The sequence below is a fragment of the Garra rufa genome, unplaced genomic scaffold (genome assembly GCF_049309525.1).
Source record: "Garra rufa unplaced genomic scaffold, GarRuf1.0 hap1_unplaced_028, whole genome shotgun sequence".
NCBI lineage: Eukaryota > Metazoa > Chordata > Actinopteri > Cypriniformes > Cyprinidae > Garra > Garra rufa.
This window is the reverse complement of record NW_027394303.1, coordinates 1-127,340: the sequence shown is the minus strand read 5'-3', so window position 1 is coordinate 127,340 and position 127,340 is coordinate 1. Positions and strand designations below refer to the sequence as shown.

The 127,340-nt window shown below is 38.9% G+C and overlaps 125 non-coding genes across 125 annotated transcripts; all 125 read right to left on the bottom strand.

Annotated features, from left to right (window-relative positions):
• Positions 1–272: 272 nt before the first annotated feature.
• LOC141315446 (5S ribosomal RNA) lies at positions 273–391 on the bottom strand. Its single transcript, XR_012350933.1, has one exon. It is a non-coding gene; the product is annotated as a 5S ribosomal RNA (ribosomal RNA).
• A 753-nt stretch (positions 392–1,144) lies between these two features.
• LOC141315445 (5S ribosomal RNA) lies at positions 1,145–1,263 on the bottom strand. The gene has a single exon (XR_012350932.1). It is a non-coding gene; the product is annotated as a 5S ribosomal RNA (ribosomal RNA).
• An 84-nt stretch (positions 1,264–1,347) lies between these two features.
• Positions 1,348–1,466, bottom strand: LOC141315444 (5S ribosomal RNA). Its single transcript, XR_012350931.1, has one exon. It is a non-coding gene; the product is annotated as a 5S ribosomal RNA (ribosomal RNA).
• Positions 1,467–2,219: 753 nt separating this feature from the next.
• On the bottom strand, positions 2,220–2,338 carry LOC141315443 (5S ribosomal RNA). Its single transcript, XR_012350929.1, has one exon. It is a non-coding gene; the product is annotated as a 5S ribosomal RNA (ribosomal RNA).
• Positions 2,339–3,091: 753 nt separating this feature from the next.
• LOC141315442 (5S ribosomal RNA) lies at positions 3,092–3,210 on the bottom strand. Its single transcript, XR_012350928.1, has one exon. It is a non-coding gene; the product is annotated as a 5S ribosomal RNA (ribosomal RNA).
• A 5,789-nt stretch (positions 3,211–8,999) lies between these two features.
• LOC141315441 (5S ribosomal RNA) lies at positions 9,000–9,118 on the bottom strand. Its single transcript, XR_012350927.1, has one exon. It is a non-coding gene; the product is annotated as a 5S ribosomal RNA (ribosomal RNA).
• Positions 9,119–10,462: 1,344 nt separating this feature from the next.
• Positions 10,463–10,581, bottom strand: LOC141315439 (5S ribosomal RNA). Its single transcript, XR_012350925.1, has one exon. It is a non-coding gene; the product is annotated as a 5S ribosomal RNA (ribosomal RNA).
• An 84-nt stretch (positions 10,582–10,665) lies between these two features.
• LOC141315527 (5S ribosomal RNA) lies at positions 10,666–10,784 on the bottom strand. The gene has a single exon (XR_012351013.1). It is a non-coding gene; the product is annotated as a 5S ribosomal RNA (ribosomal RNA).
• A 753-nt stretch (positions 10,785–11,537) lies between these two features.
• On the bottom strand, positions 11,538–11,656 carry LOC141315437 (5S ribosomal RNA). Its single transcript, XR_012350924.1, has one exon. It is a non-coding gene; the product is annotated as a 5S ribosomal RNA (ribosomal RNA).
• Positions 11,657–12,409: 753 nt separating this feature from the next.
• LOC141315436 (5S ribosomal RNA) lies at positions 12,410–12,528 on the bottom strand. The gene has a single exon (XR_012350923.1). It is a non-coding gene; the product is annotated as a 5S ribosomal RNA (ribosomal RNA).
• An 84-nt stretch (positions 12,529–12,612) lies between these two features.
• On the bottom strand, positions 12,613–12,731 carry LOC141315435 (5S ribosomal RNA). The gene has a single exon (XR_012350922.1). It is a non-coding gene; the product is annotated as a 5S ribosomal RNA (ribosomal RNA).
• A 753-nt stretch (positions 12,732–13,484) lies between these two features.
• LOC141315434 (5S ribosomal RNA) lies at positions 13,485–13,603 on the bottom strand. The gene has a single exon (XR_012350921.1). It is a non-coding gene; the product is annotated as a 5S ribosomal RNA (ribosomal RNA).
• Positions 13,604–13,687: 84 nt separating this feature from the next.
• Positions 13,688–13,806, bottom strand: LOC141315516 (5S ribosomal RNA). The gene has a single exon (XR_012351002.1). It is a non-coding gene; the product is annotated as a 5S ribosomal RNA (ribosomal RNA).
• A 752-nt stretch (positions 13,807–14,558) lies between these two features.
• Positions 14,559–14,677, bottom strand: LOC141315433 (5S ribosomal RNA). Its single transcript, XR_012350920.1, has one exon. It is a non-coding gene; the product is annotated as a 5S ribosomal RNA (ribosomal RNA).
• Positions 14,678–15,429: 752 nt separating this feature from the next.
• On the bottom strand, positions 15,430–15,548 carry LOC141315522 (5S ribosomal RNA). Its single transcript, XR_012351009.1, has one exon. It is a non-coding gene; the product is annotated as a 5S ribosomal RNA (ribosomal RNA).
• A 753-nt stretch (positions 15,549–16,301) lies between these two features.
• On the bottom strand, positions 16,302–16,420 carry LOC141315432 (5S ribosomal RNA). Its single transcript, XR_012350918.1, has one exon. It is a non-coding gene; the product is annotated as a 5S ribosomal RNA (ribosomal RNA).
• Positions 16,421–16,504: 84 nt separating this feature from the next.
• On the bottom strand, positions 16,505–16,623 carry LOC141315514 (5S ribosomal RNA). The gene has a single exon (XR_012351001.1). It is a non-coding gene; the product is annotated as a 5S ribosomal RNA (ribosomal RNA).
• Positions 16,624–17,376: 753 nt separating this feature from the next.
• On the bottom strand, positions 17,377–17,495 carry LOC141315431 (5S ribosomal RNA). Its single transcript, XR_012350917.1, has one exon. It is a non-coding gene; the product is annotated as a 5S ribosomal RNA (ribosomal RNA).
• Positions 17,496–18,248: 753 nt separating this feature from the next.
• On the bottom strand, positions 18,249–18,367 carry LOC141315430 (5S ribosomal RNA). Its single transcript, XR_012350916.1, has one exon. It is a non-coding gene; the product is annotated as a 5S ribosomal RNA (ribosomal RNA).
• Positions 18,368–19,120: 753 nt separating this feature from the next.
• LOC141315429 (5S ribosomal RNA) lies at positions 19,121–19,239 on the bottom strand. The gene has a single exon (XR_012350915.1). It is a non-coding gene; the product is annotated as a 5S ribosomal RNA (ribosomal RNA).
• An 84-nt stretch (positions 19,240–19,323) lies between these two features.
• LOC141315426 (5S ribosomal RNA) lies at positions 19,324–19,442 on the bottom strand. Its single transcript, XR_012350913.1, has one exon. It is a non-coding gene; the product is annotated as a 5S ribosomal RNA (ribosomal RNA).
• A 753-nt stretch (positions 19,443–20,195) lies between these two features.
• LOC141315425 (5S ribosomal RNA) lies at positions 20,196–20,314 on the bottom strand. The gene has a single exon (XR_012350912.1). It is a non-coding gene; the product is annotated as a 5S ribosomal RNA (ribosomal RNA).
• An 84-nt stretch (positions 20,315–20,398) lies between these two features.
• LOC141315512 (5S ribosomal RNA) lies at positions 20,399–20,517 on the bottom strand. The gene has a single exon (XR_012350999.1). It is a non-coding gene; the product is annotated as a 5S ribosomal RNA (ribosomal RNA).
• Positions 20,518–21,269: 752 nt separating this feature from the next.
• Positions 21,270–21,388, bottom strand: LOC141315424 (5S ribosomal RNA). Its single transcript, XR_012350911.1, has one exon. It is a non-coding gene; the product is annotated as a 5S ribosomal RNA (ribosomal RNA).
• A 752-nt stretch (positions 21,389–22,140) lies between these two features.
• Positions 22,141–22,259, bottom strand: LOC141315521 (5S ribosomal RNA). Its single transcript, XR_012351008.1, has one exon. It is a non-coding gene; the product is annotated as a 5S ribosomal RNA (ribosomal RNA).
• A 753-nt stretch (positions 22,260–23,012) lies between these two features.
• LOC141315423 (5S ribosomal RNA) lies at positions 23,013–23,131 on the bottom strand. Its single transcript, XR_012350910.1, has one exon. It is a non-coding gene; the product is annotated as a 5S ribosomal RNA (ribosomal RNA).
• Positions 23,132–23,215: 84 nt separating this feature from the next.
• LOC141315511 (5S ribosomal RNA) lies at positions 23,216–23,334 on the bottom strand. The gene has a single exon (XR_012350998.1). It is a non-coding gene; the product is annotated as a 5S ribosomal RNA (ribosomal RNA).
• A 753-nt stretch (positions 23,335–24,087) lies between these two features.
• LOC141315422 (5S ribosomal RNA) lies at positions 24,088–24,206 on the bottom strand. The gene has a single exon (XR_012350909.1). It is a non-coding gene; the product is annotated as a 5S ribosomal RNA (ribosomal RNA).
• Positions 24,207–24,959: 753 nt separating this feature from the next.
• Positions 24,960–25,078, bottom strand: LOC141315421 (5S ribosomal RNA). The gene has a single exon (XR_012350907.1). It is a non-coding gene; the product is annotated as a 5S ribosomal RNA (ribosomal RNA).
• Positions 25,079–25,831: 753 nt separating this feature from the next.
• On the bottom strand, positions 25,832–25,950 carry LOC141315420 (5S ribosomal RNA). The gene has a single exon (XR_012350906.1). It is a non-coding gene; the product is annotated as a 5S ribosomal RNA (ribosomal RNA).
• A 6,628-nt stretch (positions 25,951–32,578) lies between these two features.
• Positions 32,579–32,697, bottom strand: LOC141315419 (5S ribosomal RNA). Its single transcript, XR_012350905.1, has one exon. It is a non-coding gene; the product is annotated as a 5S ribosomal RNA (ribosomal RNA).
• Positions 32,698–33,450: 753 nt separating this feature from the next.
• Positions 33,451–33,569, bottom strand: LOC141315418 (5S ribosomal RNA). The gene has a single exon (XR_012350904.1). It is a non-coding gene; the product is annotated as a 5S ribosomal RNA (ribosomal RNA).
• A 7,283-nt stretch (positions 33,570–40,852) lies between these two features.
• On the bottom strand, positions 40,853–40,971 carry LOC141315417 (5S ribosomal RNA). The gene has a single exon (XR_012350903.1). It is a non-coding gene; the product is annotated as a 5S ribosomal RNA (ribosomal RNA).
• Positions 40,972–41,724: 753 nt separating this feature from the next.
• LOC141315414 (5S ribosomal RNA) lies at positions 41,725–41,843 on the bottom strand. The gene has a single exon (XR_012350901.1). It is a non-coding gene; the product is annotated as a 5S ribosomal RNA (ribosomal RNA).
• Positions 41,844–42,595: 752 nt separating this feature from the next.
• On the bottom strand, positions 42,596–42,714 carry LOC141315413 (5S ribosomal RNA). The gene has a single exon (XR_012350900.1). It is a non-coding gene; the product is annotated as a 5S ribosomal RNA (ribosomal RNA).
• A 753-nt stretch (positions 42,715–43,467) lies between these two features.
• On the bottom strand, positions 43,468–43,586 carry LOC141315412 (5S ribosomal RNA). Its single transcript, XR_012350899.1, has one exon. It is a non-coding gene; the product is annotated as a 5S ribosomal RNA (ribosomal RNA).
• An 84-nt stretch (positions 43,587–43,670) lies between these two features.
• On the bottom strand, positions 43,671–43,789 carry LOC141315510 (5S ribosomal RNA). Its single transcript, XR_012350997.1, has one exon. It is a non-coding gene; the product is annotated as a 5S ribosomal RNA (ribosomal RNA).
• Positions 43,790–45,133: 1,344 nt separating this feature from the next.
• On the bottom strand, positions 45,134–45,252 carry LOC141315411 (5S ribosomal RNA). Its single transcript, XR_012350898.1, has one exon. It is a non-coding gene; the product is annotated as a 5S ribosomal RNA (ribosomal RNA).
• Positions 45,253–46,004: 752 nt separating this feature from the next.
• Positions 46,005–46,123, bottom strand: LOC141315520 (5S ribosomal RNA). Its single transcript, XR_012351006.1, has one exon. It is a non-coding gene; the product is annotated as a 5S ribosomal RNA (ribosomal RNA).
• Positions 46,124–46,876: 753 nt separating this feature from the next.
• Positions 46,877–46,995, bottom strand: LOC141315410 (5S ribosomal RNA). Its single transcript, XR_012350896.1, has one exon. It is a non-coding gene; the product is annotated as a 5S ribosomal RNA (ribosomal RNA).
• Positions 46,996–47,748: 753 nt separating this feature from the next.
• Positions 47,749–47,867, bottom strand: LOC141315409 (5S ribosomal RNA). Its single transcript, XR_012350895.1, has one exon. It is a non-coding gene; the product is annotated as a 5S ribosomal RNA (ribosomal RNA).
• An 84-nt stretch (positions 47,868–47,951) lies between these two features.
• Positions 47,952–48,070, bottom strand: LOC141315408 (5S ribosomal RNA). Its single transcript, XR_012350894.1, has one exon. It is a non-coding gene; the product is annotated as a 5S ribosomal RNA (ribosomal RNA).
• Positions 48,071–48,823: 753 nt separating this feature from the next.
• On the bottom strand, positions 48,824–48,942 carry LOC141315407 (5S ribosomal RNA). Its single transcript, XR_012350893.1, has one exon. It is a non-coding gene; the product is annotated as a 5S ribosomal RNA (ribosomal RNA).
• A 753-nt stretch (positions 48,943–49,695) lies between these two features.
• LOC141315406 (5S ribosomal RNA) lies at positions 49,696–49,814 on the bottom strand. The gene has a single exon (XR_012350892.1). It is a non-coding gene; the product is annotated as a 5S ribosomal RNA (ribosomal RNA).
• Positions 49,815–50,566: 752 nt separating this feature from the next.
• On the bottom strand, positions 50,567–50,685 carry LOC141315404 (5S ribosomal RNA). The gene has a single exon (XR_012350891.1). It is a non-coding gene; the product is annotated as a 5S ribosomal RNA (ribosomal RNA).
• A 753-nt stretch (positions 50,686–51,438) lies between these two features.
• On the bottom strand, positions 51,439–51,557 carry LOC141315402 (5S ribosomal RNA). The gene has a single exon (XR_012350889.1). It is a non-coding gene; the product is annotated as a 5S ribosomal RNA (ribosomal RNA).
• Positions 51,558–51,641: 84 nt separating this feature from the next.
• LOC141315509 (5S ribosomal RNA) lies at positions 51,642–51,760 on the bottom strand. Its single transcript, XR_012350995.1, has one exon. It is a non-coding gene; the product is annotated as a 5S ribosomal RNA (ribosomal RNA).
• Positions 51,761–52,513: 753 nt separating this feature from the next.
• LOC141315401 (5S ribosomal RNA) lies at positions 52,514–52,632 on the bottom strand. The gene has a single exon (XR_012350888.1). It is a non-coding gene; the product is annotated as a 5S ribosomal RNA (ribosomal RNA).
• A 753-nt stretch (positions 52,633–53,385) lies between these two features.
• On the bottom strand, positions 53,386–53,504 carry LOC141315400 (5S ribosomal RNA). Its single transcript, XR_012350887.1, has one exon. It is a non-coding gene; the product is annotated as a 5S ribosomal RNA (ribosomal RNA).
• An 84-nt stretch (positions 53,505–53,588) lies between these two features.
• On the bottom strand, positions 53,589–53,707 carry LOC141315399 (5S ribosomal RNA). Its single transcript, XR_012350885.1, has one exon. It is a non-coding gene; the product is annotated as a 5S ribosomal RNA (ribosomal RNA).
• A 753-nt stretch (positions 53,708–54,460) lies between these two features.
• LOC141315398 (5S ribosomal RNA) lies at positions 54,461–54,579 on the bottom strand. Its single transcript, XR_012350884.1, has one exon. It is a non-coding gene; the product is annotated as a 5S ribosomal RNA (ribosomal RNA).
• A 753-nt stretch (positions 54,580–55,332) lies between these two features.
• LOC141315397 (5S ribosomal RNA) lies at positions 55,333–55,451 on the bottom strand. Its single transcript, XR_012350883.1, has one exon. It is a non-coding gene; the product is annotated as a 5S ribosomal RNA (ribosomal RNA).
• Positions 55,452–55,535: 84 nt separating this feature from the next.
• Positions 55,536–55,654, bottom strand: LOC141315396 (5S ribosomal RNA). The gene has a single exon (XR_012350882.1). It is a non-coding gene; the product is annotated as a 5S ribosomal RNA (ribosomal RNA).
• A 753-nt stretch (positions 55,655–56,407) lies between these two features.
• On the bottom strand, positions 56,408–56,526 carry LOC141315395 (5S ribosomal RNA). Its single transcript, XR_012350881.1, has one exon. It is a non-coding gene; the product is annotated as a 5S ribosomal RNA (ribosomal RNA).
• A 753-nt stretch (positions 56,527–57,279) lies between these two features.
• LOC141315393 (5S ribosomal RNA) lies at positions 57,280–57,398 on the bottom strand. Its single transcript, XR_012350880.1, has one exon. It is a non-coding gene; the product is annotated as a 5S ribosomal RNA (ribosomal RNA).
• Positions 57,399–57,482: 84 nt separating this feature from the next.
• On the bottom strand, positions 57,483–57,601 carry LOC141315392 (5S ribosomal RNA). Its single transcript, XR_012350879.1, has one exon. It is a non-coding gene; the product is annotated as a 5S ribosomal RNA (ribosomal RNA).
• Positions 57,602–58,354: 753 nt separating this feature from the next.
• On the bottom strand, positions 58,355–58,473 carry LOC141315390 (5S ribosomal RNA). The gene has a single exon (XR_012350877.1). It is a non-coding gene; the product is annotated as a 5S ribosomal RNA (ribosomal RNA).
• A 753-nt stretch (positions 58,474–59,226) lies between these two features.
• Positions 59,227–59,345, bottom strand: LOC141315389 (5S ribosomal RNA). Its single transcript, XR_012350876.1, has one exon. It is a non-coding gene; the product is annotated as a 5S ribosomal RNA (ribosomal RNA).
• Positions 59,346–60,098: 753 nt separating this feature from the next.
• LOC141315388 (5S ribosomal RNA) lies at positions 60,099–60,217 on the bottom strand. Its single transcript, XR_012350874.1, has one exon. It is a non-coding gene; the product is annotated as a 5S ribosomal RNA (ribosomal RNA).
• A 753-nt stretch (positions 60,218–60,970) lies between these two features.
• Positions 60,971–61,089, bottom strand: LOC141315387 (5S ribosomal RNA). The gene has a single exon (XR_012350873.1). It is a non-coding gene; the product is annotated as a 5S ribosomal RNA (ribosomal RNA).
• Positions 61,090–67,512: 6,423 nt separating this feature from the next.
• Positions 67,513–67,631, bottom strand: LOC141315386 (5S ribosomal RNA). Its single transcript, XR_012350872.1, has one exon. It is a non-coding gene; the product is annotated as a 5S ribosomal RNA (ribosomal RNA).
• Positions 67,632–67,715: 84 nt separating this feature from the next.
• On the bottom strand, positions 67,716–67,834 carry LOC141315579 (5S ribosomal RNA). Its single transcript, XR_012351065.1, has one exon. It is a non-coding gene; the product is annotated as a 5S ribosomal RNA (ribosomal RNA).
• Positions 67,835–68,587: 753 nt separating this feature from the next.
• On the bottom strand, positions 68,588–68,706 carry LOC141315578 (5S ribosomal RNA). The gene has a single exon (XR_012351064.1). It is a non-coding gene; the product is annotated as a 5S ribosomal RNA (ribosomal RNA).
• Positions 68,707–68,790: 84 nt separating this feature from the next.
• On the bottom strand, positions 68,791–68,909 carry LOC141315577 (5S ribosomal RNA). Its single transcript, XR_012351063.1, has one exon. It is a non-coding gene; the product is annotated as a 5S ribosomal RNA (ribosomal RNA).
• Positions 68,910–69,662: 753 nt separating this feature from the next.
• LOC141315576 (5S ribosomal RNA) lies at positions 69,663–69,781 on the bottom strand. Its single transcript, XR_012351061.1, has one exon. It is a non-coding gene; the product is annotated as a 5S ribosomal RNA (ribosomal RNA).
• Positions 69,782–70,534: 753 nt separating this feature from the next.
• Positions 70,535–70,653, bottom strand: LOC141315575 (5S ribosomal RNA). Its single transcript, XR_012351060.1, has one exon. It is a non-coding gene; the product is annotated as a 5S ribosomal RNA (ribosomal RNA).
• Positions 70,654–71,406: 753 nt separating this feature from the next.
• Positions 71,407–71,525, bottom strand: LOC141315573 (5S ribosomal RNA). Its single transcript, XR_012351058.1, has one exon. It is a non-coding gene; the product is annotated as a 5S ribosomal RNA (ribosomal RNA).
• Positions 71,526–71,609: 84 nt separating this feature from the next.
• LOC141315572 (5S ribosomal RNA) lies at positions 71,610–71,728 on the bottom strand. Its single transcript, XR_012351057.1, has one exon. It is a non-coding gene; the product is annotated as a 5S ribosomal RNA (ribosomal RNA).
• Positions 71,729–72,481: 753 nt separating this feature from the next.
• LOC141315570 (5S ribosomal RNA) lies at positions 72,482–72,600 on the bottom strand. The gene has a single exon (XR_012351056.1). It is a non-coding gene; the product is annotated as a 5S ribosomal RNA (ribosomal RNA).
• Positions 72,601–72,684: 84 nt separating this feature from the next.
• Positions 72,685–72,803, bottom strand: LOC141315569 (5S ribosomal RNA). The gene has a single exon (XR_012351055.1). It is a non-coding gene; the product is annotated as a 5S ribosomal RNA (ribosomal RNA).
• Positions 72,804–73,556: 753 nt separating this feature from the next.
• LOC141315568 (5S ribosomal RNA) lies at positions 73,557–73,675 on the bottom strand. Its single transcript, XR_012351054.1, has one exon. It is a non-coding gene; the product is annotated as a 5S ribosomal RNA (ribosomal RNA).
• A 753-nt stretch (positions 73,676–74,428) lies between these two features.
• On the bottom strand, positions 74,429–74,547 carry LOC141315567 (5S ribosomal RNA). The gene has a single exon (XR_012351053.1). It is a non-coding gene; the product is annotated as a 5S ribosomal RNA (ribosomal RNA).
• A 753-nt stretch (positions 74,548–75,300) lies between these two features.
• On the bottom strand, positions 75,301–75,419 carry LOC141315566 (5S ribosomal RNA). Its single transcript, XR_012351052.1, has one exon. It is a non-coding gene; the product is annotated as a 5S ribosomal RNA (ribosomal RNA).
• A 753-nt stretch (positions 75,420–76,172) lies between these two features.
• Positions 76,173–76,291, bottom strand: LOC141315565 (5S ribosomal RNA). The gene has a single exon (XR_012351050.1). It is a non-coding gene; the product is annotated as a 5S ribosomal RNA (ribosomal RNA).
• Positions 76,292–77,044: 753 nt separating this feature from the next.
• On the bottom strand, positions 77,045–77,163 carry LOC141315564 (5S ribosomal RNA). The gene has a single exon (XR_012351049.1). It is a non-coding gene; the product is annotated as a 5S ribosomal RNA (ribosomal RNA).
• Positions 77,164–77,247: 84 nt separating this feature from the next.
• Positions 77,248–77,366, bottom strand: LOC141315563 (5S ribosomal RNA). Its single transcript, XR_012351048.1, has one exon. It is a non-coding gene; the product is annotated as a 5S ribosomal RNA (ribosomal RNA).
• A 753-nt stretch (positions 77,367–78,119) lies between these two features.
• Positions 78,120–78,238, bottom strand: LOC141315561 (5S ribosomal RNA). The gene has a single exon (XR_012351046.1). It is a non-coding gene; the product is annotated as a 5S ribosomal RNA (ribosomal RNA).
• A 753-nt stretch (positions 78,239–78,991) lies between these two features.
• LOC141315559 (5S ribosomal RNA) lies at positions 78,992–79,110 on the bottom strand. Its single transcript, XR_012351045.1, has one exon. It is a non-coding gene; the product is annotated as a 5S ribosomal RNA (ribosomal RNA).
• Positions 79,111–79,863: 753 nt separating this feature from the next.
• On the bottom strand, positions 79,864–79,982 carry LOC141315558 (5S ribosomal RNA). The gene has a single exon (XR_012351044.1). It is a non-coding gene; the product is annotated as a 5S ribosomal RNA (ribosomal RNA).
• Positions 79,983–86,600: 6,618 nt separating this feature from the next.
• LOC141315557 (5S ribosomal RNA) lies at positions 86,601–86,719 on the bottom strand. Its single transcript, XR_012351043.1, has one exon. It is a non-coding gene; the product is annotated as a 5S ribosomal RNA (ribosomal RNA).
• Positions 86,720–87,472: 753 nt separating this feature from the next.
• Positions 87,473–87,591, bottom strand: LOC141315556 (5S ribosomal RNA). The gene has a single exon (XR_012351042.1). It is a non-coding gene; the product is annotated as a 5S ribosomal RNA (ribosomal RNA).
• A 753-nt stretch (positions 87,592–88,344) lies between these two features.
• LOC141315536 (5S ribosomal RNA) lies at positions 88,345–88,463 on the bottom strand. The gene has a single exon (XR_012351023.1). It is a non-coding gene; the product is annotated as a 5S ribosomal RNA (ribosomal RNA).
• A 753-nt stretch (positions 88,464–89,216) lies between these two features.
• LOC141315555 (5S ribosomal RNA) lies at positions 89,217–89,335 on the bottom strand. Its single transcript, XR_012351041.1, has one exon. It is a non-coding gene; the product is annotated as a 5S ribosomal RNA (ribosomal RNA).
• A 753-nt stretch (positions 89,336–90,088) lies between these two features.
• Positions 90,089–90,207, bottom strand: LOC141315524 (5S ribosomal RNA). The gene has a single exon (XR_012351011.1). It is a non-coding gene; the product is annotated as a 5S ribosomal RNA (ribosomal RNA).
• An 84-nt stretch (positions 90,208–90,291) lies between these two features.
• On the bottom strand, positions 90,292–90,410 carry LOC141315554 (5S ribosomal RNA). Its single transcript, XR_012351039.1, has one exon. It is a non-coding gene; the product is annotated as a 5S ribosomal RNA (ribosomal RNA).
• A 753-nt stretch (positions 90,411–91,163) lies between these two features.
• Positions 91,164–91,282, bottom strand: LOC141315553 (5S ribosomal RNA). The gene has a single exon (XR_012351038.1). It is a non-coding gene; the product is annotated as a 5S ribosomal RNA (ribosomal RNA).
• A 753-nt stretch (positions 91,283–92,035) lies between these two features.
• LOC141315552 (5S ribosomal RNA) lies at positions 92,036–92,154 on the bottom strand. The gene has a single exon (XR_012351037.1). It is a non-coding gene; the product is annotated as a 5S ribosomal RNA (ribosomal RNA).
• An 84-nt stretch (positions 92,155–92,238) lies between these two features.
• LOC141315533 (5S ribosomal RNA) lies at positions 92,239–92,357 on the bottom strand. Its single transcript, XR_012351020.1, has one exon. It is a non-coding gene; the product is annotated as a 5S ribosomal RNA (ribosomal RNA).
• Positions 92,358–93,110: 753 nt separating this feature from the next.
• On the bottom strand, positions 93,111–93,229 carry LOC141315551 (5S ribosomal RNA). The gene has a single exon (XR_012351036.1). It is a non-coding gene; the product is annotated as a 5S ribosomal RNA (ribosomal RNA).
• A 753-nt stretch (positions 93,230–93,982) lies between these two features.
• Positions 93,983–94,101, bottom strand: LOC141315519 (5S ribosomal RNA). Its single transcript, XR_012351005.1, has one exon. It is a non-coding gene; the product is annotated as a 5S ribosomal RNA (ribosomal RNA).
• Positions 94,102–94,854: 753 nt separating this feature from the next.
• Positions 94,855–94,973, bottom strand: LOC141315535 (5S ribosomal RNA). Its single transcript, XR_012351022.1, has one exon. It is a non-coding gene; the product is annotated as a 5S ribosomal RNA (ribosomal RNA).
• A 753-nt stretch (positions 94,974–95,726) lies between these two features.
• Positions 95,727–95,845, bottom strand: LOC141315548 (5S ribosomal RNA). The gene has a single exon (XR_012351034.1). It is a non-coding gene; the product is annotated as a 5S ribosomal RNA (ribosomal RNA).
• A 753-nt stretch (positions 95,846–96,598) lies between these two features.
• On the bottom strand, positions 96,599–96,717 carry LOC141315547 (5S ribosomal RNA). Its single transcript, XR_012351033.1, has one exon. It is a non-coding gene; the product is annotated as a 5S ribosomal RNA (ribosomal RNA).
• Positions 96,718–97,470: 753 nt separating this feature from the next.
• LOC141315546 (5S ribosomal RNA) lies at positions 97,471–97,589 on the bottom strand. Its single transcript, XR_012351032.1, has one exon. It is a non-coding gene; the product is annotated as a 5S ribosomal RNA (ribosomal RNA).
• Positions 97,590–97,673: 84 nt separating this feature from the next.
• On the bottom strand, positions 97,674–97,792 carry LOC141315532 (5S ribosomal RNA). The gene has a single exon (XR_012351019.1). It is a non-coding gene; the product is annotated as a 5S ribosomal RNA (ribosomal RNA).
• Positions 97,793–98,545: 753 nt separating this feature from the next.
• LOC141315545 (5S ribosomal RNA) lies at positions 98,546–98,664 on the bottom strand. Its single transcript, XR_012351031.1, has one exon. It is a non-coding gene; the product is annotated as a 5S ribosomal RNA (ribosomal RNA).
• A 753-nt stretch (positions 98,665–99,417) lies between these two features.
• Positions 99,418–99,536, bottom strand: LOC141315518 (5S ribosomal RNA). Its single transcript, XR_012351004.1, has one exon. It is a non-coding gene; the product is annotated as a 5S ribosomal RNA (ribosomal RNA).
• A 753-nt stretch (positions 99,537–100,289) lies between these two features.
• On the bottom strand, positions 100,290–100,408 carry LOC141315534 (5S ribosomal RNA). Its single transcript, XR_012351021.1, has one exon. It is a non-coding gene; the product is annotated as a 5S ribosomal RNA (ribosomal RNA).
• A 753-nt stretch (positions 100,409–101,161) lies between these two features.
• LOC141315544 (5S ribosomal RNA) lies at positions 101,162–101,280 on the bottom strand. Its single transcript, XR_012351030.1, has one exon. It is a non-coding gene; the product is annotated as a 5S ribosomal RNA (ribosomal RNA).
• Positions 101,281–102,033: 753 nt separating this feature from the next.
• On the bottom strand, positions 102,034–102,152 carry LOC141315543 (5S ribosomal RNA). The gene has a single exon (XR_012351028.1). It is a non-coding gene; the product is annotated as a 5S ribosomal RNA (ribosomal RNA).
• A 753-nt stretch (positions 102,153–102,905) lies between these two features.
• Positions 102,906–103,024, bottom strand: LOC141315542 (5S ribosomal RNA). Its single transcript, XR_012351027.1, has one exon. It is a non-coding gene; the product is annotated as a 5S ribosomal RNA (ribosomal RNA).
• Positions 103,025–103,108: 84 nt separating this feature from the next.
• On the bottom strand, positions 103,109–103,227 carry LOC141315517 (5S ribosomal RNA). The gene has a single exon (XR_012351003.1). It is a non-coding gene; the product is annotated as a 5S ribosomal RNA (ribosomal RNA).
• A 753-nt stretch (positions 103,228–103,980) lies between these two features.
• Positions 103,981–104,099, bottom strand: LOC141315539 (5S ribosomal RNA). The gene has a single exon (XR_012351024.1). It is a non-coding gene; the product is annotated as a 5S ribosomal RNA (ribosomal RNA).
• Positions 104,100–104,852: 753 nt separating this feature from the next.
• Positions 104,853–104,971, bottom strand: LOC141315525 (5S ribosomal RNA). The gene has a single exon (XR_012351012.1). It is a non-coding gene; the product is annotated as a 5S ribosomal RNA (ribosomal RNA).
• A 753-nt stretch (positions 104,972–105,724) lies between these two features.
• LOC141315513 (5S ribosomal RNA) lies at positions 105,725–105,843 on the bottom strand. The gene has a single exon (XR_012351000.1). It is a non-coding gene; the product is annotated as a 5S ribosomal RNA (ribosomal RNA).
• A 753-nt stretch (positions 105,844–106,596) lies between these two features.
• Positions 106,597–106,715, bottom strand: LOC141315500 (5S ribosomal RNA). Its single transcript, XR_012350987.1, has one exon. It is a non-coding gene; the product is annotated as a 5S ribosomal RNA (ribosomal RNA).
• A 753-nt stretch (positions 106,716–107,468) lies between these two features.
• LOC141315488 (5S ribosomal RNA) lies at positions 107,469–107,587 on the bottom strand. The gene has a single exon (XR_012350975.1). It is a non-coding gene; the product is annotated as a 5S ribosomal RNA (ribosomal RNA).
• A 753-nt stretch (positions 107,588–108,340) lies between these two features.
• Positions 108,341–108,459, bottom strand: LOC141315523 (5S ribosomal RNA). Its single transcript, XR_012351010.1, has one exon. It is a non-coding gene; the product is annotated as a 5S ribosomal RNA (ribosomal RNA).
• Positions 108,460–108,543: 84 nt separating this feature from the next.
• Positions 108,544–108,662, bottom strand: LOC141315476 (5S ribosomal RNA). Its single transcript, XR_012350962.1, has one exon. It is a non-coding gene; the product is annotated as a 5S ribosomal RNA (ribosomal RNA).
• A 753-nt stretch (positions 108,663–109,415) lies between these two features.
• On the bottom strand, positions 109,416–109,534 carry LOC141315464 (5S ribosomal RNA). The gene has a single exon (XR_012350950.1). It is a non-coding gene; the product is annotated as a 5S ribosomal RNA (ribosomal RNA).
• A 753-nt stretch (positions 109,535–110,287) lies between these two features.
• LOC141315452 (5S ribosomal RNA) lies at positions 110,288–110,406 on the bottom strand. Its single transcript, XR_012350938.1, has one exon. It is a non-coding gene; the product is annotated as a 5S ribosomal RNA (ribosomal RNA).
• A 753-nt stretch (positions 110,407–111,159) lies between these two features.
• Positions 111,160–111,278, bottom strand: LOC141315440 (5S ribosomal RNA). Its single transcript, XR_012350926.1, has one exon. It is a non-coding gene; the product is annotated as a 5S ribosomal RNA (ribosomal RNA).
• Positions 111,279–112,031: 753 nt separating this feature from the next.
• Positions 112,032–112,150, bottom strand: LOC141315428 (5S ribosomal RNA). Its single transcript, XR_012350914.1, has one exon. It is a non-coding gene; the product is annotated as a 5S ribosomal RNA (ribosomal RNA).
• Positions 112,151–112,234: 84 nt separating this feature from the next.
• LOC141315531 (5S ribosomal RNA) lies at positions 112,235–112,353 on the bottom strand. The gene has a single exon (XR_012351017.1). It is a non-coding gene; the product is annotated as a 5S ribosomal RNA (ribosomal RNA).
• Positions 112,354–113,106: 753 nt separating this feature from the next.
• On the bottom strand, positions 113,107–113,225 carry LOC141315415 (5S ribosomal RNA). The gene has a single exon (XR_012350902.1). It is a non-coding gene; the product is annotated as a 5S ribosomal RNA (ribosomal RNA).
• A 753-nt stretch (positions 113,226–113,978) lies between these two features.
• Positions 113,979–114,097, bottom strand: LOC141315403 (5S ribosomal RNA). Its single transcript, XR_012350890.1, has one exon. It is a non-coding gene; the product is annotated as a 5S ribosomal RNA (ribosomal RNA).
• Positions 114,098–114,850: 753 nt separating this feature from the next.
• Positions 114,851–114,969, bottom strand: LOC141315391 (5S ribosomal RNA). The gene has a single exon (XR_012350878.1). It is a non-coding gene; the product is annotated as a 5S ribosomal RNA (ribosomal RNA).
• Positions 114,970–115,722: 753 nt separating this feature from the next.
• Positions 115,723–115,841, bottom strand: LOC141315574 (5S ribosomal RNA). The gene has a single exon (XR_012351059.1). It is a non-coding gene; the product is annotated as a 5S ribosomal RNA (ribosomal RNA).
• An 84-nt stretch (positions 115,842–115,925) lies between these two features.
• LOC141315530 (5S ribosomal RNA) lies at positions 115,926–116,044 on the bottom strand. The gene has a single exon (XR_012351016.1). It is a non-coding gene; the product is annotated as a 5S ribosomal RNA (ribosomal RNA).
• Positions 116,045–116,797: 753 nt separating this feature from the next.
• Positions 116,798–116,916, bottom strand: LOC141315562 (5S ribosomal RNA). Its single transcript, XR_012351047.1, has one exon. It is a non-coding gene; the product is annotated as a 5S ribosomal RNA (ribosomal RNA).
• Positions 116,917–117,669: 753 nt separating this feature from the next.
• On the bottom strand, positions 117,670–117,788 carry LOC141315550 (5S ribosomal RNA). The gene has a single exon (XR_012351035.1). It is a non-coding gene; the product is annotated as a 5S ribosomal RNA (ribosomal RNA).
• Positions 117,789–118,541: 753 nt separating this feature from the next.
• On the bottom strand, positions 118,542–118,660 carry LOC141315507 (5S ribosomal RNA). Its single transcript, XR_012350993.1, has one exon. It is a non-coding gene; the product is annotated as a 5S ribosomal RNA (ribosomal RNA).
• A 751-nt stretch (positions 118,661–119,411) lies between these two features.
• Positions 119,412–119,530, bottom strand: LOC141315541 (5S ribosomal RNA). Its single transcript, XR_012351026.1, has one exon. It is a non-coding gene; the product is annotated as a 5S ribosomal RNA (ribosomal RNA).
• A 7,444-nt stretch (positions 119,531–126,974) lies between these two features.
• On the bottom strand, positions 126,975–127,093 carry LOC141315385 (5S ribosomal RNA). The gene has a single exon (XR_012350871.1). It is a non-coding gene; the product is annotated as a 5S ribosomal RNA (ribosomal RNA).
• An 84-nt stretch (positions 127,094–127,177) lies between these two features.
• On the bottom strand, positions 127,178–127,296 carry LOC141315540 (5S ribosomal RNA). The gene has a single exon (XR_012351025.1). It is a non-coding gene; the product is annotated as a 5S ribosomal RNA (ribosomal RNA).
• Between the last annotated feature and the right edge of the window lie 44 nt (positions 127,297–127,340).

Here is a 127,340-nt window from a genome sequence, read left to right as displayed (position 1 = left end):
AACAGTTTGGTGACTGTCCTTTGTTTGTCATGCTGCTCTCTTATACAGTTGTACTTCCTGCTTCCTGTCATGTGTCTAGTCACATGGCAGGCCAACCATCCATTTTTTAAAGACACACACTCACTTAAAATGTTAAGAGTAATAAAATGGCCTAAAAAACATGTAAAACACTTAAAACTCTATAATACATTTAAATGATTGTAATAAATAGAGCGGTAAAACACGTCTTTCTAAAAGCCAGCATATTATATAAATAGTGAAGAAAAGGCAAAAGCTTACAGCACCTGGTATTCCCAGGCGGTCTCCCATCCAAGTACTAAGCAGGCCCGACGCTGCTTAGCTTCCGAGATCAGACGAGATCGGGCGCTCTCAGCGCGGTATGGCCGTAAGCGAGGGCTGCTCCAAAAAGTGGGCTATTTAAAGATCAGCCTCCGTAAAAGCCAGCATATTATATAAATAGTGAAGAAAAGGCAAAAGCTTACAGCACCTGGTAATCCCAGGCGGTCTCCCATCCAAGTGTAACAATCGGCCTTATCAGCCGAGTTACAAGACTAAAATGGGGTCAGATTTAACTGTGAGAGATGACTAGTGGTTAAAAGAATGAGACATAAAAGAAGATTGGTTTAAATAGATTTGGTTTATTTACAAGGTTCACATAAAAGACTTTAAAACAACACGATAAAACGAGGTAAACGCTGTTAAAAGAATACAGTTCATTTGTCCATACCCTAAAAACAGTCCAAGAATCCCAGTGTGTTGATAAGTCCAATGTGAGTGTCCACCGGTGTATATACAATCCACAGAAAGTGTAATCCAAAGTTTGCAGGTGGTGAATGGAAAGGTGAGCTCTAAAATTAGCAACTCCTCAATCCAACAGTTTGGTGACTGTCCTTTGTTTGTCATGCTGCTCTCTTATACAGTTGTACTTCCTGCTTCCTGTCATGTGTCTAGTCACATGGCAGGCCAACCATCCATTTTTTAAAGACACACACTCACTTAAAATGTTAAGAGTAATAAAATGGCCTAAAAAACATGTAAAACACTTAAAACTCTATAATACATTTAAATGATTGTAATAAATAGAGCGGTAAAACACGTCTTTCTAAAAGCCAGCATATTATATAAATAGTGAAGAAAAGGCAAAAGCTTACAGCACCTGGTATTCCCAGGCGGTCTCCCATCCAAGTACTAAGCAGGCCCGACGCTGCTTAGCTTCCGAGATCAGACGAGATCGGGCGCTCTCAGCGCGGTATGGCCGTAAGCGAGGGCTGCTCCAAAAAGTGGGCTATTTAAAGATCAGCCTCCGTAAAAGCCAGCATATTATATAAATAGTGAAGAAAAGGCAAAAGCTTACAGCACCTGGTATTCCCAGGCGGTCTCCCATCCAAGTACTAAGCAGGCCCGACGCTGCTTAGCTTCCGAGATCAGACGAGATCGGGCGCTCTCAGCGCGGTATGGCCGTAAGCGAGGGCTGCTCCAAAAAGTGGGCTATTTAAAGATCAGCCTCCGTAAAAGCCAGCATATTATATAAATAGTGAAGAAAAGGCAAAAGCTTACAGCACCTGGTATTCCCAGGCGGTCTCCCATCCAAGTGTAACAATCGGCCTTATCAGCCGAGTTACAAGACTAAAATGGGATCAGATTTAACTGTGAGAGATGACTAGTGGTTAAAAGAATGAGACATAAAAGAAGATTGGTTTAAATAGATTTGGTTTATTTACAAGGTTCACATAAAAGACTTTAAAACAACACGATAAAACGAGGTAAACGCTGTTAAAAGAATACAGTTCATTTGTCCATACCCTAAAAACAGTCCAAGAATCCCAGTGTGTTGATAAGTCCAATGTGAGTGTCCACCGGTGTATATACAATCCACAGAAAGTGTAATCCAAAGTTTGCAGGTGGTGAATGGAAAGGTGAGCTCTAAAATTAGCAACTCCTCAATCCAACAGTTTGGTGACTGTCCTTTGTTTGTCATGCTGCTCTCTTATACAGTTGTACTTCCTGCTTCCTGTCATGTGTCTAGTCACATGGCAGGCCAACCATCCATTTTTTAAAGACACACACTCACTTAAAATGTTAAGAGTAATAAAATGGCCTAAAAAACATGTAAAACACTTAAAACTCTATAATACATTTAAATGATTGTAATAAATAGAGCGGTAAAACACGTCTTTCTAAAAGCCAGCATATTATATAAATAGTGAAGAAAAGGCAAAAGCTTACAGCACCTGGTATTCCCAGGCGGTCTCCCATCCAAGTACTAAGCAGGCCCGACGCTGCTTAGCTTCCGAGATCAGACGAGATCGGGCGCTCTCAGCGCGGTATGGCCGTAAGCGAGGGCTGCTCCAAAAAGTGGGCTATTTAAAGATCAGCCTCCGTAAAAGCCAGCATATTATATAAATAGTGAAGAAAAGGCAAAAGCTTACAGCACCTGGTAATCCCAGGCGGTCTCCCATCCAAGTGTAACAATCGGCCTTATCAGCCGAGTTACAAGACTAAAATGGGGTCAGATTTAACTGTGAGAGATGACTAGTGGTTAAAAGAATGAGACATAAAAGAAGATTGGTTTAAATAGATTTGGTTTATTTACAAGGTTCACATAAAAGACTTTAAAACAACACGATAAAACGAGGTAAACGCTGTTAAAAGAATACAGTTCATTTGTCCATACCCTAAAAACAGTCCAAGAATCCCAGTGTGTTGATAAGTCCAATGTGAGTGTCCACCGGTGTATATACAATCCACAGAAAGTGTAATCCAAAGTTTGCAGGTGGTGAATGGAAAGGTGAGCTCTAAAATTAGCAACTCCTCAATCCAACAGTTTGGTGACTGTCCTTTGTTTGTCATGCTGCTCTCTTATACAGTTGTACTTCCTGCTTCCTGTCATGTGTCTAGTCACATGGCAGGCCAACCATCCATTTTTTAAAGACACACACTCACTTAAAATGTTAAGAGTAATAAAATGGCCTAAAAAACATGTAAAACACTTAAAACTCTATAATACATTTAAATGATTGTAATAAATAGAGCGGTAAAACACGTCTTTCTAAAAGCCAGCATATTATATAAATAGTGAAGAAAAGGCAAAAGCTTACAGCACCTGGTATTCCCAGGCGGTCTCCCATCCAAGTACTAAGCAGGCCCGACGCTGCTTAGCTTCCGAGATCAGACGAGATCGGGCGCTCTCAGCGCGGTATGGCCGTAAGCGAGGGCTGCTCCAAAAAGTGGGCTATTTAAAGATCAGCCTCCGTAAAAGCCAGCATATTATATAAATAGTGAAGAAAAGGCAAAAGCTTACAGCACCTGGTATTCCCAGGCGGTCTCCCATCCAAGTACTAAGCAGGCCCGACGCTGCTTAGCTTCCGAGATCAGACGAGATCGGGCGCTCTTTTTTTTTTTTTTTTTTTTTTTTTTTTTTTTTTTTTTTTTATTGTACAAAAATCATTATATATTTGAATACACATTGAATACACAAATCAATAATACATTTTCATTACTACTGAAGAAGAACCCAATACACAACAAAACCGTTATCACCAATTTCCGAGTATTTAGCATTGTTGCTGGGGAAACATTCGTAAATATTACATGACACAAGCATCTTTTTAACCCAATCATAACAACAAATAAAAGCCTAAAAGCTAAACCAACAAAAGTTCATCTTCCCCTGGCATGTAAAAGTGCATATTTTTTAAAATACATATGACATCTTTTGTGAAAATTTCATAAAAATCTCCCATAATATTTTCTGATTTAAAATAACTGTACAGCATTTTGACATGATCTTCTGCCATCCATTTAAAAAGAAACCAAAGGTTTAAAACAAAATCTCTGTTTTTCGCTATATTCCTTCTTTTCCATATAGCTTTTTTTGCCACAATTAAAAACAAATTAATGAGTTTCTTGTTTGGTTTATTCTCTGCTATTCCCAACATAAACATTCTACTCCAATTAAAATCCTCTTCGTTACCTCTTAAATCTTTGATTAGTTTCTTAAATTCGTTAAAAAATGGGATCAACTCCTTACAGAATAAAAACAAATGTAAAATTCCCTCATCTTCTGTTTTACAAACTTTGCATTGAGCATTTGTTTCTTTCTGCATAGCACACAATCTCATTTCCGTAAAAATCACATTTTGTCTAATAAAATAATCAAAACATTCTAGATCTACATCCAACCATTTCCATGCCATATGCTTCCAGATATCTTTTTCTTCAATTTCGTTAAAATGCCTTATCCAGAATTGATTGGCAACAGGTTTTTTAAAAATTCTTTTCATAAAAAAACCATAAAACATTTTAACAGTACCCAAATTAAAATTCACCAACTTGTCTTTACATTTTAAAAACACATTCATTTTGTTCTCCTTTTCTTCCCTCTTGTTAAGATCATCCAGCCATTCTCCAGGGATTGCTTTTTTTACCTCTTCGTATTGTCTTTTTAAAAACATTACATTAAAATCCTCCTTCCCCTCCTCCATCGCATCTATAATCACTTGAAGTGGTAAAAATCCCTCTTTATATTCCCATAAAACATCCCTTACCTTCACAATCCCCACTTGCAACCATTTCTTAAAATAGAGGTCATGCTCTTGTATCTTTACTTTTCCATTTAAAAACAGAGGTTGATTTAAAATCCTTTCCCTCCCCTCTGGATTAAAATCCACCTCTGTTAAAAAAAGCCTCCAAGCATTTAAAACCTCTTTATAAAACTGTGGGATCCCCTCCATCATCCAATTCTTCAGCTTCATCCATAAAATGTCTTCCCCTAAATTAAAATTCCCACATTTGTTTAAATAGAAGCTCATTATTTTCTTCCACTCTGCATTGTTCGTGTCATCCAAATATTTCCTTACCACTTTTACCCTCATGCTTTTCATTTTTTGCTCTACGTCGACCAACCCCATTCCTCCCTCTTCTGGTTTCCCTATCAATGTAAGATATGCAATTCTTGGAGGCTTTTTGTCCCATAGAAATTCTAAAACACTTTTCTTTATTCTCTTCAAAACCCAATCTGGCAATGGCATGACATGTAAATTGTACCACATTTTGGATAACATTAACATATTTACAATTAAAATTTTCCCTTTCAAACTTAAAGATCTGTTTCTCCAAAAAATAAGTCTTCTTTCCATCCCTCCTACCGTCTCTTCCCACATATTGTCAATTGCCTCCTTTTCATTCCTTGCTAATATTGCCCCTAAAATCTTCATTTCTTGAACCTCCTTAAACCTAAAAAGCCCCGTTAAAATCTCGGCCCTTCCAAACTTCATATATACAGTTTTTTCTTCATTTATTTTTGCACCTGAACCCTCACAATAAAATGTTGTTTTCTCTATCACTCTTTTAACACTTTCTATATTTTCAACCACAACTGTCGTGTCATCAGCGTATTGAAATATTTTTGTTAACTCTTTTCCCTCTTCCATTTTTATTCCATTTATTCTTTTTTCTCTGTTTATTAAAAGCCCTAAAGGTTCTGCCACCAAAGAGTACAACTGTGCTGACAATGGACACCCTTGTCTTATAGATCTTGAAACTTTAAAAGGTTGAGTTAAAAATCCATTGCATTTTACTTTTGTTAAAATATCCCTGTATAAAATTGAGATCCATTTTATAAAATTATCTCCAAAACCAAATTCTTTTAAAATCGCAAATAAAAACCCATGTTCGACTCTGTCGAACGCCTTTTCAAAGTCCATACTTATAATGTATGCGCTCCTTTCTTTTTCTTTTATATAACCCACTATATCTCTTATGCTGCTTGTAATGTCTGCTATATCCCTCCCCTTTACTCCATATGCTTGGTTGGTTTCTATTATATTTGGCATGACTTTTTTTAACCTATTCGCTAAGACCTTTGCTAAAATTTTTAAATCAGTGTTTAACATTGTAATGGGTCTAAAATTCTTCAGTTCATTTTTGTCTCCCTTTTTCTTGTATATTATTTTCATTAATCCTAGCCCCATTTTTGGGTTTACTCTTTCTTTTTTGAACACTTCTTCATAAATTTCATTTAAAATCCCAACTACCTTTTCTTTAAAAACTTTGTAAAACTCGCTTCCAATACCATCTATTCCAGGGATTTTCTTCACTCTTAATTGATTTATGGCTTGTTTAATTTCTTCTGTTGTTATTTCGCTTTCACAATCCTTTTTATCCTCCTCACCAACTTTCCTTGCTATTTGTTGTAATAAAATCTTCCGTTTTTCCTCATCTCCTCCCTCTGACTTAAACAATTCCTCATAATATGTTTTCACTTCTTTTAAAATCCTCTCTGTATCTGACACCACTTTCCCATCCTTACTTTTAAGTTCTTTAATTATTTCCGCTTTCCCCCTGCTTTTCTCAAGATTAAAAAAGAATCTGTTACATTTTTCTCCTTCCACCATGTATTTTGCTTTGCTTCTTAACATCGCCCCTTTGCATTTCTCCTCTTCTATTTTTCCCAATGTATTTTCAAATTGAATTACTTTTTGTACATTTACTTCATTTTTATTTAACTCCTCTTTTAATGTTCTCCTTACTTCTTTCTCCTTAGTTCTTTTAACCTTTTGTAACAAATTACAGTAGTTTATTGAATATTTCTTTATCTGATACTTTACGTTTTCCCACCATTGCCTTTTGTCTTCCATATACATCAGATCTTTTTTCCTCTCATCTAATATATTTTCAATCTCTTTTTTAAAACTTTCATTTTTTAAAACATCAGTGTTTAAGATCCACACTCCAGGTCCCTTCGTTTCTCTTTTAAAATCCATCACCATTAAAACCATTTTGTGATCGCTTAAGGTTGTGTCTTTATAAACTATTCTGTCAATAAAACATTCCAGATTTCTAGTACTTAAGAAATAATCTATTCTGGTTTGGCACATAAAATTCCCCACCAACTGTCTTCTTGAAAATTCCTTCTTTTTCTCGTTTCTTTCCCTCCACACATCAATCATATTTTTCTCTTCCATCAACGACTTTAGTTCTTTTCTGCCCCCATCCGTTTTAAAAACCATCCCGTTTGCCATATCCATTTTGCTAAAAACTGTGTTAAAATCCCCTGCAATCACCACCTTCCCCCATTTTTCAATTACATCGGCTAAAACATTAAAATACATTTTCTTTTCTTTTTCTTCATTCGGAGCATGCACGTTCCCTAAAATAAAATTTTCTTCCTCCATCACCATTTCTACAACCATACATTTTCCTTTTTTATCACTATACAAATGCTTTGTCTTGATACCTCTGTCTTTTCTTATTAAAATCGCCATTCCTCCTCCAATTTTTCCTTCTCCGTTATTAAAGAGTAATTCCCCTTCCCATCTTTTTTTAAAATCCTCCATACGATTCTCTTTCCAGTTTGTCTCTTGCAATAAAATCACATCCTCATTTTTACACAGTTCCTTCATCTTTTCAAATTTAAAACCATTCATTAGTCCTCTAGCATTAAAAGTCACAATTTTCAACACCATAAAATAAACTAAAAGCCATAAAGTCCCCATTTTGTCAGCTCATGGCCTCCCCTTCCTTTCCAGTATCTCCACTGTCCTGTTTCTCCTCACATGTTTGTTTTAAAACTTTCCTTTTGGCTTTCTCTAGATTTGGTGTTACCTTAGTTCTTCTTCTTCTTTTATTTGATATTCCCATGGTGCCACCATCATCAATGTTTTCGCTGTCTCTGTCCACTCTCCCTTCCTCGTTGACCTGCTCCTCTGACTCTTCCAATTCTGTTTGCAAATCCTCCGTCGTCTCCATCAGTGTCTCTGTTTCGTCGTTGTCCTGCATTACTCCAGTCCTTTCGCTTTCATCGTCAATGTCCGTGCCTGCAATACCCTCTCTTTGTGTTCCTCCCGTGTCCTCGCGTGGCTCCTCTTCATTGTCTCCCTCATGCATCTGCCCGCTCTCCTGGTCATCCTCCTGCTGGTCTCCGAACCAGCACTCGCACTTATTTAGTACGAGCCTGCAGTCCGGGCACCTCACTGCATTACAGTCCCGTGCGAAGTGGCCCCTCTCCTCGCACTTGAAACATTTGAAGTCTGGGCAGTCCTTCATCAGGTGTTCAGGGCTCATACACAGCCTACAGGTTCTCACCTGCTGGCTGTGTATCACCCTGAAATACTGAGGCCCCTCTTCTGTCTCCATTCTCGTGCTATAGGGCAGAGAAGCCACCTCTTTTGGGAATCGCACTCTCACAAATCTCGTTCCATCCTCGATGCGGGTGCCCGGATAAAATCTCCGTTTGATCTGGGAGATGGGAGTTACCCCCCATCCCTCCAGCTTTTGTAGAACCACGTCGTCCTCCAGGTAAGCGGGCAGATGCATGAAAGAGACAACAAATTCTTTATTATTCAACTTTTTAATTTCACATGTCTTTCCTTTTATCATCAATCCATCTGCTAGTTTCTCAATATCTTCTTCTTTCTCCAATGTTATTTCATATTCTCTCATCATTTTTGGTCTTACCGCAAGTATAGTCGTCACGTCCATCTTGTCTGTCAGTGCTTGAATAATGTCCTCTGCTTTCCCATCCTGCACTTCAGTCAGATCAATCACTACGGTTGCTTCTTTAGCGTAAATCCGTTTCTGCTCCTTTTTAGGGTAATCCTTTTCTCGTAGTCTTTTATCCAGTCCATTTTCTGTTTGCTGCCTTTTCTCTCGTGCCAAATCCATATTCATAGAAATTAATCCATCCATTAAAAAAAAAAAAAAAAAAAAGGAACTAACCACCCTCCAGACAGCAAGAATGCTGCTGTTAGGTGGTTTAAAAGTTGACAAAAAACACAAAAAACTAACTTAACGTATTACAACTCACAAAACAAACAAAAATTAAACACAAAATGGAGGAGAGCCTTCCTCTCCCAACTGCTGCCAACCACTTCCTGTTGCTCTCTAGCGCCTCAGGTGGGGGTATGGCCATAAGCGAGGGCTGCTCCAAAAAGTGGGCTATTTAAAGATCAGCCTCCGTAAAAGCCAGCATATTATATAAATAGTGAAGAAAAGGCAAAAGCTTACAGCACCTGGTATTCCCAGGCGGTCTCCCATCCAAGTACTAAGCAGGCCCGACGCTGCTTAGCTTCCGAGATCAGACGAGATCGGGCGCTCTCAGCGCGGTATGGCCGTAAGCGAGGGCTGCTCCAAAAAGTGGGCTATTTAAAGATCAGCCTCCGTAAAAGCCAGCATATTATATAAATAGTGAAGAAAAGGCAAAAGCTTACAGCACCTGGTATTCCCAGGCGGTCTCCCATCCAAGTGTAACAATCGGCCTTATCAGCCGAGTTACAAGACTAAAATGGGGTCAGATTTAACTGTGAGAGATGACTAGTGGTTAAAAGAATGAGACATAAAAGAAGATTGGTTTAAATAGATTTGGTTTATTTACAAGGTTCACATAAAAGACTTTAAAGGTCCACTGAAGTGCCTTGAAACACGCAGCGTTATTCTATGTGGTGACGTACTTTTAACTGAAACAAAAACATATCGCCCAGCCCCGCCCACTAATTTAGAATAGCCAATAGCGTTCCATTAATATCTGCTCGGGCAAGAGCCGTTGAGCTCGGTAAAGCAGCATTTGTAAGCTTATGACAGCCACAGACTTATAAATTACCCCACAGATTCAATATGAAACTCTTGCTAAAACGAAAAAGTGATCATAATCATGCTGAGGCTGTGTAGTTTAATACATGCACATATAAGCGCATATGATCTGCTCCGGCCGGGATAATGCGTCTCTGTGTTGGGGGCGGGACATTACGGACTCTAGAGAGCATTTGATTGGACAGAACGTTTGATGAGAAATTGAAGTGCACGGTGATATCATCCAAATCCTTGATTCATATTGGCGAAAGTGACGAGACTGTAAGTTTTGAATGCCTATATCTTGTAAACGCGAATTTTGTCTTTGTTTTGCAGCACACTAGCTTATAGATAACCTAAAGGCTAATATATTCATACTAAAAGCCAAAAAACTTTAATTTTGATTTCAGGGGTACTTTAAAACAACACGATAAAACGAGGTAAACGCTGTTAAAAGCATACAGTTCATTTGTCCATACCCTAAAAACAGTCCAAGAATCCCAGTGTGTTGATAAGTCCAATGTGAGTGTCCACCGGTGTATATACAATCCACAGAAAGTGTAATCCAAAGTTTGCAGGTGGTGAATGGAAAGGTGAGCTCTAAAATTAGCAACTCCTCAATCCAACAGTTTGGTGACTGTCCTTTGTTTGTCATGCTGCTCTCTTATACAGTTGTACTTCCTGCTTCCTGTCATGTGTCTAGTCACATGGCAGGCCAACCATCCATTTTTAAAGACACACACTCACTTAAAATGTTAAGAGTAATAAAATGGCCTAAAAAACATGTAAAACACTTAAAACTCTATAATACATTTAAATGATTGTAATAAATAGAGCGGTAAAACACGTCTTTCTAAAAGCCAGCATATTATATAAATAGTGAAGAAAAGGCAAAAGCTTACAGCACCTGGTATTCCCAGGCGGTCTCCCATCCAAGTACTAAGCAGGCCCGACGCTGCTTAGCTTCCGAGATCAGACGAGATCGGGCGCTCTCAGCGCGGTATGGCCGTAAGCGAGGGCTGCTCCAAAAAGTGGGCTATTTAAAGATCAGCCTCCGTAAAAGCCAGCATATTATATAAATAGTGAAGAAAAGGCAAAAGCTTACAGCACCTGGTATTCCCAGGCGGTCTCCCATCCAAGTACTAAGCAGGCCCGACGCTGCTTAGCTTCCAAGATCAGACGAGATCGGGCGCTCTCAGCGCGGTATGGCCGTAAGCGAGGGCTGCTCCAAAAAGTGGGCTATTTAAAGATCAGCCTCCGTAAAAGCCAGCATATTATATAAATAGTGAAGAAAAGGCAAAAGCTTACAGCACCTGGTATTCCCAGGCGGTCTCCCATCCAAGTGTAACAATCGGCCTTATCAGCCGAGTTACAAGACTAAAATGGGGTCAGATTTAACTGTGAGAGATGACTAGTGGTTAAAAGAATGAGACATAAAAGAAGATTGGTTTAAATAGATTTGGTTTATTTACAAGGTTCACATAAAAGACTTTAAAACAACACGATAAAACGAGGTAAACGCTGTTAAAAGAATACAGTTCATTTGTCCATACCCTAAAAACAGTCCAAGAATCCCAGTGTGTTGATAAGTCCAATGTGAGTGTCCACCGGTGTATATACAATCCACAGAAAGTGTAATCCAAAGTTTGCAGGTGGTGAATGGAAAGGTGAGCTCTAAAATTAGCAACTCCTCAATCCAACAGTTTGGTGACTGTCCTTTGTTTGTCATGCTGCTCTCTTATACAGTTGTACTTCCTGCTTCCTGTCATGTGTCTAGTCACATGGCAGGCCAACCATCCATTTTTTAAAGACACACACTCACTTAAAATGTTAAGAGTAATAAAATGGCCTAAAAAACATGTAAAACACTTAAAACTCTATAATACATTTAAATGATTGTAATAAATAGAGCGGTAAAACACGTCTTTCTAAAAGCCAGCATATTATATAAATAGTGAAGAAAAGGCAAAAGCTTACAGCACCTGGTATTCCCAGGCGGTCTCCCATCCAAGTACTAAGCAGGCCCGACGCTGCTTAGCTTCCGAGATCAGACGAGATCGGGCGCTCTCAGCGCGGTATGGCCGTAAGCGAGGGCTGCTCCAAAAAGTGGGCTATTTAAAGATCAGCCTCCGTAAAAGCCAGCATATTATATAAATAGTGAAGAAAAGGCAAAAGCTTACAGCACCTGGTAATCCCAGGCGGTCTCCCATCCAAGTGTAACAATCGGCCTTATCAGCCGAGTTACAAGACTAAAATGGGGTCAGATTTAACTGTGAGAGATGACTAGTGGTTAAAAGAATGAGACATAAAAGAAGATTGGTTTAAATAGATTTGGTTTATTTACAAGGTTCACATAAAAGACTTTAAAACAACACGATAAAACGAGGTAAACGCTGTTAAAAGAATACAGTTCATTTGTCCATACCCTAAAAACAGTCCAAGAATCCCAGTGTGTTGATAAGTCCAATGTGAGTGTCCACCGGTGTATATACAATCCACAGAAAGTGTAATCCAAAGTTTGCAGGTGGTGAATGGAAAGGTGAGCTCTAAAATTAGCAACTCCTCAATCCAACAGTTTGGTGACTGTCCTTTGTTTGTCATGCTGCTCTCTTATACAGTTGTACTTCCTGCTTCCTGTCATGTGTCTAGTCACATGGCAGGCCAACCATCCATTTTTTAAAGACACACACTCACTTAAAATGTTAAGAGTAATAAAATGGCCTAAAAAACATGTAAAACACTTAAAACTCTATAATACATTTAAATGATTGTAATAAATAGAGCGGTAAAACACGTCTTTCTAAAAGCCAGCATATTATATAAATAGTGAAGAAAAGGCAAAAGCTTACAGCACCTGGTATTCCCAGGCGGTCTCCCATCCAAGTACTAAGCAGGCCCGACGCTGCTTAGCTTCCGAGATCAGACGAGATCGGGCGCTCTCAGCGCGGTATGGCCGTAAGCGAGGGCTGCTCCAAAAAGTGGGCTATTTAAAGATCAGCCTCCGTAAAAGCCAGCATATTATATAAATAGTGAAGAAAAGGCAAAAGCTTACAGCACCTGGTATTCCCAGGCGGTCTCCCATCCAAGTACTAAGCAGGCCCGACGCTGCTTAGCTTCCGAGATCAGACGAGATCGGGCGCTCTCAGCGCGGTATGGCCGTAAGCGAGGGCTGCTCCAAAAAGTGGGCTATTTAAAGATCAGCCTCCGTAAAAGCCAGCATATTATATAAATAGTGAAGAAAAGGCAAAAGCTTACAGCACCTGGTATTCCCAGGCGGTCTCCCATCCAAGTGTAACAATCGGCCTTATCAGCCGAGTTACAAGACTAAAATGGGATCAGATTTAACTGTGAGAGATGACTAGTGGTTAAAAGAATGAGACATAAAAGAAGATTGGTTTAAATAGATTTGGTTTATTTACAAGGTTCACATAAAAGACTTTAAAACAACACGATAAAACGAGGTAAACGCTGTTAAAAGAATACAGTTCATTTGTCCATACCCTAAAAACAGTCCAAGAATCCCAGTGTGTTGATAAGTCCAATGTGAGTGTCCACCGGTGTATATACAATCCACAGAAAGTGTAATCCAAAGTTTGCAGGTGGTGAATGGAAAGGTGAGCTCTAAAATTAGCAACTCCTCAATCCAACAGTTTGGTGACTGTCCTTTGTTTGTCATGCTGCTCTCTTATACAGTTGTACTTCCTGCTTCCTGTCATGTGTCTAGTCACATGGCAGGCCAACCATCCATTTTTTAAAGACACACACTCACTTAAAATGTTAAGAGTAATAAAATGGCCTAAAAAACATGTAAAACACTTAAAACTCTATAATACATTTAAATGATTGTAATAAATAGAGCGGTAAAACACGTCTTTCTAAAAGCCAGCATATTATATAAATAGTGAAGAAAAGGCAAAAGCTTACAGCACCTGGTATTCCCAGGCGGTCTCCCATCCAAGTACTAAGCAGGCCCGACGCTGCTTAGCTTCCGAGATCAGACGAGATCGGGCGCTCTCAGCGCGGTATGGCCGTAAGCGAGGGCTGCTCCAAAAAGTGGGCTATTTAAAGATCAGCCTCCGTAAAAGCCAGCATATTATATAAATAGTGAAGAAAAGGCAAATGCTTACAGCACCTGGTATTCCCAGGCGGTCTCCCATCCAAGTACTAAGCAGGCCCGACGCTGCTTAGCTTCCGAGATCAGACGAGATCGGGCGCTCTCAGCGCGGTATGGCCGTAAGCGAGGGCTGCTTCAAAAAGTGGGCTATTTAAAGATCAGCCTCCGTAAAAGCCAGCATATTATATAAATAGTGAAGAAAAGGCAAAAGCTTACAGCACCTGGTATTCCCAGGCGGTCTCCCATCCAAGTGTAACAATCGGCCTTATCAGCCGAGTTACAAGACTAAAATGGGATCAGATTTAACTGTGAGAGATGACTAGTGGTTAAAAGAATGAGACATAAAAGAAGATTGGTTTAAATAGATTTGGTTTATTTACAAGGTTCACATAAAAGACTTTAAAACAACACGATAAAACGAGGTAAACGCTGTTAAAAGAATACAGTTCATTTGTCCATACCCTAAAAACAGTCCAAGAATCCCAGTGTGTTGATAAGTCCAATGTGAGTGTCCACCGGTGTATATACAATCCACAGAAAGTGTAATCCAAAGTTTGCAGGTGGTGAATGGAAAGGTGAGCTCTAAAATTAGCAACTCCTCAATCCAACAGTTTGGTGACTGTCCTTTGTTTGTCATGCTGCTCTCTTATACAGTTGTACTTCCTGCTTCCTGTCATGTGTCTAGTCACATGGCAGGCCAACCATCCATTTTTAAAGACACACACTCACTTAAAATGTTAAGAGTAATAAAATGGCCTAAAAAACATGTAAAACACTTAAAACTCTATAATACATTTAAATGATTGTAATAAATAGAGCGGTAAAACACGTCTTTCTAAAAGCCAGCATATTATATAAATAGTGAAGAAAAGGCAAAAGCTTACAGCACCTGGTATTCCCAGGCGGTCTCCCATCCAAGTACTAAGCAGGCCCGACGCTGCTTAGCTTCCGAGATCAGACGAGATCGGGCGCTCTCAGCGCGGTATGGCCGTAAGCGAGGGCTGCTCCAAAAAGTGGGCTATTTAAAGATCAGCCTCCGTAAAAGCCAGCATATTATATAAATAGTGAAGAAAAGGCAAAAGCTTACAGCACCTGGTATTCCCAGGCGGTCTCCCATCCAAGTGTAACAATCGGCCTTATCAGCCGAGTTACAAGACTAAAATGGGGTCAGATTTAACTGTGAGAGATGACTAGTGGTTAAAAGAATGAGACATAAAAGAAGATTGGTTTAAATAGATTTGGTTTATTTACAAGGTTCACATAAAAGACTTTAAAACAACACGATAAAACGAGGTAAACGCTGTTAAAAGAATACAGTTCATTTGTCCATACCCTAAAAACAGTCCAAGAATCCCAGTGTGTTGATAAGTCCAATGTGAGTGTCCACCGGTGTATATACAATCCACAGAAAGTGTAATCCAAAGTTTGCAGGTGGTGAATGGAAAGGTGAGCTCTAAAATTAGCAACTCCTCAATCCAACAGTTTGGTGACTGTCCTTTGTTTGTCATGCTGCTCTCTTATACAGTTGTACTTCCTGCTTCCTGTCATGTGTCTAGTCACATGGCAGGCCAACCATCCATTTTTAAAGACACACACTCACTTAAAATGTTAAGAGTAATAAAATGGCCTAAAAAACATGTAAAACACTTAAAACTCTATAATACATTTAAATGATTGTAATAAATAGAGCGGTAAAACACGTCTTTCTAAAAGCCGGCATATTATATAAATAGTGAAGAAAAGGCAAAAGCTTACAGCACCTGGTATTCCCAGGCGGTCTCCCATCCAAGTACTAAGCAGGCCCGACGCTGCTTAGCTTCCGAGATCAGACGAGATCGGGCGATCTCAGCGCGGTATGGCCGTAAGCGAGGGCTGCTCCAAAAAGTGGGCTATTTAAAGATCAGCCTCCGTAAAAGCCAGCATATTATATAAATAGTGAAGAAAAGGCAAAAGCTTACAGCACCTGGTATTGCCAGGCGGTCTCCCATCCAAGTGTAACAATCGGCCTTATCAGCCGAGTTACAAGACTAAAATGGGGTCAGATTTAACTGTGAGAGATGACTAGTGGTTAAAAGAATGAGACATAAAAGAAGATTGGTTTAAATAGATTTGGTTTATTTACAAGGTTCACATAAAAGACTTTAAAACAACACGATAAAACGAGGTAAACGCTGTTAAAAGAATACAGTTCATTTGTCCATACCCTAAAAACAGTCCAAGAATCCCAGTGTGTTGATAAGTCCAATGTGAGTGTCCACCGGTGTATATACAATCCACAGAAAGTGTAATCCAAAGTTTGCAGGTGGTGAATGGAAAGGTGAGCTCTAAAATTAGCAACTCCTCAATCCAACAGTTTGGTGACTGTCCTTTGTTTGTCATGCTGCTCTCTTATACAGTTGTACTTCCTGCTTCCTGTCATGTGTCTAGTCACATGGCAGGCCAACCATCCATTTTTTAAAGACACACACTCACTTAAAATGTTAAGAGTAATAAAATGGCCTAAAAAACATGTAAAACACTTAAAACTCTATAATACATTTAAATGATTGTAATAAATAGAGCGGTAAAACACGTCTTTCTAAAAGCCAGCATATTATATAAATAGTGAAGAAAAGGCAAAAGCTTACAGCACCTGGTATTCCCAGGCGGTCTCCCATCCAAGTACTAAGCAGGCCCGACGCTGCTTAGCTTCCGAGATCAGACGAGATCGGGCGCTCTCAGCGCGGTATGGCCGTAAGCGAGGGCTGCTCCAAAAAGTGGGCTATTTAAAGATCAGCCTCCGTAAAAGCCAGCATATTATATAAATAGTGAAGAAAAGGCAAATGCTTACAGCACCTGGTATTCCCAGGCGGTCTCCCATCCAAGTACTAAGCAGGCCCGACGCTGCTTAGCTTCCGAGATCAGACGAGATCGGGCGCTCTCAGCGCGGTATGGCCGTAAGCGAGGGCTGCTCCAAAAAGTGGGCTATTTAAAGATCAGCCTCCGTAAAAGCCAGCATATTATATAAATAGTGAAGAAAAGGCAAAAGCTTACAGCACCTGGTATTCCCAGGCGGTCTCCCATCCAAGTGTAACAATCGGCCTTATCAGCCGAGTTACAAGACTAAAATGGGGTCAGATTTAACTGTGAGAGATGACTAGTGGTTAAAAGAATGAGACATAAAAGAAGATTGGTTTAAATAGATTTGGTTTATTTACAAGGTTCACATAAAAGACTTTAAAACAACACGATAAAACGAGGTAAACGCTGTTAAAAGAATACAGTTCATTTGTCCATACCCTAAAAACAGTCCAAGAATCCCAGTGTGTTGATAAGTCCAATGTGAGTGTCCACCGGTGTATATACAATCCACAGAAAGTGTAATCCAAAGTTTGCAGGTGGTGAATGGAAAGGTGAGCTCTAAAATTAGCAACTCCTCAATCCAACAGTTTGGTGACTGTCCTTTGTTTGTCATGCTGCTCTCTTATACAGTTGTACTTCCTGCTTCCTGTCATGTGTTTAGTCACATGGCAGGCCAACCATCCATTTTTTAAAGACACACACTCACTTAAAATGTTAAGAGTAATAAAATGGCCTAAAAAACATGTAAAACACTTAAAACTCTATAATACATTTAAATGATTGTAATAAATAGAGCGGTAAAACACGTCTTTCTAAAAGCCAGCATATTATATAAATAGTGAAGAAAAGGCAAAAGCTTACAGCACCTGGTATTCCCAGGCGGTCTCCCATCCAAGTACTAAGCAGGCCCGACGCTGCTTAGCTTCCGAGATCAGACGAGATCGGGCGCTCTCAGCGCGGTATGGCCGTAAGCGAGGGCTGCTCCAAAAAGTGGGCTATTTAAAGATCAGCCTCCGTAAAAGCCAGCATATTATATAAATAGTGAAGAAAAGGCAAAAGCTTACAGCACCTGGTATTCCCAGGCGGTCTCCCATCCAAGTGTAACAATCGGCCTTATCAGCCGAGTTACAAGACTAAAATGGGATCAGATTTAACTGTGAGAGATGACTAGTGGTTAAAAGAATGAGACATAAAAGAAGATTGGTTTAAATAGATTTGGTTTATTTACAAGGTTCACATAAAAGACTTTAAAACAACACGATAAAACGAGGTAAACGCTGTTAAAAGAATACAGTTCATTTGTCCATACCCTAAAAACAGTCCAAGAATCCCAGTGTGTTGATAAGTCCAATGTGAGTGTCCACCGGTGTATATACAATCCACAGAAAGTGTAATCCAAAGTTTGCAGGTGGTGAATGGAAAGGTGAGCTCTAAAATTAGCAACTCCTCAATCCAACAGTTTGGTGACTGTCCTTTGTTTGTCATGCTGCTCTCTTATACAGTTGTACTTCCTGCTTCCTGTCATGTGTCTAGTCACATGGCAGGCCAACCATCCATTTTTTAAAGACACACACTCACTTAAAATGTTAAGAGTAATAAAATGGCCTAAAAAACATGTAAAACACTTAAAACTCTATAATACATTTAAATGATTGTAATAAATAGAGCGGTAAAACACGTCTTTCTAAAAGCCAGCATATTATATAAATAGTGAAGAAAAGGCAAAAGCTTACAGCACCTGGTATTCCCAGGCGGTCTCCCATCCAAGTACTAAGCAGGCCCGACGCTGCTTAGCTTCCGAGATCAGACGAGATCGGGCGCTCTCAGCGCGGTATGGCCGTAAGCGAGGGCTGCTCCAAAAAGTGGGCTATTTAAAGATCAGCCTCCGTAAAAGCCAGCATATTATATAAATAGTGAAGAAAAGGCAAAAGCTTACAGCACCTGGTATTCCCAGGCGGTCTCCCATCCAAGTACAACAATCGGCCTTATCAGCCGAGTTACAAGACTAAAATGGGGTCAGATTTAACTGTGAGAGATGACTAGTGGTTAAAAGAATGAGACATAAAAGAAGATTGGTTTAAATAGATTTGGTTTATTTACAAGGTTCACATAAAAGACTTTAAAACAACACGATAAAACGAGGTAAACGCTGTTAAAAGAATACAGTTCATTTGTCCATACCCTAAAAACAGTCCAAGAATCCCAGTGTGTTGATAAGTCCAATGTGAGTGTCCACCGGTGTATATACAATCCACAGAAAGTGTAATCCAAAGTTTGCAGGTGGTGAATGGAAAGGTGAGCTCTAAAATTAGCAACTCCTCAATCCAACAGTTTGGTGACTGTCCTTTGTTTGTCATGCTGCTCTCTTATACAGTTGTACTTCCTGCTTCCTGTCATGTGTCTAGTCACATGGCAGGCCAACCATCCATTTTTTAAAGACACACACTCACTTAAAATGTTAAGAGTAATAAAATGGCCTAAAAAACATGTAAAACACTTAAAACTCTATAATACATTTAAATGATTGTAATAAATAGAGCGGTAAAACACGTCTTTCTAAAAGCCAGCATATTATATAAATAGTGAAGAAAAGGCAAAAGCTTACAGCACCTGGTATTCCCAGGCGGTCTCCCATCCAAGTACTAAGCAGGCCCGACGCTGCTTAGCTTCCGAGATCAGACGAGATCGGGCGCTCTCAGCGCGGTATGGCCGTAAGCGAGGGCTGCTCCAAAAAGTGGGCTATTTAAAGATCAGCCTCCGTAAAAGCCAGCATATTATATAAATAGTGAAGAAAAGGCAAAAGCTTACAGCACCTGGTATTCCCAGGCGGTCTCCCATCCAAGTACTAAGCAGGCCCGACGCTGCTTAGCTTCCGAGATCAGACGAGATCGGGCGCTCTCAGCGCGGTATGGCCGTAAGCGAGGGCTGCTCCAAAAAGTGGGCTATTTAAAGATCAGCCTCCGTAAAAGCCAGCATATTATATAAATAGTGAAGAAAAGGCAAAAGCTTACAGCACCTGGTATTCCCAGGCGGTCTCCCATCCAAGTGTAACAATCGGCCTTATCAGCCGAGTTACAAGACTAAAATGGGATCAGATTTAACTGTGAGAGATGACTAGTGGTTAAAAGAATGAGACATAAAAGAAGATTGGTTTAAATAGATTTGGTTTATTTACAAGGTTCACATAAAAGACTTTAAAACAACACGATAAAACGAGGTAAACGCTGTTAAAAGAATACAGTTCATTTGTCCATACCCTAAAAACAGTCCAAGAATCCCAGTGTGTTGATAAGTCCAATGTGAGTGTCCACCGGTGTATATACAATCCACAGAAAGTGTAATCCAAAGTTTGCAGGTGGTGAATGGAAAGGTGAGCTCTAAAATTAGCAACTCCTCAATCCAACAGTTTGGTGACTGTCCTTTGTTTGTCATGCTGCTCTCTTATACAGTTGTACTTCCTGCTTCCTGTCATGTGTCTAGTCACATGGCAGGCCAACCATCCATTTTTTAAAGACACACACTCACTTAAAATGTTAAGAGTAATAAAATGGCCTAAAAAACATGTAAAACACTTAAAACTCTATAATACATTTAAATGATTGTAATAAATAGAGCGGTAAAACACGTCTTTCTAAAAGCCAGCATATTATATAAATAGTGAAGAAAAGGCAAAAGCTTACAGCACCTGGTATTCCCAGGCGGTCTCCCATCCAAGTACTAAGCAGGCCCGACGCTGCTTAGCTTCCGAGATCAGACGAGATCGGGCGCTCTCAGCGCGGTATGGCCGTAAGCGAGGGCTGCTCCAAAAAGTGGGCTATTTAAAGATCAGCCTCCGTAAAAGCCAGCATATTATATAAATAGTGAAGAAAAGGCAAATGCTTACAGCACCTGGTATTCCCAGGCGGTCTCCCATCCAAGTACTAAGCAGGCCCGACGCTGCTTAGCTTCCGAGATCAGACGAGATCGGGCGCTCTCAGCGCGGTATGGCCGTAAGCGAGGGCTGCTTCAAAAAGTGGGCTATTTAAAGATCAGCCTCCGTAAAAGCCAGCATATTATATAAATAGTGAAGAAAAGGCAAAAGCTTACAGCACCTGGTATTCCCAGGCGGTCTCCCATCCAAGTGTAACAATCGGCCTTATCAGCCGAGTTACAAGACTAAAATGGGATCAGATTTAACTGTGAGAGATGACTAGTGGTTAAAAGAATGAGACATAAAAGAAGATTGGTTTAAATAGATTTGGTTTATTTACAAGGTTCACATAAAAGACTTTAAAACAACACGATAAAACGAGGTAAACGCTGTTAAAAGAATACAGTTCATTTGTCCATACCCTAAAAACAGTCCAAGAATCCCAGTGTGTTGATAAGTCCAATGTGAGTGTCCACCGGTGTATATACAATCCACAGAAAGTGTAATCCAAAGTTTGCAGGTGGTGAATGGAAAGGTGAGCTCTAAAATTAGCAACTCCTCAATCCAACAGTTTGGTGACTGTCCTTTGTTTGTCATGCTGCTCTCTTATACAGTTGTACTTCCTGCTTCCTGTCATGTGTCTAGTCACATGGCAGGCCAACCATCCATTTTTAAAGACACACACTCACTTAAAATGTTAAGAGTAATAAAATGGCCTAAAAAACATGTAAAACACTTAAAACTCTATAATACATTTAAATGATTGTAATAAATAGAGCGGTAAAACACGTCTTTCTAAAAGCCAGCATATTATATAAATAGTGAAGAAAAGGCAAAAGCTTACAGCACCTGGTATTCCCAGGCGGTCTCCCATCCAAGTACTAAGCAGGCCCGACGCTGCTTAGCTTCCGAGATCAGACGAGATCGGGCGCTCTCAGCGCGGTATGGCCGTAAGCGAGGGCTGCTCCAAAAAGTGGGCTATTTAAAGATCAGCCTCCGTAAAAGCCAGCATATTATATAAATAGTGAAGAAAAGGCAAAAGCTTACAGCACCTGGTATTCCCAGGCGGTCTCCCATCCAAGTGTAACAATCGGCCTTATCAGCCGAGTTACAAGACTAAAATGGGGTCAGATTTAACTGTGAGAGATGACTAGTGGTTAAAAGAATGAGACATAAAAGAAGATTGGTTTAAATAGATTTGGTTTATTTACAAGGTTCACATAAAAGACTTTAAAACAACACGATAAAACGAGGTAAACGCTGTTAAAAGAATACAGTTCATTTGTCCATACCCTAAAAACAGTCCAAGAATCCCAGTGTGTTGATAAGTCCAATGTGAGTGTCCACCGGTGTATATACAATCCACAGAAAGTGTAATCCAAAGTTTGCAGGTGGTGAATGGAAAGGTGAGCTCTAAAATTAGCAACTCCTCAATCCAACAGTTTGGTGACTGTCCTTTGTTTGTCATGCTGCTCTCTTATACAGTTGTACTTCCTGCTTCCTGTCATGTGTCTAGTCACATGGCAGGCCAACCATCCATTTTTAAAGACACACACTCACTTAAAATGTTAAGAGTAATAAAATGGCCTAAAAAACATGTAAAACACTTAAAACTCTATAATACATTTAAATGATTGTAATAAATAGAGCGGTAAAACACGTCTTTCTAAAAGCCGGCATATTATATAAATAGTGAAGAAAAGGCAAAAGCTTACAGCACCTGGTATTCCCAGGCGGTCTCCCATCCAAGTACTAAGCAGGCCCGACGCTGCTTAGCTTCCGAGATCAGACGAGATCGGGCGATCTCAGCGCGGTATGGCCGTAAGCGAGGGCTGCTCCAAAAAGTGGGCTATTTAAAGATCAGCCTCCGTAAAAGCCAGCATATTATATAAATAGTGAAGAAAAGGCAAAAGCTTACAGCACCTGGTATTGCCAGGCGGTCTCCCATCCAAGTGTAACAATCGGCCTTATCAGCCGAGTTACAAGACTAAAATGGGGTCAGATTTAACTGTGAGAGATGACTAGTGGTTAAAAGAATGAGACATAAAAGAAGATTGGTTTAAATAGATTTGGTTTATTTACAAGGTTCACATAAAAGACTTTAAAACAACACGATAAAACGAGGTAAACGCTGTTAAAAGAATACAGTTCATTTGTCCATACCCTAAAAACAGTCCAAGAATCCCAGTGTGTTGATAAGTCCAATGTGAGTGTCCACCGGTGTATATACAATCCACAGAAAGTGTAATCCAAAGTTTGCAGGTGGTGAATGGAAAGGTGAGCTCTAAAATTAGCAACTCCTCAATCCAACAGTTTGGTGACTGTCCTTTGTTTGTCATGCTGCTCTCTTATACAGTTGTACTTCCTGCTTCCTGTCATGTGTCTAGTCACATGGCAGGCCAACCATCCATTTTTTAAAGACACACACTCACTTAAAATGTTAAGAGTAATAAAATGGCCTAAAAAACATGTAAAACACTTAAAACTCTATAATACATTTAAATGATTGTAATAAATAGAGCGGTAAAACACGTCTTTCTAAAAGCCAGCATATTATATAAATAGTGAAGAAAAGGCAAAAGCTTACAGCACCTGGTATTCCCAGGCGGTCTCCCATCCAAGTACTAAGCAGGCCCGACGCTGCTTAGCTTCCGAGATCAGACGAGATCGGGCGCTCTCAGCGCGGTATGGCCGTAAGCGAGGGCTGCTCCAAAAAGTGGGCTATTTAAAGATCAGCCTCCGTAAAAGCCAGCATATTATATAAATAGTGAAGAAAAGGCAAATGCTTACAGCACCTGGTATTCCCAGGCGGTCTCCCATCCAAGTACTAAGCAGGCCCGACGCTGCTTAGCTTCCGAGATCAGACGAGATCGGGCGCTCTCAGCGCGGTATGGCCGTAAGCGAGGGCTGCTCCAAAAAGTGGGCTATTTAAAGATCAGCCTCCGTAAAAGCCAGCATATTATATAAATAGTGAAGAAAAGGCAAAAGCTTACAGCACCTGGTATTCCCAGGCGGTCTCCCATCCAAGTGTAACAATCGGCCTTATCAGCCGAGTTACAAGACTAAAATGGGGTCAGATTTAACTGTGAGAGATGACTAGTGGTTAAAAGAATGAGACATAAAAGAAGATTGGTTTAAATAGATTTGGTTTATTTACAAGGTTCACATAAAAGACTTTAAAACAACACGATAAAACGAGGTAAACGCTGTTAAAAGAATACAGTTCATTTGTCCATACCCTAAAAACAGTCCAAGAATCCCAGTGTGTTGATAAGTCCAATGTGAGTGTCCACCGGTGTATATACAATCCACAGAAAGTGTAATCCAAAGTTTGCAGGTGGTGAATGGAAAGGTGAGCTCTAAAATTAGCAACTCCTCAATCCAACAGTTTGGTGACTGTCCTTTGTTTGTCATGCTGCTCTCTTATACAGTTGTACTTCCTGCTTCCTGTCATGTGTTTAGTCACATGGCAGGCCAACCATCCATTTTTTAAAGACACACACTCACTTAAAATGTTAAGAGTAATAAAATGGCCTAAAAAACATGTAAAACACTTAAAACTCTATAATACATTTAAATGATTGTAATAAATAGAGCGGTAAAACACGTCTTTCTAAAAGCCAGCATATTATATAAATAGTGAAGAAAAGGCAAAAGCTTACAGCACCTGGTATTCCCAGGCGGTCTCCCATCCAAGTACTAAGCAGGCCCGACGCTGCTTAGCTTCCGAGATCAGACGAGATCGGGCGCTCTCAGCGCGGTATGGCCGTAAGCGAGGGCTGCTCCAAAAAGTGGGCTATTTAAAGATCAGCCTCCGTAAAAGCCAGCATATTATATAAATAGTGAAGAAAAGGCAAAAGCTTACAGCACCTGGTATTCCCAGGCGGTCTCCCATCCAAGTGTAACAATCGGCCTTATCAGCCGAGTTACAAGACTAAAATGGGATCAGATTTAACTGTGAGAGATGACTAGTGGTTAAAAGAATGAGACATAAAAGAAGATTGGTTTAAATAGATTTGGTTTATTTACAAGGTTCACATAAAAGACTTTAAAACAACACGATAAAACGAGGTAAACGCTGTTAAAAGAATACAGTTCATTTGTCCATACCCTAAAAACAGTCCAAGAATCCCAGTGTGTTGATAAGTCCAATGTGAGTGTCCACCGGTGTATATACAATCCACAGAAAGTGTAATCCAAAGTTTGCAGGTGGTGAATGGAAAGGTGAGCTCTAAAATTAGCAACTCCTCAATCCAACAGTTTGGTGACTGTCCTTTGTTTGTCATGCTGCTCTCTTATACAGTTGTACTTCCTGCTTCCTGTCATGTGTCTAGTCACATGGCAGGCCAACCATCCATTTTTTAAAGACACACACTCACTTAAAATGTTAAGAGTAATAAAATGGCCTAAAAAACATGTAAAACACTTAAAACTCTATAATACATTTAAATGATTGTAATAAATAGAGCGGTAAAACACGTCTTTCTAAAAGCCAGCATATTATATAAATAGTGAAGAAAAGGCAAAAGCTTACAGCACCTGGTATTCCCAGGCGGTCTCCCATCCAAGTACTAAGCAGGCCCGACGCTGCTTAGCTTCCGAGATCAGACGAGATCGGGCGCTCTCAGCGCGGTATGGCCGTAAGCGAGGGCTGCTCCAAAAAGTGGGCTATTTAAAGATCAGCCTCCGTAAAAGCCAGCATATTATATAAATAGTGAAGAAAAGGCAAAAGCTTACAGCACCTGGTAATCCCAGGCGGTCTCCCATCCAAGTGTAACAATCGGCCTTATCAGCCGAGTTACAAGACTAAAATGGGGTCAGATTTAACTGTGAGAGATGACTAGTGGTTAAAAGAATGAGACATAAAAGAAGATTGGTTTAAATAGATTTGGTTTATTTACAAGGTTCACATAAAAGACTTTAAAACAACACGATAAAACGAGGTAAACGCTGTTAAAAGAATACAGTTCATTTGTCCATACCCTAAAAACAGTCCAAGAATCCCAGTGTGTTGATAAGTCCAATGTGAGTGTCCACCGGTGTATATACAATCCACAGAAAGTGTAATCCAAAGTTTGCAGGTGGTGAATGGAAAGGTGAGCTCTAAAATTAGCAACTCCTCAATCCAACAGTTTGGTGACTGTCCTTTGTTTGTCATGCTGCTCTCTTATACAGTTGTACTTCCTGCTTCCTGTCATGTGTCTAGTCACATGGCAGGCCAACCATCCATTTTTTAAAGACACACACTCACTTAAAATGTTAAGAGTAATAAAATGGCCTAAAAAACATGTAAAACACTTAAAACTCTATAATACATTTAAATGATTGTAATAAATAGAGCGGTAAAACACGTCTTTCTAAAAGCCAGCATATTATATAAATAGTGAAGAAAAGGCAAAAGCTTACAGCACCTGGTATTCCCAGGCGGTCTCCCATCCAAGTACTAAGCAGGCCCGACGCTGCTTAGCTTCCGAGATCAGACGAGATCGGGCGCTCTCAGCGCGGTATGGCCGTAAGCGAGGGCTGCTCCAAAAAGTGGGCTATTTAAAGATCAGCCTCCGTAAAAGCCAGCATATTATATAAATAGTGAAGAAAAGGCAAAAGCTTACAGCACCTGGTATTCCCAGGCGGTCTCCCATCCAAGTACTAAGCAGGCCCGACGCTGCTTAGCTTCCGAGATCAGACGAGATCGGGCGCTCTTTTTTTTTTTTTTTTTTTTTTTTTTTTTTTTTTTTTTTTCTTTTTTAATTAATTTATTTATTTAAAACATGTTAATACATTTTAAAAACAGTCTGAATCACATTCTGGCAACAATACATTAAATCGAAACCATGTCATTTCAATAAATGGGTTATCATTTACAAAAATTTTGACAAAAACATCTTTCTCTTCATTCATATTACAGTAATCAAACAAAACATTTAAAATAAAACACATCTTCACCTTAAAAAGTTTGCACACAGGTATTTTTGTTTTCTTTTGTTTGACAAAATTTCTTCTGCTCCAAATTACAAATCTAGCAATGGTTAATATCAAATTTAAAAAACACACATTCTTAAAATTACCTTTAGAACCAAATAAAAACATTGTTTCCCATTCTTCATCAATACATCTTTGTTCTACTCCCAATTTACTTGTCATTTCTTTTAATTTTTTTATAAAACATTTTAACCCTGTGCATTTAAAAAAAATATGTATCAATCCTTCATCTTCCCTATTACATACCTTGCATATTGCATCACTTGCCATTCCAAATTTACACAGTCTCATTTCACTTAATAAACAATTATGTCTTAAAATATAATCAAAGTTTTCTAAAATTGGACTTTTCCACCAAGCTCTTAGATTTTTCCATATTTTCTTAGTTTCCATACTTGGGTACAATCTTTGCCAATATCCTTCTGCTTTTGGTGTGATAAAAACATCTTCACATAAACAAGAATAAAACATCTTTAAAATACCATCTTTAAAAGCATGCTGTTTGTCATTACTTTTAAAATCAATCATCATTCCATCATTACCTTTTGTTTCTTCTGTACCTTCTATAATATTTATCCATTCTTCCGGTATTACTTCTTTCATTTGTTTGTATTGTTTTTCTAAGACTGTTTTAGTTTCATTGTCATAATTTTCTACAATTGCGTCTCTTATTACTTGCACCGGTACAAAACCAGGTATCACTTCATACAAAATATCTTTTATTTGCTTTATCCCCGCATAAAACCATTTTTTATAAAAAATGGTATCATTTCCCTTTTTAATTTGATTATTTAAAAACAATGGTTGTCTTAAAATCTCTTCCCTGGTAAAAGACGTACAAACAACATGCTTTCTAAAATCACCCCATGCTTTTACAACCTCTTTATAAAACTCTGGTATTCCGTTCATCATGTTTTCTTTTAGCTTCATCCATAAAACATCATCTCCCATTTTTCCACATTTATTTAAAAAATAGTTCATTACACCCTTCCACGCATATTTCCCATGTTTCCAGTATTTATTAACAGTTTTTATTCTTATACTTTTCATTCTTATTAATGGATCTATTAGTCCCAACCCTCCTTCCTCCACCTTTCCAATTAGAGTGTCATAAGCAATTTTCGATGGTTTCCCCTCCCATAAAAAGTTTAAAACAATAGATTTGATTTTTTTATACACCCATATAGGCAAACTCACAGAACCCAATACATACCACATTTTTGATAAAAACAAAGAATTAATAACTAAAACCTTCCCTTTTAAAAATAATCCTCTTAATTTCCAGAAATTTAATCTCTTCTCCATTCCTTTTAAAACCTCCTCCCATACCACTTCTCTTATTTCATTTTCATTTTCTCCAACCCTTATACCTAAAATTTTCATACTCTTCTTTTCTTCCTTAAATTGCATTTTATTCAGCAGATCATTCGGTAATCCAATTTTCATGTATGTAGTTTTTTCTTTATTAACTTTTGCCCCTGTTCCTTTACAATATCTTTCTAAAACTTCCATTGCTTTATCCATACTTTTAATATCTTTTACAAACAATGTCGTGTCATCTGCATATTGAAATATTTTTTGTTCTGATTCTTCTCCTTTTATGCGTATTCCTTTTATGTTCTTTTCCTGGTCTACTGCCAGTCCTAAAGCTTCAGATACTAAAGTGTATAATAATGCTGACATAGGACACACTTGTCTGATTGATCTCGTTATTTTAAAATCTTTAGTTAAAAAACCATTCACTTTTACACAACTACTTATATCTGTATATAAACATTTTATCCATTTTAAAAAATTCTCCCCAAAACCAAATCTCTCCATCACATGTATCAAGTATTTGTGTTCAACTCTATCAAAAGCCTTTTCTAAATCCACACTTATTATATATCCTGTTTCTTTCTCCTCCTTCATGTACCATATCATATCTCTTATATTGTTAATGACATCAGTAATATCTCTTTTTAGAACAGCATATGCTTGATTTGTAGTAATTATATTTGGTACTACTATTTTCAATCGATTGGCTAAAATTTTGGCTAATATTTTATAATCTGTATTCAACATGCTTAGTGGTCTGTAGTTTTTCAGGTCTCTCTTATCACCTTTTTTCTTGTAAATTATTTTCACCATACCTTTCTTCATACTATTCGTTAAATTCCCTTTTTTAAAATTATCTATAAATATTTCATTTAAAATTGGACATAACACATCTTTAAAAACCTTATAAAATTCAGCTGTTAATCCATCTATTCCTGGACTTTTACCATTTTTCAGTTGATCAATTGCAATTCCTATTTCTAATTCCGTAATCTCACTCTCACACATTTCTTTGTCTCCCTCATTAACTTTAACCTGTATTTTACTTAATACAAATTCCTCATCTTCTAAAACTATCTCATTTTTGGTAAATAAATGCTTATAGAATTCTCTGACTTCTTCCAAAATTCCTGTTTTATCTTCTACAATCCTCGCATCTTCTGTTTTAATACTTTTTATTATATCTGCTCTCTGTCTTGTTTTTTCTAATTCATAAAAATATTTCGTACTTCTTTCTCCTTCTACAATGTCTTTCGCCCTACTTCTTATTATTGCTCCTTTACACTTCTCTTCTTCTATTTTCTTTAATTCTTCCTGTAATTCTATTATCTTATCAATATTTTCATCATGCTCATTTACTTTCCTCATTTCTTCATCCCACTCTTTTTTAATCTTATTTTCTTTCATCTTTTTGACTTTTTGCCATTTTTTTGAATATTCCATTGAGAATTTTTTTATTCTTTTTTTTAGAATGTCCCACCAAAACCCTTTTTCTATTTCATACATTTCCTCATTTACACTATTAATTATTATACTTTCTATTTCCATTCTGTATATTTCATTTTTTAGAAGTTCTGCATTTAATATCCACACCCCTGGTCCTTTATCAGCCTCATTAAAATTAATCAATATCCATAAAAAATCATGATCACTCTCACTATAATTTTTGTAAGACGCCTTAGTGACATAATATGCTTCCTTTTTCTTACATAAAAATAAGTCTATTCTACTTTGCTTTAGAACTCTATCAACAATTTGTCTTCTTGAATATTCTCTTTTCATACCATTCCTCTCTCTCCACACATCCACCATATTATATTTCTCCATTATGTTATGTAGTTCATTCCTCCCTCTATCTCTTCTAAATCCCATTGAATCATCTACATCAATTCTCTGTATTACAGTGTTAAAATCACCTAACACCATAATGTTGTCATGTTTTTCTATTAACTCATTCATATCCCTGTAAAAATTAAATTTATCTCTTTCATCATTTGGTGCATGTATATTACACACTTTCATTTCTTTTCCATTACACACAAATTTAACAATTATTATTCTTCCCTTTGTGTCTTTATAATCTATATTTACTTCTTCAAATACTCCTTTTCTTATTAAAATAGCTACCCCTCTCTTCCTTTCCATATCACAGTTACTATATATTTCTCCGTTCCATAATTTTCTAATTTCATCACTTATTTTATCTTCCCATTTCGTTTCTTGTAAACATAGCACATCACATTTTTTGGTCAGACACATTAATCTTTCAAACTTTTGACATTTGGATAATCCTCTAGCATTCAGCGATACAATTGATATAGAGCTCATTAAAGAAAAGATTGGAAAAACCAAAACCCACCATTCAATCCGTTTCATTGTCTTTCAAAAAAGTATTTTTTACTTCACCCATTTCAGCTTTCCTCCTCTCCAGTCTTTCCTTTTGCTCTTCTCTTCTTATCTTCTGCCTTTTAAGAACCTGTTGAATGTCTAAGCCATCTTTTCTTGTTTTTACACATCTATTCAGTCTTTCTTTTCCTTTGTTTTCCATTCCACGAATTTCCCCCCCATTGTCTGCTCCTCTTACCTCAGTCAGTGTCTTTATTCCCTTATCCTCAGCTTTTTCTTTTTCTTGTCCTTTTTCGTAGTCCAGTTCATTAGTGTCCACATCGTCCTGTTCCTTAGAAAATCCTTCTTTAATCAAATTTATATCCTCTTTGTTCGCTCCTCCTCCCATCTCCATTCCTTGTTCTTCATCTTCCTTCTTTTCTTTATTCTCATCTATGTTGTTGTTCTCCTCTTCCTCGTCATCTTGTTTCTCGTCCTCTCCTTGCGTCTGCCTTTGTGAGTCATTTAACCTCTCAATTGTTGTAACTCCCATTACCTCTTGTATTTCCATTCCTGGATCTTCATTTTCCTCGTCTTCTATCTCGCATCTGCATCTTAACATTGTCTTTTGGCAGCCTTGGCACCGCGGGACTTTACAGTCTCGCGCATAATGCCCCTGCTCAAGACAATTTCTGCATGTGAATTGTGGGCAGTCCTTTTTTTCATGCTCCGGACTTACACAGATCCTGCATGTCTTCACTTGATTATCGTGAATCACTCTGAAGTACTGCACTCCTTCTTCAGTCCTGAAGCTTGTGTTGTATGGTAAAGACGTCACCTCTTGTGGAAACTTTACCCTCAAAAATCGTGTTCCGTCTGCCACCGTTGTCCCGGGATGATATCTTCTTCTTAGTGGTAGAATGGGAGTTACACCCCAATTGATTAGTTTTTGACTGATTTCCTCATCTTCAATATAGCTGGGCAGACTCAAGAAAGACACCATTCTTTCTGTTGCACACAATTTCCTTATCTCACATTCTTGTCCGTTTATCATTATTCCATTCAACAGCAAATCACAGTCCATCTCACTTTCCATAGTCATTTCAAAATCATAATTATTTTTTCTTCTCAGTCCGATCAATTTTCCCATTCCAACTTTCTCTTCAACTGCTTTAATTATCATTGGTATTGTTATATTTTCTATATCTTTAACAGTCATTGTTAATGTTGCTTCTTTCTTGTATTCCCTCTGATACCTTGTTTGTTTGCTTAATTTCTGTATCATTTGTTGTCGTTGAGATAAAACATTTCTTTTTTCTCCAACTTCTTTCTCAATTCCAATACCTTCAGTTGATTGTAGATCTCCTTTCCGTTCTTGTCCAGTTGTTTTTCTTTCTTGTTTCCTCCTTGAAACCACCGTCGCCCACGTTTCATTATTGTTTTCTCCATGTCTTTCATTTATATTCCTTTCAGTTATGTCTGCAACAAATCCTGGTTCCGCATTTCCCATCTCATGTTGTTTTACCAGTCCGTGTTCTTTGTCCATTAAATCCATATTTTGGTTGTCTCAAACCCCAAACAGAAAGACCTGTTTGGGGTTAAAAAAAAACCTTCCTCAAAAAAAAAACTCCTTCTAACTAAAAAACAAACAAAATAAATGTGAAAAAACACCCAGAAAAATGGTGAGCCTATCTCACCTACTGCACACTACAAACTGCCAACTCACTTCCTGTTTGCTCTCTAGCGCCTCAGGTGGGGGTATGGCCGTAAGCGAGGGCTGCTTCAAAAAGTGGGCTATTTAAAGATCAGCCTCCGTAAAAGCCAGCATATTATATAAATAGTGAAGAAAAGGCAAAAGCTTACAGCACCTGGTATTCCCAGGCGGTCTCCCATCCAAGTGTAACAATCGGCCTTATCAGCCGAGTTACAAGACTAAAATGGGATCAGATTTAACTGTGAGAGATGACTAGTGGTTAAAAGAATGAGACATAAAAGAAGATTGGTTTAAATAGATTTGGTTTATTTACAAGGTTCACATAAAAGACTTTAAAACAACACGATAAAACGAGGTAAACGCTGTTAAAAGAATACAGTTCATTTGTCCATACCCTAAAAACAGTCCAAGAATCCCAGTGTGTTGATAAGTCCAATGTGAGTGTCCACCGGTGTATATACAATCCACAGAAAGTGTAATCCAAAGTTTGCAGGTGGTGAATGGAAAGGTGAGCTCTAAAATTAGCAACTCCTCAATCCAACAGTTTGGTGACTGTCCTTTGTTTGTCATGCTGCTCTCTTATACAGTTGTACTTCCTGCTTCCTGTCATGTGTCTAGTCACATGGCAGGCCAACCATCCATTTTTTAAAGACACACACTCACTTAAAATGTTAAGAGTAATAAAATGGCCTAAAAAACATGTAAAACACTTAAAACTCTATAATACATTTAAATGATTGTAATAAATAGAGCGGTAAAACACGTCTTTCTAAAAGCCAGCATATTATATAAATAGTGAAGAAAAGGCAAAAGCTTACAGCACCTGGTATTCCCAGGCGGTCTCCCATCCAAGTACTAAGCAGGCCCGACGCTGCTTAGCTTCCGAGATCAGACGAGATCGGGCGCTCTCAGCGCGGTATGGCCGTAAGCGAGGGCTGCTCCAAAAAGTGGGCTATTTAAAGATCAGCCTCCGTAAAAGCCAGCATATTATATAAATAGTGAAGAAAAGGCAAAAGCTTACAGCACCTGGTATTCCCAGGCGGTCTCCCATCCAAGTGTAACAATCGGCCTTATCAGCCGAGTTACAAGACTAAAATGGGATCAGATTTAACTGTGAGAGATGACTAGTGGTTAAAAGAATGAGACATAAAAGAAGATTGGTTTAAATAGATTTGGTTTATTTACAAGGTTCACATAAAAGACTTTAAAACAACACGATAAAACGAGGTAAACGCTGTTAAAAGAATACAGTTCATTTGTCCATACCCTAAAAACAGTCCAAGAATCCCAGTGTGTTGATAAGTCCAATGTGAGTGTCCACCGGTGTATATACAATCCACAGAAAGTGTAATCCAAAGTTTGCAGGTGGTGAATGGAAAGGTGAGCTCTAAAATTAGCAACTCCTCAATCCAACAGTTTGGTGACTGTCCTTTGTTTGTCATGCTGCTCTCTTATACAGTTGTACTTCCTGCTTCCTGTCATGTGTCTAGTCACATGGCAGGCCAACCATCCATTTTTTAAAGACACACACTCACTTAAAATGTTAAGAGTAATAAAATGGCCTAAAAAACATGTAAAACACTTAAAACTCTATAATACATTTAAATGATTGTAATAAATAGAGCGGTAAAACACGTCTTTCTAAAAGCCAGCATATTATATAAATAGTGAAGAAAAGGCAAAAGCTTACAGCACCTGGTATTCCCAGGCGGTCTCCCATCCAAGTACTAAGCAGGCCCGACGCTGCTTAGCTTCCGAGATCAGACGAGATCGGGCGCTCTCAGCGCGGTATGGCCGTAAGCGAGGGCTGCTCCAAAAAGTGGGCTATTTAAAGATCAGCCTCCGTAAAAGCCAGCATATTATATAAATAGTGAAGAAAAGGCAAAAGCTTACAGCACCTGGTAATCCCAGGCGGTCTCCCATCCAAGTGTAACAATCGGCCTTATCAGCCGAGTTACAAGACTAAAATGGGGTCAGATTTAACTGTGAGAGATGACTAGTGGTTAAAAGAATGAGACATAAAAGAAGATTGGTTTAAATAGATTTGGTTTATTTACAAGGTTCACATAAAAGACTTTAAAACAACACGATAAAACGAGGTAAACGCTGTTAAAAGAATACAGTTCATTTGTCCATACCCTAAAAACAGTCCAAGAATCCCAGTGTGTTGATAAGTCCAATGTGAGTGTCCACCGGTGTATATACAATCCACAGAAAGTGTAATCCAAAGTTTGCAGGTGGTGAATGGAAAGGTGAGCTCTAAAATTAGCAACTCCTCAATCCAACAGTTTGGTGACTGTCCTTTGTTTGTCATGCTGCTCTCTAATACAGTTGTACTTCCTGCTTCCTGTCATGTGTCTAGTCACATGGCAGGCCAACCATCCATTTTTTAAAGACACACACTCACTTAAAATGTTAAGAGTAATAAAATGGCCTAAAAAACATGTAAAACACTTAAAACTCTATAATACATTTAAATGATTGTAATAAATAGAGCGGTAAAACACGTCTTTCTAAAAGCCAGCATATTATATAAATAGTGAAGAAAAGGCAAAAGCTTACAGCACCTGGTATTCCCAGGCGGTCTCCCATCCAAGTACTAAGCAGGCCCGACGCTGCTTAGCTTCCGAGATCAGACGAGATCGGGCGCTCTTTTTTTTTTTTTTTTTTTTTTTTTTTTTTTTTTTTTTATTTATTTATTTAAAACATGTTAATACATTTTAAAAACAGTCTGAATCACATTCTGGCAACAATACATTAAATCGAAACCATGTCATTTCAATAAATGGGTTATCATTTACAAAAATTTTGACAAAAACATCTTTCTCTTCATTCATATTACAGTAATCAAACAAAACATTTAAAATAAAACACATCTTCACCTTAAAAAGTTTGCACACAGGTATTTTTGTTTTCTTTTGTTTGACAAAATTTCTTCTGCTCCAAATTACAAATCTAGCAATGGTTAATATCAAATTTAAAAAACACACATTCTTAAAATTACCTTTAGAACCAAATAAAAACATTGTTTCCCATTCTTCATCAATACATCTTTGTTCTACTCCCAATTTACTTGTCATTTCTTTTAATTTTTTTATAAAACATTTTAACCCTGTGCATTTAAAAAAAATATGTATCAATCCTTCATCTTCCCTATTACATACCTTGCATATTGCATCACTTGCCATTCCAAATTTACACAGTCTCATTTCACTTAATAAACAATTATGTCTTAAAATATAATCAAAGTTTTCTAAAATTGGACTTTTCCACCAAGCTCTTAGATTTTTCCATATTTTCTTAGTTTCCATACTTGGGTACAATCTTTGCCAATATCCTTCTGCTTTTGGTGTGATAAAAACATCTTCACATAAACAAGAATAAAACATCTTTAAAATACCATCTTTAAAAGCATGCTGTTTGTCATTACTGTTAAAATCAATCATCATTCCATCATTACCTTTTGTTTCTTCTGTACCTTCTATAATATTTATCCATTCTTCCGGTATTACTTCTTTCATTTGTTTGTATTGTTTTTCTAAGACTGTTTTAGTTTCATTGTCATAATTTTCTACAATTGCGTCTCTTATTACTTGCACCGGTACAAAACCAGGTATCACTTCATACAAAATATCTTTTATTTGCTTTATCCCCGCATAAAACCATTTTTTATAAAAAATGGTATCATTTCCCTTTTTAATTTGATTATTTAAAAACAATGGTTGTCTTAAAATCTCTTCCCTGGTAAAAGACGTACAAACAACATGCTTTCTAAAATCACCCCATGCTTTTACAACCTCTTTATAAAACTCTGGTATTCCGTTCATCATGTTTTCTTTTAGCTTCATCCATAAAACATCATCTCCCATTTTTCCACATTTATTTAAAAAATAGTTCATTACACCCTTCCACGCATATTTCCCATGTTTCCAGTATTTATTAACAGTTTTTATTCTTATACTTTTCATTCTTATTAATGGATCTATTAGTCCCAACCCTCCTTCCTCCACCTTTCCAATTAGAGTGTCATAAGCAATTTTCGATGGTTTCCCCTCCCATAAAAAGTTTAAAACAATAGATTTGATTTTTTTATACACCCATATAGGCAAACTCACAGAACCCAATACATACCACATTTTTGATAAAAACAAAGAATTAATAACTAAAACCTTCCCTTTTAAAAATAATCCTCTTAATTTCCAGAAATTTAATCTCTTCTCCATTCCTTTTAAAACCTCCTCCCATACCACTTCTCTTATTTCATTTTCATTTTCTCCAACCCTTATACCTAAAATTTTCATACTCTTCTTTTCTTCCTTAAATTGCATTTTATTCAGCAGATCATTCGGTAATCCAATTTTCATGTATGTAGTTTTTTCTTTATTAACTTTTGCCCCTGTTCCTTTACAATATCTTTCTAAAACTTCCATTGCTTTATCCATACTTTTAATATCTTTTACAAACAATGTCGTGTCATCTGCATATTGAAATATTTTTTGTTCTGATTCTTCTCCTTTTATGCGTATTCCTTTTATGTTCTTTTCCTGGTCTACTGCCAGTCCTAAAGCTTCAGATACTAAAGTGTATAATAATGCTGACATAGGACACACTTGTCTGATTGATCTCGTTATTTTAAAATCTTTAGTTAAAAAACCATTCACTTTTACACAACTACTTATATCTGTATATAAACATTTTATCCATTTTAAAAAATTCTCCCCAAAACCAAATCTCTCCATCACATGTATCAAGTATTTGTGTTCAACTCTATCAAAAGCCTTTTCTAAATCCACACTTATTATATATCCTGTTTCTTTCTCCTCCTTCATGTACCATATCATATCTCTTATATTGTTAATGACATCAGTAATATCTCTTTTTAGAACAGCATATGCTTGATTTGTAGTAATTATATTTGGTACTACTATTTTCAATCGATTGGCTAAAATTTTGGCTAATATTTTATAATCTGTATTCAACATGCTTAGTGGTCTGTAGTTTTTCAGGTCTCTCTTATCACCTTTTTTCTTGTAAATTATTTTCACCATACCTTTCTTCATACTATTCGTTAAATTCCCTTTTTTAAAATTATCTATAAATATTTCATTTAAAATTGGACATAACACATCTTTAAAAACCTTATAAAATTCAGCTGTTAATCCATCTATTCCTGGACTTTTACCATTTTTCAGTTGATCAATTGCAATTCCTATTTCTAATTCCGTAATCTCACTCTCACACATTTCTTTGTCTCCCTCATTAACTTTAACCTGTATTTTACTTAATACAAATTCCTCATCTTCTAAAACTATCTCATTTTTGGTAAATAAATGCTTATAGAATTCTCTGACTTCTTCCAAAATTCCTGTTTTATCTTCTACAATCCTCGCATCTTCTGTTTTAATACTTTTTATTATATCTGCTCTCTGTCTTGTTTTTTCTAATTCATAAAAATATTTCGTACTTCTTTCTCCTTCTACAATGTCTTTCGCCCTACTTCTTATTATTGCTCCTTTACACTTCTCTTCTTCTATTTTCTTTAATTCTTCCTGTAATTCTATTATCTTATCAATATTTTCATCATGCTCATTTACTTTCCTCATTTCTTCATCCCACTCTTTTTTAATCTTATTTTCTTTCATCTTTTTGACTTTTTGCCATTTTTTTGAATATTCCATTGAGAATTTTTTTATTCTTTTTTTTAGAATGTCCCACCAAAACCCTTTTTCTATTTCATACATTTCCTCATTTACACTATTAATTATTATACTTTCTATTTCCATTCTGTATATTTCATTTTTTAGAAGTTCTGCATTTAATATCCACACCCCTGGTCCTTTATCAGCCTCATTAAAATTAATCAATATCCATAAAAAATCATGATCACTCTCACTATAATTTTTGTAAGACGCCTTAGTGACATAATATGCTTCCTTTTTCTTACATAAAAATAAGTCTATTCTACTTTGCTTTAGAACTCTATCAACAATTTGTCTTCTTGAATATTCTCTTTTCATACCATTCCTCTCTCTCCACACATCCACCATATTATATTTCTCCATTATGTTATGTAGTTCATTCCTCCCTCTATCTCTTCTAAATCCCATTGAATCATCTACATCAATTCTCTGTATTACAGTGTTAAAATCACCTAACACCATAATGTTGTCATGTTTTTCTATTAACTCATTCATATCCCTGTAAAAATTAAATTTATCTCTTTCATCATTTGGTGCATGTATATTACACACTTTCATTTCTTTTCCATTACACACAAATTTAACAATTATTATTCTTCCCTTTGTGTCTTTATAATCTATATTTACTTCTTCAAATACTCCTTTTCTTATTAAAATAGCTACCCCTCTCTTCCTTTCCATATCACAGTTACTATATATTTCTCCGTTCCATAATTTTCTAATTTCATCACTTATTTTATCTTCCCATTTCGTTTCTTGTAAACATAGCACATCACATTTTTTGGTCAGACACATTAATCTTTCAAACTTTTGACATTTGGATAATCCTCTAGCATTCAGCGATACAATTGATATAGAGCTCATTAAAGAAAAGATTGGAAAAACCAAAACCCACCATTCAATCCGTTTCATTGTCTTTCAAAAAAGTATTTTTTACTTCACCCATTTCAGCTTTCCTCCTCTCCAGTCTTTCCTTTTGCTCTTCTCTTCTTATCTTCTGCCTTTTAAGAACCTGTTGAATGTCTAAGCCATCTTTTCTTGTTTTTACACATCTATTCAGTCTTTCTTTTCCTTTGTTTTCCATTCCACGAATTTCCCCCCCATTGTCTGCTCCTCTTACCTCAGTCAGTGTCTTTATTCCCTTATCCTCAGCTTTTTCTTTTTCTTGTCCTTTTTCGTAGTCCAGTTCATTAGTGTCCACATCGTCCTGTTCCTTAGAAAATCCTTCTTTAATCAAATTTATATCCTCTTTGTTCGCTCCTCCTCCCATCTCCATTCCTTGTTCTTCATCTTCCTTCTTTTCTTTATTCTCATCTATGTTGTTGTTCTCCTCTTCCTCGTCATCTTGTTTCTCGTCCTCTCCTTGCGTCTGCCTTTGTGAGTCATTTAACCTCTCAATTGTTGTAACTCCCATTACCTCTTGTATTTCCATTCCTGGATCTTCATTTTCCTCGTCTTCTATCTCGCATCTGCATCTTAACATTGTCTTTTGGCAGCCTTGGCACCGCGGGACTTTACAGTCTCGCGCATAATGCCCCTGCTCAAGACAATTTCTGCATGTGAATTGTGGGCAGTCCTTTTTTTCATGCTCCGGACTTACACAGATCCTGCATGTCTTCACTTGATTATCGTGAATCACTCTGAAGTACTGCACTCCTTCTTCAGTCCTGAAGCTTGTGTTGTATGGTAAAGACGTCACCTCTTGTGGAAACTTTACCCTCAAAAATCGTGTTCCGTCTGCCACCGTTGTCCCGGGATGATATCTTCTTCTTAGTGGTAGAATGGGAGTTACACCCCAATTGATTAGTTTTTGACTGATTTCCTCATCTTCAATATAGCTGGGCAGACTCAAGAAAGACACCATTCTTTCTGTTGCACACAATTTCCTTATCTCACATTCTTGTCCGTTTATCATTATTCCATTCAACAGCAAATCACAGTCCATCTCACTTTCCATAGTCATTTCAAAATCATAATTATTTTTTCTTCTCAGTCCGATCAATTTTCCCATTCCAACTTTCTCTTCAACTGCTTTAATTATCATTGGTATTGTTATATTTTCTATATCTTTAACAGTCATTGTTAATGTTGCTTCTTTCTTGTATTCCCTCTGATACCTTGTTTGTTTGCTTAATTTCTGTATCATTTGTTGTCGTTGAGATAAAACATTTCTTTTTTCTCCAACTTCTTTCTCAATTCCAATACCTTCAGTTGATTGTAGATCTCCTTTCCGTTCTTGTCCAGTTGTTTTTCTTTCTTGTTTCCTCCTTGAAACCACCGTCGCCCACGTTTCATTATTGTTTTCTCCATGTCTTTCATTTATATTCCTTTCAGTTATGTCTGCAACAAATCCTGGTTCCGCATTTCCCATCTCATGTTGTTTTACCAGTCCGTGTTCTTTGTCCATTAAATCCATATTTTGGTTGTCTCAAACCCCAAACAGAAAGACCTGTTTGGGGTTAAAAAAAAACCTTCCTCAAAAAAAAAACTCCTTCTAACTAAAAAACAAACAAAATAAATGTGAAAAAACACCCAGAAAAATGGTGAGCCTATCTCACCTACTGCACACTACAAACTGCCAACTCACTTCCTGTTTGCTCTCTAGCGCCTCAGGTGGGGGTATGGCCGTAAGCGAGGGCTGCTTCAAAAAGTGGGCTATTTAAAGATCAGCCTCCGTAAAAGCCAGCATATTATATAAATAGTGAAGAAAAGGCAAAAGCTTACAGCACCTGGTATTCCCAGGCGGTCTCCCATCCAAGTGTAACAATCGGCCTTATCAGCCGAGTTACAAGACTAAAATGGGATCAGATTTAACTGTGAGAGATGACTAGTGGTTAAAAGAATGAGACATAAAAGAAGATTGGTTTAAATAGATTTGGTTTATTTACAAGGTTCACATAAAAGACTTTAAAACAACACGATAAAACGAGGTAAACGCTGTTAAAAGAATACAGTTCATTTGTCCATACCCTAAAAACAGTCCAAGAATCCCAGTGTGTTGATAAGTCCAATGTGAGTGTCCACCGGTGTATATACAATCCACAGAAAGTGTAATCCAAAGTTTGCAGGTGGTGAATGGAAAGGTGAGCTCTAAAATTAGCAACTCCTCAATCCAACAGTTTGGTGACTGTCCTTTGTTTGTCATGCTGCTCTCTTATACAGTTGTACTTCCTGCTTCCTGTCATGTGTCTAGTCACATGGCAGGCCAACCATCCATTTTTTAAAGACACACACTCACTTAAAATGTTAAGAGTAATAAAATGGCCTAAAAAACATGTAAAACACTTAAAACTCTATAATACATTTAAATGATTGTAATAAATAGAGCGGTAAAACACGTCTTTCTAAAAGCCAGCATATTATATAAATAGTGAAGAAAAGGCAAAAGCTTACAGCACCTGGTATTCCCAGGCGGTCTCCCATCCAAGTACTAAGCAGGCCCGACGCTGCTTAGCTTCCGAGATCAGACGAGATCGGGCGCTCTCAGCGCGGTATGGCCGTAAGCGAGGGCTGCTCCAAAAAGTGGGCTATTTAAAGATCAGCCTCCGTAAAAGCCAGCATATTATATAAATAGTGAAGAAAAGGCAAAAGCTTACAGCACCTGGTATTCCCAGGCGGTCTCCCATCCAAGTGTAACAATCGGCCTTATCAGCCGAGTTACAAGACTAAAATGGGATCAGATTTAACTGTGAGAGATGACTAGTGGTTAAAAGAATGAGACATAAAAGAAGATTGGTTTAAATAGATTTGGTTTATTTACAAGGTTCACATAAAAGACTTTAAAACAACACGATAAAACGAGGTAAACGCTGTTAAAAGAATACAGTTCATTTGTCCATACCCTAAAAACAGTCCAAGAATCCCAGTGTGTTGATAAGTCCAATGTGAGTGTCCACCGGTGTATATACAATCCACAGAAAGTGTAATCCAAAGTTTGCAGGTGGTGAATGGAAAGGTGAGCTCTAAAATTAGCAACTCCTCAATCCAACAGTTTGGTGACTGTCCTTTGTTTGTCATGCTGCTCTCTTATACAGTTGTACTTCCTGCTTCCTGTCATGTGTCTAGTCACATGGCAGGCCAACCATCCATTTTTTAAAGACACACACTCACTTAAAATGTTAAGAGTAATAAAATGGCCTAAAAAACATGTAAAACACTTAAAACTCTATAATACATTTAAATGATTGTAATAAATAGAGCGGTAAAACACGTCTTTCTAAAAGCCAGCATATTATATAAATAGTGAAGAAAAGGCAAAAGCTTACAGCACCTGGTATTCCCAGGCGGTCTCCCATCCAAGTACTAAGCAGGCCCGACGCTGCTTAGCTTCCGAGATCAGACGAGATCGGGCGCTCTCAGCGCGGTATGGCCGTAAGCGAGGGCTGCTCCAAAAAGTGGGCTATTTAAAGATCAGCCTCCGTAAAAGCCAGCATATTATATAAATAGTGAAGAAAAGGCAAAAGCTTACAGCACCTGGTAATCCCAGGCGGTCTCCCATCCAAGTGTAACAATCGGCCTTATCAGCCGAGTTACAAGACTAAAATGGGGTCAGATTTAACTGTGAGAGATGACTAGTGGTTAAAAGAATGAGACATAAAAGAAGATTGGTTTAAATAGATTTGGTTTATTTACAAGGTTCACATAAAAGACTTTAAAACAACACGATAAAACGAGGTAAACGCTGTTAAAAGAATACAGTTCATTTGTCCATACCCTAAAAACAGTCCAAGAATCCCAGTGTGTTGATAAGTCCAATGTGAGTGTCCACCGGTGTATATACAATCCACAGAAAGTGTAATCCAAAGTTTGCAGGTGGTGAATGGAAAGGTGAGCTCTAAAATTAGCAACTCCTCAATCCAACAGTTTGGTGACTGTCCTTTGTTTGTCATGCTGCTCTCTTATACAGTTGTACTTCCTGCTTCCTGTCATGTGTCTAGTCACATGGCAGGCCAACCATCCATTTTTAAAGACACACACTCACTTAAAATGTTAAGAGTAATAAAATGGCCTAAAAAACATGTAAAACACTTAAAACTCTATAATACATTTAAATGATTGTAATAAATAGAGCGGTAAAACACGTCTTTCTAAAAGCCAGCATATTATATAAATAGTGAAGAAAAGGCAAAAGCTTACAGCACCTGGTATTCCCAGGCGGTCTCCCATCCAAGTACTAAGCAGGCCCGACGCTGCTTAGCTTCCGAGATCAGACGAGATCGGGCGCTCTCAGCGCGGTATGGCCGTAAGCGAGGGCTGCTCCAAAAAGTGGGCTATTTAAAGATCAGCCTCCGTAAAAGCCAGCATATTATATAAATAGTGAAGAAAAGGCAAAAGCTTACAGCACCTGGTATTCCCAGGCGGTCTCCCATCCAAGTGTAACAATCGGCCTTATCAGCCGAGTTACAAGACTAAAATGGGGTCAGATTTAACTGTGAGAGATGACTAGTGGTTAAAAGAATGAGACATAAAAGAAGATTGGTTTAAATAGATTTGGTTTATTTACAAGGTTCACATAAAAGACTTTAAAACAACACGATAAAACGAGGTAAACGCTGTTAAAAGAATACAGTTCATTTGTCCATACCCTAAAAACAGTCCAAGAATCCCAGTGTGTTGATAAGTCCAATGTGAGTGTCCACCGGTGTATATACAATCCACAGAAAGTGTAATCCAAAGTTTGCAGGTGGTGAATGGAAAGGTGAGCTCTAAAATTAGCAACTCCTCAATCCAACAGTTTGGTGACTGTCCTTTGTTTGTCATGCTGCTCTCTTATACAGTTGTACTTCCTGCTTCCTGTCATGTGTCTAGTCACATGGCAGGCCAACCATCCATTTTTTAAAGACACACACTCACTTAAAATGTTAAGAGTAATAAAATGGCCTAAAAAACATGTAAAACACTTAAAACTCTATAATACATTTAAATGATTGTAATAAATAGAGCGGTAAAACACGTCTTTCTAAAAGCCAGCATATTATATAAATAGTGAAGAAAAGGCAAAAGCTTACAGCACCTGGTATTCCCAGGCGGTCTCCCATCCAAGTACTAAGCAGGCCCGACGCTGCTTAGCTTCCGAGATCAGACGAGATCGGGCGCTCTCAGCGCGGTATGGCCGTAAGCGAGGGCTGCTCCAAAAAGTGGGCTATTTAAAGATCAGCCTCCGTAAAAGCCAGCATATTATATAAATAGTGAAGAAAAGGCAAATGCTTACAGCACCTGGTATTCCCAGGCGGTCTCCCATCCAAGTACTAAGCAGGCCCGACGCTGCTTAGCTTCCGAGATCAGACGAGATCGGGCGCTCTCAGCGCGGTATGGCCGTAAGCGAGGGCTGCTCCAAAAAGTGGGCTATTTAAAGATCAGCCTCCGTAAAAGCCAGCATATTATATAAATAGTGAAGAAAAGGCAAAAGCTTACAGCACCTGGTATTCCCAGGCGGTCTCCCATCCAAGTGTAACAATCGGCCTTATCAGCCGAGTTACAAGACTAAAATGGGGTCAGATTTAACTGTGAGAGATGACTAGTGGTTAAAAGAATGAGACATAAAAGAAGATTGGTTTAAATAGATTTGGTTTATTTACAAGGTTCACATAAAAGACTTTAAAGGTCCACTGAAGTGCCTTGAAACACGCAGCGTTATTCTATGTGGTGACGTACTTTTAACTGAAACAAAAACATATCGCCCAGCCCCGCCCACTAATTTAGAATAGCCAATAGCGTTCCATTAATATCTGCTCGGGCAAGAGCCGTTGAGCTCGGTAAAGCAGCATTTGTAAGCTTATGACAGCCACAGACTTATAAATTACCCCACAGATTCAATATGAAACTCTTGCTAAAACGAAAAAGTGATCATAATCATGCTGAGGCTGTGTAGTTTAATACATGCACATATAAGCGCATATGATCTGCTCCGGCCGGGTTAATGCGTCTCTGTGTTGGGGGCGGGACATTACGGACTCTAGAGAGCATTTGATTGGACAGAACGTTTGATGAGAAATTGAAGTGCACGGTGATATCATCCAAATCCTTGATTCATATTGGCGGAAGTGACGAGACTGTAAGTTTTGAATGCCTATATCTTGTAAACGCGAATTTTGTCTTTGTTTTGCAGCACACTAGCTTATAGATAACCTAAAGGCTAATATATTCATACTAAAAGCCAAAAAACTTTAATTTTGATATCAGGGGGACTTTAAAACAACACGATAAAATGAGGTAAACGCTGTTAAAAGCATACAGTTCATTTGTCCATACCCTAAAAACAGTCCAAGAATCCCAGTGTGTTGATAAGTCCAATGTGAGTGTCCACCGGTGTATATACAATCCACAGAAAGTGTAATCCAAAGTTTGCAGGTGGTGAATGGAAAGGTGAGCTCTAAAATTTGCAACTCCTCAATCCAACAGTTTGGTGACTGTCCTTTGTTTGTCATGCTGCTCTCTTATACAGTTGTACTTCCTGCTTCCTGTCATGTGTCTAGTCACATGGCAGGCCAACCATCCATTTTTAAAGACACACACTCACTTAAAATGTTAAGAGTAATAAAATGGCCTAAAAAACATGTAAAACACTTAAAACTCTATAATACATTTAAATGATTGTAATAAATAGAGCGGTAAAACACGTCTTTCTAAAAGCCAGCATATTATATAAATAGTGAAGAAAAGGCAAAAGCTTACAGCACCTGGTATTCCCAGGCGGTCTCCCATCCAAGTACTAAGCAGGCCCGACGCTGCTTAGCTTCCGAGATCAGACGAGATCGGGCGCTCTCAGCGCGGTATGGCCGTAAGCGAGGGCTGCTCCAAAAAGTGGGCTATTTAAAGATCAGCCTCCGTAAAAGCCAGCATATTATATAAATAGTGAAGAAAAGGCAAAAGCTTACAGCACCTGGTATTCCCAGGCGGTCTCCCATCCAAGTGTAACAATCGGCCTTATCAGCCGAGTTACAAGACTAAAATGGGGTCAGATTTAACTGTGAGAGATGACTAGTGGTTAAAAGAATGAGACATAAAAGAAGATTGGTTTAAATAGATTTGGTTTATTTACAAGGTTCACATAAAAGACTTTAAAACAACACGATAAAACGAGGTAAACGCTGTTAAAAGAATACAGTTCATTTGTCCATACCCTAAAAACAGTCCAAGAATCCCAGTGTGTTGATAAGTCCAATGTGAGTGTCCACCGGTGTATATACAATCCACAGAAAGTGTAATCCAAAGTTTGCAGGTGGTGAATGGAAAGGTGAGCTCTAAAATTAGCAACTCCTCAATCCAACAGTTTGGTGACTGTCCTTTGTTTGTCATGCTGCTCTCTTATACAGTTGTACTTCCTGCTTCCTGTCATGTGTCTAGTCACATGGCAGGCCAACCATCCATTTTTAAAGACACACACTCACTTAAAATGTTAAGAGTAATAAAATGGCCTAAAAAACATGTAAAACACTTAAAACTCTATAATACATTTAAATGATTGTAATAAATAGAGCGGTAAAACACGTCTTTCTAAAAGCCGGCATATTATATAAATAGTGAAGAAAAGGCAAAAGCTTACAGCACCTGGTATTCCCAGGCGGTCTCCCATCCAAGTACTAAGCAGGCCCGACGCTGCTTAGCTTCCGAGATCAGACGAGATCGGGCGATCTCAGCGCGGTATGGCCGTAAGCGAGGGCTGCTCCAAAAAGTGGGCTATTTAAAGATCAGCCTCCGTAAAAGCCAGCATATTATATAAATAGTGAAGAAAAGGCAAAAGCTTACAGCACCTGGTATTGCCAGGCGGTCTCCCATCCAAGTGTAACAATCGGCCTTATCAGCCGAGTTACAAGACTAAAATGGGGTCAGATTTAACTGTGAGAGATGACTAGTGGTTAAAAGAATGAGACATAAAAGAAGATTGGTTTAAATAGATTTGGTTTATTTACAAGGTTCACATAAAAGACTTTAAAACAACACGATAAAACGAGGTAAACGCTGTTAAAAGAATACAGTTCATTTGTCCATACCCTAAAAACAGTCCAAGAATCCCAGTGTGTTGATAAGTCCAATGTGAGTGTCCACCGGTGTATATACAATCCACAGAAAGTGTAATCCAAAGTTTGCAGGTGGTGAATGGAAAGGTGAGCTCTAAAATTAGCAACTCCTCAATCCAACAGTTTGGTGACTGTCCTTTGTTTGTCATGCTGCTCTCTTATACAGTTGTACTTCCTGCTTCCTGTCATGTGTCTAGTCACATGGCAGGCCAACCATCCATTTTTTAAAGACACACACTCACTTAAAATGTTAAGAGTAATAAAATGGCCTAAAAAACATGTAAAACACTTAAAACTCTATAATACATTTAAATGATTGTAATAAATAGAGCGGTAAAACACGTCTTTCTAAAAGCCAGCATATTATATAAATAGTGAAGAAAAGGCAAAAGCTTACAGCACCTGGTATTCCCAGGCGGTCTCCCATCCAAGTACTAAGCAGGCCCGACGCTGCTTAGCTTCCGAGATCAGACGAGATCGGGCGCTCTCAGCGCGGTATGGCCGTAAGCGAGGGCTGCTCCAAAAAGTGGGCTATTTAAAGATCAGCCTCCGTAAAAGCCAGCATATTATATAAATAGTGAAGAAAAGGCAAAAGCTTACAGCACCTGGTAATCCCAGGCGGTCTCCCATCCAAGTGTAACAATCGGCCTTATCAGCCGAGTTACAAGACTAAAATGGGGTCAGATTTAACTGTGAGAGATGACTAGTGGTTAAAAGAATGAGACATAAAAGAAGATTGGTTTAAATAGATTTGGTTTATTTACAAGGTTCACATAAAAGACTTTAAAACAACACGATAAAACGAGGTAAACGCTGTTAAAAGAATACAGTTCATTTGTCCATACCCTAAAAACAGTCCAAGAATCCCAGTGTGTTGATAAGTCCAATGTGAGTGTCCACCGGTGTATATACAATCCACAGAAAGTGTAATCCAAAGTTTGCAGGTGGTGAATGGAAAGGTGAGCTCTAAAATTAGCAACTCCTCAATCCAACAGTTTGGTGACTGTCCTTTGTTTGTCATGCTGCTCTCTTATACAGTTGTACTTCCTGCTTCCTGTCATGTGTCTAGTCACATGGCAGGCCAACCATCCATTTTTTAAAGACACACACTCACTTAAAATGTTAAGAGTAATAAAATGGCCTAAAAAACATGTAAAACACTTAAAACTCTATAATACATTTAAATGATTGTAATAAATAGAGCGGTAAAACACGTCTTTCTAAAAGCCAGCATATTATATAAATAGTGAAGAAAAGGCAAAAGCTTACAGCACCTGGTATTCCCAGGCGGTCTCCCATCCAAGTACTAAGCAGGCCCGACGCTGCTTAGCTTCCGAGATCAGACGAGATCGGGCGCTCTCAGCGCGGTATGGCCGTAAGCGAGGGCTGCTCCAAAAAGTGGGCTATTTAAAGATCAGCCTCCGTAAAAGCCAGCATATTATATAAATAGTGAAGAAAAGGCAAAAGCTTACAGCACCTGGTATTCCCAGGCGGTCTCCCATCCAAGTACTAAGCAGGCCCGACGCTGCTTAGCTTCCGAGATCAGACGAGATCGGGCGCTCTCAGCGCGGTATGGCCGTAAGCGAGGGCTGCTTCAAAAAGTGGGCTATTTAAAGATCAGCCTCCGTAAAAGCCAGCATATTATATAAATAGTGAAGAAAAGGCAAAAGCTTACAGCACCTGGTATTCCCAGGCGGTCTCCCATCCAAGTGTAACAATCGGCCTTATCAGCCGAGTTACAAGACTAAAATGGGATCAGATTTAACTGTGAGAGATGACTAGTGGTTAAAAGAATGAGACATAAAAGAAGATTGGTTTAAATAGATTTGGTTTATTTACAAGGTTCACATAAAAGACTTTAAAACAACACGATAAAACGAGGTAAACGCTGTTAAAAGAATACAGTTCATTTGTCCATACCCTAAAAACAGTCCAAGAATCCCAGTGTGTTGATAAGTCCAATGTGAGTGTCCACCGGTGTATATACAATCCACAGAAAGTGTAATCCAAAGTTTGCAGGTGGTGAATGGAAAGGTGAGCTCTAAAATTAGCAACTCCTCAATCCAACAGTTTGGTGACTGTCCTTTGTTTGTCATGCTGCTCTCTTATACAGTTGTACTTCCTGCTTCCTGTCATGTGTCTAGTCACATGGCAGGCCAACCATCCATTTTTTAAAGACACACACTCACTTAAAATGTTAAGAGTAATAAAATGGCCTAAAAAACATGTAAAACACTTAAAACTCTATAATACATTTAAATGATTGTAATAAATAGAGCGGTAAAACACGTCTTTCTAAAAGCCAGCATATTATATAAATAGTGAAGAAAAGGCAAAAGCTTACAGCACCTGGTATTCCCAGGCGGTCTCCCATCCAAGTACTAAGCAGGCCCGACGCTGCTTAGCTTCCGAGATCAGACGAGATCGGGCGCTCTCAGCGCGGTATGGCCGTAAGCGAGGGCTGCTCCAAAAAGTGGGCTATTTAAAGATCAGCCTCCGTAAAAGCCAGCATATTATATAAATAGTGAAGAAAAGGCAAAAGCTTACAGCACCTGGTATTCCCAGGCGGTCTCCCATCCAAGTGTAACAATCGGCCTTATCAGCCGAGTTACAAGACTAAAATGGGATCAGATTTAACTGTGAGAGATGACTAGTGGTTAAAAGAATGAGACATAAAAGAAGATTGGTTTAAATAGATTTGGTTTATTTACAAGGTTCACATAAAATACTTTAAAACAACACGATAAAACGAGGTAAACGCTGTTAAAAGAATACAGTTCATTTGTCCATACCCTAAAAACAGTCCAAGAATCCCAGTGTGTTGATAAGTCCAATGTGAGTGTCCACCGGTGTATATACAATCCACAGAAAGTGTAATCCAAAGTTTGCAGGTGGTGAATGGAAAGGTGAGCTCTAAAATTAGCAACTCCTCAATCCAACAGTTTGGTGACTGTCCTTTGTTTGTCATGCTGCTCTCTTATACAGTTGTACTTCCTGCTTCCTGTCATGTGTCTAGTCACATGGCAGGCCAACCATCCATTTTTTAAAGACACACACTCACTTAAAATGTTAAGAGTAATAAAATGGCCTAAAAAACATGTAAAACACTTAAAACTCTATAATACATTTAAATGATTGTAATAAATAGAGCGGTAAAACACGTCTTTCTAAAAGCCAGCATATTATATAAATAGTGAAGAAAAGGCAAAAGCTTACAGCACCTGGTATTCCCAGGCGGTCTCCCATCCAAGTACTAAGCAGGCCCGACGCTGCTTAGCTTCCGAGATCAGACGAGATCGGGCGCTCTCAGCGCGGTATGGCCGTAAGCGAGGGCTGCTCCAAAAAGTGGGCTATTTAAAGATCAGCCTCCGTAAAAGCCAGCATATTATATAAATAGTGAAGAAAAGGCAAAAGCTTACAGCACCTGGTAATCCCAGGCGGTCTCCCATCCAAGTGTAACAATCGGCCTTATCAGCCGAGTTACAAGACTAAAATGGGGTCAGATTTAACTGTGAGAGATGACTAGTGGTTAAAAGAATGAGACATAAAAGAAGATTGGTTTAAATAGATTTGGTTTATTTACAAGGTTCACATAAAAGACTTTAAAACAACACGATAAAACGAGGTAAACGCTGTTAAAAGAATACAGTTCATTTGTCCATACCCTAAAAACAGTCCAAGAATCCCAGTGTGTTGATAAGTCCAATGTGAGTGTCCACCGGTGTATATACAATCCACAGAAAGTGTAATCCAAAGTTTGCAGGTGGTGAATGGAAAGGTGAGCTCTAAAATTAGCAACTCCTCAATCCAACAGTTTGGTGACTGTCCTTTGTTTGTCATGCTGCTCTCTTATACAGTTGTACTTCCTGCTTCCTGTCATGTGTCTAGTCACATGGCAGGCCAACCATCCATTTTTAAAGACACACACTCACTTAAAATGTTAAGAGTAATAAAATGGCCTAAAAAACATGTAAAACACTTAAAACTCTATAATACATTTAAATGATTGTAATAAATAGAGCGGTAAAACACGTCTTTCTAAAAGCCAGCATATTATATAAATAGTGAAGAAAAGGCAAAAGCTTACAGCACCTGGTATTCCCAGGCGGTCTCCCATCCAAGTACTAAGCAGGCCCGACGCTGCTTAGCTTCCGAGATCAGACGAGATCGGGCGCTCTCAGCGCGGTATGGCCGTAAGCGAGGGCTGCTCCAAAAAGTGGGCTATTTAAAGATCAGCCTCCGTAAAAGCCAGCATATTATATAAATAGTGAAGAAAAGGCAAAAGCTTACAGCACCTGGTATTCCCAGGCGGTCTCCCATCCAAGTGTAACAATCGGCCTTATCAGCCGAGTTACAAGACTAAAATGGGGTCAGATTTAACTGTGAGAGATGACTAGTGGTTAAAAGAATGAGACATAAAAGAAGATTGGTTTAAATAGATTTGGTTTATTTACAAGGTTCACATAAAAGACTTTAAAACAACACGATAAAACGAGGTAAACGCTGTTAAAAGAATACAGTTCATTTGTCCATACCCTAAAAACAGTCCAAGAATCCCAGTGTGTTGATAAGTCCAATGTGAGTGTCCACCGGTGTATATACAATCCACAGAAAGTGTAATCCAAAGTTTGCAGGTGGTGAATGGAAAGGTGAGCTCTAAAATTAGCAACTCCTCAATCCAACAGTTTGGTGACTGTCCTTTGTTTGTCATGCTGCTCTCTTATACAGTTGTACTTCCTGCTTCCTGTCATGTGTCTAGTCACATGGCAGGCCAACCATCCATTTTTTAAAGACACACACTCACTTAAAATGTTAAGAGTAATAAAATGGCCTAAAAAACATGTAAAACACTTAAAACTCTATAATACATTTAAATGATTGTAATAAATAGAGCGGTAAAACACGTCTTTCTAAAAGCCAGCATATTATATAAATAGTGAAGAAAAGGCAAAAGCTTACAGCACCTGGTATTCCCAGGCGGTCTCCCATCCAAGTACTAAGCAGGCCCGACGCTGCTTAGCTTCCGAGATCAGACGAGATCGGGCGCTCTCAGCGCGGTATGGCCGTAAGCGAGGGCTGCTCCAAAAAGTGGGCTATTTAAAGATCAGCCTCCGTAAAAGCCAGCATATTATATAAATAGTGAAGAAAAGGCAAATGCTTACAGCACCTGGTATTCCCAGGCGGTCTCCCATCCAAGTACTAAGCAGGCCCGACGCTGCTTAGCTTCCGAGATCAGACGAGATCGGGCGCTCTCAGCGCGGTATGGCCGTAAGCGAGGGCTGCTCCAAAAAGTGGGCTATTTAAAGATCAGCCTCCGTAAAAGCCAGCATATTATATAAATAGTGAAGAAAAGGCAAAAGCTTACAGCACCTGGTATTCCCAGGCGGTCTCCCATCCAAGTGTAACAATCGGCCTTATCAGCCGAGTTACAAGACTAAAATGGGATCAGATTTAACTGTGAGAGATGACTAGTGGTTAAAAGAATGAGACATAAAAGAAGATTGGTTTAAATAGATTTGGTTTATTTACAAGGTTCACATAAAAGACTTTAAAACAACACGATAAAACGAGGTAAACGCTGTTAAAAGAATACAGTTCATTTGTCCATACCCTAAAAACAGTCCAAGAATCCCAGTGTGTTGATAAGTCCAATGTGAGTGTCCACCGGTGTATATACAATCCACAGAAAGTGTAATCCAAAGTTTGCAGGTGGTGAATGGAAAGGTGAGCTCTAAAATTAGCAACTCCTCAATCCAACAGTTTGGTGACTGTCCTTTGTTTGTCATGCTGCTCTCTTATACAGTTGTACTTCCTGCTTCCTGTCATGTGTCTAGTCACATGGCAGGCCAACCATCCATTTTTTAAAGACACACACTCACTTAAAATGTTAAGAGTAATAAAATGGCCTAAAAAACATGTAAAACACTTAAAACTCTATAATACATTTAAATGATTGTAATAAATAGAGCGGTAAAACACGTCTTTCTAAAAGCCAGCATATTATATAAATAGTGAAGAAAAGGCAAAAGCTTACAGCACCTGGTATTCCCAGGCGGTCTCCCATCCAAGTACTAAGCAGGCCCGACGCTGCTTAGCTTCCGAGATCAGACGAGATCGGGCGCTCTCAGCGCGGTATGGCCGTAAGCGAGGGCTGCTCCAAAAAGTGGGCTATTTAAAGATCAGCCTCCGTAAAAGCCAGCATATTATATAAATAGTGAAGAAAAGGCAAAAGCTTACAGCACCTGGTAATCCCAGGCGGTCTCCCATCCAAGTGTAACAATCGGCCTTATCAGCCGAGTTACAAGACTAAAATGGGGTCAGATTTAACTGTGAGAGATGACTAGTGGTTAAAAGAATGAGACATAAAAGAAGATTGGTTTAAATAGATTTGGTTTATTTACAAGGTTCACATAAAAGACTTTAAAACAACACGATAAAACGAGGTAAACGCTGTTAAAAGAATACAGTTCATTTGTCCATACCCTAAAAACAGTCCAAGAATCCCAGTGTGTTGATAAGTCCAATGTGAGTGTCCACCGGTGTATATACAATCCACAGAAAGTGTAATCCAAAGTTTGCAGGTGGTGAATGGAAAGGTGAGCTCTAAAATTAGCAACTCCTCAATCCAACAGTTTGGTGACTGTCCTTTGTTTGTCATGCTGCTCTCTTATACAGTTGTACTTCCTGCTTCCTGTCATGTGTCTAGTCACATGGCAGGCCAACCATCCATTTTTTAAAGACACACACTCACTTAAAATGTTAAGAGTAATAAAATGGCCTAAAAAACATGTAAAACACTTAAAACTCTATAATACATTTAAATGATTGTAATAAATAGAGCGGTAAAACACGTCTTTCTAAAAGCCAGCATATTATATAAATAGTGAAGAAAAGGCAAAAGCTTACAGCACCTGGTATTCCCAGGCGGTCTCCCATCCAAGTACTAAGCAGGCCCGACGCTGCTTAGCTTCCGAGATCAGACGAGATCGGGCGCTCTCAGCGCGGTATGGCCGTAAGCGAGGGCTGCTCCAAAAAGTGGGCTATTTAAAGATCAGCCTCCGTAAAAGCCAGCATATTATATAAATAGTGAAGAAAAGGCAAAAGCTTACAGCACCTGGTATTCCCAGGCGGTCTCCCATCCAAGTACTAAGCAGGCCCGACGCTGCTTAGCTTCCGAGATCAGACGAGATCGGGCGCTCTCAGCGCGGTATGGCCGTAAGCGAGGGCTGCTCCAAAAAGTGGGCTATTTAAAGATCAGCCTCCGTAAAAGCCAGCATATTATATAAATAGTGAAGAAAAGGCAAAAGCTTACAGCACCTGGTATTCCCAGGCGGTCTCCCATCCAAGTGTAACAATCGGCCTTATCAGCCGAGTTACAAGACTAAAATGGGATCAGATTTAACTGTGAGAGATGACTAGTGGTTAAAAGAATGAGACATAAAAGAAGATTGGTTTAAATAGATTTGGTTTATTTACAAGGTTCACATAAAAGACTTTAAAACAACACGATAAAACGAGGTAAACGCTGTTAAAAGAATACAGTTCATTTGTCCATACCCTAAAAACAGTCCAAGAATCCCAGTGTGTTGATAAGTCCAATGTGAGTGTCCACCGGTGTATATACAATCCACAGAAAGTGTAATCCAAAGTTTGCAGGTGGTGAATGGAAAGGTGAGCTCTAAAATTAGCAACTCCTCAATCCAACAGTTTGGTGACTGTCCTTTGTTTGTCATGCTGCTCTCTTATACAGTTGTACTTCCTGCTTCCTGTCATGTGTCTAGTCACATGGCAGGCCAACCATCCATTTTTTAAAGACACACACTCACTTAAAATGTTAAGAGTAATAAAATGGCCTAAAAAACATGTAAAACACTTAAAACTCTATAATACATTTAAATGATTGTAATAAATAGAGCGGTAAAACACGTCTTTCTAAAAGCCAGCATATTATATAAATAGTGAAGAAAAGGCAAAAGCTTACAGCACCTGGTATTCCCAGGCGGTCTCCCATCCAAGTACTAAGCAGGCCCGACGCTGCTTAGCTTCCGAGATCAGACGAGATCGGGCGCTCTCAGCGCGGTATGGCCGTAAGCGAGGGCTGCTCCAAAAAGTGGGCTATTTAAAGATCAGCCTCCGTAAAAGCCAGCATATTATATAAATAGTGAAGAAAAGGCAAAAGCTTACAGCACCTGGTAATCCCAGGCGGTCTCCCATCCAAGTGTAACAATCGGCCTTATCAGCCGAGTTACAAGACTAAAATGGGGTCAGATTTAACTGTGAGAGATGACTAGTGGTTAAAAGAATGAGACATAAAAGAAGATTGGTTTAAATAGATTTGGTTTATTTACAAGGTTCACATAAAAGACTTTAAAACAACACGATAAAACGAGGTAAACGCTGTTAAAAGAATACAGTTCATTTGTCCATACCCTAAAAACAGTCCAAGAATCCCAGTGTGTTGATAAGTCCAATGTGAGTGTCCACCGGTGTATATACAATCCACAGAAAGTGTAATCCAAAGTTTGCAGGTGGTGAATGGAAAGGTGAGCTCTAAAATTAGCAACTCCTCAATCCAACAGTTTGGTGACTGTCCTTTGTTTGTCATGCTGCTCTCTTATACAGTTGTACTTCCTGCTTCCTGTCATGTGTCTAGTCACATGGCAGGCCAACCATCCATTTTTTAAAGACACACACTCACTTAAAATGTTAAGAGTAATAAAATGGCCTAAAAAACATGTAAAACACTTAAAACTCTATAATACATTTAAATGATTGTAATAAATAGAGCGGTAAAACACGTCTTTCTAAAAGCCAGCATATTATATAAATAGTGAAGAAAAGGCAAAAGCTTACAGCACCTGGTATTCCCAGGCGGTCTCCCATCCAAGTACTAAGCAGGCCCGACGCTGCTTAGCTTCCGAGATCAGACGAGATCGGGCGCTCTCAGCGCGGTATGGCCGTAAGCGAGGGCTGCTCCAAAAAGTGGGCTATTTAAAGATCAGCCTCCGTAAAAGCCAGCATATTATATAAATAGTGAAGAAAAGGCAAAAGCTTACAGCACCTGGTATTCCCAGGCGGTCTCCCATCCAAGTACTAAGCAGGCCCGACGCTGCTTAGCTTCCGAGATCAGACGAGATCGGGCGCTCTCAGCGCGGTATGGCCGTAAGCGAGGGCTGCTCCAAAAAGTGGGCTATTTAAAGATCAGCCTCCGTAAAAGCCAGCATATTATATAAATAGTGAAGAAAAGGCAAAAGCTTACAGCACCTGGTATTCCCAGGCGGTCTCCCATCCAAGTGTAACAATCGGCCTTATCAGCCGAGTTACAAGACTAAAATGGGATCAGATTTAACTGTGAGAGATGACTAGTGGTTAAAAGAATGAGACATAAAAGAAGATTGGTTTAAATAGATTTGGTTTATTTACAAGGTTCACATAAAAGACTTTAAAACAACACGATAAAACGAGGTAAACGCTGTTAAAAGAATACAGTTCATTTGTCCATACCCTAAAAACAGTCCAAGAATCCCAGTGTGTTGATAAGTCCAATGTGAGTGTCCACCGGTGTATATACAATCCACAGAAAGTGTAATCCAAAGTTTGCAGGTGGTGAATGGAAAGGTGAGCTCTAAAATTAGCAACTCCTCAATCCAACAGTTTGGTGACTGTCCTTTGTTTGTCATGCTGCTCTCTTATACAGTTGTACTTCCTGCTTCCTGTCATGTGTCTAGTCACATGGCAGGCCAACCATCCATTTTTTAAAGACACACACTCACTTAAAATGTTAAGAGTAATAAAATGGCCTAAAAAACATGTAAAACACTTAAAACTCTATAATACATTTAAATGATTGTAATAAATAGAGCGGTAAAACACGTCTTTCTAAAAGCCAGCATATTATATAAATAGTGAAGAAAAGGCAAAAGCTTACAGCACCTGGTATTCCCAGGCGGTCTCCCATCCAAGTACTAAGCAGGCCCGACGCTGCTTAGCTTCCGAGATCAGACGAGATCGGGCGCTCTCAGCGCGGTATGGCCGTAAGCGAGGGCTGCTCCAAAAAGTGGGCTATTTAAAGATCAGCCTCCGTAAAAGCCAGCATATTATATAAATAGTGAAGAAAAGGCAAAAGCTTACAGCACCTGGTAATCCCAGGCGGTCTCCCATCCAAGTGTAACAATCGGCCTTATCAGCCGAGTTACAAGACTAAAATGGGGTCAGATTTAACTGTGAGAGATGACTAGTGGTTAAAAGAATGAGACATAAAAGAAGATTGGTTTAAATAGATTTGGTTTATTTACAAGGTTCACATAAAAGACTTTAAAACAACACGATAAAACGAGGTAAACGCTGTTAAAAGAATACAGTTCATTTGTCCATACCCTAAAAACAGTCCAAGAATCCCAGTGTGTTGATAAGTCCAATGTGAGTGTCCACCGGTGTATATACAATCCACAGAAAGTGTAATCCAAAGTTTGCAGGTGGTGAATGGAAAGGTGAGCTCTAAAATTAGCAACTCCTCAATCCAACAGTTTGGTGACTGTCCTTTGTTTGTCATGCTGCTCTCTTATACAGTTGTACTTCCTGCTTCCTGTCATGTGTCTAGTCACATGGCAGGCCAACCATCCATTTTTTAAAGACACACACTCACTTAAAATGTTAAGAGTAATAAAATGGCCTAAAAAACATGTAAAACACTTAAAACTCTATAATACATTTAAATGATTGTAATAAATAGAGCGGTAAAACACGTCTTTCTAAAAGCCAGCATATTATATAAATAGTGAAGAAAAGGCAAAAGCTTACAGCACCTGGTATTCCCAGGCGGTCTCCCATCCAAGTACTAAGCAGGCCCGACGCTGCTTAGCTTCCGAGATCAGACGAGATCGGGCGCTCTCAGCGCGGTATGGCCGTAAGCGAGGGCTGCTCCAAAAAGTGGGCTATTTAAAGATCAGCCTCCGTAAAAGCCAGCATATTATATAAATAGTGAAGAAAAGGCAAAAGCTTACAGCACCTGGTATTCCCAGGCGGTCTCCCATCCAAGTACTAAGCAGGCCCGACGCTGCTTAGCTTCCGAGATCAGACGAGATCGGGCGCTCTCAGCGCGGTATGGCCGTAAGCGAGGGCTGCTCCAAAAAGTGGGCTATTTAAAGATCAGCCTCCGTAAAAGCCAGCATATTATATAAATAGTGAAGAAAAGGCAAAAGCTTACAGCACCTGGTATTCCCAGGCGGTCTCCCATCCAAGTGTAACAATCGGCCTTATCAGCCGAGTTACAAGACTAAAATGGGATCAGATTTAACTGTGAGAGATGACTAGTGGTTAAAAGAATGAGACATAAAAGAAGATTGGTTTAAATAGATTTGGTTTATTTACAAGGTTCACATAAAAGACTTTAAAACAACACGATAAAACGAGGTAAACGCTGTTAAAAGAATACAGTTCATTTGTCCATACCCTAAAAACAGTCCAAGAATCCCAGTGTGTTGATAAGTCCAATGTGAGTGTCCACCGGTGTATATACAATCCACAGAAAGTGTAATCCAAAGTTTGCAGGTGGTGAATGGAAAGGTGAGCTCTAAAATTAGCAACTCCTCAATCCAACAGTTTGGTGACTGTCCTTTGTTTGTCATGCTGCTCTCTTATACAGTTGTACTTCCTGCTTCCTGTCATGTGTCTAGTCACATGGCAGGCCAACCATCCATTTTTTAAAGACACACACTCACTTAAAATGTTAAGAGTAATAAAATGGCCTAAAAAACATGTAAAACACTTAAAACTCTATAATACATTTAAATGATTGTAATAAATAGAGCGGTAAAACACGTCTTTCTAAAAGCCAGCATATTATATAAATAGTGAAGAAAAGGCAAAAGCTTACAGCACCTGGTATTCCCAGGCGGTCTCCCATCCAAGTACTAAGCAGGCCCGACGCTGCTTAGCTTCCGAGATCAGACGAGATCGGGCGCTCTCAGCGCGGTATGGCCGTAAGCGAGGGCTGCTCCAAAAAGTGGGCTATTTAAAGATCAGCCTCCGTAAAAGCCAGCATATTATATAAATAGTGAAGAAAAGGCAAAAGCTTACAGCACCTGGTAATCCCAGGCGGTCTCCCATCCAAGTGTAACAATCGGCCTTATCAGCCGAGTTACAAGACTAAAATGGGGTCAGATTTAACTGTGAGAGATGACTAGTGGTTAAAAGAATGAGACATAAAAGAAGATTGGTTTAAATAGATTTGGTTTATTTACAAGGTTCACATAAAAGACTTTAAAACAACACGATAAAACGAGGTAAACGCTGTTAAAAGAATACAGTTCATTTGTCCATACCCTAAAAACAGTCCAAGAATCCCAGTGTGTTGATAAGTCCAATGTGAGTGTCCACCGGTGTATATACAATCCACAGAAAGTGTAATCCAAAGTTTGCAGGTGGTGAATGGAAAGGTGAGCTCTAAAATTAGCAACTCCTCAATCCAACAGTTTGGTGACTGTCCTTTGTTTGTCATGCTGCTCTCTTATACAGTTGTACTTCCTGCTTCCTGTCATGTGTCTAGTCACATGGCAGGCCAACCATCCATTTTTTAAAGACACACACTCACTTAAAATGTTAAGAGTAATAAAATGGCCTAAAAAACATGTAAAACACTTAAAACTCTATAATACATTTAAATGATTGTAATAAATAGAGCGGTAAAACACGTCTTTCTAAAAGCCAGCATATTATATAAATAGTGAAGAAAAGGCAAAAGCTTACAGCACCTGGTATTCCCAGGCGGTCTCCCATCCAAGTACTAAGCAGGCCCGACGCTGCTTAGCTTCCGAGATCAGACGAGATCGGGCGCTCTCAGCGCGGTATGGCCGTAAGCGAGGGCTGCTCCAAAAAGTGGGCTATTTAAAGATCAGCCTCCGTAAAAGCCAGCATATTATATAAATAGTGAAGAAAAGGCAAAAGCTTACAGCACCTGGTAATCCCAGGCGGTCTCCCATCCAAGTGTAACAATCGGCCTTATCAGCCGAGTTACAAGACTAAAATGGGGTCAGATTTAACTGTGAGAGATGACTAGTGGTTAAAAGAATGAGACATAAAAGAAGATTGGTTTAAATAGATTTGGTTTATTTACAAGGTTCACATAAAAGACTTTAAAACAACACGATAAAACGAGGTAAACGCTGTTAAAAGAATACAGTTCATTTGTCCATACCCTAAAAACAGTCCAAGAATCCCAGTGTGTTGATAAGTCCAATGTGAGTGTCCACCGGTGTATATACAATCCACAGAAAGTGTAATCCAAAGTTTGCAGGTGGTGAATGGAAAGGTGAGCTCTAAAATTAGCAACTCCTCAATCCAACAGTTTGGTGACTGTCCTTTGTTTGTCATGCTGCTCTCTTATACAGTTGTACTTCCTGCTTCCTGTCATGTGTCTAGTCACATGGCAGGCCAACCATCCATTTTTTAAAGACACACACTCACTTAAAATGTTAAGAGTAATAAAATGGCCTAAAAAACATGTAAAACACTTAAAACTCTATAATACATTTAAATGATTGTAATAAATAGAGCGGTAAAACACGTCTTTCTAAAAGCCAGCATATTATATAAATAGTGAAGAAAAGGCAAAAGCTTACAGCACCTGGTATTCCCAGGCGGTCTCCCATCCAAGTACTAAGCAGGCCCGACGCTGCTTAGCTTCCGAGATCAGACGAGATCGGGCGCTCTCAGCGCGGTATGGCCGTAAGCGAGGGCTGCTCCAAAAAGTGGGCTATTTAAAGATCAGCCTCCGTAAAAGCCAGCATATTATATAAATAGTGAAGAAAAGGCAAAAGCTTACAGCACCTGGTATTCCCAGGCGGTCTCCCATCCAAGTGTAACAATCGGCCTTATCAGCCGAGTTACAAGACTAAAATGGGATCAGATTTAACTGTGAGAGATGACTAGTGGTTAAAAGAATGAGACATAAAAGAAGATTGGTTTAAATAGATTTGGTTTATTTACAAGGTTCACATAAAAGACTTTAAAACAACACGATAAAACGAGGTAAACGCTGTTAAAAGAATACAGTTCATTTGTCCATACCCTAAAAACAGTCCAAGAATCCCAGTGTGTTGATAAGTCCAATGTGAGTGTCCACCGGTGTATATACAATCCACAGAAAGTGTAATCCAAAGTTTGCAGGTGGTGAATGGAAAGGTGAGCTCTAAAATTAGCAACTCCTCAATCCAACAGTTTGGTGACTGTCCTTTGTTTGTCATGCTGCTCTCTTATACAGTTGTACTTCCTGCTTCCTGTCATGTGTCTAGTCACATGGCAGGCCAACCATCCATTTTTTAAAGACACACACTCACTTAAAATGTTAAGAGTAATAAAATGGCCTAAAAAACATGTAAAACACTTAAAACTCTATAATACATTTAAATGATTGTAATAAATAGAGCGGTAAAACACGTCTTTCTAAAAGCCAGCATATTATATAAATAGTGAAGAAAAGGCAAAAGCTTACAGCACCTGGTATTCCCAGGCGGTCTCCCATCCAAGTACTAAGCAGGCCCGACGCTGCTTAGCTTCCGAGATCAGACGAGATCGGGCGCTCTCAGCGCGGTATGGCCGTAAGCGAGGGCTGCTCCAAAAAGTGGGCTATTTAAAGATCAGCCTCCGTAAAAGCCAGCATATTATATAAATAGTGAAGAAAAGGCAAAAGCTTACAGCACCTGGTAATCCCAGGCGGTCTCCCATCCAAGTGTAACAATCGGCCTTATCAGCCGAGTTACAAGACTAAAATGGGGTCAGATTTAACTGTGAGAGATGACTAGTGGTTAAAAGAATGAGACAGGGGACTTCCGGTATGCAGTTGAGTGGGTGAGGTGCGTACAGGAGCTGCTCCGTAAATTGTATTTTGTTTTCAATACATAACGGGAACATTTATTGCTTTAAACGATCTAGTACGACGCCTACAACGCTAAATAACTCTTTAATGCCAGTTAGAGCCAGTTTTGGTCGCTACTATGCCTAAACCCAAGCGCGTCTCTCCTGCTCGTGATGAAGCTGACGACCCTGTCAACATGGCCGCGGTTGCTTCAGAGTTAACTCCAGCTCTTTTAAAAGAAATGCTTACCACAACAATTCGTGAGGAAATTGCTTCGTTGAGGTCGGAGTTCCTTGCTGAAATACGTGCCTCCACAGCTGCTCTTCAAGCCACCATTTCCAGTCAAGGCACTAAGATTAAGCATATCGAAACTTCTTTGAACAGCGTGGATGAAAGGCTTGGCACTCTGGAGCGCAAATGTCAGTCCCTCGAAAGGGATAACGAGGAGTTAAAGTCTAAGGCAGATGATCTGGAAAACCGTTCGCGGCGAAACAATCTTCGTATATTGGGTATCCCAGAGAACGTGGAAACGTCCAGGCCCTCTCATTTCATGGCATCGTTCTTCATGGAACTTTTCGGAGATAAACTATCCCAGACGCCGGAGATTGAACGCGCACACCGGTCCCTCGCACCGAAACCACGTTCCGGCGCGCCTCCGAGACCCATGATTGTACGCTTTCTTCGTTTTCAAATGAGGGAAGAAATATTACGTTTGTCACGGGAGCATGGCGAGCTGCACTACAAGGAATCAAAGATTTTGATCTTCCCTGACTTCTCTGCGGAACTCAAGAAACGACGGGATCAGTTTAAGTCCGTTAAGGCCGATCTGCATGGAGCAGGTGTCAAATTCAGAATGCTGTATCCCTGCAGACTTCTCCTTTCATTCAACGGTGATTCGCGAAGCTTTGACACCCCTGATGCAGCTTCTACCTTTCTTACCACCGTGATTAAACCTAAACAGTCCGGTGAGGTGCCCGCTGCGGATACAGGGAGTTAGCCGGTTGATAGGGACAGTGTTCCACTCGCGGCAGTACGTGAGGTAACAGAAACTTTACGTGGGCCGACTGGCCATAAAGAACTGTTTTGACTTTTTAATTTACCAATATTTACTGACTATACATCGTTGACGCTCTGGATCGTTATACATGGTCTTTAAATTCTGTTGTTTCCTATCTTAATACTTGTACTATTACGGAGCTCTCTCCGAAAGTTCTACGGAGAGAAGGTTTTTGTTGTGTGCTGACGTTCATAATGTTTACGGGTGGGTTTTTTTTTGTTTTTGTTTTTTTTGTTTTTTGTTTTTTCATATTTATTTTGTTTTGTTTTCCCTCAAATTCATGTCAAAACAGAAGAAAGTTATTTCCATGCATGTTTCTTCCTTTTGCCATTGTAAATAATGACCAGTTTCTCTAATCTTAAGTCAGGGGGTTCCTGCGTAAATTTTACCAGTTGGAATGTTAAAGGTTTAAACAGTGCAATTAAATGCAGCAAGGTTCTGTCACGTTTAGAACATTTAAATACTCATATTGGTTTTCTGCAAGAAACCCATTTAAAAAACTCAGATCATCCCAGAATTTGTAAGAAATGGATTGGACAGGTATTTCATTCTAAATTTATCAGTAAATCTAGAGGAGTGGCAATTATTATTAATAAGTGTATTCAGTTTTCTCCTTCACAAACATTGGTTGATTCTGCTGGCAGATATGTGATTGTCTCAGGTCTTTTATATGGTGTAACAGTGACATTAGCCAATATATATGCTCCGAATTATGATGATGAAAATTTTATTCAGAAAATATTTTCTTTACTCCCCGACCTGAATACGCATTATCTTATTATGGGAGGTGATTTTAATTGTGCTCTAAATCCCACTCTGGATCGCTCATCCACCAAACCTACTCAACCTTCTAAATCTGCAATCACACTTAAGTCACTTCTAAACATTTGTGGTCAAACTGATGTATGGCGTTTTTTCAACCCCTCAGCACGACAATATTCATTTTTTTCTTATGTCCACCACAATTACTCCCGTATTGATTATTTTTTCTTAGACAAAAAACTGTTGTCTAAAGTGAAAGCTTGTTCATATAACAGTATTACTGTATCAGATCACGCTCCTCTCACACTTTCTATTTTGTTTCAAGATAAGACGCTTGATTCTGGAAGGTGGAGATTTAATTCTCTGCTTCTTTCTGATAAAACATTTTGTAATTCTTTAAAAACCCAATTAGATGTTTTTTTGGAGATAAACACTATCCCTGAGACTTCACCCTCTATGGTTTGGGAAGCGTTAAAAGCATACGCTCGAGGTCAAATTATTTCATACTCAGCCTGTATAAATAGACAACGAAGGAAGAAATTGGAGGAATTATCCCTTAAAATTCTTCAACTTGATTCAGCTTACGCAACTTCTCCGGATCCCAAAATTTATAACAAGAGACTTAAACTTCAGTCTGATTTTAATATGTTATCAACGCACCAGGCTGAAAAGCTACTGCTTAAATCCAAACAAATGTTTTTTGAACATGGGGAAAAGCCAAGTAAACTTCTTGCATTTCAATTAAAAGAAAAGTCAGCTAAAAATGTAATTTCTCAGATTCGGTCCTCTGATGGTAGTTTGATCACTGATCCTACGAGTATTACTGCACATTTTAAAGACTATTATTCCTTACTGTACAATTCTGAACCTCCCTCTGATAGATCCCTTATGGAAAATTTCTTTGAACATTTAACTATACCTAACATTTCAAACACTATAAGAGAAAAGTTGGAATCACCCTTTTCCACAGAAGAGATAGTTCAGTCTATCCAGAGTATGCAAAATGGTAAGACCCCTGGATTAGACGGGTTCCCCGTTGAATTTTTTAAAAAGTTTTCTCAAACATTCAAAACACCACTTCTGAACATGTTAGAGGACTCCTTTAATAATGGCTGTCTGCCCTCAACCCTTCGTCAATCTTGTATTTCTTTGATCTTAAAAAAGGACAAAGACCCACTTGATTGCGCCTCTTACAGGCCAATAAGTCTTTTAAATGTTGATGTAAAGATTCTGGCTAAAATGCTTGCAAAACGTCTTGAGTCTGTCCTACCTGAAATTATACACAATGATCAAACGGGGTTTATTAAAAATAGATTATTGTCTCATAATATAAGAAGAGCATTGAATATCATTTACTCTTCTAATTCTCATCCACCGGAGGCTCTTCTCCTGCTTGATGCAGAGAAGGCCTTCGATCGTGTAGAATGGGATTACCTTTTTTATGTGTTACAGAAATTCGGTTTTGGCAACACATTCATTTCCTGGATTAAACTTTTATATTCCTTCCCAGTCTGCTCAGTTCGAACAAATGGAGTATCCTCCTCTAACTTCCCCTTGAAACGCGGCACTAGACAGGGCTGCCCACTTTCACCTTTGCTTTTTGCATTGGTAATTGAACCTTTGGCAATTGCCATTCGTACTGAACAGTCAATAAAGGGAATTGTGAGAGCTGGTACAGTTCACAAACTCTCACTATACGCCGATGATGTGTTGCTGTATATCTCTGATCCGGTTGTTTCTTTACCCGAAGTCCTGAGAATTATAAATTCTTTTAGCCTCTTTTCCGGTTATAAATTAAATATAAGTAAAAGTGAGATTTATCCTATAAATTTTCCAATTTCTGATTTGCAGACAAGCGTTTCAACGTTTAAAGTTGCTTCTCATAGTTTTAAATACTTAGGAATAACAATTACTTGTAAGAGTTTCGATCTTTTTAAAGCTAATTTCACCCCACTCCTCCGACGAGTTCAGAATGATTTTTCTCGCTGGTCAGCTCTCCCTATTTCTCTGGCTGGACGTGTGAATTCAGTAAAGATGAACGTTTTGCCTAGATTTCTGTATTTATTTCAGTGTATTCCAATTTTTATACCTAAATCTTTCTTTAGGACTTTAAACCAACACATTTCATCTTTTATTTGGAATAAAAGACCAGCCAGAATTCGAAGAGAAATACTTCAGAGACCAAAGGCTGAGGGTGGGCTTGCTCTTCCTAATTTTTTATTTTACTACTGGGCGGCAAATATACATTCTACATTGTTTTGGTTTCAGAGTCATTTTGGACTCTGTGATTGGGTCCCAGCTTGGGTTAGTATTGAAGAGAGTTCTTGCTCCCCAGCCTCACTAGCCGCACTGATGTGTGGCCCTCTTACTGCCATCTCACGTCTTCCTTATGGTAATACCATTGTCCGGCAATCATTGCGAATTTGGTCACAATTTCGAAACCATTTCGGACTCCAACGATTGCCGTTGGTTTCACCCATTAATCGTAATCCTATATTCCCACCCTCTCTTAATGATAAAGCATTTAATATTTGGCAGAGAGCAGGTATTGCAGTTGTCAATGATATCTACATTGATAATGTTTTTCCTAGCTTTTCCCAGTTAACACAAAAATTTTCCCTTCCTAGTGTTCACTTCTTTAGATACTTGCAGTTTCGAAGCTTTGTAAAAAATTCATTTTCCAACTTTCCAAACATTCCACCAAAATCCCACCTAGATCAAATTCTTGAAGTACCCATAGATAAAAAGGGTGCATTGTCTATTCTATACAGGCTGATTTCCTCTATCTCTACCCCCTGTCTCTCTCTTATTAAGCAACAGTGGGAATCTGACCTCTCCCTCACATTTGATGATGAGCTCTGGAGCAAGATTTTGTCCTTGGTCCATAATTCTTCTATTTGTGCACGACATAGTCTTATCCAATTAAAATTTATTCATCGAACTTATTGGACAAAAGTGAGGTTGGCAAAAATTTGGCAAGATGTGGATCCCATATGTGATCGTTGCCATCAGGCCCCTGCAGACCTAATACATATGTTTTGGTTATGTTCATCCATAACTTCTTTTTGGCTATCAATATTTAAATGCTTTTCCTCTGTGACAAAGATACAGATAGAGCCTTGCCCTTTGGTTGCACTTTTTGGACTTCCCCCAAATGTCACAGGTCTTCAGGGACATTTTGCAAACGCTTTTGCTTTTTTGACATTACTAGCCAGACGGCGTATTCTTCTGTTATGGAAACAAACTCTTCCTCCATCATTTGATGACTGGCTGCGAGATGTTATGAGTTTCATTCATTTGGAGAAAATTAGGTACACAATAAAGGGCAACACTAGCATATTTTCTAAAACTTGGGACCCTTTTATTAGGTGTTTTTCAGATTATGAGAACTCTTCTTCTGTAGTCAGCCAAACTAATCAGTAAGTTTGTCATTATGATTGTGGCTGGATTTTGATCAAAAGTGTATTGAATTTATATAATGTTTTGTTTGATGAAAATGTGTGCAATGTACATTGGTGATTATTTTTTATTTATTTACTCATTTTGTTTCTAAACTCTGAAATTTATTCTGTACATGACAAGCACTATAATAATTCATTGAGGGGCATTTTATTTAATCTTTTATTTATTTATTTATTTTATTTTATTTATTTATTTTTTTTTATTATTTTTTTATTTTTTTTACTCTGGGTTGGGGGTAGTATGGGGAAAAATGTTTTGCTTCTATTCTCCTGTACCTTTATCGTTTCATTATTATGAAAGTTTAATAAACAGATTGAGCAAAAAAAAAAAAAAAAAAAAAAAAAAGAATGAGACATAAAAGAAGATTGGTTTAAAAAGATTTGGTTTATTTACAAGGTTCACATAAAAGACTTTAAAACAACACGATAAAACGAGGTAAACGCTGTTAAAAGAATACAGTTCATTTGTCCATACCCTAAAAACAGTCCAAGAATCCCAGTGTGTTGATAAGTCCAATGTGAGTGTCCACCGGTGTATATACAATCCACAGAAAGTGTAATCCAAAGTTTGCAGGTGGTGAATGGAAAGGTGAGCTCTAAAATTAGCAACTCCTCAATCCAACAGTTTGGTGACTGTCCTTTGTTTGTCATGCTGCTCTCTTATACAGTTGTACTTCCTGCTTCCTGTCATGTGTCTAGTCACATGGCAGGCCAACCATCCATTTTTTAAAGACACACACTCACTTAAAATGTTAAGAGTAATAAAATGGCCTAAAAAACATGTAAAACACTTAAAACTCTATAATACATTTAAATGATTGTAATAAATAGAGCGGTAAAACACGTCTTTCTAAAAGCCAGCATATTATATAAATAGTGAAGAAAAGGCAAAAGCTTACAGCACCTGGTATTCCCAGGCGGTCTCCCATCCAAGTACTAAGCAGGCCCGACGCTGCTTAGCTTCCGAGATCAGACGAGATCGGGCGCTCTCAGCGCGGTATGGCCGTAAGCGAGGGCTGCTCCAAAAAGTGGGCTATTTAAAGATCAGCCTCCGTAAAAGCCAGCATATTATATAAATAGTGAAGAAAAGGCAAAAGCTTACAGCACCTGGTATTCCCAGGCGGTCTCCCATCCAAGTACTAAGCAGGCCCGACGCTGCTTAGCTTCCGAGATCAGACGAGATCGGGCGCTCTCAGCGCGGTATGGCCGTAAGCGAGGGCTGCTCCAAAAAGTGGGCTATTTAAAGATCAGCCTCCGTAAAAGCCAGCATATTATATAAATAGTGAAGAAAAGGCAAAAGCTTACAGCACCTGGTAATCCCAGGCGGTCTCCCATCCAAGTGTAACAATCGGCCTTATCAGCCGAGTTACAAGACTAAAATGGGGTCAGATTTAACTGTGAGAGATGACTAGTGGTTAAAAGAATGAGACATAAAAGAAGATTGGTTTAAAAAGATTTGGTTTATTTACAAGGTTCACATAAAAGACTTTAAAACAACACGATAAAACGAGGTAAACGCTGTTAAAAGAATACAGTTCATTTGTCCATACCCTAAAAACAGTCCAAGAATCCCAGTGTGTTGATAAGTCCAATGTGAGTGTCCACCGGTGTATATACAATCCACAGAAAGTGTAATCCAAAGTTTGCAGGTGGTGAATGGAAAGGTGAGCTCTAAAATTAGCAACTCCTCAATCCAACAGTTTGGTGACTGTCCTTTGTTTGTCATGCTGCTCTCTTATACAGTTGTACTTCCTGCTTCCTGTCATGTGTCTAGTCACATGGCAGGCCAACCATCCATTTTTTAAAGACACACACTCACTTAAAATGTTAAGAGTAATAAAATGGCCTAAAAAACATGTAAAACACTTAAAACTCTATAATACATTTAAATGATTGTAATAAATAGAGCGGTAAAACACGTCTTTCTAAAAGCCAGCATATTATATAAATAGTGAAGAAAAGGCAAAAGCTTACAGCACCTGGTATTCCCAGGCGGTCTCCCATCCAAGTACTAAGCAGGCCCGACGCTGCTTAGCTTCCGAGATCAGACGAGATCGGGCGCTCTCAGCGCGGTATGGCCGTAAGCGAGGGCTGCTCCAAAAAGTGGGCTATTTAAAGATCAGCCTCCGTAAAAGCCAGCATATTATATAAATAGTGAAGAAAAGGCAAAAGCTTACAGCACCTGGTATTCCCAGGCGGTCTCCCATCCAAGTACTAAGCAGGCCCGACGCTGCTTAGCTTCCGAGATCAGACGAGATCGGGCGCTCTCAGCGCGGTATGGCCGTAAGCGAGGGCTGCTCCAAAAAGTGGGCTATTTAAAGATCAGCCTCCGTAAAAGCCAGCATATTATATAAATAGTGAAGAAAAGGCAAAAGCTTACAGCACCTGGTATTCCCAGGCGGTCTCCCATCCAAGTGTAACAATCGGCCTTATCAGCCGAGTTACAAGACTAAAATGGGATCAGATTTAACTGTGAGAGATGACTAGTGGTTAAAAGAATGAGACATAAAAGAAGATTGGTTTAAATAGATTTGGTTTATTTACAAGGTTCACATAAAAGACTTTAAAACAACACGATAAAACGAGGTAAACGCTGTTAAAAGAATACAGTTCATTTGTCCATACCCTAAAAACAGTCCAAGAATCCCAGTGTGTTGATAAGTCCAATGTGAGTGTCCACCGGTGTATATACAATCCACAGAAAGTGTAATCCAAAGTTTGCAGGTGGTGAATGGAAAGGTGAGCTCTAAAATTAGCAACTCCTCAATCCAACAGTTTGGTGACTGTCCTTTGTTTGTCATGCTGCTCTCTTATACAGTTGTACTTCCTGCTTCCTGTCATGTGTCTAGTCACATGGCAGGCCAACCATCCATTTTTTAAAGACACACACTCACTTAAAATGTTAAGAGTAATAAAATGGCCTAAAAAACATGTAAAACACTTAAAACTCTATAATACATTTAAATGATTGTAATAAATAGAGCGGTAAAACACGTCTTTCTAAAAGCCAGCATATTATATAAATAGTGAAGAAAAGGCAAAAGCTTACAGCACCTGGTATTCCCAGGCGGTCTCCCATCCAAGTACTAAGCAGGCCCGACGCTGCTTAGCTTCCGAGATCAGACGAGATCGGGCGCTCTCAGCGCGGTATGGCCGTAAGCGAGGGCTGCTCCAAAAAGTGGGCTATTTAAAGATCAGCCTCCGTAAAAGCCAGCATATTATATAAATAGTGAAGAAAAGGCAAAAGCTTACAGCACCTGGTATTCCCAGGCGGTCTCCCATCCAAGTGTAACAATCGGCCTTATCAGCCGAGTTACAAGACTAAAATGGGATCAGATTTAACTGTGAGAGATGACTAGTGGTTAAAAGAATGAGACATAAAAGAAGATTGGTTTAAATAGATTTGGTTTATTTACAAGGTTCACATAAAAGACTTTAAAACAACACGATAAAACGAGGTAAACGCTGTTAAAAGAATACAGTTCATTTGTCCATACCCTAAAAACAGTCCAAGAATCCCAGTGTGTTGATAAGTCCAATGTGAGTGTCCACCGGTGTATATACAATCCACAGAAAGTGTAATCCAAAGTTTGCAGGTGGTGAATGGAAAGGTGAGCTCTAAAATTAGCAACTCCTCAATCCAACAGTTTGGTGACTGTCCTTTGTTTGTCATGCTGCTCTCTTATACAGTTGTACTTCCTGCTTCCTGTCATGTGTCTAGTCACATGGCAGGCCAACCATCCATTTTTTAAAGACACACACTCACTTAAAATGTTAAGAGTAATAAAATGGCCTAAAAAACATGTAAAACACTTAAAACTCTATAATACATTTAAATGATTGTAATAAATAGAGCGGTAAAACACGTCTTTCTAAAAGCCAGCATATTATATAAATAGTGAAGAAAAGGCAAAAGCTTACAGCACCTGGTATTCCCAGGCGGTCTCCCATCCAAGTACTAAGCAGGCCCGACGCTGCTTAGCTTCCGAGATCAGACGAGATCGGGCGCTCTCAGCGCGGTATGGCCGTAAGCGAGGGCTGCTCCAAAAAGTGGGCTATTTAAAGATCAGCCTCCGTAAAAGCCAGCATATTATATAAATAGTGAAGAAAAGGCAAAAGCTTACAGCACCTGGTAATCCCAGGCGGTCTCCCATCCAAGTGTAACAATCGGCCTTATCAGCCGAGTTACAAGACTAAAATGGGGTCAGATTTAACTGTGAGAGATGACTAGTGGTTAAAAGAATGAGACATAAAAGAAGATTGGTTTAAAAAGATTTGGTTTATTTACAAGGTTCACATAAAAGACTTTAAAACAACACGATAAAACGAGGTAAACGCTGTTAAAAGAATACAGTTCATTTGTCCATACCCTAAAAACAGTCCAAGAATCCCAGTGTGTTGATAAGTCCAATGTGAGTGTCCACCGGTGTATATACAATCCACAGAAAGTGTAATCCAAAGTTTGCAGGTGGTGAATGGAAAGGTGAGCTCTAAAATTAGCAACTCCTCAATCCAACAGTTTGGTGACTGTCCTTTGTTTGTCATGCTGCTCTCTTATACAGTTGTACTTCCTGCTTCCTGTCATGTGTCTAGTCACATGGCAGGCCAACCATCCATTTTTTAAAGACACACACTCACTTAAAATGTTAACAGTAATAAAATGGCCTAAAAAACATGTAAAACACTTAAAACTTTATAATACATTTAAATGATTGTAATAAATAGAGCGGTAAAACACGTCTTTCTAAAAGCCAGCATATTATATAAATAGTGAAGAAAAGGCAAAAGCTTACAGCACCTGGTATTCCCAGGCGGTCTCCCATCCAAGTACTAAGCAGGCCCGACGCTGCTTAGCTTCCGAGATCAGACGAGATCGGGCGCTCTCAGCGCGGTATGGCCGTAAGCGAGGGCTGCTCCAAAAAGTGGGCTATTTAAAGATCAGCCTCCGTAAAAGCCAGCATATTATATAAATAGTGAAGAAAAGGCAAAAGCTTACAGCACCTGGTATTCCCAGGCGGTCTCCCATCCAAGTACTAAGCAGGCCCGACGCTGCTTAGCTTCCGAGATCAGACGAGATCGGGCGCTCTCAGCGCGGTATGGCCGTAAGCGAGGGCTGCTCCAAAAAGTGGGCTATTTAAAGATCAGCCTCCGTAAAAGCCAGCATATTATATAAATAGTGAAGAAAAGGCAAAAGCTTACAGCACCTGGTAATCCCAGGCGGTCTCCCATCCAAGTGTAACAATCGGCCTTATCAGCCGAGTTACAAGACTAAAATGGGGTCAGATTTAACTGTGAGAGATGACTAGTGGTTAAAAGAATGAGACATAAAAGAAGATTGGTTTAAAAAGATTTGGTTTATTTACAAGGTTCACATAAAAGACTTTAAAACAACACGATAAAACGAGGTAAACGCTGTTAAAAGAATACAGTTCATTTGTCCATACCCTAAAAACAGTCCAAGAATCCCAGTGTGTTGATAAGTCCAATGTGAGTGTCCACCGGTGTATATACAATCCACAGAAAGTGTAATCCAAAGTTTGCAGGTGGTGAATGGAAAGGTGAGCTCTAAAATTAGCAACTCCTCAATCCAACAGTTTGGTGACTGTCCTTTGTTTGTCATGCTGCTCTCTTATACAGTTGTACTTCCTGCTTCCTGTCATGTGTCTAGTCACATGGCAGGCCAACCATCCATTTTTTAAAGACACACACTCACTTAAAATGTTAAGAGTAATAAAATGGCCTAAAAAACATGTAAAACACTTAAAACTCTATAATACATTTAAATGATTGTAATAAATAGAGCGGTAAAACACGTCTTTCTAAAAGCCAGCATATTATATAAATAGTGAAGAAAAGGCAAAAGCTTACAGCACCTGGTATTCCCAGGCGGTCTCCCATCCAAGTACTAAGCAGGCCCGACGCTGCTTAGCTTCCGAGATCAGACGAGATCGGGCGCTCTCAGCGCGGTATGGCCGTAAGCGAGGGCTGCTCCAAAAAGTGGGCTATTTAAAGATCAGCCTCCGTAAAAGCCAGCATATTATATAAATAGTGAAGAAAAGGCAAAAGCTTACAGCACCTGGTATTCCCAGGCGGTCTCCCATCCAAGTACTAAGCAGGCCCGACGCTGCTTAGCTTCCGAGATCAGACGAGATCGGGCGCTCTCAGCGCGGTATGGCCGTAAGCGAGGGCTGCTCCAAAAAGTGGGCTATTTAAAGATCAGCCTCCGTAAAAGCCAGCATATTATATAAATAGTGAAGAAAAGGCAAAAGCTTACAGCACCTGGTATTCCCAGGCGGTCTCCCATCCAAGTGTAACAATCGGCCTTATCAGCCGAGTTACAAGACTAAAATGGGATCAGATTTAACTGTGAGAGATGACTAGTGGTTAAAAGAATGAGACATAAAAGAAGATTGGTTTAAATAGATTTGGTTTATTTACAAGGTTCACATAAAAGACTTTAAAACAACACGATAAAACGAGGTAAACGCTGTTAAAAGAATACAGTTCATTTGTCCATACCCTAAAAACAGTCCAAGAATCCCAGTGTGTTGATAAGTCCAATGTGAGTGTCCACCGGTGTATATACAATCCACAGAAAGTGTAATCCAAAGTTTGCAGGTGGTGAATGGAAAGGTGAGCTCTAAAATTAGCAACTCCTCAATCCAACAGTTTGGTGACTGTCCTTTGTTTGTCATGCTGCTCTCTTATACAGTTGTACTTCCTGCTTCCTGTCATGTGTCTAGTCACATGGCAGGCCAACCATCCATTTTTTAAAGACACACACTCACTTAAAATGTTAAGAGTAATAAAATGGCCTAAAAAACATGTAAAACACTTAAAACTCTATAATACATTTAAATGATTGTAATAAATAGAGCGGTAAAACACGTCTTTCTAAAAGCCAGCATATTATATAAATAGTGAAGAAAAGGCAAAAGCTTACAGCACCTGGTATTCCCAGGCGGTCTCCCATCCAAGTACTAAGCAGGCCCGACGCTGCTTAGCTTCCGAGATCAGACGAGATCGGGCGCTCTCAGCGCGGTATGGCCGTAAGCTAGGGCTGCTCCAAAAAGTGGGCTATTTAAAGATCAGCCTCCGTAAAAGCCAGCATATTATATAAATAGTGAAGAAAAGGCAAAAGCTTACAGCACCTGGTAATCCCAGGCGGTCTCCCATCCAAGTGTAACAATCGGCCTTATCAGCCGAGTTACAAGACTAAAATGGGGTCAGATTTAACTGTGAGAGATGACTAGTGGTTAAAAGAATGAGACATAAAAGAAGATTGGTTTAAATAGATTTGGTTTATTTACAAGGTTCACATAAAAGACTTTAAAACAACACGATAAAACGAGGTAAACGCTGTTAAAAGAATACAGTTCATTTGTCCATACCCTAAAAACAGTCCAAGAATCCCAGTGTGTTGATAAGTCCAATGTGAGTGTCCACCGGTGTATATACAATCCACAGAAAGTGTAATCCAAAGTTTGCAGGTGGTGAATGGAAAGGTGAGCTCTAAAATTAGCAACTCCTCAATCCAACAGTTTGGTGACTGTCCTTTGTTTGTCATGCTGCTCTCTTATACAGTTGTACTTCCTGCTTCCTGTCATGTGTCTAGTCACATGGCAGGCCAACCATCCATTTTTTAAAGACACACACTCACTTAAAATGTTAAGAGTAATAAAATGGCCTAAAAAACATGTAAAACACTTAAAACTCTATAATACATTTAAATGATTGTAATAAATAGAGCGGTAAAACACGTCTTTCTAAAAGCCAGCATATTATATAAATAGTGAAGAAAAGGCAAAAGCTTACAGCACCTGGTATTCCCAGGCGGTCTCCCATCCAAGTACTAAGCAGGCCCGACGCTGCTTAGCTTCCGAGATCAGACGAGATCGGGCGCTCTCAGCGCGGTATGGCCGTAAGCGAGGGCTGCTCCAAAAAGTGGGCTATTTAAAGATCAGCCTCCGTAAAAGCCAGCATATTATATAAATAGTGAAGAAAAGGCAAAAGCTTACAGCACCTGGTATTCCCAGGCGGTCTCCCATCCAAGTGTAACAATCGGCCTTATCAGCCGAGTTACAAGACTAAAATGGGATCAGATTTAACTGTGAGAGATGACTAGTGGTTAAAAGAATGAGACATAAAAGAAGATTGGTTTAAATAGATTTGGTTTATTTACAAGGTTCACATAAAAGACTTTAAAACAACACGATAAAACGAGGTAAACGCTGTTAAAAGAATACAGTTCATTTGTCCATACCCTAAAAACAGTCCAAGAATCCCAGTGTGTTGATAAGTCCAATGTGAGTGTCCACCGGTGTATATACAATCCACAGAAAGTGTAATCCAAAGTTTGCAGGTGGTGAATGGAAAGGTGAGCTCTAAAATTAGCAACTCCTCAATCCAACAGTTTGGTGACTGTCCTTTGTTTGTCATGCTGCTCTCTTATACAGTTGTACTTCCTGCTTCCTGTCATGTGTCTAGTCACATGGCAGGCCAACCATCCATTTTTTAAAGACACACACTCACTTAAAATGTTAAGAGTAATAAAATGGCCTAAAAAACATGTAAAACACTTAAAACTCTATAATACATTTAAATGATTGTAATAAATAGAGCGGTAAAACACGTCTTTCTAAAAGCCAGCATATTATATAAATAGTGAAGAAAAGGCAAAAGCTTACAGCACCTGGTATTCCCAGGCGGTCTCCCATCCAAGTACTAAGCAGGCCCGACGCTGCTTAGCTTCCGAGATCAGACGAGATCGGGCGCTCTCAGCGCGGTATGGCCGTAAGCGAGGGCTGCTCCAAAAAGTGGGCTATTTAAAGATCAGCCTCCGTAAAAGCCAGCATATTATATAAATAGTGAAGAAAAGGCAAAAGCTTACAGCACCTGGTATTCCCAGGCGGTCTCCCATCCAAGTGTAACAATCGGCCTTATCAGCCGAGTTACAAGACTAAAATGGGATCAGATTTAACTGTGAGAGATGACTAGTGGTTAAAAGAATGAGACATAAAAGAAGATTGGTTTAAATAGATTTGGTTTATTTACAAGGTTCACATAAAAGACTTTAAAACAACACGATAAAACGAGGTAAACGCTGTTAAAAGAATACAGTTCATTTGTCCATACCCTAAAAACAGTCCAAGAATCCCAGTGTGTTGATAAGTCCAATGTGAGTGTCCACCGGTGTATATACAATCCACAGAAAGTGTAATCCAAAGTTTGCAGGTGGTGAATGGAAAGGTGAGCTCTAAAATTAGCAACTCCTCAATCCAACAGTTTGGTGACTGTCCTTTGTTTGTCATGCTGCTCTCTTATACAGTTGTACTTCCTGCTTCCTGTCATGTGTCTAGTCACATGGCAGGCCAACCATCCATTTTTTAAAGACACACACTCACTTAAAATGTTAAGAGTAATAAAATGGCCTAAAAAACATGTAAAACACTTAAAACTCTATAATACATTTAAATGATTGTAATAAATAGAGCGGTAAAACACGTCTTTCTAAAAGCCAGCATATTATATAAATAGTGAAGAAAAGGCAAAAGCTTACAGCACCTGGTATTCCCAGGCGGTCTCCCATCCAAGTACTAAGCAGGCCCGACGCTGCTTAGCTTCCGAGATCAGACGAGATCGGGCGCTCTCAGCGCGGTATGGCCGTAAGCGAGGGCTGCTCCAAAAAGTGGGCTATTTAAAGATCAGCCTCCGTAAAAGCCAGCATATTATATAAATAGTGAAGAAAAGGCAAAAGCTTACAGCACCTGGTAATCCCAGGCGGTCTCCCATCCAAGTGTAACAATCGGCCTTATCAGCCGAGTTACAAGACTAAAATGGGGTCAGATTTAACTGTGAGAGATGACTAGTGGTTAAAAGAATGAGACATAAAAGAAGATTGGTTTAAAAAGATTTGGTTTATTTACAAGGTTCACATAAAAGACTTTAAAACAACACGATAAAACGAGGTAAACGCTGTTAAAAGAATACAGTTCATTTGTCCATACCCTAAAAACAGTCCAAGAATCCCAGTGTGTTGATAAGTCCAATGTGAGTGTCCACCGGTGTATATACAATCCACAGAAAGTGTAATCCAAAGTTTGCAGGTGGTGAATGGAAAGGTGAGCTCTAAAATTAGCAACTCCTCAATCCAACAGTTTGGTGACTGTCCTTTGTTTGTCATGCTGCTCTCTTATACAGTTGTACTTCCTGCTTCCTGTCATGTGTCTAGTCACATGGCAGGCCAACCATCCATTTTTTAAAGACACACACTCACTTAAAATGTTAACAGTAATAAAATGGCCTAAAAAACATGTAAAACACTTAAAACTCTATAATACATTTAAATGATTGTAATAAATAGAGCGGTAAAACACGTCTTTCTAAAAGCCAGCATATTATATAAATAGTGAAGAAAAGGCAAAAGCTTACAGCACCTGGTATTCCCAGGCGGTCTCCCATCCAAGTACTAAGCAGGCCCGACGCTGCTTAGCTTCCGAGATCAGACGAGATCGGGCGCTCTCAGCGCGGTATGGCCGTAAGCGAGGGCTGCTCCAAAAAGTGGGCTATTTAAAGATCAGCCTCCGTAAAAGCCAGCATATTATATAAATAGTGAAGAAAAGGCAAAAGCTTACAGCACCTGGTATTCCCAGGCGGTCTCCCATCCAAGTACTAAGCAGGCCCGACGCTGCTTAGCTTCCGAGATCAGACGAGATCGGGCGCTCTCAGCGCGGTATGGCCGTAAGCGAGGGCTGCTCCAAAAAGTGGGCTATTTAAAGATCAGCCTCCGTAAAAGCCAGCATATTATATAAATAGTGAAGAAAAGGCAAAAGCTTACAGCACCTGGTAATCCCAGGCGGTCTCCCATCCAAGTGTAACAATCGGCCTTATCAGCCGAGTTACAAGACTAAAATGGGGTCAGATTTAACTGTGAGAGATGACTAGTGGTTAAAAGAATGAGACATAAAAGAAGATTGGTTTAAAAAGATTTGGTTTATTTACAAGGTTCACATAAAAGACTTTAAAACAACACGATAAAACGAGGTAAACGCTGTTAAAAGAATACAGTTCATTTGTCCATACCCTAAAAACAGTCCAAGAATCCCAGTGTGTTGATAAGTCCAATGTGAGTGTCCACCGGTGTATATACAATCCACAGAAAGTGTAATCCAAAGTTTGCAGGTGGTGAATGGAAAGGTGAGCTCTAAAATTAGCAACTCCTCAATCCAACAGTTTGGTGACTGTCCTTTGTTTGTCATGCTGCTCTCTTATACAGTTGTACTTCCTGCTTCCTGTCATGTGTCTAGTCACATGGCAGGCCAACCATCCATTTTTTAAAGACACACACTCACTTAAAATGTTAAGAGTAATAAAATGGCCTAAAAAACATGTAAAACACTTAAAACTCTATAATACATTTAAATGATTGTAATAAATAGAGCGGTAAAACACGTCTTTCTAAAAGCCAGCATATTATATAAATAGTGAAGAAAAGGCAAAAGCTTACAGCACCTGGTATTCCCAGGCGGTCTCCCATCCAAGTACTAAGCAGGCCCGACGCTGCTTAGCTTCCGAGATCAGACGAGATCGGGCGCTCTCAGCGCGGTATGGCCGTAAGCGAGGGCTGCTCCAAAAAGTGGGCTATTTAAAGATCAGCCTCCGTAAAAGCCAGCATATTATATAAATAGTGAAGAAAAGGCAAAAGCTTACAGCACCTGGTATTCCCAGGCGGTCTCCCATCCAAGTGTAACAATCGGCCTTATCAGCCGAGTTACAAGACTAAAATGGGATCAGATTTAACTGTGAGAGATGACTAGTGGTTAAAAGAATGAGACATAAAAGAAGATTGGTTTAAATAGATTTGGTTTATTTACAAGGTTCACATAAAAGACTTTAAAACAACACGATAAAACGAGGTAAACGCTGTTAAAAGAATACAGTTCATTTGTCCATACCCTAAAAACAGTCCAAGAATCCCAGTGTGTTGATAAGTCCAATGTGAGTGTCCACCGGTGTATATACAATCCACAGAAAGTGTAATCCAAAGTTTGCAGGTGGTGAATGGAAAGGTGAGCTCTAAAATTAGCAACTCCTCAATCCAACAGTTTGGTGACTGTCCTTTGTTTGTCATGCTGCTCTCTTATACAGTTGTACTTCCTGCTTCCTGTCATGTGTCTAGTCACATGGCAGGCCAACCATCCATTTTTTAAAGACACACACTCACTTAAAATGTTAAGAGTAATAAAATGGCCTAAAAAACATGTAAAACACTTAAAACTCTATATTACATTTAAATGATTGTAATAAATAGAGCGGTAAAACACGTCTTTCTAAAAGCCAGCATATTATATAAATAGTGAAGAAAAGGCAAAAGCTTACAGCACCTGGTATTCCCAGGCGGTCTCCCATCCAAGTACTAAGCAGGCCCGACGCTGCTTAGCTTCCGAGATCAGACGAGATCGGGCGCTCTCAGCGCGGTATGGCCGTAAGCGAGGGCTGCTCCAAAAAGTGGGCTATTTAAAGATCAGCCTCCGTAAAAGCCAGCATATTATATAAATAGTGAAGAAAAGGCAAAAGCTTACAGCACCTGGTAATCCCAGGCGGTCTCCCATCCAAGTGTAACAATCGGCCTTATCAGCCGAGTTACAAGACTAAAATGGGGTCAGATTTAACTGTGAGAGATGACTAGTGGTTAAAAGAATGAGACATAAAAGAAGATTGGTTTAAATAGATTTGGTTTATTTACAAGGTTCACATAAAAGACTTTAAAACAACACGATAAAACGAGGTAAACGCTGTTAAAAGAATACAGTTCATTTGTCCATACCCTAAAAACAGTCCAAGAATCCCAGTGTGTTGATAAGTCCAATGTGAGTGTCCACCGGTGTATATACAATCCACAGAAAGTGTAATCCAAAGTTTGCAGGTGGTGAATGGAAAGGTGAGCTCTAAAATTAGCAACTCCTCAATCCAACAGTTTGGTGACTGTCCTTTGTTTGTCATGCTGCTCTCTTATACAGTTGTACTTCCTGCTTCCTGTCATGTGTCTAGTCACATGGCAGGCCAACCATCCATTTTTTAAAGACACACACTCACTTAAAATGTTAAGAGTAATAAAATGGCCTAAAAAACATGTAAAACACTTAAAACTCTATAATACATTTAAATGATTGTAATAAATAGAGCGGTAAAACACGTCTTTCTAAAAGCCAGCATATTATATAAATAGTGAAGAAAAGGCAAAAGCTTACAGCACCTGGTATTCCCAGGCGGTCTCCCATCCAAGTACTAAGCAGGCCCGACGCTGCTTAGCTTCCGAGATCAGACGAGATCGGGCGCTCTCAGCGCGGTATGGCCGTAAGCGAGGGCTGCTCCAAAAAGTGGGCTATTTAAAGATCAGCCTCCGTAAAAGCCAGCATATTATATAAATAGTGAAGAAAAGGCAAAAGCTTACAGCACCTGGCATTCCCAGGCAGTCTCCCATCCAAGTACTAAGCAGGCCCGACGCTGCTTAGCTTCCGAGATCAGACGAGATCGGGCGCTCTTTTTTTTTTTTTTTTTTTTTTTTTTTTTTTTTTTTTTTATTTTTATTTTATTTAAAACATGTTAATACATTTTAAAAACAGTCTGAATCACATTCTGGCAACAATACATTAAATCGAAACCATGTCATTTCAATAAATGGGTTATCATTTACAAAAATTTTGACAAAAACATCTTTCTCTTCATTCATATTACAGTAATCAAACAAAACATTTAAAATAAAACACATCTTCACCTTAAAAAGTTTGCACACAGGTATTTTTGTTTTCTTTTGTTTGACAAAATTTCTTCTGCTCCAAATTACAAATCTAGCAATAGTTAATATCAAATTTAAAAAACACACATTCTTAAAATTACCTTTAGAACCAAATAAAAACATTGTTTCCCATTCTTCATCAATACGTCTTTGTTCTACTCCCAATTTACTTGTCATTTCTTTTAATTTTTTTATAAAACATTTTAACCCTGTGCATTTAAAAAAAATATGTATCAATCCTTCATCTTCCCTATTACATACCTTGCATATTGCATCACTTGCCATTCCAAATTTACACAGTCTCATTTCACTTAATAAACAATTATGTCTTAAAATATAATCAAAGTTTTCTAAAATTGGACTTTTCCACCAAGCTCTTAGATTTTTCCATATTTTCTTAGTTTCCATACTTGGGTACAATCTTTGCCAATATCCTTCTGCTTTTGGTGTGATAAAAACATCTTCACATAAACAAGAATAAAACATCTTTAAAATACCATCTTTAAAAGCATGCTGTTTGTCATTACTTTTAAAATCAATTCTCATTCCATCATTACCTTTTGTTTCTTCTGTACCTTCTATAATATTTATCCATTCTTCCGGTATTACTTCTTTCATTTGTTTGTATTGTTTTTCTAAGACTGTTTTAGTTTCATTGTCATAATTTTCTACAATTGCGTCTCTTATTACTTGCACCGGTACAAAACCAGGTATCACTTCATACAAGATATCTTTTATTTGCTTTATCCCCGCATAAAACCATTTTTTATAAAAAATGGTATCATTTCCCTTTTTAATTTGATTATTTAAAAACAATGGTTGTCTTAAAATCTCTTCCCTGGTAAAAGACGTACAAACAACATGCTTTCTAAAATCACCCCATGCTTTTACAACCTCTTTATAAAACTCTGGTATTCCGTTCATCATGTTTTCTTTTAGCTTCATCCATAAAACATCATCTCCCATTTTTCCACATTTATTTAAAAAATAGTTCATTACACCCTTCCACGCATATTTCCCATGTTTCCAGTATTTATTAACAGTTTTTATTCTTATACTTTTCATTCTTATTAATGGATCTATTAGTCCCAACCCTCCTTCCTCCACCTTTCCAATTAGAGTGTCATAAGCAATTTTCGATGGTTTCCCCTCCCATAAAAAGTTTAAAACAATAGATTTGATTTTTTTATACACCCATATAGGCAAACTCACAGAACCCAATACATACCACATTTTTGATAAAAACAAAGAATTAATAACTAAAACCTTCCCTTTTAAAAATAATCCTCTTAATTTCCAGAAATTTAATCTCTTCTCCATTCCTTTTAAAACCTCCTCCCATACCACTTCTCTTATTTCATTTTCATTTTCTCCAACCCTTATACCTAAAATTTTCATACTCTTCTTTTCTTCCTTAAATTGCATTTTATTCAGCAGATCATTCGGTAATCCAATTTTCATGTATGTAGTTTTTTCTTTATTAACTTTTGCCCCTGTTCCTTTACAATATCTTTCTAAAACTTCCATTGCTTTATCCATACTTTTAATATCTTTTACAAACAATGTCGTGTCATCTGCATATTGAAATATTTTTTGTTCTGATTCTTCTCCTTTTATGCGTATTCCTTTTATGTTCTTTTCCTGGTCTACTGCCAGTCCTAAAGCTTCAGATACTAAAGTGTATAATAATGCTGACATAGGACAACCTTGTCTGATTGATCTCGTTATTTTAAAATCTTTAGTTAAAAAACCATTCACTTTTACACAACTACTTATATCTGTATATAAACATTTTATCCATTTTAAAAAATTCTCCCCAAAACCAAATCTCTCCATCACATGTATCAAGTATTTGTGTTCAACTCTATCAAAAGCCTTTTCTAAATCCACACTTATTATATATCCTGTTTCTTTCTCCTCCTTCATGTACCATATCATATCTCTTATATTGTTAATGACATCAGTAATATCTCTTTTTAGAACAGCATATGCTTGATTTGTAGTAATTATATTTGGTACTACTATTTTCAATCGATTGGCTAAAATTTTGGCTAATATTTTATAATCTGTATTCAACATGCTTAGTGGTCTGTAGTTTTTCAGGTCTCTCTTATCACCTTTTTTCTTGTAAATTATTTTCACCATACCTTTCTTCATACTATTCGTTAAATTCCCTTTTTTAAAATTATCTATAAATATTTCATTTAAAATTGGACATAACACATCTTTAAAAACCTTATAAAATTCAGCTGTTAATCCATCTATTCCTGGACTTTTACCATTTTTCAGTTGATCAATTGCAATTCCTATTTCTAATTCCGTAATCTCACTCTCACACATTTCTTTGTCTCCCTCATTAACTTTAACCTGTATTTTACTTAATACAAATTCCTCATCTTCTAAAACTATCTCATTTTTGGTAAATAAATGCTTATAGAATTCTCTGACTTCTTCCAAAATTCCTGTTTTATCTTCTACAATCCTTGCATCTTCTGTTTTAATACTTTTTATTATATCTGCTCTCTGTCTTGTGTTTTCTAATTCATAAAAATATTTTGTACTTCTTTCTCCTTCTACAATGTCTTTCGCCCTACTTCTTATTATTGCTCCTTTACACTTCTCTTCTTCTATTTTCTTTAATTCTTCCTGTAATTCTATTATCTTATCAATATTTTCATCATGCTCATTTACTTTCCTCATTTCTTCATCCCACTCTTTTTTGATCTTATTTTCTTTCATCTTTTTGACTTTTTGCCATTTTTTTGAATATTCCATTGAGAATTTTTTTATTCTTTTTTTTAGAATGTCCCACCAAAACCCTTTTTCCATTTCATACATTTCCTCATTTACACTATTAATTATTATACTTTCTATTTCCATTCTGTATATTTCATTTTTTAGAAGTTCTGCATTTAATATCCACACCCCTGGTCCTTTATCAGCCTCATTAAAATTCATCAATATCCATAAAAAATCATGATCACTCTCACTATAATTTTTGTAAGACGCCTTAGTGACATAATATGCTTCCTTTTTATTACATAAAAATAAGTCTATTCTACTTTGCTTTAGAACTCTGTCAACAATTTGTCTTCTTGAATATTCTCTTTTCATACCATTCCTCTCTCTCCACACATCCACCATATTATATTTCTCCATTATGTTATGTAGTTCATTCCTCCCTCTATCTCTTCTAAATCCCATTGAATCATCTACATCAATTCTCTGTATTACAGTGTTAAAATCACCTAACACCATAATGTTGTCATGTTTTTCTATTAACTCATTCATATCCCTGTAAAAATTAAATTTATCTCTTTCATCATTTGGTGCATGTATATTACACACTTTCATTTCTTTTCCATTACACACAAATTTAACAATTATTATTCTTCCCTTTGTGTCTTTATAATCTATATTTACTTCTTCAAATACTCCTTTTCTTATTAAAATAGCTACCCCTCTCTTCCTTTCCATATCACAGTTACTATATATTTCTCCGTTCCATAATTTTCTAATTTCATCACTTATTTTATCTTCCCATTTCGTTTCTTGTAAACATAGCACATCACATTTTTTGGTCAGACACATTAATCTTTCAAACTTTTGACATTTGGATAATCCTCTAGCATTCAGCGATACAATTGATATAGAGCTCATTAAAGAAAAGATTGGAAAAACCAAAACCCACCATTCAATCCGTTTCATTGTCTTTCAAAAAAGTATTTTTTACTTCACCCATTTCAGCTTTCCTCCTCTCCAGTCTTTCCTTTTGCTCTTCTCTTCTTATCTTCTGCCTTTTAAGAACCTGTTGAATGTCTAAGCCATCTTTTCTTGTTTTTACACATCTATTCAGTCTTTCTTTTCCTTTGTTTTCCATTCCACGAATTTCCCCCCCATTGTCTGCTCCTCTTACCTCAGTCAGTGTCTTTATTCCCTTATCCTCAGCTTTTTCTTTTTCTTGTCCTTTTTCGTAGTCCAGTTCATTAGTGTCCACATCGTCCTGTTCCTTAGAAAATCCTTCTTTAATCAAATTTATATCCTCTTTGTTCGCTCCTCCTCCCATCTCAATTCCTTGTTCTTTATCTTCCTTCTTTTCTTTATTCTCATCTATGTTGTTGTTCTCCTCTTCCTCGTCATCTTGTTTCTCGTCCTCTCCTTGCGTCTGCCTTTGTGAGTCATTTAACCTCTCAATTGTTGTAACTCCCATTACCTCTTGTATTTCCATTCCTGGATCTTCATTTTCCTCGTCTTCTATCTCGCATCTGCATCTTAACATTGTCTTTTGGCAGCCTTGGCACCGCGGGACTTTACAGTCTCGCGCATAATGCCCCTGCTCAAGACAATTTCTGCATGTGAATTGTGGGCAGTCCTTTTTTTCATGCTCCGGACTTACACAGATCCTGCATGTCTTCACTTGATTATCGTGAATCACTCTGAAGTACTGCACTCCTTCTTCAGTCCTGAAGCTTGTGTTGTATGGTAAAGACGTCACCTCTTGTGGAAACTTTACCCTCAAAAATCGTGTTCCGTCTGCCACCGTTGTCCCGGGATGATATCTTCTTCTTAGTGGTAGAATGGGAGTTACACCCCAATTGATTAGTTTTTGACTGATTTCCTCATCTTCTATATAGCTGGGCAGACTCAAGAAAGACACCATTCTTTCTGTTGCACACAATTTCCTTATCTCACATTCTTGTCCGTTTATCATTATTCCATTCAACAGCAAATCACAGTCCATCTCACTTTCCATAGTCATTTCAAAATCATAATTATTTTTTCTTCTCAGTCCGATCAATTTTCCCATTCCAACTTTCTCTTCAACTGCTTTAATTATCATTATTATTGTTATATTTTCTATATCTTTAACAGTCATTGTTAATGTTGCTTCTTTCTTGTATTCCCTCTGATACCTTGTTTGTTTGCTTAATTTCTGTATCATTTGTTGTCGTTGAGATAAAACATTTCTTTTTTCTCCAACTTCTTTCTCAATTCCAATACCTTCAGTTGATTGTAGATCTCCTTTCCGTTCTTGTCCAGTTGTTTTTCTTTCTTGTTTCCTCCTTGAAACCACCGTCGCCCAAGTTTCATTATTGTTTTCTCCATGTCTTTCATTTATATTCCTTTCAGTTATGTCTGCAACAAATCCTGGTTCCGCATTTCCCATCTCATGTTGTTTTACCAGTCCGTGTTCTTTGTCCATTAAATCCATATTTTGGTTGTCTCAAACCCCAAACAGAAAGACCTGTTTGGGGTTAAAAAAAACCTTCCTCAAAAAAAAAACTTTTTCTAACTAAAAAAACAAACAAAATAAATGTGAAAAAACACCCAGAAAAATGGTGAGCCTATCTCACCTACTGCACACTACAAACTGCCAACTCACTTCCTGTTTGCTCTCTAGCGCCTCAGGTGGGGGTATGGCCGTAAGCGAGGGCTGCTCCAAAAAGTGGGCTATTTAAAGATCAGCCTCCGTAAAAGCCAGCATATTATATAAATAGTGAAGAAAAGGCAAAAGCTTACAGCACCTGGTATTCCCAGGCGGTCTCCCATCCAAGTGTAACAATCGGCCTTATCAGCCGAGTTACAAGACTAAAATGGGATCAGATTTAACTGTGAGAGATGACTAGTGGTTAAAAGAATGAGACATAAAAGAAGATTGGTTTAAATAGATTTGGTTTATTTACAAGGTTCACATAAAAGACTTTAAAACAACACGATAAAACGAGGTAAACGCTGTTAAAAGAATACAGTTCATTTGTCCATACCCTAAAAACAGTCCAAGAATCCCAGTGTGTTGATAAGTCCAATGTGAGTGTCCACCGGTGTATATACAATCCACAGAAAGTGTAATCCAAAGTTTGCAGGTGGTGAATGGAAAGGTGAGCTCTAAAATTAGCAACTCCTCAATCCAACAGTTTGGTGACTGTCCTTTGTTTGTCATGCTGCTCTCTTATACAGTTGTACTTCCTGCTTCCTGTCATGTGTCTAGTCACATGGCAGGCCAACCATCCATTTTTTAAAGACACACACTCACTTAAAATGTTAAGAGTAATAAAATGGCCTAAAAAACATGTAAAACACTTAAAACTCTATATTACATTTAAATGATTGTAATAAATAGAGCGGTAAAACACGTCTTTCTAAAAGCCAGCATATTATATAAATAGTGAAGAAAAGGCAAAAGCTTACAGCACCTGGTATTCCCAGGCGGTCTCCCATCCAAGTACTAAGCAGGCCCGACGCTGCTTAGCTTCCGAGATCAGACGAGATCGGGCGCTCTCAGCGCGGTATGGCCGTAAGCGAGGGCTGCTCCAAAAAGTGGGCTATTTAAAGATCAGCCTCCGTAAAAGCCAGCATATTATATAAATAGTGAAGAAAAGGCAAAAGCTTACAGCACCTGGTAATCCCAGGCGGTCTCCCATCCAAGTGTAACAATCGGCCTTATCAGCCGAGTTACAAGACTAAAATGGGGTCAGATTTAACTGTGAGAGATGACTAGTGGTTAAAAGAATGAGACATAAAAGAAGATTGGTTTAAATAGATTTGGTTTATTTACAAGGTTCACATAAAAGACTTTAAAACAACACGATAAAACGAGGTAAACGCTGTTAAAAGAATACAGTTCATTTGTCCATACCCTAAAAACAGTCCAAGAATCCCAGTGTGTTGATAAGTCCAATGTGAGTGTCCACCGGTGTATATACAATCCACAGAAAGTGTAATCCAAAGTTTGCAGGTGGTGAATGGAAAGGTGAGCTCTAAAATTAGCAACTCCTCAATCCAACAGTTTGGTGACTGTCCTTTGTTTGTCATGCTGCTCTCTTATACAGTTGTACTTCCTGCTTCCTGTCATGTGTCTAGTCACATGGCAGGCCAACCATCCATTTTTTAAAGACACACACTCACTTAAAATGTTAAGAGTAATAAAATGGCCTAAAAAACATGTAAAACACTTAAAACTCTATAATACATTTAAATGATTGTAATAAATAGAGCGGTAAAACACGTCTTTCTAAAAGCCAGCATATTATATAAATAGTGAAGAAAAGGCAAAAGCTTACAGCACCTGGTATTCCCAGGCGGTCTCCCATCCAAGTACTAAGCAGGCCCGACGCTGCTTAGCTTCCGAGATCAGACGAGATCGGGCGCTCTCAGCGCGGTATGGCCGTAAGCGAGGGCTGCTCCAAAAAGTGGGCTATTTAAAGATCAGCCTCCGTAAAAGCCAGCATATTATATAAATAGTGAAGAAAAGGCAAAAGCTTACAGCACCTGGTATTCCCAGGCGGTCTCCCATCCAAGTGTAACAATCGGCCTTATCAGCCGAGTTACAAGACTAAAATGGGATCAGATTTAACTGTGAGAGATGACTAGTGGTTAAAAGAATGAGACATAAAAGAAGATTGGTTTAAATAGATTTGGTTTATTTACAAGGTTCACATAAAAGACTTTAAAACAACACGATAAAACGAGGTAAACGCTGTTAAAAGAATACAGTTCATTTGTCCATACCCTAAAAACAGTCCAAGAATCCCAGTGTGTTGATAAGTCCAATGTGAGTGTCCACCGGTGTATATACAATCCACAGAAAGTGTAATCCAAAGTTTGCAGGTGGTGAATGGAAAGGTGAGCTCTAAAATTAGCAACTCCTCAATCCAACAGTTTGGTGACTGTCCTTTGTTTGTCATGCTGCTCTCTTATACAGTTGTACTTCCTGCTTCCTGTCATGTGTCTAGTCACATGGCAGGCCAACCATCCATTTTTTAAAGACACACACTCACTTAAAATGTTAAGAGTAATAAAATGGCCTAAAAAACATGTAAAACACTTAAAACTCTATAATACATTTAAATGATTGTAATAAATAGAGCGGTAAAACACGTCTTTCTAAAAGCCAGCATATTATATAAATAGTGAAGAAAAGGCAAAAGCTTACAGCACCTGGTATTCCCAGGCGGTCTCCCATCCAAGTACTAAGCAGGCCAGACGCTGCTTAGCTTCCGAGATCAGACGAGATCGGGCGCTCTCAGCGCGGTATGGCCGTAAGCGAGGGCTGCTCCAAAAAGTGGGCTATTTAAAGATCAGCCTCCGTAAAAGCCAGCATATTATATAAATAGTGAAGAAAAGGCAAAAGCTTACAGCACCTGGTAATCCCAGGCGGTCTCCCATCCAAGTGTAACAATCGGCCTTATCAGCCGAGTTACAAGACTAAAATGGGGTCAGATTTAACTGTGAGAGATGACTAGTGGTTAAAAGAATGAGACATAAAAGAAGATTGGTTTAAATAGATTTGGTTTATTTACAAGGTTCACATAAAAGACTTTAAAACAACACGATAAAACGAGGTAAACGCTGTTAAAAGAATACAGTTCATTTGTCCATACCCTAAAAACAGTCCAAGAATCCCAGTGTGTTGATAAGTCCAATGTGAGTGTCCACCGGTGTATATACAATCCACAGAAAGTGTAATCCAAAGTTTGCAGGTGGTGAATGGAAAGGTGAGCTCTAAAATTAGCAACTCCTCAATCCAACAGTTTGGTGACTGTCCTTTGTTTGTCATGCTGCTCTCTTATACAGTTGTACTTCCTGCTTCCTGTCATGTGTCTAGTCACATGGCAGGCCAACCATCCATTTTTTAAAGACACACACTCACTTAAAATGTTAAGAGTAATAAAATGGCCTAAAAAACATGTAAAACACTTAAAACTCTATAATACATTTAAATGATTGTAATAAATAGAGCGGTAAAACACGTCTTTCTAAAAGCCAGCATATTATATAAATAGTGAAGAAAAGGCAAAAGCTTACAGCACCTGGTATTCCCAGGCGGTCTCCCATCCAAGTACTAAGCAGGCCCGACGCTGCTTAGCTTCCGAGATCAGACGAGATCGGGCGCTCTCAGCGCGGTATGGCCGTAAGCGAGGGCTGCTCCAAAAAGTGGGCTATTTAAAGATCAGCCTCCGTAAAAGCCAGCATATTATATAAATAGTGAAGAAAAGGCAAAAGCTTACAGCACCTGGTATTCCCAGGCGGTCTCCCATCCAAGTGTAACAATCGGCCTTATCAGCCGAGTTACAAGACTAAAATGGGATCAGATTTAACTGTGAGAGATGACTAGTGGTTAAAAGAATGAGACATAAAAGAAGATTGGTTTAAATAGATTTGGTTTATTTACAAGGTTCACATAAAAGACTTTAAAACAACACGATAAAACGAGGTAAACGCTGTTAAAAGAATACAGTTCATTTGTCCATACCCTAAAAACAGTCCAAGAATCCCAGTGTGTTGATAAGTCCAATGTGAGTGTCCACCGGTGTATATACAATCCAAAGAAAGTGTAATCCAAAGTTTGCAGGTGGTGAATGGAAAGGTGAGCTCTAAAATTAGCAACTCCTCAATCCAACAGTTTGGTGACTGTCCTTTGTTTGTCATGCTGCTCTCTTATACAGTTGTACTTCCTGCTTCCTGTCATGTGTCTAGTCACATGGCAGGCCAACCATCCATTTTTTAAAGACACACACTCACTTAAAATGTTAAGAGTAATAAAATGGCCTAAAAAACATGTAAAACACTTAAAACTCTATAATACATTTAAATGATTGTAATAAATAGAGCGGTAAAACACGTCTTTCTAAAAGCCAGCATATTATATAAATAGTGAAGAAAAGGCAAAAGCTTACAGCACCTGGTATTCCCAGGCGGTCTCCCATCCAAGTACTAAGCAGGCCCGACGCTGCTTAGCTTCCGAGATCAGACGAGATCGGGCGCTCTCAGTGCGGTATGGCCGTAAGCGAGGGCTGCTCCAAAAAGTGGGCTATTTAAAGATCAGCCTCCGTAAAAGCCAGCATATTATATAAATAGTGAAGAAAAGGCAAAAGCTTACAGCACCTGGTATTCCCAGGCGGTCTCCCATCCAAGTACTAAGCAGGCCCGACGCTGCTTAGCTTCCGAGATCAGACGAGATCGGGCGCTCTCAGCGCGGTATGGCCGTAAGCGAGGGCTGCTCCAAAAAGTGGGCTATTTAAAGATCAGCCTCCGTAAAAGCCAGCATATTATATAAATAGTGAAGAAAAGGCAAAAGCTTACAGCACCTGGTATTCCCAGGCGGTCTCCCATCCAAGTGTAACAATCGGCCTTATCAGCCGAGTTACAAGACTAAAATGGGATCAGATTTAACTGTGAGAGATGACTAGTGGTTAAAAGAATGAGACATAAAAGAAGATTGGTTTAAATAGATTTGGTTTATTTACAAGGTTCACATAAAAGACTTTAAAACAACACGATAAAACGAGGTAAACGCTGTTAAAAGAATACAGTTCATTTGTCCATACCCTAAAAACAGTCCAAGAATCCCAGTGTGTTGATAAGTCCAATGTGAGTGTCCACCGGTGTATATACAATCCACAGAAAGTGTAATCCAAAGTTTGCAGGTGGTGAATGGAAAGGTGAGCTCTAAAATTAGCAACTCCTCAATCCAACAGTTTGGTGACTGTCCTTTGTTTGTCATGCTGCTCTCTTATACAGTTGTACTTCCTGCTTCCTGTCATGTGTCTAGTCACATGGCAGGCCAACCATCCATTTTTTAAAGACACACACTCACTTAAAATGTTAAGAGTAATAAAATGGCCTAAAAAACATGTAAAACACTTAAAACTCTATATTACATTTAAATGATTGTAATAAATAGAGCGGTAAAACACGTCTTTCTAAAAGCCAGCATATTATATAAATAGTGAAGAAAAGGCAAAAGCTTACAGCACCTGGTATTCCCAGGCGGTCTCCCATCCAAGTACTAAGCAGGCCCGACGCTGCTTAGCTTCCGAGATCAGACGAGATCGGGCGCTCTCAGCGCGGTATGGCCGTAAGCGAGGGCTGCTCCAAAAAGTGGGCTATTTAAAGATCAGCCTCCGTAAAAGCCAGCATATTATATAAATAGTGAAGAAAAGGCAAAAGCTTACAGCACCTGGTAATCCCAGGCGGTCTCCCATCCAAGTGTAACAATCGGCCTTATCAGCCGAGTTACAAGACTAAAATGGGGTCAGATTTAACTGTGAGAGATGACTAGTGGTTAAAAGAATGAGACATAAAAGAAGATTGGTTTAAATAGATTTGGTTTATTTACAAGGTTCACATAAAAGACTTTAAAACAACACGATAAAACGAGGTAAACGCTGTTAAAAGAATACAGTTCATTTGTCCATACCCTAAAAACAGTCCAAGAATCCCAGTGTGTTGATAAGTCCAATGTGAGTGTCCACCGGTGTATATACAATCCACAGAAAGTGTAATCCAAAGTTTGCAGGTGGTGAATGGAAAGGTGAGCTCTAAAATTAGCAACTCCTCAATCCAACAGTTTGGTGACTGTCCTTTGTTTGTCATGCTGCTCTCTTATACAGTTGTACTTCCTGCTTCCTGTCATGTGTCTAGTCACATGGCAGGCCAACCATCCATTTTTTAAAGACACACACTCACTTAAAATGTTAAGAGTAATAAAATGGCCTAAAAAACATGTAAAACACTTAAAACTCTATAATACATTTAAATGATTGTAATAAATAGAGCGGTAAAACACGTCTTTCTAAAAGCCAGCATATTATATAAATAGTGAAGAAAAGGCAAAAGCTTACAGCACCTGGTATTCCCAGGCGGTCTCCCATCCAAGTACTAAGCAGGCCCGACGCTGCTTAGCTTCCGAGATCAGACGAGATCGGGCGCTCTCAGCGCGGTATGGCCGTAAGCGAGGGCTGCTCCAAAAAGTGGGCTATTTAAAGATCAGCCTCCGTAAAAGCCAGCATATTATATAAATAGTGAAGAAAAGGCAAAAGCTTACAGCACCTGGCATTCCCAGGCAGTCTCCCATCCAAGTACTAAGCAGGCCCGACGCTGCTTAGCTTCCGAGATCAGACGAGATCGGGCGCTCTCAGCGCGGTATGGCCGTAAGCGAGGGCTGCTCCAAAAAGTGGGCTATTTAAAGATCAGCCTCCGTAAAAGCCAGCATATTATATAAATAGTGAAGAAAAGGCAAAAGCTTACAGCACCTGGTATTCCCAGGCGGTCTCCCATCCAAGTGTAACAATCGGCCTTATCAGCCGAGTTACAAGACTAAAATGGGATCAGATTTAACTGTGAGAGATGACTAGTGGTTAAAAGAATGAGACATAAAAGAAGATTGGTTTAAATAGATTTGGTTTATTTACAAGGTTCACATAAAAGACTTTAAAACAACACGATAAAACGAGGTAAACGCTGTTAAAAGAATACAGTTCATTTGTCCATACCCTAAAAACAGTCCAAGAATCCCAGTGTGTTGATAAGTCCAATGTGAGTGTCCACCGGTGTATATACAATCCACAGAAAGTGTAATCCAAAGTTTGCAGGTGGTGAATGGAAAGGTGAGCTCTAAAATTAGCAACTCCTCAATCCAACAGTTTGGTGACTGTCCTTTGTTTGTCATGCTGCTCTCTTATACAGTTGTACTTCCTGCTTCCTGTCATGTGTCTAGTCACATGGCAGGCCAACCATCCATTTTTTAAAGACACACACTCACTTAAAATGTTAAGAGTAATAAAATGGCCTAAAAAACATGTAAAACACTTAAAACTCTATATTACATTTAAATGATTGTAATAAATAGAGCGGTAAAACACGTCTTTCTAAAAGCCAGCATATTATATAAATAGTGAAGAAAAGGCAAAAGCTTACAGCACCTGGTATTCCCAGGCGGTCTCCCATCCAAGTACTAAGCAGGCCCGACGCTGCTTAGCTTCCGAGATCAGACGAGATCGGGCGCTCTCAGCGCGGTATGGCCGTAAGCGAGGGCTGCTCCAAAAAGTGGGCTATTTAAAGATCAGCCTCCGTAAAAGCCAGCATATTATATAAATAGTGAAGAAAAGGCAAAAGCTTACAGCACCTGGTAATCCCAGGCGGTCTCCCATCCAAGTGTAACAATCGGCCTTATCAGCCGAGTTACAAGACTAAAATGGGGTCAGATTTAACTGTGAGAGATGACTAGTGGTTAAAAGAATGAGACATAAAAGAAGATTGGTTTAAATAGATTTGGTTTATTTACAAGGTTCACATAAAAGACTTTAAAACAACACGATAAAACGAGGTAAACGCTGTTAAAAGAATACAGTTCATTTGTCCATACCCTAAAAACAGTCCAAGAATCCCAGTGTGTTGATAAGTCCAATGTGAGTGTCCACCGGTGTATATACAATCCACAGAAAGTGTAATCCAAAGTTTGCAGGTGGTGAATGGAAAGGTGAGCTCTAAAATTAGCAACTCCTCAATCCAACAGTTTGGTGACTGTCCTTTGTTTGTCATGCTGCTCTCTTATACAGTTGTACTTCCTGCTTCCTGTCATGTGTCTAGTCACATGGCAGGCCAACCATCCATTTTTTAAAGACACACACTCACTTAAAATGTTAAGAGTAATAAAATGGCCTAAAAAACATGTAAAACACTTAAAACTCTATAATACATTTAAATGATTGTAATAAATAGAGCGGTAAAACACGTCTTTCTAAAAGCCAGCATATTATATAAATAGTGAAGAAAAGGCAAAAGCTTACAGCACCTGGTATTCCCAGGCGGTCTCCCATCCAAGTACTAAGCAGGCCCGACGCTGCTTAGCTTCCGAGATCAGACGAGATCGGGCGCTCTCAGCGCGGCATGGCCGTAAGCGAGGGCTGCTCCAAAAAGTGGGCTATTTAAAGATCAGCCTCCGTAAAAGCCAGCATATTATATAAATAGTGAAGAAAAGGCAAAAGCTTACAGCACCTGGTATTCCCAGGCGGTCTCCCATCCAAGTGTAACAATCGGCCTTATCAGCCGAGTTACAAGACTAAAATGGGATCAGATTTAACTGTGAGAGATGACTAGTGGTTAAAAGAATGAGACATAAAAGAAGATTGGTTTAAATAGATTTGGTTTATTTACAAGGTTCACATAAAAGACTTTAAAACAACACGATAAAACGAGGTAAACGCTGTTAAAAGAATACAGTTCATTTGTCCATACCCTAAAAACAGTCCAAGAATCCCAGTGTGTTGATAAGTCCAATGTGAGTGTCCACCGGTGTATATACAATCCACAGAAAGTGTAATCCAAAGTTTGCAGGTGGTGAATGGAAAGGTGAGCTCTAAAATTAGCAACTCCTCAATCCAACAGTTTGGTGACTGTCCTTTGTTTGTCATGCTGCTCTCTTATACAGTTGTACTTCCTGCTTCCTGTCATGTGTCTAGTCACATGGCAGGCCAACCATCCATTTTTTAAAGACACACACTCACTTAAAATGTTAAGAGTAATAAAATGGCCTAAAAAACATGTAAAACACTTAAAACTCTATAATACATTTAAATGATTGTAATAAATAGAGCGGTAAAACACGTCTTTCTAAAAGCCAGCATATTATATAAATAGTGAAGAAAAGGCAAAAGCTTACAGCACCTGGTATTCCCAGGCGGTCTCCCATCCAAGTACTAAGCAGGCCAGACGCTGCTTAGCTTCCGAGATCAGACGAGATCGGGCGCTCTCAGCGCGGTATGGCCGTAAGCGAGGGCTGCTCCAAAAAGTGGGCTATTTAAAGATCAGCCTCCGTAAAAGCCAGCATATTATATAAATAGTGAAGAAAAGGCAAAAGCTTACAGCACCTGGTAATCCCAGGCGGTCTCCCATCCAAGTGTAACAATCGGCCTTATCAGCCGAGTTACAAGACTAAAATGGGGTCAGATTTAACTGTGAGAGATGACTAGTGGTTAAAAGAATGAGACATAAAAGAAGATTGGTTTAAATAGATTTGGTTTATTTACAAGGTTCACATAAAAGACTTTAAAACAACACGATAAAACTAGGTAAACGCTGTTAAAAGAATACAGTTCATTTGTCCATACCCTAAAAACAGTCCAAGAATCCCAGTGTGTTGATAAGTCCAATGTGAGTGTCCACCGGTGTATATACAATCCACAGAAAGTGTAATCCAAAGTTTGCAGGTGGTGAATGGAAAGGTGAGCTCTAAAATTAGCAACTCCTCAATCCAACAGTTTGGTGACTGTCCTTTGTTTGTCATGCTGCTCTCTTATACAGTTGTACTTCCTGCTTCCTGTCATGTGTCTAGTCACATGGCAGGCCAACCATCCATTTTTTAAAGACACACACTCACTTAAAATGTTAAGAGTAATAAAATGGCCTAAAAAACATGTAAAACACTTAAAACTCTATAATACATTTAAATGATTGTAATAAATAGAGCGGTAAAACACGTCTTTCTAAAAGCCAGCATATTATATAAATAGTGAAGAAAAGGCAAAAGCTTACAGCACCTGGTATTCCCAGGCGGTCTCCCATCCAAGTACTAAGCAGGCCCGACGCTGCTTAGCTTCCGAGATCAGACGAGATCGGGCGCTCTCAGCGCGGTATGGCCGTAAGCGAGGGCTGCTCCAAAAAGTGGGCTATTTAAAGATCAGCCTCCGTAAAAGCCAGCATATTATATAAATAGTGAAGAAAAGGCAAAAGCTTACAGCACCTGGTATTCCCAGGCGGTCTCCCATCCAAGTGTAACAATCGGCCTTATCAGCCGAGTTACAAGACTAAAATGGGATCAGATTTAACTGTGAGAGATGACTAGTGGTTAAAAGAATGAGACATAAAAGAAGATTGGTTTAAATAGATTTGGTTTATTTACAAGGTTCACATAAAAGACTTTAAAACAACACGATAAAACGAGGTAAACGCTGTTAAAAGAATACAGTTCATTTGTCCATACCCTAAAAACAGTCCAAGAATCCCAGTGTGTTGATAAGTCCAATGTGAGTGTCCACCGGTGTATATACAATCCACAGAAAGTGTAATCCAAAGTTTGCAGGTGGTGAATGGAAAGGTGAGCTCTAAAATTAGCAACTCCTCAATCCAACAGTTTGGTGACTGTCCTTTGTTTGTCATGCTGCTCTCTTATACAGTTGTACTTCCTGCTTCCTGTCATGTGTCTAGTCACATGGCAGGCCAACCATCCATTTTTTAAAGACACACACTCACTTAAAATGTTAAGAGTAATAAAATGGCCTAAAAAACATGTAAAACACTTAAAACTCTATATTACATTTAAATGATTGTAATAAATAGAGCGGTAAAACACGTCTTTCTAAAAGCCAGCATATTATATAAATAGTGAAGAAAAGGCAAAAGCTTACAGCACCTGGTATTCCCAGGCGGTCTCCCATCCAAGTACTAAGCAGGCCCGACGCTGCTTAGCTTCCGAGATCAGACGAGATCGGGCGCTCTCAGCGCGGTATGGCCGTAAGCGAGGGCTGCTCCAAAAAGTGGGCTATTTAAAGATCAGCCTCCGTAAAAGCCAGCATATTATATAAATAGTGAAGAAAAGGCAAAAGCTTACAGCACCTGGTAATCCCAGGCGGTCTCCCATCCAAGTGTAACAATCGGCCTTATCAGCCGAGTTACAAGACTAAAATGGGGTCAGATTTAACTGTGAGAGATGACTAGTGGTTAAAAGAATGAGACATAAAAGAAGATTGGTTTAAATAGATTTGGTTTATTTACAAGGTTCACATAAAAGACTTTAAAACAACACGATAAAACGAGGTAAACGCTGTTAAAAGAATACAGTTCATTTGTCCATACCCTAAAAACAGTCCAAGAATCCCAGTGTGTTGATAAGTCCAATGTGAGTGTCCACCGGTGTATATACAATCCACAGAAAGTGTAATCCAAAGTTTGCAGGTGGTGAATGGAAAGGTGAGCTCTAAAATTAGCAACTCCTCAATCCAACAGTTTGGTGACTGTCCTTTGTTTGTCATGCTGCTCTCTTATACAGTTGTACTTCCTGCTTCCTGTCATGTGTCTAGTCACATGGCAGGCCAACCATCCATTTTTTAAAGACACACACTCACTTAAAATGTTAAGAGTAATAAAATGGCCTAAAAAACATGTAAAACACTTAAAACTCTATAATACATTTAAATGATTGTAATAAATAGAGCGGTAAAACACGTCTTTCTAAAAGCCAGCATATTATATAAATAGTGAAGAAAAGGCAAAAGCTTACAGCACCTGGTATTCCCAGGCGGTCTCCCATCCAAGTACTAAGCAGGCCCGACGCTGCTTAGCTTCCGAGATCAGACGAGATCGGGCGCTCTCAGCGCGGTATGGCCGTAAGCGAGGGCTGCTCCAAAAAGTGGGCTATTTAAAGATCAGCCTCCGTAAAAGCCAGCATATTATATAAATAGTGAAGAAAAGGCAAAAGCTTACAGCACCTGGCATTCCCAGGCAGTCTCCCATCCAAGTACTAAGCAGGCCCGACGCTGCTTAGCTTCCGAGATCAGACGAGATCGGGCGCTCTCAGCGCGGTATGGCCGTAAGCGAGGGCTGCTCCAAAAAGTGGGCTATTTAAAGATCAGCCTCCGTAAAAGCCAGCATATTATATAAATAGTGAAGAAAAGGCAAAAGCTTACAGCACCTGGTATTCCCAGGCGGTCTCCCATCCAAGTGTAACAATCGGCCTTATCAGCCGAGTTACAAGACTAAAATGGGATCAGATTTAACTGTGAGAGATGACTAGTGGTTAAAAGAATGAGACATAAAAGAAGATTGGTTTAAATAGATTTGGTTTATTTACAAGGTTCACATAAAAGACTTTAAAACAACACGATAAAACGAGGTAAACGCTGTTAAAAGAATACAGTTCATTTGTCCATACCCTAAAAACAGTCCAAGAATCCCAGTGTGTTGATAAGTCCAATGTGAGTGTCCACCGGTGTATATACAATCCACAGAAAGTGTAATCCAAAGTTTGCAGGTGGTGAATGGAAAGGTGAGCTCTAAAATTAGCAACTCCTCAATCCAACAGTTTGGTGACTGTCCTTTGTTTGTCATGCTGCTCTCTTATACAGTTGTACTTCCTGCTTCCTGTCATGTGTCTAGTCACATGGCAGGCCAACCATCCATTTTTTAAAGACACACACTCACTTAAAATGTTAAGAGTAATAAAATGGCCTAAAAAACATGTAAAACACTTAAAACTCTATATTACATTTAAATGATTGTAATAAATAGAGCGGTAAAACACGTCTTTCTAAAAGCCAGCATATTATATAAATAGTGAAGAAAAGGCAAAAGCTTACAGCACCTGGTATTCCCAGGCGGTCTCCCATCCAAGTACTAAGCAGGCCCGACGCTGCTTAGCTTCCGAGATCAGACGAGATCGGGCGCTCTCAGCGCGGTATGGCCGTAAGCGAGGGCTGCTCCAAAAAGTGGGCTATTTAAAGATCAGCCTCCGTAAAAGCCAGCATATTATATAAATAGTGAAGAAAAGGCAAAAGCTTACAGCACCTGGTAATCCCAGGCGGTCTCCCATCCAAGTGTAACAATCGGCCTTATCAGCCGAGTTACAAGACTAAAATGGGGTCAGATTTAACTGTGAGAGATGACTAGTGGTTAAAAGAATGAGACATAAAAGAAGATTGGTTTAAATAGATTTGGTTTATTTACAAGGTTCACATAAAAGACTTTAAAACAACACGATAAAACGAGGTAAACGCTGTTAAAAGAATACAGTTCATTTGTCCATACCCTAAAAACAGTCCAAGAATCCCAGTGTGTTGATAAGTCCAATGTGAGTGTCCACCGGTGTATATACAATCCACAGAAAGTGTAATCCAAAGTTTGCAGGTGGTGAATGGAAAGGTGAGCTCTAAAATTAGCAACTCCTCAATCCAACAGTTTGGTGACTGTCCTTTGTTTGTCATGCTGCTCTCTTATACAGTTGTACTTCCTGCTTCCTGTCATGTGTCTAGTCACATGGCAGGCCAACCATCCATTTTTTAAAGACACACACTCACTTAAAATGTTAAGAGTAATAAAATGGCCTAAAAAACATGTAAAACACTTAAAACTCTATAATACATTTAAATGATTGTAATAAATAGAGCGGTAAAACACGTCTTTCTAAAAGCCAGCATATTATATAAATAGTGAAGAAAAGGCAAAAGCTTACAGCACCTGGTATTCCCAGGCGGTCTCCCATCCAAGTACTAAGCAGGCCCGACGCTGCTTAGCTTCCGAGATCAGACGAGATCGGGCGCTCTCAGCGCGGCATGGCCGTAAGCGAGGGCTGCTCCAAAAAGTGGGCTATTTAAAGATCAGCCTCCGTAAAAGCCAGCATATTATATAAATAGTGAAGAAAAGGCAAAAGCTTACAGCACCTGGTATTCCCAGGCGGTCTCCCATCCAAGTGTAACAATCGGCCTTATCAGCCGAGTTACAAGACTAAAATGGGATCAGATTTAACTGTGAGAGATGACTAGTGGTTAAAAGAATGAGACATAAAAGAAGATTGGTTTAAATAGATTTGGTTTATTTACAAGGTTCACATAAAAGACTTTAAAACAACACGATAAAACGAGGTAAACGCTGTTAAAAGAATACAGTTCATTTGTCCATACCCTAAAAACAGTCCAAGAATCCCAGTGTGTTGATAAGTCCAATGTGAGTGTCCACCGGTGTATATACAATCCACAGAAAGTGTAATCCAAAGTTTGCAGGTGGTGAATGGAAAGGTGAGCTCTAAAATTAGCAACTCCTCAATCCAACAGTTTGGTGACTGTCCTTTGTTTGTCATGCTGCTCTCTTATACAGTTGTACTTCCTGCTTCCTGTCATGTGTCTAGTCACATGGCAGGCCAACCATCCATTTTTTAAAGACACACACTCACTTAAAATGTTAAGAGTAATAAAATGGCCTAAAAAACATGTAAAACACTTAAAACTCTATAATACATTTAAATGATTGTAATAAATAGAGCGGTAAAACACGTCTTTCTAAAAGCCAGCATATTATATAAATAGTGAAGAAAAGGCAAAAGCTTACAGCACCTGGTATTCCCAGGCGGTCTCCCATCCAAGTACTAAGCAGGCCAGACGCTGCTTAGCTTCCGAGATCAGACGAGATCGGGCGCTCTCAGCGCGGTATGGCCGTAAGCGAGGGCTGCTCCAAAAAGTGGGCTATTTAAAGATCAGCCTCCGTAAAAGCCAGCATATTATATAAATAGTGAAGAAAAGGCAAAAGCTTACAGCACCTGGTAATCCCAGGCGGTCTCCCATCCAAGTGTAACAATCGGCCTTATCAGCCGAGTTACAAGACTAAAATGGGGTCAGATTTAACTGTGAGAGATGACTAGTGGTTAAAAGAATGAGACATAAAAGAAGATTGGTTTAAATAGATTTGGTTTATTTACAAGGTTCACATAAAAGACTTTAAAACAACACGATAAAACGAGGTAAACGCTGTTAAAAGAATACAGTTCATTTGTCCATACCCTAAAAACAGTCCAAGAATCCCAGTGTGTTGATAAGTCCAATGTGAGTGTCCACCGGTGTATATACAATCCACAGAAAGTGTAATCCAAAGTTTGCAGGTGGTGAATGGAAAGGTGAGCTCTAAAATTAGCAACTCCTCAATCCAACAGTTTGGTGACTGTCCTTTGTTTGTCATGCTGCTCTCTTATACAGTTGTACTTCCTGCTTCCTGTCATGTGTCTAGTCACATGGCAGGCCAACCATCCATTTTTTAAAGACACACACTCACTTAAAATGTTAAGAGTAATAAAATGGCCTAAAAAACATGTAAAACACTTAAAACTCTATAATACATTTAAATGATTGTAATAAATAGAGCGGTAAAACACGTCTTTCTAAAAGCCAGCATATTATATAAATAGTGAAGAAAAGGCAAAAGCTTACAGCACCTGGTATTCCCAGGCGGTCTCCCATCCAAGTACTAAGCAGGCCCGACGCTGCTTAGCTTCCGAGATCAGACGAGATCGGGCGCTCTCAGCGCGGTATGGCCGTAAGCGAGGGCTGCTCCAAAAAGTGGGCTATTTAAAGATCAGCCTCCGTAAAAGCCAGCATATTATATAAATAGTGAAGAAAAGGCAAAAGCTTACAGCACCTGGTATTCCCAGGCGGTCTCCCATCCAAGTGTAACAATCGGCCTTATCAGCCGAGTTACAAGACTAAAATGGGATCAGATTTAACTGTGAGAGATGACTAGTGGTTAAAAGAATGAGACATAAAAGAAGATTGGTTTAAATAGATTTGGTTTATTTACAAGGTTCACATAAAAGACTTTAAAACAACACGATAAAACGAGGTAAACGCTGTTAAAAGAATACAGTTCATTTGTCCATACCCTAAAAACAGTCCAAGAATCCCAGTGTGTTGATAAGTCCAATGTGAGTGTCCACCGGTGTATATACAATCCAAAGAAAGTGTAATCCAAAGTTTGCAGGTGGTGAATGGAAAGGTGAGCTCTAAAATTAGCAACTCCTCAATCCAACAGTTTGGTGACTGTCCTTTGTTTGTCATGCTGCTCTCTTATACAGTTGTACTTCCTGCTTCCTGTCATGTGTCTAGTCACATGGCAGGCCAACCATCCATTTTTTAAAGACACACACTCACTTAAAATGTTAAGAGTAATAAAATGGCCTAAAAAACATGTAAAACACTTAAAACTCTATAATACATTTAAATGATTGTAATAAATAGAGCGGTAAAACACGTCTTTCTAAAAGCCAGCATATTATATAAATAGTGAAGAAAAGGCAAAAGCTTACAGCACCTGGTATTCCCAGGCGGTCTCCCATCCAAGTACTAAGCAGGCCCGACGCTGCTTAGCTTCCGAGATCAGACGAGATCGGGCGCTCTCAGCGCGGTATGGCCGTAAGCGAGGGCTGCTCCAAAAAGTGGGCTATTTAAAGATCAGCCTCCGTAAAAGCCAGCATATTATATAAATAGTGAAGAAAAGGCAAAAGCTTACAGCACCTGGTAATCCCAGGCGGTCTCCCATCCAAGTGTAACAATCGGCCTTATCAGCCGAGTTACAAGACTAAAATGGGGTCAGATTTAACTGTGAGAGATGACTAGTGGTTAAAAGAATGAGACATAAAAGAAGATTGGTTTAAATAGATTTGGTTTATTTACAAGGTTCACATAAAAGACTTTAAAACAACACGATAAAACGAGGTAAACGCTGTTAAAAGAATACAGTTCATTTGTCCATACCCTAAAAACAGTCCAAGAATCCCAGTGTGTTGATAAGTCCTATGTGAGTGTCCACCGGTGTATATACAATCCACAGAAAGTGTAATCCAAAGTTTGCAGGTGGTGAATGGAAAGGTGAGCTCTAAAATTAGCAACTCCTCAATCCAACAGTTTGGTGACTGTCCTTTGTTTGTCATGCTGCTCTCTTATACAGTTGTACTTCCTGCTTCCTGTCATGTGTCTAGTCACATGGCAGGCCAACCATCCATTTTTTAAAGACACACACTCACTTAAAATGTTAAGAGTAATAAAATGGCCTAAAAAACATGTAAAACACTTAAAACTCTATAATACATTTAAATGATTGTAATAAATAGAGCGGTAAAACACGTCTTTCTAAAAGCCAGCATATTATATAAATAGTGAAGAAAAGGCAAAAGCTTACAGCACCTGGTATTCCCAGGCGGTCTCCCATCCAAGTACTAAGCAGGCCCGACGCTGCTTAGCTTCCGAGATCAGACGAGATCGGGCGCTCTCAGCGCGGTATGGCCGTAAGCGAGGGCTGCTCCAAAAAGTGGGCTATTTAAAGATCAGCCTCCGTAAAAGCCAGCATATTATATAAATAGTGAAGAAAAGGCAAAAGCTTACAGCACCTGGCATTCCCAGGCGGTCTCCCATCCAAGTACTAAGCAGGCCCGACGCTGCTTAGCTTCCGAGATCAGACGAGATCGGGCGCTCTCAGCGCGGTATGGCCGTAAGCGAGGGCTGCTCCAAAAAGTGGGCTATTTAAAGATCAGCCTCCGTAAAAGCCAGCATATTATATAAATAGTGAAGAAAAGGCAAAAGCTTACAGCACCTGGTATTCCCAGGCGGTCTCCCATCCAAGTGTAACAATCGGCCTTATCAGCCGAGTTACAAGACTAAAATGGGATCAGATTTAACTGTGAGAGATGACTAGTGGTTAAAAGAATGAGACATAAAAGAAGATTGGTTTAAATAGATTTGGTTTATTTACAAGGTTCACATAAAAGACTTTAAAACAACACGATAAAACGAGGTAAACGCTGTTAAAAGAATACAGTTCATTTGTCCATACCCTAAAAACAGTCCAAGAATCCCAGTGTGTTGATAAGTCCAATGTGAGTGTCCACCGGTGTATATACAATCCACAGAAAGTGTAATCCAAAGTTTGCAGGTGGTGAATGGAAAGGTGAGCTCTAAAATTAGCAACTCCTCAATCCAACAGTTTGGTGACTGTCCTTTGTTTGTCATGCTGCTCTCTTATACAGTTGTACTTCCTGCTTCCTGTCATGTGTCTAGTCACATGGCAGGCCAACCATCCATTTTTTAAAGACACACACTCACTTAAAATGTTAAGAGTAATAAAATGGCCTAAAAAACATGTAAAACACTTAAAACTCTATATTACATTTAAATGATTGTAATAAATAGAGCGGTAAAACACGTCTTTCTAAAAGCCAGCATATTATATAAATAGTGAAGAAAAGGCAAAAGCTTACAGCACCTGGTATTCCCAGGCGGTCTCCCATCCAAGTACTAAGCAGGCCCGACGCTGCTTAGCTTCCGAGATCAGACGAGATCGGGCGCTCTCAGCGCGGTATGGCCGTAAGCGAGGGCTGCTCCAAAAAGTGGGCTATTTAAAGATCAGCCTCCGTAAAAGCCAGCATATTATATAAATAGTGAAGAAAAGGCAAAAGCTTACAGCACCTGGTAATCCCAGGCGGTCTCCCATCCAAGTGTAACAATCGGCCTTATCAGCCGAGTTACAAGACTAAAATGGGGTCAGATTTAACTGTGAGAGATGACTAGTGGTTAAAAGAATGAGACATAAAAGAAGATTGGTTTAAATAGATTTGGTTTATTTACAAGGTTCACATAAAAGACTTTAAAACAACACGATAAAACGAGGTAAACGCTGTTAAAAGAATACAGTTCATTTGTCCATACCCTAAAAACAGTCCAAGAATCCCAGTGTGTTGATAAGTCCAATGTGAGTGTCCACCGGTGTATATACAATCCACAGAAAGTGTAATCCAAAGTTTGCAGGTGGTGAATGGAAAGGTGAGCTCTAAAATTAGCAACTCCTCAATCCAACAGTTTGGTGACTGTCCTTTGTTTGTCATGCTGCTCTCTTATACAGTTGTACTTCCTGCTTCCTGTCATGTGTCTAGTCACATGGCAGGCCAACCATCCATTTTTTAAAGACACACACTCACTTAAAATGTTAAGAGTAATAAAATGGCCTAAAAAACATGTAAAACACTTAAAACTCTATAATACATTTAAATGATTGTAATAAATAGAGCGGTAAAACACGTCTTTCTAAAAGCCAGCATATTATATAAATAGTGAAGAAAAGGCAAAAGCTTACAGCACCTGGTATTCCCAGGCGGTCTCCCATCCAAGTACTAAGCAGGCCCGACGCTGCTTAGCTTCCGAGATCAGACGAGATCGGGCGCTCTCAGCGCGGTATGGCCGTAAGCGAGGGCTGCTCCAAAAAGTGGGCTATTTAAAGATCAGCCTCCGTAAAAGCCAGCATATTATATAAATAGTGAAGAAAAGGCAAAAGCTTACAGCACCTGGTATTCCCAGGCGGTCTCCCATCCAAGTGTAACAATCGGCCTTATCAGCCGAGTTACAAGACTAAAATGGGATCAGATTTAACTGTGAGAGATGACTAGTGGTTAAAAGAATGAGACATAAAAGAAGATTGGTTTAAATAGATTTGGTTTATTTACAAGGTTCACATAAAAGACTTTAAAACAACACGATAAAACGAGGTAAACGCTGTTAAAAGAATACAGTTCATTTGTCCATACCCTAAAAACAGTCCAAGAATCCCAGTGTGTTGATAAGTCCAATGTGAGTGTCCACCGGTGTATATACAATCCACAGAAAGTGTAATCCAAAGTTTGCAGGTGGTGAATGGAAAGGTGAGCTCTAAAATTAGCAACTCCTCAATCCAACAGTTTGGTGACTGTCCTTTGTTTGTCATGCTGCTCTCTTATACAGTTGTACTTCCTGCTTCCTGTCATGTGTCTAGTCACATGGCAGGCCAACCATCCATTTTTTAAAGACACACACTCACTTAAAATGTTAAGAGTAATAAAATGGCCTAAAAAACATGTAAAACACTTAAAACTCTATATTACATTTAAATGATTGTAATAAATAGAGCGGTAAAACACGTCTTTCTAAAAGCCAGCATATTATATAAATAGTGAAGAAAAGGCAAAAGCTTACAGCACCTGGTATTCCCAGGCGGTCTCCCATCCAAGTACTAAGCAGGCCCGACGCTGCTTAGCTTCCGAGATCAGACGAGATCGGGCGCTCTCAGCGCGGTATGGCCGTAAGCGAGGGCTGCTCCAAAAAGTGGGCTATTTAAAGATCAGCCTCCGTAAAAGCCAGCATATTATATAAATAGTGAAGAAAAGGCAAAAGCTTACAGCACCTGGTAATCCCAGGCGGTCTCCCATCCAAGTGTAACAATCGGCCTTATCAGCCGAGTTACAAGACTAAAATGGGGTCAGATTTAACTGTGAGAGATGACTAGTGGTTAAAAGAATGAGACATAAAAGAAGATTGGTTTAAATAGATTTGGTTTATTTACAAGGTTCACATAAAAGACTTTAAAACAACACGATAAAACGAGGTAAACGCTGTTAAAAGAATACAGTTCATTTGTCCATACCCTAAAAACAGTCCAAGAATCCCAGTGTGTTGATAAGTCCAATGTGAGTGTCCACCGGTGTATATACAATCCACAGAAAGTGTAATCCAAAGTTTGCAGGTGGTGAATGGAAAGGTGAGCTCTAAAATTAGCAACTCCTCAATCCAACAGTTTGGTGACTGTCCTTTGTTTGTCATGCTGCTCTCTTATACAGTTGTACTTCCTGCTTCCTGTCATGTGTCTAGTCACATGGCAGGCCAACCATCCATTTTTTAAAGACACACACTCACTTAAAATGTTAAGAGTAATAAAATGGCCTAAAAAACATGTAAAACACTTAAAACTCTATAATACATTTAAATGATTGTAATAAATAGAGCGGTAAAACACGTCTTTCTAAAAGCCAGCATATTATATAAATAGTGAAGAAAAGGCAAAAGCTTACAGCACCTGGTATTCCCAGGCGGTCTCCCATCCAAGTACTAAGCAGGCCCGACGCTGCTTAGCTTCCGAGATCAGACGAGATCGGGCGCTCTCAGCGCGGTATGGCCGTAAGCGAGGGCTGCTCCAAAAAGTGGGCTATTTAAAGATCAGCCTCCGTAAAAGCCAGCATATTATATAAATAGTGAAGAAAAGGCAAAAGCTTACAGCACCTGGCATTCCCAGGCAGTCTCCCATCCAAGTGTAACAATCGGCCTTATCAGCCGAGTTACAAGACTAAAATGGGATCAGATTTAACTGTGAGAGATGACTAGTGGTTAAAAGAATGAGACATAAAAGAAGATTGGTTTAAATAGATTTGGTTTATTTACAAGGTTCACATAAAAGACTTTAAAACAACACGATAAAACGAGGTAAACGCTGTTAAAAGAATACAGTTCATTTGTCCATACCCTAAAAACAGTCCAAGAATCCCAGTGTGTTGATAAGTCCAATGTGAGTGTCCACCGGTGTATATACAATCCAAAGAAAGTGTAATCCAAAGTTTGCAGGTGGTGAATGGAAAGGTGAGCTCTAAAATTAGCAACTCCTCAATCCAACAGTTTGGTGACTGTCCTTTGTTTGTCATGCTGCTCTCTTATACAGTTGTACTTCCTGCTTCCTGTCATGTGTCTAGTCACATGGCAGGCCAACCATCCATTTTTTAAAGACACACACTCACTTAAAATGTTAAGAGTAATAAAATGGCCTAAAAAACATGTAAAACACTTAAAACTCTATAATACATTTAAATGATTGTAATAAATAGAGCGGTAAAACACGTCTTTCTAAAAGCCAGCATATTATATAAATAGTGAAGAAAAGGCAAAAGCTTACAGCACCTGGTATTCCCAGGCGGTCTCCCATCCAAGTACTAAGCAGGCCCGACGCTGCTTAGCTTCCGAGATCAGACGAGATCGGGCGCTCTCAGCGCGGTATGGCCGTAAGCGAGGGCTGCTCCAAAAAGTGGGCTATTTAAAGATCAGCCTCCGTAAAAGCCAGCATATTATATAAATAGTGAAGAAAAGGCAAAAGCTTACAGCACCTGGTAATCCCAGGCGGTCTCCCATCCAAGTGTAACAATCGGCCTTATCAGCCGAGTTACAAGACTAAAATGGGGTCAGATTTAACTGTGAGAGATGACTAGTGGTTAAAAGAATGAGACATAAAAGAAGATTGGTTTAAATAGATTTGGTTTATTTACAAGGTTCACATAAAAGACTTTAAAACAACACGATAAAACGAGGTAAACGCTGTTAAAAGAATACAGTTCATTTGTCCATACCCTAAAAACAGTCCAAGAATCCCAGTGTGTTGATAAGTCCTATGTGAGTGTCCACCGGTGTATATACAATCCACAGAAAGTGTAATCCAAAGTTTGCAGGTGGTGAATGGAAAGGTGAGCTCTAAAATTAGCAACTCCTCAATCCAACAGTTTGGTGACTGTCCTTTGTTTGTCATGCTGCTCTCTTATACAGTTGTACTTCCTGCTTCCTGTCATGTGTCTAGTCACATGGCAGGCCAACCATCCATTTTTTAAAGACACACACTCACTTAAAATGTTAAGAGTAATAAAATGGCCTAAAAAACATGTAAAACACTTAAAACTCTATAATACATTTAAATGATTGTAATAAATAGAGCGGTAAAACACGTCTTTCTAAAAGCCAGCATATTATATAAATAGTGAAGAAAAGGCAAAAGCTTACAGCACCTGGTATTCCCAGGCGGTCTCCCATCCAAGTACTAAGCAGGCCCGACGCTGCTTAGCTTCCGAGATCAGACGAGATCGGGCGCTCTCAGTGCGGTATGGCCGTAAGCGAGGGCTGCTCCAAAAAGTGGGCTATTTAAAGATCAGCCTCCGTAAAAGCCAGCATATTATATAAATAGTGAAGAAAAGGCAAAAGCTTACAGCACCTGGTATTCCCAGGCGGTCTCCCATCCAAGTACTAAGCAGGCCCGACGCTGCTTAGCTTCCGAGATCAGACGAGATCGGGCGCTCTCAGCGCGGTATGGCCGTAAGCGAGGGCTGCTCCAAAAAGTGGGCTATTTAAAGATCAGCCTCCGTAAAAGCCAGCATATTATATAAATAGTGAAGAAAAGGCAAAAGCTTACAGCACCTGGTATTCCCAGGCGGTCTCCCATCCAAGTGTAACAATCGGCCTTATCAGCCGAGTTACAAGACTAAAATGGGATCAGATTTAACTGTGAGAGATGACTAGTGGTTAAAAGAATGAGACATAAAAGAAGATTGGTTTAAATAGATTTGGTTTATTTACAAGGTTCACATAAAAGACTTTAAAACAACACGATAAAACGAGGTAAACGCTGTTAAAAGAATACAGTTCATTTGTCCATACCCTAAAAACAGTCCAAGAATCCCAGTGTGTTGATAAGTCCAATGTGAGTGTCCACCGGTGTATATACAATCCACAGAAAGTGTAATCCAAAGTTTGCAGGTGGTGAATGGAAAGGTGAGCTCTAAAATTAGCAACTCCTCAATCCAACAGTTTGGTGACTGTCCTTTGTTTGTCATGCTGCTCTCTTATACAGTTGTACTTCCTGCTTCCTGTCATGTGTCTAGTCACATGGCAGGCCAACCATCCATTTTTTAAAGACACACACTCACTTAAAATGTTAAGAGTAATAAAATGGCCTAAAAAACATGTAAAACACTTAAAACTCTATATTACATTTAAATGATTGTAATAAATAGAGCGGTAAAACACGTCTTTCTAAAAGCCAGCATATTATATAAATAGTGAAGAAAAGGCAAAAGCTTACAGCACCTGGTATTCCCAGGCGGTCTCCCATCCAAGTACTAAGCAGGCCCGACGCTGCTTAGCTTCCGAGATCAGACGAGATCGGGCGCTCTCAGCGCGGTATGGCCGTAAGCGAGGGCTGCTCCAAAAAGTGGGCTATTTAAAGATCAGCCTCCGTAAAAGCCAGCATATTATATAAATAGTGAAGAAAAGGCAAAAGCTTACAGCACCTGGTAATCCCAGGCGGTCTCCCATCCAAGTGTAACAATCGGCCTTATCAGCCGAGTTACAAGACTAAAATGGGGTCAGATTTAACTGTGAGAGATGACTAGTGGTTAAAAGAATGAGACATAAAAGAAGATTGGTTTAAATAGATTTGGTTTATTTACAAGGTTCACATAAAAGACTTTAAAACAACACGATAAAACGAGGTAAACGCTGTTAAAAGAATACAGTTCATTTGTCCATACCCTAAAAACAGTCCAAGAATCCCAGTGTGTTGATAAGTCCAATGTGAGTGTCCACCGGTGTATATACAATCCACAGAAAGTGTAATCCAAAGTTTGCAGGTGGTGAATGGAAAGGTGAGCTCTAAAATTAGCAACTCCTCAATCCAACAGTTTGGTGACTGTCCTTTGTTTGTCATGCTGCTCTCTTATACAGTTGTACTTCCTGCTTCCTGTCATGTGTCTAGTCACATGGCAGGCCAACCATCCATTTTTTAAAGACACACACTCACTTAAAATGTTAAGAGTAATAAAATGGCCTAAAAAACATGTAAAACACTTAAAACTCTATAATACATTTAAATGATTGTAATAAATAGAGCGGTAAAACACGTCTTTCTAAAAGCCAGCATATTATATAAATAGTGAAGAAAAGGCAAAAGCTTACAGCACCTGGTATTCCCAGGCGGTCTCCCATCCAAGTACTAAGCAGGCCCGACGCTGCTTAGCTTCCGAGATCAGACGAGATCGGGCGCTCTCAGCGCGGTATGGCCGTAAGCGAGGGCTGCTCCAAAAAGTGGGCTATTTAAAGATCAGCCTCCGTAAAAGCCAGCATATTATATAAATAGTGAAGAAAAGGCAAAAGCTTACAGCACCTGGTATTCCCAGGCGGTCTCCCATCCAAGTGTAACAATCGGCCTTATCAGCCGAGTTACAAGACTAAAATGGGATCAGATTTAACTGTGAGAGATGACTAGTGGTTAAAAGAATGAGACATAAAAGAAGATTGGTTTAAATAGATTTGGTTTATTTACAAGGTTCACATAAAAGACTTTAAAACAACACGATAAAACGAGGTAAACGCTGTTAAAAGAATACAGTTCATTTGTCCATACCCTAAAAACAGTCCAAGAATCCCAGTGTGTTGATAAGTCCAATGTGAGTGTCCACCGGTGTATATACAATCCACAGAAAGTGTAATCCAAAGTTTGCAGGTGGTGAATGGAAAGGTGAGCTCTAAAATTAGCAACTCCTCAATCCAACAGTTTGGTGACTGTCCTTTGTTTGTCATGCTGCTCTCTTATACAGTTGTACTTCCTGCTTCCTGTCATGTGTCTAGTCACATGGCAGGCCAACCATCCATTTTTTAAAGACACACACTCACTTAAAATGTTAAGAGTAATAAAATGGCCTAAAAAACATGTAAAACACTTAAAACTCTATATTACATTTAAATGATTGTAATAAATAGAGCGGTAAAACACGTCTTTCTAAAAGCCAGCATATTATATAAATAGTGAAGAAAAGGCAAAAGCTTACAGCACCTGGTATTCCCAGGCGGTCTCCCATCCAAGTACTAAGCAGGCCCGACGCTGCTTAGCTTCCGAGATCAGACGAGATCGGGCGCTCTCAGCGCGGTATGGCCGTAAGCGAGGGCTGCTCCAAAAAGTGGGCTATTTAAAGATCAGCCTCCGTAAAAGCCAGCATATTATATAAATAGTGAAGAAAAGGCAAAAGCTTACAGCACCTGGTAATCCCAGGCGGTCTCCCATCCAAGTGTAACAATCGGCCTTATCAGCCGAGTTACAAGACTAAAATGGGGTCAGATTTAACTGTGAGAGATGACTAGTGGTTAAAAGAATGAGACATAAAAGAAGATTGGTTTAAATAGATTTGGTTTATTTACAAGGTTCACATAAAAGACTTTAAAACAACACGATAAAACGAGGTAAACGCTGTTAAAAGAATACAGTTCATTTGTCCATACCCTAAAAACAGTCCAAGAATCCCAGTGTGTTGATAAGTCCAATGTGAGTGTCCACCGGTGTATATACAATCCACAGAAAGTGTAATCCAAAGTTTGCAGGTGGTGAATGGAAAGGTGAGCTCTAAAATTAGCAACTCCTCAATCCAACAGTTTGGTGACTGTCCTTTGTTTGTCATGCTGCTCTCTTATACAGTTGTACTTCCTGCTTCCTGTCATGTGTCTAGTCACATGGCAGGCCAACCATCCATTTTTTAAAGACACACACTCACTTAAAATGTTAAGAGTAATAAAATGGCCTAAAAAACATGTAAAACACTTAAAACTCTATAATACATTTAAATGATTGTAATAAATAGAGCGGTAAAACACGTCTTTCTAAAAGCCAGCATATTATATAAATAGTGAAGAAAAGGCAAAAGCTTACAGCACCTGGTATTCCCAGGCGGTCTCCCATCCAAGTACTAAGCAGGCCCGACGCTGCTTAGCTTCCGAGATCAGACGAGATCGGGCGCTCTCAGCGCGGTATGGCCGTAAGCGAGGGCTGCTCCAAAAAGTGGGCTATTTAAAGATCAGCCTCCGTAAAAGCCAGCATATTATATAAATAGTGAAGAAAAGGCAAAAGCTTACAGCACCTGGCATTCCCAGGCAGTCTCCCATCCAAGTACTAAGCAGGCCCGACGCTGCTTAGCTTCCGAGATCAGACGAGATCGGGCGCTCTCAGCGCGGTATGGCCGTAAGCGAGGGCTGCTCCAAAAAGTGGGCTATTTAAAGATCAGCCTCCGTAAAAGCCAGCATATTATATAAATAGTGAAGAAAAGGCAAAAGCTTACAGCACCTGGTATTCCCAGGCGGTCTCCCATCCAAGTGTAACAATCGGCCTTATCAGCCGACTTACAAGACTAAAATGGGATCAGATTTAACTGTGAGAGATGACTAGTGGTTAAAAGAATGAGACATAAAAGAAGATTGGTTTAAATAGATTTGGTTTATTTACAAGGTTCACATAAAAGACTTTAAAACAACACGATAAAACGAGGTAAACGCTGTTAAAAGAATACAGTTCATTTGTCCATACCCTAAAAACAGTCCAAGAATCCCAGTGTGTTGATAAGTCCAATGTGAGTGTCCACCGGTGTATATACAATCCACAGAAAGTGTAATCCAAAGTTTGCAGGTGGTGAATGGAAAGGTGAGCTCTAAAATTAGCAACTCCTCAATCCAACAGTTTGGTGACTGTCCTTTGTTTGTCATGCTGCTCTCTTATACAGTTGTACTTCCTGCTTCCTGTCATGTGTCTAGTCACATGGCAGGCCAACCATCCATTTTTTAAAGACACACACTCACTTAAAATGTTAAGAGTAATAAAATGGCCTAAAAAACATGTAAAACACTTAAAACTCTATAATACATTTAAATGATTGTAATAAATAGAGCGGTAAAACACGTCTTTCTAAAAGCCAGCATATTATATAAATAGTGAAGAAAAGGCAAAAGCTTACAGCACCTGGTATTCCCAGGCGGTCTCCCATCCAAGTACTAAGCAGGCCCGACGCTGCTTAGCTTCCGAGATCAGACGAGATCGGGCGCTCTCAGCGCGGTATGGCCGTAAGCGAGGGCTGCTCCAAAAAGTGGGCTATTTAAAGATCAGCCTCCGTAAAAGCCAGCATATTATATAAATAGTGAAGAAAAGGCAAAAGCTTACAGCACCTGGTAATCCCAGGCGGTCTCCCATCCAAGTGTAACAATCGGCCTTATCAGCCGAGTTACAAGACTAAAATGGGGTCAGATTTAACTGTGAGAGATGACTAGTGGTTAAAAGAATGAGACATAAAAGAAGATTGGTTTAAATAGATTTGGTTTATTTACAAGGTTCACATAAAAGACTTTAAAACAACACGATAAAACGAGGTAAACGCTGTTAAAAGAATACAGTTCATTTGTCCATACCCTAAAAACAGTCCAAGAATCCCAGTGTGTTGATAAGTCCAATGTGAGTGTCCACCGGTGTATATACAATCCACAGAAAGTGTAATCCAAAGTTTGCAGGTGGTGAATGGAAAGGTGAGCTCTAAAATTAGCAACTCCTCAATCCAACAGTTTGGTGACTGTCCTTTGTTTGTCATGCTGCTCTCTTATACAGTTGTACTTCCTGCTTCCTGTCATGTGTCTAGTCACATGGCAGGCCAACCATCCATTTTTTAAAGACACACACTCACTTAAAATGTTAAGAGTAATAAAATGGCCTAAAAAACATGTAAAACACTTAAAACTCTATAATACATTTAAATGATTGTAATAAATAGAGCGGTAAAACACGTCTTTCTAAAAGCCAGCATATTATATAAATAGTGAAGAAAAGGCAAAAGCTTACAGCACCTGGTATTCCCAGGCGGTCTCCCATCCAAGTACTAAGCAGGCCCGACGCTGCTTAGCTTCCGAGATCAGACGAGATCGGGCGCTCTCAGCGCGGTATGGCCGTAAGCGAGGGCTGCTCCAAAAAGTGGGCTATTTAAAGATCAGCCTCCGTAAAAGCCAGCATATTATATAAATAGTGAAGAAAAGGCAAAAGCTTACAGCACCTGGTATTCCCAGGCGGTCTCCCATCCAAGTGTAACAATCGGCCTTATCAGCCGAGTTACAAGACTAAAATGGGATCAGATTTAACTGTGAGAGATGACTAGTGGTTAAAAGAATGAGACATAAAAGAAGATTGGTTTAAATAGATTTGGTTTATTTACAAGGTTCACATAAAAGACTTTAAAACAACACGATAAAACGAGGTAAACGCTGTTAAAAGAATACAGTTCATTTGTCCATACCCTAAAAACAGTCCAAGAATCCCAGTGTGTTGATAAGTCCAATGTGAGTGTCCACCGGTGTATATACAATCCACAGAAAGTGTAATCCAAAGTTTGCAGGTGGTGAATGGAAAGGTGAGCTCTAAAATTAGCAACTCCTCAATCCAACAGTTTGGTGACTGTCCTTTGTTTGTCATGCTGCTCTCTTATACAGTTGTACTTCCTGCTTCCTGTCATGTGTCTAGTCACATGGCAGGCCAACCATCCATTTTTTAAAGACACACACTCACTTAAAATGTTAAGAGTAATAAAATGGCCTAAAAAACATGTAAAACACTTAAAACTCTATATTACATTTAAATGATTGTAATAAATAGAGCGGTAAAACACGTCTTTCTAAAAGCCAGCATATTATATAAATAGTGAAGAAAAGGCAAAAGCTTACAGCACCTGGTATTCCCAGGCGGTCTCCCATCCAAGTACTAAGCAGGCCCGACGCTGCTTAGCTTCCGAGATCAGACGAGATCGGGCGCTCTCAGCGCGGTATGGCCGTAAGCGAGGGCTGCTCCAAAAAGTGGGCTATTTAAAGATCAGCCTCCGTAAAAGCCAGCATATTATATAAATAGTGAAGAAAAGGCAAAAGCTTACAGCACCTGGTAATCCCAGGCGGTCTCCCATCCAAGTGTAACAATCGGCCTTATCAGCCGAGTTACAAGACTAAAATGGGGTCAGATTTAACTGTGAGAGATGACTAGTGGTTAAAAGAATGAGACATAAAAGAAGATTGGTTTAAATAGATTTGGTTTATTTACAAGGTTCACATAAAAGACTTTAAAACAACACGATAAAACGAGGTAAACGCTGTTAAAAGAATACAGTTCATTTGTCCATACCCTAAAAACAGTCCAAGAATCCCAGTGTGTTGATAAGTCCAATGTGAGTGTCCACCGGTGTATATACAATCCACAGAAAGTGTAATCCAAAGTTTGCAGGTGGTGAATGGAAAGGTGAGCTCTAAAATTAGCAACTCCTCAATCCAACAGTTTGGTGACTGTCCTTTGTTTGTCATGCTGCTCTCTTATACAGTTGTACTTCCTGCTTCCTGTCATGTGTCTAGTCACATGGCAGGCCAACCATCCATTTTTTAAAGACACACACTCACTTAAAATGTTAAGAGTAATAAAATGGCCTAAAAAACATGTAAAACACTTAAAACTCTATAATACATTTAAATGATTGTAATAAATAGAGCGGTAAAACACGTCTTTCTAAAAGCCAGCATATTATATAAATAGTGAAGAAAAGGCAAAAGCTTACAGCACCTGGTATTCCCAGGCGGTCTCCCATCCAAGTACTAAGCAGGCCCGACGCTGCTTAGCTTCCGAGATCAGACGAGATCGGGCGCTCTCAGCGCGGTATGGCCGTAAGCGAGGGCTGCTCCAAAAAGTGGGCTATTTAAAGATCAGCCTCCGTAAAAGCCAGCATATTATATAAATAGTGAAGAAAAGGCAAAAGCTTACAGCACCTGGCATTCCCAGGCAGTCTCCCATCCAAGTACTAAGCAGGCCCGACGCTGCTTAGCTTCCGAGATCAGACGAGATCGGGCGCTCTCAGCGCGGTATGGCCGTAAGCGAGGGCTGCTCCAAAAAGTGGGCTATTTAAAGATCAGCCTCCGTAAAAGCCAGCATATTATATAAATAGTGAAGAAAAGGCAAAAGCTTACAGCACCTGGTATTCCCAGGCGGTCTCCCATCCAAGTGTAACAATCGGCCTTATCAGCCGACTTACAAGACTAAAATGGGATCAGATTTAACTGTGAGAGATGACTAGTGGTTAAAAGAATGAGACATAAAAGAAGATTGGTTTAAATAGATTTGGTTTATTTACAAGGTTCACATAAAAGACTTTAAAACAACACGATAAAACGAGGTAAACGCTGTTAAAAGAATACAGTTCATTTGTCCATACCCTAAAAACAGTCCAAGAATCCCAGTGTGTTGATAAGTCCAATGTGAGTGTCCACCGGTGTATATACAATCCACAGAAAGTGTAATCCAAAGTTTGCAGGTGGTGAATGGAAAGGTGAGCTCTAAAATTAGCAACTCCTCAATCCAACAGTTTGGTGACTGTCCTTTGTTTGTCATGCTGCTCTCTTATACAGTTGTACTTCCTGCTTCCTGTCATGTGTCTAGTCACATGGCAGGCCAACCATCCATTTTTTAAAGACACACACTCACTTAAAATGTTAAGAGTAATAAAATGGCCTAAAAAACATGTAAAACACTTAAAACTCTATAATACATTTAAATGATTGTAATAAATAGAGCGGTAAAACACGTCTTTCTAAAAGCCAGCATATTATATAAATAGTGAAGAAAAGGCAAAAGCTTACAGCACCTGGTATTCCCAGGCGGTCTCCCATCCAAGTACTAAGCAGGCCCGACGCTGCTTAGCTTCCGAGATCAGACGAGATCGGGCGCTCTCAGCGCGGTATGGCCGTAAGCGAGGGCTGCTCCAAAAAGTGGGCTATTTAAAGATCAGCCTCCGTAAAAGCCAGCATATTATATAAATAGTGAAGAAAAGGCAAAAGCTTACAGCACCTGGTAATCCCAGGCGGTCTCCCATCCAAGTGTAACAATCGGCCTTATCAGCCGAGTTACAAGACTAAAATGGGGTCAGATTTAACTGTGAGAGATGACTAGTGGTTAAAAGAATGAGACATAAAAGAAGATTGGTTTAAATAGATTTGGTTTATTTACAAGGTTCACATAAAAGACTTTAAAACAACACGATAAAACGAGGTAAACGCTGTTAAAAGAATACAGTTCATTTGTCCATACCCTAAAAACAGTCCAAGAATCCCAGTGTGTTGATAAGTCCAATGTGAGTGTCCACCGGTGTATATACAATCCACAGAAAGTGTAATCCAAAGTTTGCAGGTGGTGAATGGAAAGGTGAGCTCTAAAATTAGCAACTCCTCAATCCAACAGTTTGGTGACTGTCCTTTGTTTGTCATGCTGCTCTCTTATACAGTTGTACTTCCTGCTTCCTGTCATGTGTCTAGTCACATGGCAGGCCAACCATCCATTTTTTAAAGACACACACTCACTTAAAATGTTAAGAGTAATAAAATGGCCTAAAAAACATGTAAAACACTTAAAACTCTATAATACATTTAAATGATTGTAATAAATAGAGCGGTAAAACACGTCTTTCTAAAAGCCAGCATATTATATAAATAGTGAAGAAAAGGCAAAAGCTTACAGCACCTGGTATTCCCAGGCGGTCTCCCATCCAAGTACTAAGCAGGCCCGACGCTGCTTAGCTTCCGAGATCAGACGAGATCGGGCGCTCTCAGCGCGGTATGGCCGTAAGCGAGGGCTGCTCCAAAAAGTGGGCTATTTAAAGATCAGCCTCCGTAAAAGCCAGCATATTATATAAATAGTGAAGAAAAGGCAAAAGCTTACAGCACCTGGTATTCCCAGGCGGTCTCCCATCCAAGTGTAACAATCGGCCTTATCAGCCGAGTTACAAGACTAAAATGGGATCAGATTTAACTGTGAGAGATGACTAGTGGTTAAAAGAATGAGACATAAAAGAAGATTGGTTTAAATAGATTTGGTTTATTTACAAGGTTCACATAAAAGACTTTAAAACAACACGATAAAACGAGGTAAACGCTGTTAAAAGAATACAGTTCATTTGTCCATACCCTAAAAACAGTCCAAGAATCCCAGTGTGTTGATAAGTCCAATGTGAGTGTCCACCGGTGTATATACAATCCACAGAAAGTGTAATCCAAAGTTTGCAGGTGGTGAATGGAAAGGTGAGCTCTAAAATTAGCAACTCCTCAATCCAACAGTTTGGTGACTGTCCTTTGTTTGTCATGCTGCTCTCTTATACAGTTGTACTTCCTGCTTCCTGTCATGTGTCTAGTCACATGGCAGGCCAACCATCCATTTTTTAAAGACACACACTCACTTAAAATGTTAAGAGTAATAAAATGGCCTAAAAAACATGTAAAACACTTAAAACTCTATAATACATTTAAATGATTGTAATAAATAGAGCGGTAAAACACGTCTTTCTAAAAGCCAGCATATTATATAAATAGTGAAGAAAAGGCAAAAGCTTACAGCACCTGGTATTCCCAGGCGGTCTCCCATCCAAGTACTAAGCAGGCCCGACGCTGCTTAGCTTCCGAGATCAGACGAGATCGGGCGCTCTCAGCGCGGTATGGCCGTAAGCGAGGGCTGCTCCAAAAAGTGGGCTATTTAAAGATCAGCCTCCGTAAAAGCCAGCATATTATATAAATAGTGAAGAAAAGGCAAAAGCTTACAGCACCTGGTAATCCCAGGCGGTCTCCCATCCAAGTGTAACAATCGGCCTTATCAGCCGAGTTACAAGACTAAAATGGGGTCAGATTTAACTGTGAGAGATGACTAGTGGTTAAAAGAATGAGACATAAAAGAAGATTGGTTTAAATAGATTTGGTTTATTTACAAGGTTCACATAAAAGACTTTAAAACAACACGATAAAACGAGGTAAACGCTGTTAAAAGAATACAGTTCATTTGTCCATACCCTAAAAACAGTCCAAGAATCCCAGTGTGTTGATAAGTCCAATGTGAGTGTCCACCGGTGTATATACAATCCACAGAAAGTGTAATCCAAAGTTTGCAGGTGGTGAATGGAAAGGTGAGCTCTAAAATTAGCAACTCCTCAATCCAACAGTTTGGTGACTGTCCTTTGTTTGTCATGCTGCTCTCTTATACAGTTGTACTTCCTGCTTCCTGTCATGTGTCTAGTCACATGGCAGGCCAACCATCCATTTATTAAAGACACATACACTTAAAATGTTAAGAGTAATAAAATGGCCTAAAAAACATGTAAAACACTTAAAACTCTATAATACATTTAAATGATTGTAATAAATAGAGCGGTAAAACACGTCTTTCTAAAAGCCAGCATATTATGTAAATAGTGAAGAAAAGGCAAAAGCTTACAGCACCTGGTAAGCCCAGGCGGTCTCCCATTCAAGTACTAACCAGGCCCGACGCTGCTTAGCTTCCGAGATCAGACGAGATCGGGCGCTCTCAGCGCGGTATGGCCATAAGCGAGGGCTGCCCCAAAATGTGGGCTATTTAAAGATCAGCCTCCGTAAAGGCCAGCATATTATATAAATAGTGAAGAAAAGGCAAAAGCTTACAGCACCTGGTATTCCCAGGCAGTCTCCCATAAAAGTTTAACAATCGGCCTTATCAGCCGAGTTACAAGACTAAAATGGGGTCAGATTTAACTGTGAGAGATGACTAGTGGTTAAAAGAATGAGACATAAAAGAAAATTGGTTTAAATAGATTTGGTGTATTTACAAGGTTCACATAAAAGACTTTAAAACAACACGATAAAACTAGGTCAACTCTGTTAAAAGAATACAGTTCATTTGTCCATACCCTAAAAACAGGTAAACTCTGTTAAAAGAATACAGTTCATTTGTCCATACCCTAAAAACAGTCCAAGAATCCCAGTGTGTTGATAAGTCCAATGTGAGTGTCCACCAGTATATATGCAATCCACAGAAAGTGTAATCCAAAGTTTGCAGGTGGTGAATGGAAAGTTGAGCTCTAAAATTAGCAACTCCTCAATCCAACAGTTTGGTGACTGTCCTTTGTTTGTCATGCTGCTCTCTTATACAGTTGTACTTCCTGCTTCCTGTCATGTGTCTAGTCACATGACAGGCCAACCATCCATTTATTAAAGACACATTCACTTAAAATGTTAAGAGTAATAAAATGGCCTAAAAAACATGTAAAACACTTAAAACTCTATAATACATTTAAATGATTGTAATAAATAGAGCGGTAAAACACGTCTTTCTAAAAGCCAGCATATTATATAAATAGTGAAGAAAAGGCAAAAGCTTACAGCACCTGGTATTCCCAGGCGGTCTCCCATCCAAGTACTAACCAGGCCCGACGCTGCTTAGCTTCCGAGATCAGACGAGATCGGGCGCTCTTTTTTTTTTTTTATTAAAGAAATTTCATAATACAAATTTTCCAATGTGTGCTTCACATTAGAAGTCTCACGACATAAAATAAATAAACATGAAAAAATACATCACATTATCATCAACAAAGCAAAAGGAACACATTAAACATAAGATGAATTTTCAACCAATAGAAACATCAACAATACAATATAGTTGTCCACACAAAGACGAAAGAAAAGAAAAAAAAAATTAAAAATAAGATAAAATATAATCTACTCATCTCGTATTTTTTGTTTAAAATCATGCCTTTTATACTTAAGATTTAGAAAGCTCTTTCTCTTCCTGGCAATTTGCACATGAAATTCTCTAAAACATTACAAACTGTTGGTGTAAAAACATCATAAAAAGCTTTCAGCATATTTTCACTTTTAAAATACACATATAATTGTTCTACATATACTTCTATTTTCCTTTTAAAAACAGTCCAAACCTCTAACACCATTTTTTCTTTTTTGGCCACAATTCTTCTTTCCCAAATTGCGCTTTTCATTAACATTATACACAGATTTATAAACTTTTTGTGTTGACCCTTCTTTTCCCAACCAAACATCACTACTCTTTTCCATTCCATTACACTTTCATCCCAACCTTCGCTCACATCTTTAATTAAACATTTACATTTCCTTAGAAAATCCTCCAATTCTTTACAATATAAAAACAAATGTAAAATCCCCTCTTCTTTTTCATGACACACTTTACACATTGGATTTTGTTCCATTCCCACCTTGTTTAAAACAGACTCAGTAAAAACCGCTTTATGCCTTATAAAATATTCCAAACATCCTAACTTTGTTTCAACACACCTCCCACTCATGTTTCTCCATATACATTCTTCTTTTAGATCCTTGAATTTTTCCACCCAGTACTTATTTACAATCGGCTCTTTAAAAACACCATCTCTAAAAACACAATAAAACATTTTTACAGTACATTCTTTAAAATCATACATTTTTCCCCCCAGTTTCACAAAAATATTTCCCTCTGTTTGCTCTCCTTCCATACTCTCTATTCTTTTAATCCACTCTTTGGGTATTGCATTTTTAATAATTTCATATTTATTTGTTATTTCTTGTTTACTGTATTCTTCTTTTGCTTCCTCCATCGCATCCACAATATATTGTATCGGTAAAAAACCCTCTTTAAATTCATACAAAACATCTCTCACTCTTGTTATCCCCACATCCATCCATTTTTTTAAAAATATTGCTTTCTCTTGTTTTAAAATGTTGTTATTTAAGAACAGAGGTTGATTTAAAATGTTTTCTCTTCCATGCGGATTGTACTCGATTTTCGTTAAAAAATTCCCCCAGGCACTAAAAATTTCTCTATAAAATTCGGGTAATCCTTCCGTCATCCAAATTTTTGTTTTCATCCATAATATTCCGTCCCCCATGTTAAAATCCCCACATTTGTTTAAAAAGTATTTCATTGTTTTTTTCCACTCAGTTTTGTTATCTTGTTGCAGGTATTTCTTAACAATTTTTACTCTCAACGCATTTTTTCGCTGTTCCACATCCATTAAACCTAAGCCCCCCTTCTCTATCGCCCCTAAAATCGTATTATGTGCAATCCTTGCTGGTTTCCCCTCCCATAAAAAGTCAAGAAAACATTTCTTCAACCTCCGTTCTGTCCATAAAGGTATTTCAGAAACATATAAAACATACCAAAGTTTAGAAACCATTAAAACATTCAATATTAAAACCTTCCCCTTCAAGTTTAAAGTTCTCAATTTCCAAAAATTTAATCTTCTCTCTATATCTGTTACTAGTTGCTCCCACATTTCATCTCTTACTTTCCTCTCATTCTTTCCCATTACAACTCCTAAAATCCTCATTTCTTCCACTTCCTTAAAATTAAAACAATCCATTAAAACCATAGCTTTACCAAATCTCATATATATCGTTTTCTCCTCATTTACTTAACTTCCAGACCCACTACAATATTCTTTTACCAACTTCATAACTTCTTTAACACTCTCTTTTCCCTTTACAATTATTGTTGTGTCATCAGCATATTGAAAAACTTTCCCCTCAGCCTTATTTCCCTCAATTTCTATCCCTATTATTCTTTCATTCTGTTTTATAGCCAGTCCCAAGGGTTCAGAAACAAGTGAGTACAATAATGCTGAGAGTGGACAACCCTGTCTTATTGACCTTGTTATTTTAAAACACTCTGTTAAAAACCCATTACATTTTATCTTTGTTAGTGCACCCTTATATAAAATCTCAATCCATTTAATAAAATTTTCCCCGAACCCAAAACTCCTTAAAACCTCAAATAAATACCCGTGCTCAACCCTATCAAAAGCTTTTTCAAAATCCAAACTAATTATATATCCTTCTTCATTTTTTTCTTTCATGTACCATATCGTGTCCCTTATACTCATTGTTATGTCGGCTATATCTCTTCCTTTGACTCCATATGCTTGGTTTGTTTTAATTATACTTGGCATTACTTCCTTTAATCTGTTTGCTAAAACCTTCGCTAAAATCTTAAGATCTGTATTCAACATCGTGATTGGTCTGTAGTTTTTTAGATCTACTTTTTCTCCTTTCCTTTTATATATCAATTTCATTAACCCCATCCTTGTTCTTTCATTAATCTCTTCCTTTTCAAAAATTTCTTTAAAAACCTCATTTAAAATCTTTGTTAAAACTTCTTTAAAACAAACATAAAATTCAGTTCCCAAACCATCTATTCCTGGACTTTTCTTTTTATTCAGTTGATTTATTGCTCTTTCAATCTCGTCTTCCCTGATTTCTTGGTCACATTCTTTTTTATGTTCCTCACTTACTTTTGCTTTTATCTGATTCAACAGTTCCTTTTTTTCCTCCTCTTCCACCCCCCTTGCACTAAACAGATCCTCATAAAAATTCTTTATTTCTTTTAAAATCTTTTCATTCCCTTCTACAATTTCCCCATTTTCCCCTCTTATTTCTTTTATCGTTTCAGCTTTCCCTCTCTTTTTTTCCAGATCAAAAAAGAACTTTGTACATTTTTCTCCCTCCACCACATATTTTGCTTTGCTTCTTAACCTCGCCCCCTCATATTCCTTTTCTTCTATTTCTTTCAGTTTCCCCTCCATTTCCTTTATCTTTTGTATGTCTTGAAATTCTTTATTCAGTTCCATTTCCAAACTTTCCTTTATTCCTCTTTCTTTGGATCTTTTGCATTTCTGAATAACACTACAATACCTGATTGAGAATTTTTTGATTAAAAACTTTACACTCTCCCACCATATTCTCTTATCCTCTTCATACATTCCATTTTCCTTTTCTTTTTCTATAATTTCTTTCACTTTTAAAACATAATCTTCATTCTTTAAAATCTGTGTATTTAAAATCCATACTCCCGGACCTCTTTGCATTTGACTCCAGTCCAACTTAAAAGATAAAATCTTATGATCGCTAAAACTTGTTTCTTTGTACTTAATATTTTCTATAAAATTCTCCACATTTCTTGTACATAAAACATAGTCAATTCTAGTTTGGCATACAAACTGCCCTACTATTTGTCTTCTCGAAAATTCTTTTTTCTTTTCATTTCTTTCTCTCCACACATCTATCATATTATTTTCATCCATTAATGCTTTTAATTCTTTTCTTCCTGTATCTGTTTTAAAAACCATTCCTTCAGCCATATCCTGTTTACTAAAAACTGTGTTAAAATCCCCCATCATAATTATTTCTTTATACTTCTTTACAATGTTTCTTAAAACATTAAAAAACTCTTTCTTTTCCTTATCTTCCACTGGTGCATGTACATTTACTAAAATCAAATCTCTTCCTTCATATTTTGTCTCAACTACCAAACATTTCCCCATCTTGTCCTTATACACACTTTTACTCACTTTAAAAACATCGTCCTTCATTAAAAAAGCCACACCTCTCCCAGCCCGCCCATCTCCATTATTATATAAAATACCTCCATCCCATCTCTTTTTATAATCATTCATCACATTTTCTCTCCAGTTTGTTTCTTGTAATGCAACAATGTCTTCCCTTTTACATTTTTCTTTTACTTTTTCAAACTTCCTCATGTCCATCAGACCCCTTGCATTAAAAGCAACACAACTTAAAACCATTAAAAGTAAATAAAAAAAATACATAAAAATCATTATTCATCATTTTCTCCCTCCAGGACCCTTAGCACATCAAATCTGTTAGTCTCTGTCATAATCTTTTTTCTTGCACTTTCCAAATTTGGTTTTACCTTCAGTGCTCTCCTTCTTATTTGTCCTTTCCCTCCTCTGTCTTTGTCCATTTTGTCCATCTTTATTCCCTCTTCATTGTCCGTTTCTTTAACTTGATCCAACCTTCCTTGTCCATCTCTCTCCACATCACCCAGAAAAGTATTAAAACTGTCCGACATCTCCATCTCTGTCCATTGAGTGTCCTGCTCCACTGTTTGTTCGTTATTATTAATGTTGTCTTCTCTTCTTTCTCCTTCCTCTCTGCAGCTCGGTCCTCCTTCCGTTTCTTTTTGTTGTAGTCCTTCCTCCTCGTTGTTTCCTTCATGCACCTGTCTGCCCACCTGTTCTTCCCTTCCTCCTTCCTCTCCCTCCATCCAACATTCACATTTATTTAAAACTTCCTGACACCCCGGGCACCTGACAGCATTGCAATCTCGTGCAAAATGTCCCCTCTCCTCACATTTGTAGCACACAAAATTTGGGCATTCTATTAGCAGGTGATCCGGGCTCATGCACAGCCTACAGGTCTTCACCTGATGGCTGTGCATCACCCGGAAGTACTGCGGCCCTTCGGCTGTTTCTAGCCGTGTGCTATATGGCAACGATGCCACTTGCTTGGGGAACCTCAAGGAACCTCAAGGAACCTTAAGGAACCTTGTTCCATCTTCAATGTCGGTGCCCGGGTAGCGTCTTCTTTTAATTTTGGTAATGGGATCAACTCCCCATCCCTCCAATTTTCCTAAAATTTCTTTGTCATCCAGGTAGACAGGCAGGTGCATGAAGGAAACAACATAATCCCTGTTTTGTAGATTTTTTACTTCACAGTCCACTCCTTTTATTCTTAGTCCATCAATTAGTTTTTCACACGTTTCTTCTTTTTCCATTGTCAGTTCGTATTCTTTCCCTTGTCTTGGTCTTAGTGCTAAAATTTTGCCATGTCCACATTGTTCCGTTACAGCTTTAATAATGTCCTCCGCTCTCACCCCAATCACATTCTCCACATTCACAATCACTGTAGCTTCCTTTAAATATTGTCGCTCAACAAACTTTTCTCTTACTTCCTGTTTTTTTCCATTTGTAGCTCGTGGTCGTTTATCCAGTCCAATGTCGTTTGCCGTGCGTGTTCCTCCTGCCAGTCCAGTCTCGTTTGCCGTGCATGTTCCTCCAGCCAGTCCAGTGTCCATTGCCGTGCGTGTTCCTCCTGCCAGTCCAGTGTCGTTTGCCATCCGTCTCTCTCCAGCCAGTTCTGTTTCGTAATCCATTAATCCGTCCGTTTTTTTTAAAGAAAAATAAGTTAAGAAAAAAAAGGTTTAACCACCCTCCAGCCAGCAAAAATGCTGCTGTTAGGTGGTTTTATAACTGAAAAAAACACAAAAAAACTAACTAACTTAAAGTAAAACCACTCACAAAACAAACAAAAAAAATCAAACACAAAATGGAGGAGAGCCTTCCTCTCCCAACTGCTGCCAACCACTTCCTGTTGCTCTCTAGCGCTCTCAGGTGGCGGTATGGCCGTAAGCGAGGACTGCTCCAAAAAGTGGGTTATTTATAGATCAGCCTCCGTAAAAGCCAGCATATTATATAAATAGTGAAGAAAAGGCAAAAGCTTACAGCACCTGGTATTCCCAGGCGGTCTCCCATAAAAGTGTAACAATCGGCCTTATCAGCCGAGTTACAAGACTAAAATGGGGTCAGATTTAACTGTGAGAGATGACTAGTGGTTAAAAGAATGAGACATAAAAGAAAATTGGTTTAAATAGATTTGGTGTATTTACAAGGTTCACATAAAAGACTTTAAAACAACACGATAAAACTAAGTAAACTCTGTTAAAAGAATACAGTTCATTTGTCCATACCCTAAAAACAGGTAAACTCTGTTAAAAGAATACAGTTCATTTGTCCATACCCTAAAAACAGTCCAAGAACCCCAGTGTGTTGATAAGTCCAATGTGAGTGTCCACCAGTGTATATACAATCCACAGAAAGTGTAATCCAAAGTTTGCAGGTGGTGAATGGAAAGGTGAGCTCTAAAATTAGCAACTCCTCAATCCAACAGTTTGGTGACTGTCCTTTGTTTGTCATGCTGCTCTCTTATACAGTTGTACTTCCTGCTTCCTGTCATGTGTCTAGTCACATGACAGGCCAACCATCCATTTATTAAAGACACATACACTTAAAATGTTAAGAGTAATAAAATGGCCTAAAAACATGTAAAACACTTAAAACTCTATAATACATTTAATTGATTGTAATAAATAGAGCGGTAAAACACGTCTTTCTAAAAGCCAGCATATTATATAAATAGTGAAGAAAAGGCAAAAGCTTACAGCACCTGGTATTCCCAGGCGGTCTCCCATCCAAGTACTAACCAGGCCCGACGCTGCTTAGCTTCCGAGATCAGACGAGATCGGGCGCTCTCAGCGCGGTATGGCCATAAGCGAGGGCTGCTCCAAAAAGTGGGCTATTTAAAGATCAGCCTCCGTAAAAGCCAGCATATTATATAAATAGTGAAGAAAAGGCAAAAGCTTACAGCACCTGGTATTCCCAGGCGGTCTCCCATCCAAGTACTAACCAGGCCCGACGCTGCTCAGGTTCCGAGATCAGACGAGATCGGGCGCTCTCAGCGCGGTATGGCCATAAGCGAGGGCTGCTCCAAAAAGTGGGCTATTTAAAGATCAGCCTCCGT